The sequence below is a fragment of the Chiloscyllium punctatum genome, chromosome 8 (genome assembly GCF_047496795.1).
Source record: "Chiloscyllium punctatum isolate Juve2018m chromosome 8, sChiPun1.3, whole genome shotgun sequence".
Taxonomy (NCBI): Eukaryota; Metazoa; Chordata; class Chondrichthyes; order Orectolobiformes; family Hemiscylliidae; genus Chiloscyllium; species Chiloscyllium punctatum.
The window spans coordinates 32,255,683-32,399,861 of NC_092746.1; the positions used below are offsets into that span (position 1 = coordinate 32,255,683).

The 144,179-nt window shown below is 40.0% G+C and overlaps 1 protein-coding gene and 1 long non-coding RNA gene across 2 annotated transcripts; one reads left to right on the forward strand and one right to left on the reverse strand.

Moving 5' to 3' along the window:
- Positions 1 to 5,516: 5,516 nt before the first annotated feature.
- LOC140480226 (uncharacterized) lies at positions 5,517 to 57,309 on the reverse strand. Its single transcript, XR_011961220.1, has 4 exons — positions 57,244 to 57,309; positions 15,358 to 15,446; positions 11,798 to 11,964; positions 5,517 to 5,914 (listed from the first exon to the last, which is right to left on the reverse strand). It is a non-coding gene; the product is annotated as an uncharacterized lncRNA (long non-coding RNA).
- A 144-nt stretch (positions 57,310 to 57,453) lies between these two features.
- macc1 (MET transcriptional regulator MACC1) lies at positions 57,454 to 119,671 on the forward strand. The gene is made up of 5 exons (XM_072575341.1): positions 57,454 to 57,601; positions 96,849 to 96,957; positions 97,378 to 99,440; positions 116,792 to 116,980; positions 117,077 to 119,671. The coding sequence occupies exons 2-5, from the start codon at positions 96,861 to 96,863 to the stop codon at positions 117,287 to 117,289; spliced, it is 2,562 nt and encodes an 853-aa protein (XP_072431442.1). The 5' UTR covers positions 57,454 to 57,601; positions 96,849 to 96,860; the 3' UTR covers positions 117,290 to 119,671.
- Positions 119,672 to 144,179: the final 24,508 nt, after the last annotated feature.

A 144,179-nucleotide genomic window follows, 5' to 3' on the forward strand; every position in this document is an offset into this window, starting at 1 on the left:
ATATCTTACCTTGTGAAGGCAGACTGTTCAGATTGAATCATGGGTAAAAACAAGCTATTTCTTGCGCAAACTAAAACAAGATTGCACTAGTTTTTTTTAAATCACAGCTGTTCATTTTTAGCATGAAGACGAACTGTTGCTGCAAAATAGAAAATTAAACTTTTAGTTTCTTTTTAATACTTGAAGAAGAATTGAGTGTTGACTTGCCTCAAGCAAAACATCAAACACCAATTTTCTGCTTTCATTGTTGATGGTGGGGGTGGGGGGGGGAGCGGTGTTTAATAATGTCGCTCGGCACAAATGAATCTGAGAAATGTCATGGATACTGGGATGACACCAATTTATTAATGTCACACACTCAAATAGAAAGTAATGAGGCTCCACAAATGTCACATTTGTACTCCAGCACAGTCATTATGAAATTGACCCCAAATTTCCTTTACATGGTAGAGAGTACAAAAGTGACTTCTCTCGAATATAGTGACATCAGTTGATTTTATAAGTCTCTGCATACTAAGTGCTTGGGCAGTAGGAAGATATGCTCAGTTCCTCTGTGATACTTTCTTCAGCTTCTTAATTTCAAAATGAAGTACTGGAAAATATGTTTATTTCTTAGAAACTAAATGTCGGGCAGTTTTGGCAACTCAATTTTAGCGATAAAGGTTAAACAATGTTCTGCCAAGTCACTGATGATTCTCAGCAGATACAATACAGAACCAGCTGATGTTTTGAGGTTTAGTTTTCCGGATTCAAACAGTTCCAAACCAATTAAATTCCATTCCAAAAACAGCATGCATTTATGTAGCACTTCTGATGCGGAGAAACAAAATATAACCCAAGGCACTGAAAGGAGCAAATTTTGAGTTTTGATAAGCCAGGGATAACCAATGATGTTAAGAAAACAGATGATGTATAAAGAAATTTTGCAAAAATAATATTCCAGAAATATTACGTGGGTCAGGGAGCATCTGCAGTGAGAGAAACAAAGTTAGCATTTCAGGTCGATGCCCGTTCATCAGAACAGAAGGAAGATACAAATGTAAGAGTTTTAAACCAGTAGAGGGGAGGAGGGAGTGGGAAGATTAAATGGTTAGGAAGATTAAATGGAGATGGGACAAAGGGCAGAAGTTATTAACCAATAACATATTTAATGACGCAAAAGCCAAAGAGAGGGGTAATGAAAATAGTAAAGGAACAAGGCTGTATCCAGATGACAGATGAACAAGAATGAAACATGAAAGGAATGAAGCATAAAGAAAAAGGTCCAAAAAAAACGGAGATCATGTTAGAGCCAAAGATTGCAGTTTAACTTTGTTGAACTTAAGATTGAGTACAGAGATGAAAAATGAGGTGCTGTTCTTTGAACTTACATTGAGATCACTAGAAGACAAGCCATGGGCAGAAATGTCAGAATGGAAGCAAACTGATGAATGAAAATGACAAAGCAACTATACGGGGAAGCGATGGTCAGGTCACGTTATCACAAGACTATTAATCCTGAAACCCAGTAAATGTTCTAGGAATCATGTTTGAATTTGGATTCAAATTTTTAAAACCTGGAATCAAGAATCTCCTAATGACCATTGTTGGAAAAACCCTTCTGGTTCACTAATTCCCTTCAGGGAAAGGAATCTATCGTCCTCACTTGGTCTGACCTACATGTGAATCCACACCCACGGCAATGTGGTTGACTCTCAGTTGCCCTCTGAATTGACTGAAGAACTACTCAATTTAACCAATTATTACAAAGTCACAAAGAAATGAAATTGGGTACACCTCATAAACACTGGAAAATACAAAGGCAAAAACAGCCTTGTCGACCCTGCAAAACCCTCATTATCGATATCTGGGGTTAGAGCCAAAATTGAAAGACCTGTCTCACAAACCAGTCAAGTAACAGCCTGACATAGTCATACTCACGGAATCATCACCTCCTCACAATGTACCACATACCCTCCTCCCTTTGCTGATGAATCAGTACTCTTCTATGTTGAGCAACATTTGCAGGAAGCACTAAGGGTGGCAAGGGTACAAAATATTCTCTAGGTGGGGGATTTCATGTCCACCACTAACAGTGGCTCAGCAGCAGGACCACTGTTTGAGCTGGTCGGGTCCGAAAAGACGTGGTTGTTGGACTGGGTCTGCAGCAGGTGATGGGGGAACCAACAAGAGGGAAAACATTCTCAACCTTATTCTCACCAATCTGCCAGCTGCAAATGCACCTGTCCATGACAGTATTTGTAACAGTGACCACCACACAGTTCTTGTGGAGACAAAGTCCTGGCTTCACATTTAGAATACCCTCAATTGTATTGTGTGGCACTATCACCGGGGCGGCATGGTGGCTCAGTGGTTAGCACTGCTGCCTCACATCACCAGGGTCCCAGATTCGACTCCAGCCTTGGGTGACTGTCTGTGTGGAGTTTTCACATTCTTCCCATGTCTGCTTGGGTTTCCTCCGGGTGCTCCGGTTTCCTCCCACACTCCAAAGATATGCAGGTCAGGTGAGTTGGCCATGCTAAATTGCCCATAGTGCTAGCTGCTTTAATCAGAGGGAAATGGGTGTGGGTGGGTTACTCTTCGGAGGGTCGGTGTGGACTTGTTGGGCCAAAGGGCCTGTTTCCATGCTGTAAGGAATCTAATCTAAGCTAAATGGGACAGACTTCGAACAGATCTAGCATCTGAAGTCTGAGCATCCATGAGGCACTGTGGGCCATCGACAGCAGCAGAACTGTACTCCAGCACAATATGTAACTTCATAGCCTACCATATACTCCACTCTGTCATCACCATTGGGAAATCAACTCTGGTTTAATGCAGACCTCAAGTGGGCATTCCAAAAGCAGTTCAGACAAAGTGAGGACTGCAGATTTTGCTGATTAGAATCAGAGTGTGGTGCTGGAAAAGCACAGCCGGTCAGGCAGCACCCAAGGAGCAAGAGTGTCGATGTTTTGGGCATAAGCTGATGAAGGGCTTATGTTCAAAACATCTGATGCCAAAAACAGCACCAGGCATATCTGATGGATGTGTATAAGATTACAATGAACAGGGTCATGGTGAATAGAAAACAGCTGTTCTCTTTGGTTGAAGAGTTAATAAAAAGGGGGCATAATTTAAAGGTGAAAGGCAAGAGTTTTAGAAAGGATCTGAAGAAAATATTTTTCACCCAGATAGTGGGGGTCTGGATGAGCACCTAAAATGTCTTATCATTCAAAGCTAAGGGTCTTTTGCTGGAAGGGGAGACAAGTGTAGATTTAGCATATTTTTGATGGTACAGACCCGATGGACCAAAGACCCTCTTCTGTGCAGTATGATTGCATCATCTCAGGGTATACTCCATAGGCAGCAACTGCCTGCACCCCCTGTATACAGAGGTTAGCATTTGAAAGGGGATAAAGGGAACAGTAAAGGCTTTCAGATAATCACAAGTACATGCCTACATTAGATTAAATTCCCTATAGTATGGAAACAGGCCCAAAAGCCCCAACAAGTCCACACTGACCCTCTGACAAATTACCCACCCAGACCGATTCCCCAGTCTTCTATTTACCACTAATCTAACACTATGGGCAATTTAGCATGGCCAATTCATCTGACCTGCCCATCTTTGGATTATGGGAGGAAAGCGGAGCACCTGGAGGAAACCCACACAGACACAGGGAAAATGTGCAAACTCCACATAGTCGTCCGAGGCGGGAATCAAACCCAGGTCCCCAGCGCTGTGAGGCAGCAGTGCTAACCACCGAGCCACCATGCCACCCCAAATGTATTTAAAGTTAGAAGACACACTTACCGTTAGAAGATGACTGGATAATATAACCATGTACTAGTTTGAATAGGATTGGATGATACAGTCATATGCCCTAACCTGGAATGTCAACAGTATGAATGTTGTTGGATAGAGAGAGCGTGAGTAAATGTGCAGTCTTTTGACTGGAAATTATCGATAGAAATAGTTGATTGGAAGATTGTTATCCGTAAAATAATTTACAACTATTGTTTTGATAGCAAAGATTTTAGTTGTATGTCACCTTCGATAAGTACTTCACCCAAGCATTTATAGATATATGTTTAAATAAAGAAACCAGAGTCTTACTTGTCTGAAGAGGGAATAAAGGGTTAAAACCACTTGCATTGAACATGCATCAGCCTCATGACGTCATCATGGCATGTTTCAGGCAAAATGAAATACAATTCACCCCTTCAATGCTGTGGTTTGGAGCACACTGACACTTTTCATTGTTATGTTACTGACAGACTACAGAACAGGCACTCATCTCATGCATTAGTTCAAGATACATCTCAGAGCTTTTGGCTTCCTTTCTTAATATATATTCACTCTACTTCGACTCTCACACCCCTTCCTTGCATGGTTTTTATGCACATTACCACATTGTTCTGAATGTACAGGCTCACTGTACTTCTGTCTTGCTTTGCCTCTTATATGAGTCAGCAAAAGAGTCAGACATGTTTCTTCAATATCGTGCCTACACGATGTGCCAGCAACCTAATGGCACACACACTATGTGTTTCAACCAAATTATTTAAAGTGTCTCAAATTTTAAGGGAAATTATCCTCAGTCAAGTCAAAGCAGATTGACACCATACAGGGTAATGCCACACTAAGTCAAGGGCATCAACTGATATCAGTCCAGAGGTTTGGGCATGGTCAGTCAGGTGCTAGGAGTTGTCAGGAACAGGGTTCAATACAATTAGGGAGTATGTCATGTCAATCTTGAAAGTCCAGAGCAATCAAACTGGGAATTAGTGGTAAGTCAGGTAGGAGTTGCACAGAGATCAGTCATGGGTCTGGTCATTGATCATCCAGGGCTCTCCTTCCAAGTCAGAGGGGGTGGGGAGGGGGGGGGGGGTGGAGGGGGGGGGGGGGGGGGTGGCACTGTCAGTCCTGAACAATGACAAGAATGTTGGGAATTTGAGAAAGTGTGGCACTTGATTAGACAGTGTTCAAACATGGTGTCGTGCTAAGGATGGGTAGCCTGTAGCTTGATTCTCGTAGCTGCAGTTACAATATCAGTCAATTATATAGCTGATGATGTAAAGTGATATTACATTTAAAATGTGAGATTCTATTTGCAATGAAGTGTCACTGTGTCATCTATGCACCCTCAGAGGCTTTTCTTTCTTGATTCCCTCCTGCTATGTGTACTATGAATGTCTATATGTGGTGGGCAGCAATTAACCTGCTGCACAGCTGGGCTTTAAATATGGCACAGTTGGTGAAAATCCTGGCAGGCTCTGGCAGTGGTGTGTATCTTTGCTGCTGGGAAACACTAGATCATGCAACAGCAGTGCCATGGAAGCATGATGTTTACATAATAAGGAGAACACCAGAAAATGGTGAGAAAAAAACATGCTACAGCTCATGCAGAGAAACTTCCCATAAAACTGCCTGAAATTGACACTTTGATAAATTTCAGCTCATTAACTTCCACATATGCACCTTGACTTGCAGAGCATTTCCAGCATTTTCTATTTTTATTTTATATTTCCAGCGATCATAATATTTTGCCTTTGTAGCAATGAAAAAGAAATATGATGCCCTTTATGTCTTTACAATATTCTGAAGCAGGTCACACCTAAAGAACGGCACTTTAAAAGATATAAGGAATGTGATGAAGGCAATATTGTAAAATATGGAAAATGGCAGCCACAAGTTCATTACTCCTCTAAAATACTTCAGGATTTTCTTTTTCTCTCCATGTTGCATACAGTGTGGTCCCCAAAAATATCAGTTAGCTAAATGCTCAATCAAGATGCCAAAAGTAGCGCCTTGTGTCTTTTTGAACAGTGTCATGGGATCTTTTGTGTTGACGAGAGAAGACAGATCGGTCTCAGATGGAAGATTGCATTCTGACAAAATGGTCCATCTTTGTTATTGTACTGTAGCATCGGCCTGTATTAAGGGGAGAACTAACAAAGTAACTTTTAAATAGCAGGTGAAAAATGATTGAATACATTTGCTCGAACGATGGTGTGGAGGTAGATGGAAACATGGAAAGTCCACAGTCAGAGGACTGAAAGCTAGAGGAGCTTGCACAGCTACATAGGGCGAGTACGTGGAGGAATTTGAATACGATGCATATTATAAATAATTAAAATTGGATGGTGGAAACTAGTTTAAGTCAGCAAGGAAGAATGTGCTTGGGTGAGCTAACAGCCAGGAGAAGGACAGTTACGGTTTAGATTAACGAGAGATAATGGACACCAGGACAGCAGTGTAGAGGATAATGGAGGAATTATGGGAGAGTTCCTACACTACATTATCCCTTCTCCAAGTCATTCAGTATCTTTAAGACAGAGATACGTAGTTTTTTTTAGTTAGGAGGTCAAGGGTTACGAGGAAAAGGCAGGAGGATGGGGGTGAGAAACACAACAGCCATGATTGAATGGCGGAGCAGACTCAATGGGCCGAATGATCTAATTCTACTCCTATATCTTATGGTCAAATGTCGTGAATAATTGAAGTACAAACAGAAAATTCTGGAAAAACCCAGCACTTATGGGGAGACGATGCTGTCAGACCTCCTGCATTTCTTCAGCACTTTGTGTTTTTATTTCCTGCATCCACAATAATTTTTGTTTTTATTTTTTGAATATTGGAAACTTGGACGGTCAGAGAACACCTCTAAGCAACTTGCCCAAATTCCTCTTATTGATTTAAAATGAATGAAATAAAAAGCCATAAGACTGACCCAATGAGATCCAGCAACGCAATTCCAAGAAACTCTCCCATAGTGAGGGAAAAGGTGATAAAGCTTGGGTAATCACAAGCAGATGCAGACAAGTGGTCTTAGTTGTGCAACTTCGATTGTGTAAGAAGGAAATCCCAGCTGAGCAAAGAGAGAGTGAGGCCCACTCAGCAGGAGTTCCAAACTTTCCTGTTAGGTCCTTGTGCAGCAATGTTGATTTTCTTGGCCCAGAGCAGGACTTGTTTTAGAAAGTAAACTTACTTTGCATTCAGACATCCATCTCTGGTTTGGTGTCAGATTATGTCTTCATCAGTGGGGCCTAACCTGTATATTTGAAGAAGACACTGCGAGCTTGGCTTTGGACTTCACCAAAGCAGGTGAGTTAAAAGTTGAACCAATAGTATTTCGTTTATCTGCAGCCCATACAGAAATAAATAAACTGGTTCCTTTCACAGATCACTGACATGTAAATAAATAAACCTTGGCATGAATCACAGAGGAGATGACACTTCCATCCTACACCAGAGAAACCAGCTGTTTAGCTTTATATGGGGCTGGACTTTACGGCGGGGGTGGGGGGTTGGTGGACTGCTAACCACCATTTCATTTCCAACCCAGGAAGGAAAGGCAGCTGAAAACTGACTCACTCCCTCCAAACCCCACCTCCTTGTGCCTTTCCAACAACGGTACCACACTGCAGGCCAGTTACGTTGGTTAATTGGTTAATACTTCACCCCTCACTCCCAGCAGTGCCAGAGCTCAGTAGTGGACACTATCAATAATGCAGGGAAAGACTCAGGAAGATAAAGGCTTCCCTGAGAAGGTAACACCTAAGGATTTCGGGCCAGGAGGCTGTGTAAAGCAGTTTGTGCAGGAGAAATAGGGGAACTGTCTCAGTGGGGTGCTCCTGAGGGCACCCTCCCCTGATGAAGGTACCACTGCTTACTTCCCACCACTTTTTTTGTAGATCTTTTAAACCAAGTTGTGGATGGATGTTAGTTAGCCACACAACTACATTTACATGCACTCCCTACCGTAAACAGGCCAGGAGGGACTTTTTTTGTTTTTGGTAACATTTAAAAAGCATATTGCTTGCCTCTTATACATATTTTGAAAGGGTTCAGAAGAGATTTACAAGGATGTTGCTGGGATTGCAGGGTTTGAACTCTAGGGAGAGGCTGAATGGGTTGGGGTTTTGGAGGCTGATGGGTAACCTTATAGATATGTATAAAATCATGATAGGGATAGGGTGAATACCTATGGTCTTTTTCCCAGGGTAGGGGAGTCCAAAACTAAAGGGTGTAGGTTTATGGTGAGAGGGGAACGATTTAAAAGGGACCTGAGGAGCAGAGAGTGGTGCATGGAACGAGCTATCAGAGGAGATAGTGGAGGCGGTTACAATTATAACATTCAAAAAGGCATCAAGATGAGTACATGAATAGGAATGATTTAGAGGGATATGGGCTAAATGCTGGCAAATGGAACTAGATCAGTTGGATTGAAGGGTCCATTTCTGTACTGTATAACTTATGACTGTATGATATCTTTATAATGGTGATTGAAATCAGCTGGGTGTGAATAAAAGGACTTTTAAATAGCCAGACAAATGATTTCATACAACCCTGCAATCACTATCAATTACAATATTATTACAATAATTTATGGTAAAGTTCAGAACTCCAATACTGCATTTTAGAGCTCACCCATACTTTGCATTAGTGACATTGCCAGACCACGTTGCATTGAGGAATATAAACCTATCTCATGAATTGGTACTTGATATATGTTAGGGTTCTTTGCTTGCTTTCAGAAGACTCTCTCACTTTGTACTTACATTGACACTGCCAGCATTTCTGCTCTGCTTTGCCTTTTCGCATATTGCTACTTTGTTCAGAATTTACATGCTCACAGTCCTGTCATTGCTTTCTTTTAGCGCAGGAAGAAAGTCAGGCTGCTTTTCATGGGTGCCAGCACTCAATAGTGAAGTAAGTGAACATACTGCTGTATAGTACTGTGCTACATTAATGTCACAACGACAGTATATGCTATCAGCTCATGTAGCAAACAATCTACTTGTGCTTCAATCATACAGCAATGTCTGAAAGTCTGAGGGGAATAATCCTTAGTTGAATCAAAGTTGAAAAGCATGGCGCTGGGAAAGCACAGCAGGTCAGGTAGTATCTGAACAGCAGGAGAGTTGACATGTTGGGCATCAGTCCTTCATCAGAAATGTGGAGGGAGAAGGGGGCTGAGAGATAAATAGGAGGAGTTGGGGTGGGGCTGGGGGGGGGGGGGGGGGCAGAGATCAGTGGGATGGCGATAGGTGGATGCAGGTGGGGGGTAATTGCGATAGGTCAGTGGGGAGGGTGGAGTGGATAAGTGGGAAGTACAATAGGTAGGTATGATAGGTCAAGAGAGCGGTGTCAAGTTGGAGGGTTGGATCTGGGATCAGGTGGGGGGCAAGAATATTGATGCCATGTGATCGAAGGGTTCTGAGGCAGAAGATGAGGTGTTCTTCCGCCAGTCAAAGAACAAAGAAAATTTACAGCCTAGGAACAGGCCCTTCGGCCCTCCAAGCCTGAGCCGATCCAAATCTACTGTCTAAACCTGTCGCCCAATTCCTAAGCATCTGTATCCCTTTGCTCCCCATCTACTCATGCATCTGTCCAGATGCACCTTAAATGAATCTATCATGCCTGCCTCTACTACCTCTGCTGGCAACACATTCCAGGTACCTCTCACCCTCTTTGTAAAGTACTTGCCGCATGTATCCCCTTTAAACTTTTCACCTCTCACCTTGAAAGCGTGATCTCTCATTATTGAATCCCTCAACCTGGGAAAAAGCTTATCTCTATCTACCCTGTCTATACCCTTCATGATTTTGTAGACCTCAATTAGGTCCCCCTCAATCTCCTTTTTTTCTAATAAAAACAAACCTAACCTACTCAATCTCTCTTCATAGTTAGCACCGTCCATACCAGGCAACATCTTCGTAAACCTTCTCTGCACCCTCTCCAAACCATCCACATCCTTTTGGTAATGTGGTGACCAGAACTGTACACAGTATTCTAAATGCAGCAAAACCAAAGTCTTGTACAATTTTAACATGACCTGCCAGTTCTTATACTCAACACCCCATCTGATGAAGGCAAGCATACTATATGCCTTCTTGACCACTCTATCCACCTGTGCAGCAACCTTCAGGGTACAATGGACCTGAACTCCCAGATTTCTCTGCTCATCAACTTTTCCCAAGGCTCTTTCGTTTACTGTATAATTTGCTCTGGAATTGGACTTCCAAAATGCATCACCTCACATTTGTATGCCACTTCTCCACCCAAATCTCCAGTCTATCTATATTCTCCTGTATTCTCTGACAGTCCCCCACACTTTCTGCTACTCCCCCAATCTTCGTGTGATCTGCAAACTTGCTGATCATACCAACAGTGCCGTCTTTCAGATCATTAATGTATATCACAAACAACAGTGGCCCCAGCACTGATCCCTGTGGAACACCACTGGTCACCTTACTCCATTTCGAGAAACTCCCTTCAACTACTACTCTCTGTCTCCTGTTGCTCAACCAGTTCTTTATCCACCTAGCTAGAACACCCTGCACACCATGTGACTTCACTTTCTCTATTAGTTTACCATGGGGAACCTTATCAAATCTGTATGGTAGGTCTGGTAGTTTTGATTTGGTAGTGGGAGGGAGAGTTGAAGTGATCAGCCAAAGGGCAGTGGGGTTGTTTGGTGCATGTCCCAGAGAAGTTCCCTGAACTGTTCCATGAGTTGGCGTCTTGTCTCCCCAATGTAGAGGTGACCACATCGAGAGCAACAGAAGCAGTAGGTAAGGTGGGTCAATGTGCAGCAAAACCTCTGCTGGAAATGAAATGATCCTTTGGGGCATTGAATGGAGGTGAGGAGGGGTGGGAGGAAGGTGTGGGCACAGGTTTTACACCTCTTGCGGCAGCAAAGGAAGGTGCTGGGAGTGGAGGTTGGGTTGGTGATGGGGCAAGGACCTAATGAGGGAGTCACGGAGTGAATGGTCTCTGCGGAACACAGATAAGGGTGGGGAAGGAAATATATCTTTCGAGGTGGTGGTGGAAGTGGCAGAGAATAATGCAATGTTTCCAGAGATTTGTGAGGTGGAAGGTGAGGTCCAGAGGTCTCTGTCCCTGTTGCATTTGGAGGGATGGGGTTTGAGGGCAGAACAGTGGTCAGTCCGCTGCAGCCAGTACATTTACCATCTGATCTTAGTTCAGGGGAGTTGGTGACAGTCAGTTAGGTACTTGTACATAGAGATGTTACTATCACTATGGTACCACAACATAGAGACATTGTAGAGAAACTGCGACTTCAGCAAGCCCAGGGCTAACAGGAAATTCCAGCAACTGCTGAACAATCTCCTCATGGAGAAGCTGCAGTGGAAAGCCCTCAGGTTATGGAAGAGATTCAGGAAGCTGACAGTGTACCATTTCTTTCAGATGCGTGAAGCGGTGTGCCATCACAGAGTAGGCATGTCCTGGGAGACTGCAACACAAGTGTGTTGTCAGCTGGAGCAGCACTTTTGATGTGAAGGAAGGGGTGGCCATCCTAATTTAAGTGTCCAACAAAAAGACAGCAGCACTATGTGTCTGGCTGTCTCCAAGGATCTCTGGGAGCCTGTTGAAATCTCCCAATCCTCAACTCTCAAATTTAACTGGGCAGTGACTGATACAACTTATGCCAAATTGCACGACTTCATCAATGGGAGACTCAATTACTAGGGGTCACGAGTTCAAGATGAGTGGAGAAAAGTATAAGGGAGATATGCATGGAAAGTTCTTTATGCAGAGGGTGGTGGGTGCCTGCAATGGGTTGCCAGCGAAGGTGGTAGAGAGGTGGGCATGATAGCGTAATTTAAAATGTATCTAGACACATACATGAATGTGCAGAAAGCAGAGGGACACAGACCCTTAGAAAGTAGGCAACAGGTTTAGATAGAGGATCTGGATCGGCGCAGGCTAGGAGGGCCCAAGGGCCTGTTCCTGTGCTGTAATTTTCTTTGCTCTTTATTTGCCCGTGCTGAGATCAGCGGTACAAACCTGAGTAGTGGACTTTGCCAGTAATACCAGCTTCCCCCAGTTGCTGAACACTGTAGACTGTATATCCATGAGATCAAGAAATTTCTCCTCATACTGGGTGAGAAATTAAATGTTCGTCTCCCTGCCATCTTCCTTTGGCATCTCAGCCACGTTTTGGCCATTTTCTCCTGCAATCAGACAAAGGGTGAGATTGAGGAAGATGAAAGTGCAGGCACTGTTGTTAGTGATGGTGTAGACATAACAAAGATGGTGATATTTTTCCAAGTGAGAGAGTTGGAAGCACCATTGTCTAAGTACTTTAGGAGGATGAGGTCAATGAGAACCATTGACTGACAATGCTGTATATAATAGTCATATTGACAGAACCTTGCTCAGAGGTGGATGCAGTACCAAAGAGAGTGAGCATGAGGTATCAGATAGAACTTGGTCGCACTTATCATTAACCTTCTTGTGATGCTGCAGAGCATTCATTCAGACTGTGGACAGCATTCAACTTTAATGTGTACTGCAGTCATTCTTAGTATTGTCTGATTTTTGTTTCCAACATTATATGACTGACTCAACTTCTTGACTTCTACATCAATACAAGCTTAAGTTCTCACTCTTACTGTTTAGTTTTTAAACTAGCTTTGCAGTTTACTTGAACACTAGTCTTAGCATAATTGAGGCTGAGGCCATCACAATGATACATATTCCACCTTCTCAAGTATTGATACCTGTGACCCATGAAGTAGAACCCTCACAGGCCTTTGAGCCATTTATTCATTTCAGTGATCTGATGGCCCATCTGCCAATTGGCACATAATTCAGATAATTATTCTGAATTATAACTTTTGAGATTCTGCTCTTCAGTTTGGTGCCTAGCTTCTTATAGTGTTGAAACAGAACCTCTTACCTCATCCTGCCTATTACTACCTTCATAGACCATGACAACGAGATCTTTTCACTTCCATTCCAGGTTCCTGTCTAGCCCTAAGCAGATGGACCAAACCCTAACACGAGGCAACCAACATAGCATTCTCAACTCATGCTGTTGGCTGCACAGGACAGTGTCTTTCACCCTCACTATACCGTCCTCTACAACCACTAAATTGCTTTTTGTTTGCTCTACTTGAATGGTTTCTTGTACTGTGATGCTATGTGAGTTAGCTCATCCATTCTGGGGCCCTCACTCACTCTCATCCAAACATGCAGAAATAACTCAAATCTCTTTATTTTCCATTGTTTTGCAGCTAAAATGGAAGATCCCCATTTTCTTGCAACTAAAATTGAGGATTCCTTTCATTGCATGACTTGACTGTAGGAATCTTATTGTTCAAAACTTTAACAAATGCTTTCCATTTCAATAACAGTTTTACTGAAAAGGTTCTTGCTCCTCACAGAAGCTCTTATGCACAACATTTTGTACACATGATGTACATTTCTGGAAAACTCGGGCATTCATTTCACAGATTCACACCTTCAGAATATTTTTACAGTGTTTATGTTGGGCTTGTGCCATTCTTGAAGTAAAACTTCATGTAAGTGGCACAGTTGTCAAACATCCAATTGTATGTAGTTTATGGCCAAGATTTTTCATATATTTTAGATCATTATCAGGTAACCTTGGTGCCAATTGATATAGGTTTTGTTTTGCTGCCTGCAATACTATTAGCAGAATGGGTTTTACAATTGAAATTTCTCTTTGATGTGTTTGAAAAAGGAAAGGAGAATGTCAGACACTTCAACTGTATATAACTTGCCTGGGACTCCCACTGTGTTCTCTGTTGCTCCCTAATGCCTTGAGCTGCAAAACTTTGGGCCTCCCACATTGTAACTTCAATGCAACTATTGTTGAATGAAAGCAATGACACTAAATTTTAGTCGAACAACATATCTGACTCTTGATGGCTTTGGTAATATTTGTTTCCAAATTCATGAGTGTCAACAGTGTTTTTTTTTCAGGCTGTAAACTGGTCTCATTATTCAGGCATTGGATTTGATTATCTGGCTTTGAACTTAAATGCAAAATTCAAATATATTTCTGCACAGTGTCAAGTGTCAAATATGCTATTTGTTCTCAAATAAATGGCACTTAAATAATAATGAAATGCTTTGACTATGCTACATGAAGAATTATCAATAATTCCATAATATCAATCATTATCAATTGTTTGACTGAAGTTGGAGATTGTAATTCTGGAACGCAGGTTTTGAAATCTCGGGGCTGTGCCTTGCAATTTCCATAGAACTCAAGTCCAAACTAACAAGTTCATTTTCAGTTCACTATCTTTTCTCATGTATTTAAATAAATATGCATGAAATTGCTAATATTAAACTGTCTCCATTTCGTAAAAAAAGCTAAATTTCCCCAAGCTGTTTAAAGAAAAGACTAGCATTTCAATAGCAAAAGTCACCATTGTCCCAGAGGATCATAAGCTGCTCTCTCAACTGAGAGAAATGACCAACAGTGAATGTAAACTAATGGCCACCATGCCTCAGGCGAGGGGTGAGGTTGAGAAGGTGGAGCCTTTATGGTAACCTTAGATGGGGTGGGAATTGACCATGCATGATCTGCATCACAAACCAGCCATCCTAGTCAACGAATCCTCACTGTAGTGTTTTCTATGATCACTGGGCATTTCAAAGCTGTGCTCACTAGTTAGTCCTTAAGCTCTGGTATTATACTGGTGAATTTGTGCTATTCCTCATTCAAAATATCTTTCCTGAGGTTTTGCAACCAAAACTGAACACATTCATTCAGATGGGATTTGTTCAAATAACATGACCGTCTCACTCTTCATCCTTGTGGTAACTCTGATTCCTAAGCTTTAAATAATGTCAGCAGTTAAGGTGCCCCCTCCGTGCCCCCCCCCATGTTCATTGTCAGAACAATGTTTGAGAACTAAGTCTGTTTGTGCCAGTGATAGATATAAATTAGATAATCTTATAACTGCACACCAGCATTGATGGAACACAGAGTGATGGGATTCAACTGCATGGAATTGGAAACTCCCTCAATATATTTTATGCTATGTTTAATCTTCAGAATATTAGAAGTCATGAACTGGGAGCATAAAATTGGAAGTCAGTACCAACTTTTGTCCATGCTTTGCTCTTGAAAATCAGTCATAAATTCTTGATGAGAAGCATTTTGTTCCCAAGAAAATATTTATATGGCCTTAAGGCGATTGAGAACACCAAGGATAGTCCCTCTTCTAATGAGCAATAACTATCTAATAGTGTTAAATTGCTATCCAATGTTACATGCATCAAATAATCAATTAGCACATAGATTTTTAATCGAACTGTTTAGAAATGTTATAACACATCTCTGGAGCAAATAGGACTTGAAGCTAATCCTCCTGGCTCAGAGGTAGGGACACTATCACAGTTCAACAAGAACCCTCTTCCAGGAGCACAGATAGATAATGTACTTTCTTTTAAAACAACTTCCAAAGCAGAGTTCACAATTCTGACAACATTCATTTTCATTCTAACCCAACTTTAGTGTTATAAAATATTGGCTGGCTAAACATTAGACAAAAATAGGAACACTATGTTAAAATGATCAAGCTTACCTGATTATATATCACAAAGTTGTATCTTTAAAGGAGATAGGTGTGATGTCAAGTGAAGTTAATAACAATTCTCTCTGTAAGATGGCGCTCTAGGGCAGAAAATAAACACAGCAAAATCATCTACACTTTTTTTTCTAAATAAGGGAACAGAGTGAAAAGAAGTGTGCTCTTTGTAGTAAACATCATTTAATGAATTATTTGCATCCAAGAGCTGGATTTGTTTTTCATTTAAGTTGGAGGAGGATCAAGTTAGGCAACATCTGCCTGCTTCCCATCCTGACTGCCCCATCTATACTTAATATTCCTGGTTTGAAGATCATAAATTATGCAGGCAAGGTTTCCCAAGTGTAATGAGTGAACCTGTTGCCATTAATAAAAACTTATATTTAAATAGCACCTTTGGAATACTAAGCATCACAAAGCACATCAGAGGAGCATTACAAAACGAAGCATGGCACCGGGCTATAGAAAGGAGTTATTAGATCAGATGTGTTAAATAGGATTTGTTCTAAGAAGTGTTTTAAAGGAAGCAAATAAAGTGGAGAGGTGTAGAGAGAAAATTCCAGAACTTGAGGCCTAGTTAATGAAGGCATTACCACTAATGGTGCAGCAATTACAATTGGGAATGCACAAGAGGCCAACATTAAAGGTGCACAGAAATCTCACAGGGTGTGGGCCTGGAGAAGATTATAGACAGAGGGAGAAGCAAAACTACATGGAGGAAACAAGGATGAGAATTTTGAAATCAATTGACTGGGAGTCAATGTAAGTCAACACATACAAAACAGAAGGGGAAAGGACTTTTACAAGTTAATAAAATGCAAGCCTGTCAAGCAGCAAGATGTGCATTAAAATAGTTCAGTTTAGGAGAGAGACAAAGATGTGAATGAGGGTTTCAGCAGTGGATGAACTGAGACAGGATCAAAGTTGAGTGATGTTAACAGAAGTGAAAACAGTATCTTCACGATAGGAGGAATATGAAATTGGAAGCTCATCTTGGGTTCAAATGGGCACTATAGTTGTGAACAGACAGATGTAGGCTATTGCCAAAGAGAGGGATGGAATTTACATCCCTCTAGGGAACACAACAAGAAAACAAGCTTTGCTTTTGAAGTGCCACAAATTATACCAGGGGATTTCAACTTTCCCAACATGATTGGAACGGGCATAGTGTTAAGGGTTTAGAGGAGTTCTATGCTTTGAAATGTATTCAGGGGTGTCTTTTGTATCAGTATGTAGAAGGTCCAATAAGGTATAGTGCAGCACTGGATCTAGTTCTATGGAAGGAAGTGAACAAGTGATCGATGTGGCAAAGGGGGAGCTTTGTAACAGTTGGAACCACGACATGGTATGGTTTAAATTTGTTTTGGACTCGGAAAAAGGTGGCCTGCAGAAAATGGCTTTGGATTGAGGGAAGGTAGGTTATATTAAAATAAAGCAGGATCTGGCCACAGTTGACTGGGAACAGATCCTTGCAGTTAAGTCTACAGCAGTGCAGAGGGGGAGCATACAAAAAGAAGCTAAGAAGAGAACATACCCCACATGTACACTTTAAAGGGATATGTAGGAACAATAGATTCAGGGAACCCTGGATGTCTAAGAACATTTAGGACTGGATGAGCAAGTAGAGAAGGGCTTTTAGCAAGTCCAAATGAAACAATTCAGTTGTGGCCCTAGAGGAATACAGAAAGTGCAAGGGGGAAATTCAGAAAATTGATTAGAAGAGCAAAAAGGGGACATGAACAAAGACGTGCAAACATGATTAGGGAGAGTCAAAGATATTTTATATATACATTAAAGGGAAGAGGTTAACCCAGGAAAGAGTTGGGCCCATTGGGAATCAAGAGATCAAATTGTGTGTGAAACAACAGGATAATGGAAGAGTGTTAGAAGAATACTTTGGTCTTTACTCTGGAAAAGGAGAATGCAGGTATGGAATTCAGGAAAAGGGACTGCGAGGAACTTGCACAGTTGGACCTTGCTAATAGGGTGGTATTGGAGGCTTTGCCAGGCTTTAAAAAAGGGACAAGTCCCCTGGCCCAGATGAATTGCATCCCAGGCTGCTGCGGGAGCATGAATAAGGAAATTGCAGAGGTTCTGACGCATATTTTTACTCCCTCTCTGGGCACCGGGCAAGAACGAGAGGACAAGAGGATGGCTAATGTGATTTCACTTTTCAAGAACGGTGGTAGAGATGAATCAGGAAATTACAGACCGGTGTATCTCACGTCAGTAGTAGGGAAATTATTGGAGAAAGTTCTGAAGGAGCAAATTAACCACTTGGTAAAGCATAGGGATAGTCAGCATGGCTTTGTCAGAGGAAGTTCAAACCTAACAAAGTTGCTCGAATCTTTTGAAAATGTGATCAAGTGTGTTGATGAGGGAAGTTCAGTTGGTGTACTTTATATGGATTTTAGCAAAGTTTTTGACAAGGTGCCACACAGAAGACTGATTGGGAAGGTTAAAACACATGGGAATTGAGGGAAACTTGGCAAGATGGATCATAAACTGGCTTAGTAATAGGACACAAAGAGTAGCGGTAGAAGGCTGCTTGACTTACTGCAGGCCAGTGTCCAGTAGTGTACCACAAGGATCCATATTGGGACCCCTATTGTTTGTTCTATACATTAATGATATAGATGAAATTGTGGGAGAATGTTAAGCAAATTTGCAGTTGACACCAAGATTGGTAGAGTGGTTAATAGTGAAGAGGATCATTGTACGCTACAGGATGATATAGATAGGCTAATCAGATGGGTAGACCAGTGACAGATGGTATTTAATCCTGGTGATTGCAAGGCAATGCACTTTGAAAGTAGAAATAAGATGACAGAGTATTTAATAAATAGCAGGACACTGGGTAGCTTAGAGGGACAAAGGGACCTTGGAGTAATTATTCACAGATCCCTGAAGTCAGCAGAGCAAGTTAATAGAATAGTTAAGAAGCCAAAACTGGTTGCTGGTAAAGCTCAGCAGGTCTGGCAGCATCAGTGAAGAGAAATCAAAGTTAATGATCCTTCCTCAGAAACTTCTGTTTTTGTTTCTAATTTACAGCATTCGCAGTTCTTTCAGTTTCTATTTAGTAGTTAAAAAGCCATACAGGACACTTGCTTTCATCAGCCATGGCACAGAGTATAAGAGTAAGGAGGTACTAAATGAGTATTTTGCATCAGTATTTACTGTGGAAAAGGATTTGGAAGATATAGACTGTAGGGAAATAGATGGTGACATCTTCCAAAATGTCCATATTACAGAGGAGGAAGTGCTGGATGTCTTGAAACAGGTAAAGGTGGATAAATTTCATACACAAAATATGAAAATATAAGTAACTATGGGAGCCTGGCAGATCAACTCATGTTCTTGAGTTCCTGCTTCTATGCACCCTAGGCACCTCTAGGGTAGGGATAATGACAGGCTTTGGATCAATAATCTCCAAGGATGCTCTCCATGTACCAAAGGGCACAGAAGTGGGTGTCTTGTTTTTCCTCAGTTTTTAATTATTAATGATCTAAGGTCTCTGACCAATCAATGAAGTAACACAAAATAATTTTTCTCTGACTTGAGGCAATTCACTGGCCCCCTGCTCTTGTAAATGGATTCATACAGTGTAGAAAGGACCCTTTGGCCCATTGAGTCTGCACAAACATAACTAAGACTAAAGGTGCGTTAATCCCAATTCCTTGCACTTGTTCCATATCCCCAAATATTATGATATCTCAAGTGCTCATCCAAATATTTTTGAAAGGTTACATGGTTTCTGGCCTTGACTACCTTTCCAGGCAGTGCATCCCAGATTCCCACCATCCTCTGGGTAAAAACATTTTTTTTCCAAATCCCACTGAATCTCCTGTCCCTTACCCTAAAACTATGCTCTCTCATAATTGACTGCTAAATCCCCAGGACCTGATCAGGTGTGCCCAAGAACTCTGTGGGAAGCTAGAGAAGTGATTGCTAGGCCACTTGCTGAGGTATTTGTATCATCAATAGTCACAGGTGAGGTGATGGAAGACTGGAGTTTGGCAAATGTGGTGCCACTGTTTAAGAAGTGCACTAAGGACAAGTCAGGGAACTATAGGCCAGTGAGCCTGACCTCAGTGGTGGGCAAGTTGTTGGAGGGAATCCTGAGGGACAGGATGAACATGTATTTGGAAAGGCAAGGACTGATTAGGGATAGTCAACATGGCTTTGTGCATGGGAAATCATGTCTCACAAACTTGATTGAGTTTTTTGAAGAAGTAACAATGAAGATTGATGAGGGAAGAGTAGTAGATGTGACCTATATGGACTTCAGTAAGGCATTCGACAAGGTTCCTCATGGGGGACTGGTGAGCAAGGTTAGATCTCATGGAATACAGGGAGAACTAGCCATTTGGATACAGAACTGGCTCAAAGGTAGAAGACAGAGGGTCGTGGTGGAGGGTTGTTTTTCAGACTGGAGGCCTGTGACCAGTGGAGTGCTACGAGGATCGGTGCTGGGCCCTCTACTTTTTGTAATTTATATAAATGATTTGGATGCAAGCATAAGAGCTGCAGTTAGTAAGTTTGCAAATAACACCAAAATTGGAGGTGTAGTGGACAGCAAAGAGGGTTACCTCAGATTACAACAGGATCTTGACCAGATGGGCCAATGGGCTGAGAAGTGGCAGATGGAGTTTAATTCAGATAAATGCAAGGTGCTGCATTTTGAGAAAGCAAATCTTAGCAGGACTTATACACTTAATGGTAAGGTCCTAGGGAGTGTTGCTGAACAAAGAGATCTTGGAGTGCAGGTTCATAGCTCCTTGAAAGTGGAGTCGCAGGTAGATAGGATAGTGAAGGAGGTGTTTGGTATGCTTTCCTTTATTGGTCAGAGTATTGAGTACAGAAGTTGGGAGGTCATGTTGTGTCTGTACAGGACATTGGTTAGGCCACTGTTGGAATATTGCGTGCAATTTTGGTCTCCCTCCTATCAGAAAGATGTTGTGAAACTTGGAAGGGTTCAGAAAAGATTTACAAGGACGTTGCCAGGGTTGGAGGATTTGAGCTGTAGGAACAGGCTGAACAGGCTGGGGCTGTTTTGCCTGGAACATCGGAGGCTGAGGGGTGACCTTATAGAGGTTTACAAAATTGTGACGGGCGTAGATAGGGTAAATAGACAAAGTCTTTTCCCTGGGGTCGGGGAATCCAGAACTAGAGGGCACAGGTTTAGGGTGAGAGGGGTAAGATATAAAAGAGACCTAAGGGGCAACGTTTTCACGCAGAGGGTGGTACGTGTGTGGAATAAGCTGCCAGAGGAAGTGGTGGAGGCTGGTACAATTGCAACATTTAAGAGGCATTTGGATGGGTATATGAATAGGAAGGGTTTGGAAGGATATGGGCAGGGTGCTGGCAGGTGGGACTAGATTGGGTTGGGATATCTGGTCGGCATGGACAGGTTGGACCAAAGGGTCTGTTTCCGTGCTGTACATCTCTATGACTCTAAAACACCGGAAAAAAAACTTCAGGAATAAAAACTTCAAGAAGGGAATGGCCTCAAAATGAAGTTAACGTGATGAAGAGGCAAAACCTTGAAAGAGGCAGCTTGCTAGATGCCTGAAATATTCACTTAATCATCTTTTAAATACGCAAATCCAAGGATTCTATTGGCCATTTTAGGCCACAATTGTTCAGAGAATGCACAGTTTGACCAGTTCACCATCCTAGGCTGAGGAGCTGAATACAAGTTAAAACAAAATCCTGAACATTTCAAAGTCTTCTAATTACTCTATAAAAATTGCTAGAGGATAACAGTAAATGATGTATGATGTGAGAGTTGGCTGATCCCATTGTGAATGGCAGTGACCACATCTGCAGCAAGTGTTGGATGCTGAAAGAACTCCGGATCAGAGTTGATGATCTGGAATCTGAGCTTCAAACACTGCGGCACATCCGGGAGAGGGTGAGTTACCTGGACGCTTTGTTTCAGGAGGCAGTCACACCTGGGAGATTAAGTAATTCACATTCAGTTAGTGATCAGGGACATCAGAGTGTGACTGTAAGTGAGGCAGGTAGGGGGAACCTGAGTTCAGGAGTGCAGGAGCCTCAGCCCTTGACCTTGTCCAACAGGTACGAGATTCTTGCTCCCTGTACGGATGAGGAAAAGGGGTCTGGACAGGATGAGCCAGCTGACCACGGCACCATGGTGCAGAAGGCCATTCAAGAGGGGGGAGCAAAAAGACAAGTAGTTGTTATAGGGGATTCTATAATTAGGGGGAGAGATAGTATCCTTTGCAAGCCGGATCGGGAGTCTTGCATGGTGTGTTGCCTGCCCGGTGCCAGGGTGCGGGACATCTCCGACTGGCTTGAAAAGATATTGGAGCGGGAGGGGAGGATCCAGTTGTCGTGGTCCATGTTGGGACTAACAGCATAGGCAAGACTAGGGTGGAGGACCTGTTTGGGGATTATCAAGCACTAGGAAGGAAATTGAAGTACAGGTCCTCAAGGGTCATAATCTCCGGATTACTGCCCGAGCCATGTGCCAATTGGCATAGGGCTAAGAAAATTAGGGAAGTAAACACGTGGCTAAGGGATTGATGTGGGAAAGAGGGATTCCACTTCATGGGGCATTGGCATCAGTTTTGGAACAGGGGGGATCTGTACCATTGGGACGGTCTCCACCTGAACCGATCGGGTACCAATGTTCTAGGAAAAGGATAAATAGGGTGGTCAGTAGGGCTTTAAACTTCTGAGTTGGGGGGGGAAGGAAAGTGAAAGCGACAGGGAGTATGGAGTTAAATGGAAAGATAAGCAGCAGGATCGCATGTGTGCAGGCGGATTTAAACTTGAGGCAGACTGGGAATGCAGAAAAAACGAAGGATAACTTAGGACATCTTATGACTTCCAATAACTCTAATGATAAGAAAGTTAGCATGAAGGCACTTTACCTGAATGCTCGTAGCATTCGTAACAAAGCAGATGAACTAATGGCACAGATCATTGTGAATGATTATGATGTGGTAGGCATCACAGAGACGTGGTTGCAGGGGGGGTTAGAACTGGCAGTTAAACATCCAAGGATTTTTAACTTATCGAAAAGACAGGGAGACAGGCAGAGGGGGTGGGGTGGCCTTGTTAGTTAAGAACAAAATTAAATCTATGGCACTGAATGACATTGTGTCGGATGATGTGGAGTCTGTGTGGGTGGAATTGAGGAACTACAAAGGCAAAAAAACCATAATGGGAGTTATGTACAGACCTCCTAACAGTGGTCAGGACCAGGGGCACAACATGTACCAGGAAATAGAGAAGGCATGTCAGAAAGGCAAGTTCATGGTGATCATGGGAGACTTCAATATGCAGGTGGACTGGGTAAATAATGTTGGCAGTGCATCCAAAGAAAGGGAATTCATGGAATGCTTAGAGGATGGCTTTTTGGAACAGCTTGTCATGGAGCCCACAAGGGAGCAGGCTACTCTGGACCTAGTGCTATGTAATTAAATTAGATTAGATTAGATTACTTACAGTGTGGAAACAGGCCCTTCGGCCCAACAAGTCCACACCGCCCCGCCGAAGCGTAACCCACCCATACCCCTACATCTATATCTACCCCTTACCTAACACTACGGGCAATTTAACATGGCCAATTCACCTGACCTGCACATCTTTGGAGTGTGGGAGGAAACCGGAGCACCCGGAGGAAACCCACGCAGACACGGGGAGAACGTGCAAACTCTACACAGTCAGTCGCCTGAGGCCGGAATTGAACCCGGGTCTCTGGCGCTGTGAGGCAACAGTGCTAACCACTGTCACTGTGCCACCGTGCCGCCCACTGTGCCACCGTGCCTTTATAAAAAATCTTAAAGTAAGGGAACACTTAGGAAGTAGCGATCATAATATGGTAAGAGTTCAGTCTGCAGTTTGAAAGAGAGAAGGCAAAATCGGATGTAGTGGTGTTACAGTTAAATAAAGGTAATTATGAGGGCATGAGAGAGGAACTGACGAAAATAGACTGGAAGCAGAGCCTAGCGGGGAAGGCAGTAGAGCAAAAATGGCAGGAATTTGTGGGTATAATTGAAGACACTGTACAGAGGATCATCCCCAAGAAAGATTATCCGGGAGGGATTAGACAGCCATGGCTGACAAAGGAAGTCAGGAAATGTATTAAAGAAAAAGAGACCCTATAAGGTGGCCAAGAGCACTAGGAAATCAGAAGATTGGGAAGGCTACAAAAACAAACAGAGAATAACAAAGAGAGAAATAAGGAATGAGAGGATCAAATATGAAGGTAGGCTAGCCAGTAATAATAGAAATGATAGTAAAAGTTTCTTTCAATACATAAGAAACAAACAACAGGCAAAAGTAGACATTGGGTCACTTCAAACTGATGCTGGAAGCCTAGTGATGGGAGATAAGGAAATAGCTGGAGAACTTAATAAGTACTTTGCGTCAGTCTTCACAGTGGAAGACATGAGTAATATCCCAACAATTAAAGGGAGTCAGGGGGCTGAGTTGAGTATGGTTGCCACTACAAAAGAGAAAGTGCTAGAAAAGCTAAAAGGTCTTAAAATTGATAAATCTCCTGGCCCCGATGGGCTACATCCTAGAGTTCTGAGGGAGGTGGCTGAAGAAATAGCGGAGGTGTTGGTTGAGATCTTTCAAAAGTCACTGGAGTCAGAGAAAGCCCCGGATGATTGGAAGATCGCTGTAGTAACCCCCTTGTTCAAGAAAGGATCAAGACAAAAGATGGAAAATTATAGGCCAATTAGCCTAACCTCGGTTGTTGGTAAAATTCTAGAATCCATCATTAAAGATGAGGTTTCTAAGTTCTTGGAAGAGCAGGGTCAGATTAGAACAAGTCAACATGGATTTAGTAAGGGGAGGTCATGCCTGACAAACCTGTTGGAATTCTTTGAAGAGGTGACAAGTAGGTTAGACCAGGGAAAACCAGTGGATGTGGTCTATCTAGACTTCCAAAAGGCCTTTGATAAAGTGCCAGTCGGGAGGCTGCTGAGCAAGGTGAGAGCCCATGGTGTTCGAGGTGAGCTACTGGTATGGATTGAGGATTGGCTGTCTGACAGAAGGCAGAGAGTTGGGATAAAAGGATCTTTTTCGGAATGGCAGCCGGTGACAAGCGGTGTCTCGCAGGGTTCAGTGTTGGGGCCGCAGCTGTTCACGTTATATATTAATGATCTGGATGAAGGGACTGGGGGCATTCTAGCGAAGTTTGCCAATGATTCAAAGTTAGGTGGACAGGCAGGTAGTACTGAGGAAGTGGGGAGGCTGCAGAAGGAGCTAGACAGTTTGGGAGAGTGGTCCAGGAAATGGCTGATGGAATTCAATGTGAGCAAATGCGAGGTTTTGCACTTTGGAAAAAAGAATACAAGCATGGCCTACTTTCTAAACGTTGAGAAAATTCATAAAGCCAAAGTACAAAGCGATCTGGGAGTGCTAGTCGAGGATTCTCTAAAGGTAAACATGCAGGTTGAGTCCGTGATTAAGAAAGCGAATGCAATGTTGTCAATTATCTCAAGAGGGTTGGAATATAAAAGCACCGTTGTGCTACTGAGACTTTATAAAGCTCTGGTTAGGCCCCATTTGGAGTACTGTGTCCAGTTTTGGTCCCCACACCTTAGGAAGGACATACTGGCACTGGAGCATGTCCAGCGGAGATTCACACGGATGATCCCTGGAATGGTAGGTTTAACATATGAGGAACGGCTGAGGATCCTGGGATTGTATTCATTGGAGTTTAGAAGATTACAAGGAGATCTAATAGAAATTTACAAGATAATACATGGCTTGGAAAGGGTGGACGCTAGGAAATTGTTACCGTTAGGTGAGGAGACTAGGACCCTGGACACAGCCTTAGAATTAGAGGGGGTAAATTCAGAACAGAAATGTGGAGACATTTCTTCAGCCAGAGAGTGGTGGGCCTGTGGAATTCATTGCCACAGAGTGCAGTGGAGGCCGGGATGCTAAATGTCTTCAAGGCAGAGATTGATAAATTCTTGATGTCACAAGGAATTAAGGGCTACGGGGAGAATGCGGGTAAGTGGAGTTGAAATGCCCATCAGCCATGATTGAATGGCAGAGTGGACTCGATGGGCCGAATGGCCTTACTTCCACTCCTATGTCTTATGGTCTTAAACCAAATCATAAATGCTTTCAAGGTATCACAATACTCAAACAATCAATTAAACAATTATTATACTATATTTATACCACACATAACCCTGATGATTTCATTATAAACATACATAAATTATATCAATTCAATAATTGACAGGAAATACCAAGCAATAAAAATACTGCTGATCATGAATCTTGAGACAGCATGTCAATATATGACAGGTTGTATGCATTGGTGCATACATGTAGAATTTTGCATGTTGGATATATATATTTGGAATTGGGTCATGAAAATGACCAATTCCACATGATTTTTCAGGTATTCATTCTAAATTCTATGCCCTATTTCTGATTTTTCTTCCTGCTGAATGGCAAATTTTTGTGTCCTCTTCTCTCAGGCACAGAAGAACAAAGTCAAATCACAACGTTCACAAACAAGATTGCACCAACCTTGAGAAGATGACAAGCACCTTAAAAACAATTCACCTCTGGATTACTGCCTCTAGTACTGGAGACCATGAGGCTCTCTTGTCTCACTGTACTTCTAGACAATTATTTTGCTCAGAGGATAGATAGAGGCTAGTGGCATTGCAGGATGAGGATCAGACTGAAGTCAGTATAGTAATGCTTCTCCCCTAACTTACTATATGTCCCAGTAAAGAAAAGGATCAAAAGGATGAATTTTCATGATAAGACAGGATCCATCGATGAATAATAAGGCACAAAGATATTTGGTATTAAAAAGATGACTGATGTAAGTAAATGTTCTCCTTTTCCATAGAAAATTGTAGTCATATTATCATGAAGCAATTACACAAATTTTATGAAGCTTCCTGTTCACACAAAATTTTGCATATTTTATTGACATAAACAAAATATTTGACTCAATGAATGCAATGGTGAGTTCTTGATGTTGCTCTAGATATTTTTCTTGGATTTGTCTGGCAACAAGAACCATGTTAGAGGCCAGTCTGGAAGGTTTAAATCTACACTATGCCCCGAGTATTCATTTCTGGTTACAGAGCACTGAGTCGTAAAAAATCACAAACTGACTTGTGAGAAAATGCCTCAGATCTTCGTATTTTCATTTGAGGAGAACTTGGCTATAACAGGTGTCAGGCCTGCCGCCTCATGGAAACAATATGGAGGCAACCCTCGTGTCTTTTTAAAGGCCAGCCTCAGTGCTCTGGGACTTCATTCTAGCTGTATTTTGAAAAGGCAGCCCTCCATGTCACAGCATGTCTCCCACTTATCAGCATTACACTCTCTGTGCCAATTCTCACAGTATCCAAATAAAAGGAAAACATGGAGGATGCTAAAAATCTGAAACAAGTCCAATGCAAAATATTTTACTCTCAAGAGAGGATTCATTGTCTCCCTTTCACACCTTAATTTACATGTCTATTTATCTTTCACCACCATGCTTTGGTTCTAGATTGTCACATAAGAGGAAAGATCCTCTCCATATCTACCCTCTCAAGACCCATCAGGATCTTGTGTTCCAATTTAGTCAGCTCTTAGTTTCTTAACCTCCAATGGATACAATCCTAATCTGTTCAACTTTTTCTCATAAGACAGCAGTATTTTGCACTGGACTTCCCCAATATCTGTTCTATTTGCTCCTCCTGTGTCAAAAGTATTAAAAAAATTAATTATTTTACAACCATTTTAGCACTGAAGATGATTCATGTTGGATAGGAAATGTTAACTATATTATTCTTTCCATGGACGCTACCAGCCAGACTTGCTGAGTTTCTCCATGATTTTCTGTGCTTGTTTCAGATTTCCTTTTATTTGGAGCGGTGAGAATTGGCACAGAGAGTGTAATGCTGATAAGTGGAAGACATGCTGTGGCATGAAGGGCTGCCATATCTTAGTCTGGTGCACCTTCTCTGAATGGTCCCTCCATATTTATAGCCTGTCTCATTTTTGTGCACAATACACAAAACACAGTATCACATGTACCCTGACTATTGCAACATAATCTCCCAGCCTTTGTGCTAAACAGTAACATCTATTAGCTCCCTACTTTCTTGCTGTACCTGTATAATCTTCTATGATGCATGCGCGCATTCATCCAGATCCCTCCATATCTCAGAGCTCTCACCATTTAGATAATATGCTTCTTTTTTCATTCTACCTGCCAAAATAAATAATTTCATTTTTTCCCACAATATATTCCATTTGCCACATCTTTGCTTGCTCACTTAACCATCTAAATCTTGTTGTAGACACCTTATGTTCTCTTCACAACTTACTTTGCTATCTATCTTTATGTCACATTGGCCTGAAGAATGACAAGAGACAATATATAGCAAAGGGTACAGTAGTAGAAAGACATGGTTAAGAGGTGCATAATTCACTGATGGTGGCAAGACAAATTGAGAGATAGGAGTTAATAAAGCATACTGCACACTGGGTTTTATTCTTGGGACCATAGAGTATAAAACCCAGAATGTTAGATGAAACCTATTCAGAAACTAGTTTGTCCAACTGGAGTATTACACTTAATTCAAGGTGTCACATTTTGATTGTGTGCTGCCATCCATATCTTCTACCTGTGTAAGTCCTTGGGGGGCTTAATAGTCTGGTGTGTGTAGGGTAGCCTCCTCTTTTCTAAGACGACAACTCTTCTAGAGCAGTGGTTCCCAACCTTTCCTGTATCAGACCCAGGCTGCAAAAACTGTTGGGAGGACCCAGCTTTAGGTCTTTCACCAAAAAGATCCTACTTTGATCTCTGCACAAATCCACACAACATCGTTATAGTGAGTAGTGCTACTGAACACAGTCAAGTCGTAACCTTTTCAGACCCTTCAGATTCATTTTCAACACACCTTAGAAAAGATAATACACAATACAGAAAGGATTCTTGAGAATGGATCGGGGGGGAATCTCCAGCCATGTAAATAGATTGGAGAAGCTGGGATGCTTTATTTTCTTGGAGAAGCTTGAGATTTGATTCAGATATTCAAAATTATGAGAAGTCTGGACAGATTCAAAAAGGAGACATTGATTCCATTGGTGGCAAAATCAAGAACAAGCTGGCACAAACTTAAAGTCAATTGGCAAAAGAAGCAATAGCAACATAAGTAAAAACGTTCACACACTGAGTGGTTAGTATGTGGAACGCGCTGCCTGAAAACATAATGGCAGAAGGTCCAACTGAAGCATTCAGGAGGGAATTGAATTGTTATCTAAAAGGACAATGGCCAAGCCAACAGGAAAAAGGTGGGGAGTAGCATGAAGTAAGTTTTGTCGAGAGTATTGGTGCAGATTGACAAGCTGAATGCCCATCTTCTGTAATGTAGCAATGCTGCTTCTGCGAAAATGGTTAAATGAAATAAAGACTCCAAAGTATTTTCTTTTACACCAATTTCACATTTCATTTCATTTGCTGATAAATGGATTTCCTGTTTATTGCTCATATTCTTCACTTGGCAAAATAACCATAACCTTATTTGGATTTTATAATACTTCTCATGGCAACATGTCTTACTGAAGAGAGAGACATCAATAGATCATGTGGAGTCTGAGTCGAGCTACATCTCTGCAGATGTCCTACAGATCTAGTGGTCGTGTCCAACAACCTCAGAACTCAGATATGGAGATTTAATTAATTTATAAGTTTAACTTTCTGATGTTGAAGGCACATCTTGATTCAATAGAACGAGTCCACAAATTACTGTAAAATTGACTGGAGTAAAGCCCAAGAACACGCACAAACTTTCCCCAAGTACATTTTTTATGATGCGAAAGTGATAAAAGTTCCAGTTTTTTTAATGCTTAAAATCTTTGAAAAAAAGACCCTGCCAGAAACTGATGAAGTTCAGTATTTTCATGTTTTATAGCTCAGCTCTACAGACATTTTTGGTTACTTATGCCTTCACTCTTATAATTCCAGTTTTTTGATGTCCAACTGCATTTGCGTAGATTTTAAATTTACTAATGGGAGATAGACTCAGCATTGAAGATCAACTATCAATAATTCTTTCCATTTAAGTCTGATTAATTGGGGTGCATAATGGATAGTTGATCCTCAATACTGAATTTATCTCCTGTGATGCAAATTCAAATTTGCTTCCTCCCACCCCCTTATACTTTCTTATTTCAAACAGATTGTTTAAAAAGTCTGCTATTTTTGTTTTGTATTCAATACTGTAATTTTATAAAGAAAAAAAACTAATTTGCCTCCACATTTGTAACATAACATCATCAGCCCTTGAGCAGTCACTTCCTGATTATAACATTACTGTTTAATTTTGTTCAATGAAGATTTATGTACTTTTTTTTCCTCTCAATTACCAAATAGCAACAAAAAGACTTCTTAACTTGATAAACTAGAAGTTTTTAAAATAATGTCAATAACAAATTTGATACATGCAGTTATTTGATACTGTATGAAAATTGTTCTTCTGCTAACATGAAGATAATATTCCACTTAAAAATATACTAATTCTTTTTAATTCAAGTTCTAACTACAGCACAGTAAAAAAAAGTGAACTGAAATTCCTCAGCCATTTTGGATATTTACCTGTTCAAGATAAATACCTTGTTAGGTTAATTTTGGATTAAAGTTTGAACTTCCAATCTGATATTGTTTTAACAAAAATCAAGTGATTTTAGCATCCCTGGCTAGGCCAACATTATTACCCACCCCTATTTGCCGTAGAGAATTTGTTGAGAGTTACCTTCTCCATAAACTGTGGCAGTCATTGGAGTGTATAGACACCAACAGCACAGTTAGGATGTGAGTTCCAGGATTTTGACCCAGCAACAGCGAAGCCTTAACGCTAACCCTAACCCAGTTAATACAGTTCCATTCCAGGATGGTATGTGGCTTGGAACGAAACTTGCAGCTGATGGCATTTCCCGTGTCCTTCTAGAAAGGCCAGTTTTGACAGGAGACTTGGTACGTTAATGCTGTGAATCTCATGAATGGTACACATTGCTGCTACTGTATGTCAGTATTGAAGGAAGTGAATGTTGAAGATGGTTGATTGGCACCCAACCAAACAGGCTACTTTGCTTTGGATGATATCAAGCTTCAACTATTGTTTTATTTGCACTCTTCCAAACAAGTGGAGAGCACTCCATCATACTCCTGATATGTGCCTTCTAGACGGTGAATATTTTTGGGGAGATAAGTAGTAAGTTGGAGCTGAAAGATTAGGTTTCAACCTGCTCTTGTAGATAGCCAGATGTTTCAAGGTGTGGCAGTTTCTTTCAGATTGCCAGTTCTGCCTTTAATTTTTCCCAAAAGAGAATTTGTAGATGTTTAGATGTATGAAGGGATTCCTTTCCCAAATTATTTGACTCACTAGCAGCACATCATGGCAGTCATTGCCTATTATCCATTGGAATTGGAAGAGCAACAAAATTTAAGAAAGGTGCAGGATGTTTCTGGGTGTATGACAACTGTTCAGCCATGCTGGTCACTACCAAACTCACTTCTTTACAGTCGAAGGTTTTTGCTTGTCTTTATGAACCACACTGAGGGATATCAAATAATTCAATTGATGCAAGTATCAGATTTTGAATAACAAGTGTATGTTTATTATGTTCTCTGAGTCTCAGTATGGCACAACCGATATTAAATGATCTTTTGTGACTAATAACAAAACAGATTACTTCTTCTTGGATTTCGTTGAACAAAGCGCCTTTGGATTCCCTTATTCACCGTTGTTAAACTTCCAAAGTTACTCAACGTTTAGTTGGGAGATGGAAGTCAACCCTTAACATGGCATCAGAGTGACTATTCTGCAGGTTCAAATTAAACGTTCAGAGTGTTGTGTCTTCCCTCATCAAATTCCTTGGGTATATGACTTCCTTCAATCCTGGCTGTAGAGAGCAAGAATCACTGCTTTGATGCAAAGATCTTGTCGAGCTCTATGCCTCACGTATCTTTCCTCCTTCTCCCAGGGTTCACCCCTTTCTCTTCAGTGGCTGCCCCAATTAAATGATTTTCTGATTGCTCTACTCAGACGGCAAAATGCAACAAAACTCGCCTCCATTGGTCAGAAAGCTTAATTTGAATGAGTATTAGTTTTCCTCCCCTCGTCTAAAAGGTATTAAGGAAAAATGTACAAAGTTAAAAATCACACAACACCAGGTTATAGTCCAACAGGTTTAATTGGAAGCACTAGCTTTTGGAGGGCTGCTCCTTCATCAGGTGGTTGTGGAGTACCCCGGTCCAACACCGGAATCTCCAAATCATGGAAAAATGTGAACTACCGAATGCTGAATTTTACAGAATATGTGGGCTGCTTTCTGATGGGTTCTGTCATCTCTGAAATGATTTTAAATCACTGTCTAACCAACTTAGTGCTAGCAGTTAGGTGACCAATGTTGGGGAGGTCAGTTTCAGTTTAGTATTTGAAAAGCTTTATCCTTCCTGGACTTGATACCAACAACCTATGTTTTAAACAGTGTCTTTTTTTCCCCAAAACAGGATATTCTCTGGTGAAAACCTTAGATTACAATGATAACCCTTCAAAGGGACTCGTTTCACAAACTTGGAATCTTTTGAGGATGCAGCCCACACCTATGATAAGACGGAACCAGTGGACTTAATATATTTAAAGTTCAGAAAGCCTTTGATAAGGTCTAATAGCGACATTAGTGAACAAACTTAGAGCATTTAGGATTAGGGGAAATATAGCAGCATGGTTTGAAAACTGGTTAAAAGACAGAAACAGAGTAGCAATTAATTGGTCATTTAAAATTGACAGATTGGTGGGGTACTGCAAGTGCTTGGGATCCAGCAAACCGAAACTATAATGATTACCTCAATTGGTGGATAAACATAACAATTCCAAATCTGCAGAAGACACAAAAGGAAGTGTAGGTAAGAGCTGTGAGTAGAATGCTAAGAGGCTTTAAGGAGATTTTGAGAGACTAAGTGAGTGGGCAAAAATTTGGGAGGTGGACAATCATGTATAGGAGTATGAGATTATTAACTTTGGTAGGAACAAAATGAATATTTCTTAAATGGTGAGAGGGTGGGAAATGTTGAACTTCAAAGGGATTTGGGTGCCTCTGTTCATGAATCACTGAAAGTATCATGACAATGATTATAGCCTAATGCGCTGAATTCTTAAATCTCACAGGTTTATTATATGTTTCAGAAAAATTCCTGTGTGGATTATATCCAGTCTTGAGAGCAAGCATGGAATGCTGGACTTGGGAGGACATCAGAGAATTAAAGAAAAAGCTTCAAAGCAAGAGATACAATACAAAAACTGGTCCATCTCTTGTGTGTTTCATCCCCAGACAAAAAACAGGGTAAAACAAAGCAGTACTGGTGAAAGTTATGTCGGTGCTTCCTCCGCCAGGAATACACAAGGAGTTAAAAGTCAATTATGCCCCTCCAATGTGTGTGCACTAGTTGGAGTTCTAGTGCGATTGGGTCACACTGTGATGTGAAGGCTACAGTTGAAGATCAGCTACTAGACACTACTAAGCTTACTACTAAAAAGGAAATGTCTTTCACTTCTCTCTCAGATTACTGGAAGTACTACTATACAAAAGGTTTTTTTTTCCTCTTTTCAATTTATAAAGGTATAATTTGGGATTAATGGAGTTATATTATTCAACTGTACTTAAAAGAATCTTTGAATTTATAACATACAGACATAGCTTGGTTTATTCCAAATTATCTTCACTTTTTTTTAACAGGATCATAGAAATTACAGTACAGCAGGAGGACATTTGACCCATTGTGTATGTACCAACTCTCAACAGAGCTGCCCAGGTACTCCCATGCCTCTGCTATCTCTGTGGCCCTCTGAATTCATCACTTGCAAATATATGCAGTATCCAGTTCCCGTTTGATAACTCCTGAGGAATCCACCTCCACCACTCTCCCAGGCAGCATATTCCAAATCCTAACAAAAATTCCCAATATCTCCCAATATTGGACAAAACTCAGGACCTTTCAAAGCTTTCAAAAGGTAAATGAAAGCTGGAATGAGCCTGTGGGAAATACACAACCAGCTGGGCCCGGGAATGAAGGATGCTGTCTGGGACTATTGTTCAGCCTGGAATCCCAATGAACACTTCCTCTCTAAAAGAACAATCAACTGAAACCAACAGATGCTAGCCCAAGACAGCTTTTAAACCTCAGGCTTAAGACGTCAAATAGGATTAACAATAGCAGTGTTTAGAACTAAAGGTTATTATAACTAGTTTCCTAATAAAATTGAGACTGTTTCCATTGGCACCAGCTTGTGTTCATAGTGATTTGACCAGTTCAGTATTGTGGGACACCTAGACAAATTCATTCATAACATTCTGGATGGAGATGCCTAACTTGTTTTAAGGGGGCACTACCTCTTTCTTGAAACAACAATGTTTTGGTCTCAACCACTTTTCTATGGTAGTGAATTCCACAGGCTCACCCCTCCCTGGTGAAGAAATTTCTCTTCAGTCCTAAAAGGTGTACCTCTTACCTTTCAACTATGACTCCCCCCACCATTGGTAACAGTCTTTCCTACATTTACCCTCCATGAAATCACCCTCTTCCTTCTAAATTCCAGTGATTAGAATCCTAATCAACTCAATCTCTCCCTCATGTGTCAGTCCTGCCATTGCAGGAATCAATTTGGTAAACCTTTGCTGTACTCTATCTCTAGCAAGAACATCTTTCCTCAATTAAGGAAACTAAAACTGCGTACAATATTCCAGGTAGGCCTCAACAACTCCTTGTATAATTGCAGCGAGACATCTTTTTTCCTGAAATTGTATCCTCTCGTTATGATGGCCAACACAGAGTTTAAGAAGGTTTATAGGGTCATTGAGTTTATAACTAGACACATAAGAGTATGAAAGCAAGGAAGTGATGTTGCACCTCTACAAAACAATTAGTCAGACTGCATTTAGAGTGTTCTGTTCAGTTTTGGTATCTTATTTGAAGAAAGATGTAAAAGCTCTGGAGAAAGTGTAAAGGAGATTTAATAGAATGCTACCAGGAAAGAGGGGTTTTAGATATAAGGAAACAGTAAAGAAATTGGTCTTATTCTCCTTGGAGCAGAGAAGATTAAGAAGATTAAGATACCTTTTTGATATATTTAAAATTATAAACATTTTTGATTGGGTAAAGAAGGATATTCTGTTTGTACTAGTTGGTATGTCAGTAATGGGGTCAAAATTACAAGATTGTCAGCAAGAGAGCTCTGAGTGAGACAGACAAAAACTTATTTACTGTAGCATTCTGGTTTGCAATCAATTATTTTCTGATTTTTTTTAAAGTGGTTCTAATCACCTTCAGATCCCTGGTCCTAGACACTGGACCTATTGAGGGAATTTTAAATGAAGAAGGAAATCGACAGGTGTTTCAGAGCAATAGAATAAATAATCTGCATTTATTTAAAATACAAACGGCAAGTAAAATTCAAGAAAAATGGGTAAATGCAATAAATAGGAAATTGACACAATTAAATTATACAGAGAACAGTAATACTATTAAATACACTATTAGCTAGATTAATACTACAGAATCTTATCCTACAAACACACAGAAAACAAGAGTTGTAATTGCAGAGTCCTTAATCAGAATTCATGCTCTGGTGTCCCAATACAATGTCACCATCCACCATTCCTTCCCTGCTAGCTAGCTCGGAACGTTAGGGTCTCAGGAGTTTAAGCTCACTACTGAGAAGCATGGTTTTGAAGTGTGCCCGGTTGCTGAGGTTCTTGTCATTGATTCTCCAGGTTCAGGCCTGTGTCTGGTAGTTCTTGATTGAGAAGCTGTGATTGGCTTCCCCCTCTCAGGTGTCTTTTGTTCCAAGCTTGGTTGGCTTCCCTGTTCTTAGTTCTCGGTTTGGCCTCTGTGGTTCTTGGTTCCAAAGCCACTTGTTGTGGGTAAAAGCCTGTGGGAAAGCTGTCATGCAAAAGCTTTTTGTTGCAAAAGGCTCTCAGCTCAGATGAGATCCGGGCTGGTAGTTATACTCACTGTGTTGTAGATATGTGTATATTCGCTGAGCTGGGAAGTTGATTTGCACACGTTTTGTCTCGTGTCTAGGTGACAGCTTTGGAAGCTCCCGTGAAACGCTATTGTGCTGTGTCTTCTGACTGTGTGCCCTGTTATCTCTCTTCAAATCTGTAATTTCCTTTAAACTCTTGACATTCTGTTCTGAAGTTAATTGGCTTTCCGATAGTTAGAGTATGTATGAATGGATTTTGATCGAGGTTGAATGTCCAGTATCTCTTGTCGGTCCTATACTCTCACTGCAATTATACAAGGAGTTGTTGAGGCCTACCTGGAATATTGTATGCAGTTTTAGTTTCCTTAATTGAGGAAAGATGTTCTTGCTAGAGATGGAGTACAGAAAAGGTTTACCAAATTGATTCCTGCAATGGCAGGACTGACACATGAGGGAGAGATTGAGTTGATTAGGATTCTAATCACTGGAATTTAGAAGGAAGAGGGTGATTTCATGGAGGGTAAATGTAGGAAAGACTGTTACCAATGGTGGGGGGAGTCATAGTTTAAAGGTAAGAGGTACACCTTTTAGGACTGAAGAGAAATTTCTTCACCAGGGAGGGGTGAGCCTGTGGAATTCACTACCATAGAAAAGTGGTTGAGACCAAAACATTGTTGTTTCAAGAAAGAGGTAGTGCCCCCTTAAAACAAGTTAGGCATCTCCATCCAGAATGTTATGAATGAATTTGTCTAGGTGTCCCACAATACTGAACTGGTCAAATCACTATGAACACAAGCTGGTGCCAATGGAAACAGTCTCAATTTTATTAGGAAACTAGTTATAATAACCTTTAGTTCTAAACACTGCTATTGTTAATCCTATTTGGCCTCTTAAGCTTACAATACTTCCCAAATCTCTTGGAGATTTGCACAGTCTCTCTCTCTGACTCTGTCTCTGTGGATCTGTAAAGCTTTCTCTCTTTCCCCCTCTTACACTCCCTCTCTCTCACTGGGTCAACTGGTCTTTCCTTTTGCCATATTGGTCTCCTCAGAAGACCATCAGGAGGTTCAAGAGATCAGTCTGTAGCTGAACCCCAGTTTTATACGTTTTTGACAATTTTCTGGAACTTTCTATAGTTCTGGCCAATCAAGGAGATTTGTTTAATAGTTTGAAACATTGACAATGATTTGGACAGCTTGCTATTGCTTCACTGTTTGTGCAGCAGGACCTGGTTCCTTTCTGCCTGGGCCCTCCTTTGTATGGTCGATATGTTGTTGGGGATATGTCTGTCCAGGATAACTGTTGCCTTTTACATTGTGCTAATGTCATTAGCATCTGGCTGCTGTGTTTGCACTGCACCTGGTGTCTAGGTTTTGTGACTTCAAAATTTTACTTGGCCAATGTACCCAACATCCTTGTTGTTTGGCCAAGTTACCAATCTGTGTTTTAGAAGCCATGAGGCTGCCACAAGGGGTCAAAGGATAGCGAGGCAAGACAGGATGAGGGCACTGCACTCAATGATGAGGCACAAAGGATCGAATAGCCTACTCCTGCTCCATCTTCCATGTTTCTTGAGGGATGTAGTGGCATTTGAGGCAATTCAGAGGTTCACTAGATCGACTCCAGAGATGAATAGTTTGTCTTGTGAGGACAGATTGAGTAGGTTAGGCCCATACATGCTAGAGTTTAGAAGAATGAGAGGAGATCTAAATGAGGTGCGTAAGGTACAGAAGGGAATTGACAAATGAGACGTAAAGAGGATGTTTCCTCATGTGGGCAATTCTAGAATGAGAGGACATCGTTGTAGGAAAGGGGTAACAGATTTAAAATATAGATGAGAAGAAATTACTTCTCTCAAAAGGTCATGAATGTGTTGAATTCAATACCTCAGACAGCAATGGATACAGCATCATTGAGTTAATTTTTGGAGCAATTGGAAACATTTTTAATTAGTAACATGTTGAAGCAGGGAGAAAAGTGCAGTTGCAACTGAGATGACATTTTCCATGGTTGTACCAAACAGCAGAGTAGGCTTGAGGGGCTGAATTGCCTACTCCTGCTCTTATTTCCTATGCTCTTAATATTAGCAGGGTCTTAATAACAGGGTGAAAACAATGACTGCAGATGCTGGAAACCAGATTCTGGATTAGTGGTGCTGGAAGAGCACAGCAGTTCAGGCAGCATCCAAGGAGCTTCGAAATCAACGTTTCGGGCAAAAGTCCTTCATCAGGAATAAAACGTCGATTTCGAAGCTCCTTGGATGCTACCTGAACTGCTGTGCTCTTCCAGCACCACTAATCCAGGGTCTTAATAGCAGTCAAAAGCCACAGACAAGCAGGAAACTAGACAACTTCTTTTGGTAAATGAAAGCAAAACATTGTGAATGCTGGAAATCTGAATTGAAAACTGTGAGTACTAGGGAAACTCAGCAGTTCGACCAACATTGTCGAGAACAAAACAGGGTTCATACTGAGTCTGAGTACAGCAATTCCTCCTTCCTTATTTGACTGGAAACATACTGATGTGGACATTCTTCAAAACACGTGATAGAAACTCATGCCTGTCTCTATCTTTACATTATTACCATCTCAATCAATGTTATACAATACAATACAGCACAGGAACAGGCCATTCAGCCCACCAAGCTTGTGTTGATTCCGAGTCCTATTTAAGCTACTTATTGCTTATAGGTGGTTTCTATCCCACTGTATGTCTCCTATTCATGTGTCTATCAAGATAAGCCTTAAAACATTGTAATGTGCTTGCTTCCACCACCTCCACTGGCAGTGCATTCCAGGCATCCATCACCCTCTGTGAGAAAAAGTTTCCTTGCACCTCTCCCCTACACTTTTCCCCTCACCTTGAACCTGTGCCCTCTTGTAATGGACCTTTCCACACAGGACAAAGCTTCTGACTATCTACTCTATCTATGCCTCTCATAAATTTTGTAGACCTCTATCAGGTCACCCTTCAGCTTCTCAGTCTTTTCAGTGAAAACAATCTAAGTTTATTTTTGATTTGATTTGATTTATTATTGTCCCTTGTACAATGAAAAGTGTTGTCTTATGTGCTTTACAGGCAGAACCAACTATCCTCATAACTAAACCCTTCCAGACCAGCCAATCAAAGTCCCGCAATGACTCTATAATTCTTGTACCTCTGTGATACCTCACAAATTTGTTCCTTCATTATCCTTATATTTTTAAGATTCACTCATTATACGAGTGTCACTGGCTGGGCCAGCATTTGTTATTCGTCTCAGTTGCCTTTGAGAAAATGGCCGTGAGCTGCCTCAATCACTGCAGTCAATATACTGTAGACTGACAATGTTGTTGGAATGGAAATATATTTCCAAGTCAGGACGGTGAGTGACTTGGAGGGGAACTTGCAAGTAGTGGCATTCTCATGTTATCTGTTGCCCTTGTCCTTCTTTATTGAAGGGGTTATGGTTTAAAAGTACTGCCTAAGGATCTTGGTGAATTTCTTCAGTGCATCTTGTAGTTAGTACACACTTCTGCTTTTGAGCACCTATGGTGGAGGGAGTGGATGCTTGTGGATGTTGTGCCAATCAAATGGGCTGCTTTGTTCTGGATGGTGTCATACTTCTTGAATGTTGTTGAAGCTGCATCCATCCAGACAAGTGGGGAGTGTTCCATCACACTCCTGACTGGGGCTTCATAGATGATAAAGAGGTTCTGGGGAGTTAGGAGGCGAGTTACTTTTTGCAGTATTCCTAGCCTCTGACCTGTTCTTGTAACCATTGTATTTATATGGTGAGTTTTGTTGAGTTTCTGGTTAATGCTAACAGTTAATAGGTTAAAGGTGTGGGATTCAATGATGGTAATACTACTGAATGTCAAGGGGCAGTGGTTAGATCATCTCTTATTGGAGATGATCATTACCTGGCATTTATGTGGTGCACATGTTACTTGCCAGTTGTCAGCTGAAGCTTATTCAGATCTTGTTGCGTTTGAACATGGACTGCTTTTGCTGGAATGTTGTCGGTCCATAGTCTTTGCAGTATTCAGTGCCTCTAAATGTTTCTTGACATCACATGGACTTAATCAAATTGGCCGAAGACTGTTACGTGAGATGATGGGGACCACAAGAGGAGGCTGAGATTGATCATCCACTTGATACTTCTGGCTGAAGATTGATGCAAATGCTTCACAGCCTTATCTTTTACACTGATGTGCTGAGTTCTTCCATCATTGAGGATGGGGATATTTGTGGAGCGTCCTCCTCTGGAGAGTTGTTTAATTGTCCACCACCATTAGCGACTGGATGTGGCAGGACTGCAAAACTTAGATCTGATCCGTTTGTTGTGGAATTGCTTAGCTCTGTCTGTCACTTGCTGCTTAAGCTGTTTGGCACCAAGTAGCCCTGTTTGGTAACTTCAAGAGGTTAACACCTCACTTTTAGTTATGCCTGGTGTTGCTCCTGGCACCCCTCCTGAATTTTCCATTGCTGTTGGCATGTAGAATACACACAGTAATATAATGTTGTCTTTATTTTTTCCTTAGCTCTAATTAAATAGATTCTGTTCTTGTTATCTCTGGCACACCTTCTCTCACAAACATTGCAATGTTATCATTGATCAATACTGCTACCCATCCTCCTTCCTTCCTTCCTTTCTTTCTTTTCCTATATTTCTTCAAAACCTTGCATTCAAGAATATATAGTAATTAATTTTGCTTTTCATGATAATAGGTTTCTGGCCTAGTACTGGCTGATATCAGATATCAAGCAGCACTGGAAAAAGCAGATATCAACAGCACTTTTAGTTAAAAGTGATAAATGTGATATGTCCCAATCTGAACACAAAGAGAATCAGAAATCACTACATAAATAACAAGAGGACAGTTTTTTTTTTAATGAGGACCAACAACAACATAAAGCTTTTCTATGTTCCTTGATGCAAAAAATATCCCAAGTACTGGTACAGGCATAAAGAAAACAAATGATACCAATTCAGAGAAAGGAGATTGATGTATTCCAAAGGGTTTTGGGTTGAGGCCCTGTTGTGCCCTCTACCTTAGGATCCTAGTACTGCTGAGTCTCATATAAAATCTCTTTCATTTATACTTTATTTTCTTTCTGTACTTAGCTTCTTTTTCTATTTCATTTTGCTTCTCTCTTGTTGCTTACCAATTTATTTAGTTCCTCCTTACGCATCTCAATTTATTGCTTTTCTTTTCTTTTTGCTTTTAGTCTTTCACTCTTTTGTCCACGCTCCTTCACATTGCAGAAAGAAAATTCAGTACAATTTGCAAATGACAAATAATGGGCGGCTCATCTTGTATATTTCAGAACGGAACTCCAGGGAACTCAAGGTGTGCACTTCCAGTATTATGTATTTTTTAACATTCTGGATTCAGGTGGGAATATGCAGGGTGGAAAGCCTGTCAGGTTCCTGACAAATCTAAATTAAGTCAGCAGCAGGGAAGGCTGAGGACGGCCTTCCTGCTGGAAGCTAATCAAGACCATTGAATATCCAATAAATGGGAAATTATGAGCCTCATCCTAGCCGTTCGGTATTCTACCAGGAATGGGAAGATGGGTTGCGGTTGCATATACCAGATAGAGTGACTGCCAACTCTGCCCTTGTTATCCTCTGTGACCTCAGCCTGGTGTCCCTCACCAGTTGAAAGAGCCGCTCCACACCTTTCACAAAAATCATACCACTTCCCTTAGTGAACCCTGCTGGGTGATGCCAGCACAACTCACCCACTCACTGGTCATCGTGAGTCTGGTCTGATGCTGATTCAGATTTCCCTGTAGTGCCAGCAGTGGTCACCATTCATTGTGGTGTTGCTGGGACTAAATAGCTGCCAGTTCTATATGTGATTGGCCAGAAGATCTTGGAGGTGGGCACAGATCACCAAGAGCAGGTAATTATCTGCCTGATTGATGTTCTATTCCATCATGGTTTCCAGAAATAATCACAGCAGGGTTGCCACCAGCTTTCCAGTAGATGGATGAGCCCACTGCTGCTAACATTAAATTCAGCCCTAATTTTCTGTTTTTTTCACATTTCACAGAAAACAGTGTGGAAACAGGCCATTCTGCCCATCAAGTCCACACCGACACTCTGAAGATCTTCCCATCCAGACCCACTCCTTTCACTATCTCTGCAATCCTGCATTTCCCATGACTAATCAACCTAGCCTGCCCATCCCTGACACTATGGGCAATTTAGCATGGCCAATCCAAACAGCTATGGGAGGAAACCGGAGCACCTGGAGGAAACCCACGCAGGCATGGGAAGAATATGCAAATTCCACATAGCCAATTGCCTGAGGCTGGAATCGAACCCAGGCCAATGGCACGGGGAGGCTACAGTGCTAACCACTGAGTCAGCATGGCGCCCATTTGGACGAGATGAAATTAGTTAAGCACAAACAAGCACAGGATGCAAAGCAAGAAGGCAGAAACAGATTTAGGGTTTTTGAGCAAGAGAATAGATAGGCAAAGAAGCATTCAAGGTATGCAGGAAGGTTGACTGACAAGAATTTTAATTAGAGTAGAATTGCACAGACTGAGCAGGTAAACAAATAGCCAGAATGCATGAAGCATACTAGGAAACTGAGAAGCATTTAGTGACGCACAGATTAGGGTGGAAAGCACTCAATATAAATTAAGTGGACACGTAGTTTGGAATAGACAGAGCAGACAGAAGCAAGATAGAAGTGTTGGTAATGCACATGTCTTGAATGAGTTCATTGATCAGATTTTTTTACGGCATGACTTTTCAAAACAAATGGTGTTGTGATAAGAACACACAATCCCTAAATGTCGCCACAGCTGCAGAATGCAAAGCAACAATTAAAACAAGTGGCCTCAGATTGAAAATCGAACACCTCAAAAGATTCTAACAACTATTTTAAAATAATATTCAAGAAGTGTATTTTCCTAACAGATAGGCAGTGTGTCAGAGTTAGTCGATAATAAATCTCCTCTTCTATACACAAGAATACCTTGCAATTTAGCTCTTTAATTTTGATTCAGTTAGATGTCAATTGAAATATAATCATTGTAAATTAATGAAGCATAAAAAATGTTGTAACTAATTGAGGGGTTTAAAAACAAGGGATCTAAACATACCATTTCATCTGATGAAAACAATGATCAAATGTATTCCTTTAGGACCTGCACATCTTTGCTTTTTGAAATCACTGTCTTTTATGCTCATAAAACATCTTGGATTACAATCAAGAATGACTTTGCATACATTGAGCAAATATTCTTTATAATCTTAACTAATACTTATTGACTATTCCTTTATTTTAACTGGACATCATTAATTAAGTATTTATAAATTATTTGTTTACAAGCTGTTTTACCAATTTATCAAGGCCATTCAGAAGAGCAGTACAAAACACTTCTCAACACAAAATTTATGGAATTGTTTCTGACATGCAGTACATATTTAGCTGTGTTTATATGAGATCAACAGATTTTAGCAAGTCAAGAGCCTCATAGATGTTTACAGCACAGAACGAGATCTTTTGGCCCATCACATCCACACAGTTCAAAGATCTCACTACACTAATTCTATTTTTCAGCTCTTGGCCATAGTTCTGGAGAGAACAATAAATGAATTGATAAAATGCTGGAGGTCTCTCCCTCCTTGTCTCTCTCAATCTCAAAGTCAGTGCTCAAGAAAAATGCAACTTAGGAAAATAGCCAATGTAAATGAATATGTAAATACTACTTAAATGTTACCAGAGTTTCTGTCTCCACCATCCTATACGGTAGGATTCCATACCCTCACCATACTTTGGATGAAAGAAAAACCTTAACTCCCCTCTTAATTTCCTACATCTTACAATAAACCTATGCCTGTGGTTATTCACCCCTCTACTAATGGAAAAAGTGCTTTCCTTTCCATTTGATCTATGCCCCTCGTAATCTTATACATTGTCATCAGGTCCCCACTCAACCTTCACTGCTCTGAGGAAAATAACCCCATCCAATCCAATCTTTTCTGATAACTGAGACTCTCCAGCACAGGCAGCATCCTGGTAAAACTCCTTTGCATTCTCTCTCTCTCTCACTGCTGCAATCACAGCTTTCCTAAAACATGGTGCCCAGAACAGTTGTGGCCTAAGCAGTATTTTCGACTGTTCCAATATTACCTCCCTGGTCGTTCCTTTCATGCCTCAGCTAACAAAGACAAGCATCCTCTCCGGGTACCGCCAGGGATCTGTGGGTATGCACACCAAGGTCCTTCTGATCTTCAGCATATTCCCCAGAGTCCTAATATTCATAGTGTAACCATTGTCTTTTTAGCCCTCCCCAAGTGCATTAACTCACACTTCTCCAGATTGTATTCCATTTGCCACTGCTCTGCCAACCTGAATAGTCTGATGATATTCCCTTGCAGATTATGGTTATCTCCCTCACTATTTATCACCCTATCAATTTTCAAGTCATTTGCAAATTTCATCATACCCCTGCATTTTAGTCAAAATCATTAATGTACACCACAAACATCAAGAGCCCCAGCACCAAACTCTGAGGAAACAGACTTTCAATTATACCATCATCGTCTACTTCTTCCCTCACAGCCAAATTTGAATCCCATGTACCATCTTGTCTTGGGTCCCATGGACTTTTACTGTCTTGACCAGTCTGTTATGAAGGACCTAATCAAAAGCCTTGCTAGTGTCCACGCAGATCATATCAAATGCATAACTCTAATCAACACTCCTGGTTACCTCCTCAAAAACTTTGATCAGATTTGTCAAACACAGTCTTCTGTTAACAAATCTATGCTGACTATTCTTGATTAATCCATGTCTCTCCAAGAGCAGATATGTTCTGTTTCTCAGAATTCTTTCCAGTAACTTCCACACAACTGAGGATAGACTGACTAAGAAATTTCCTGGCCTATCCCTTCCTCCCTTTTATTATAATGGGATAATGGTAGAAGTTTTACAATCCTTGATAACACCACACCCATGGTCAGAGAGGATCTGACCCCCTGATATCTCCTCTCTGGTCTCTCTAAACAGTCTACAATACATCTCATCGAGGCCTGTAGATTTATCCATTTTTATGGCTGTAAAACGCACTTGCACCTCCTCTCTCACTATATTGTTTTCCTTTCACATTTCAGTTTTCCCATCCTGATGTTTACATCTATCCCCAGTTATTCTCTTGATCTCAATATGTAAAAAAAAACGTTTGTATTGTCCATCATTTAACCCACCAATACTTCCTCATGCACTTTCAAAGCTTACCCAATTTATTTTATAAGTTCCACCCTGCACTTTTTATATTCTCTAAGTGCTCGAGCCCTCACTATCTGCCTTGAACTTTTTTTTTTAAACCCTAACCTTTATGTCCACCGACATTGTGTTCTCTGGTCTTGATCTAACCCTTTGTCTTTATGGAACATATCTGCCCGATATGTTTGCTATTTCTGCCTTGAATGCTTTATCTGTAGTAACATTCCAGTCCAATTAGAACAAATCACATCTTACCTTAATAAAATTAGCCTTTCCTCAGTTTAAAACTTTTATTGCAAGCTCATTTTATCCTTTTCTATAACTATCTCAAATTTGAGTTATGGTCATCATCTTCAAAATGCTTCCTAATGATACAACCTCCCATCTACCTGTGTTCACATTCAAACAGCAGACTCATAAACTACCTATTTTTTTGTTGGGCTTTCTACATACTGGCTTAAAAAGTTCGTCTGGATGCAATTTAAGGTTTTGCTCCTTTTCACCCTTGCACACTAAAACTTTCTCAATTAATATTTAAGTAGTTAAAAACCCTTTCAATTGCTGCCTTATTATTCTTACACTTCTCTGAACTATGATTATATATTTGATATTCTCTCCCTCGCTGACTGGAGACTATGGCACACAAATTTTTGCCCTTTTTCTTCAATCCATGGGGTCACATTTGATGATCTTTCCAATATTTAATTTCTCCTCACTGCTACAATTGATTGCTTCATTAATGTGATCACTCTGACTCCCGCCAATTGTCACCCCAACTCCCTCTGCAATCACCCTCTCTGCCTCATCTGAATAACTTGTATCAGGGAATGGTTAGCTGCCAATCCTGCCCATCTTTCAACTAAGTCTTAGTCAGATAACATACTACCAATGTGCCCATGCCCTCAGCTGGTCTATTGTATTCCTCAAGCTCCTGGTACTAAAATACATTTCATTTAGCCTTACTCACTTTTTTTTTAAATCTAGCCTCTGTTTCCCTCACATTTCAGACTCTCTAACTAGCATTTTAATTCCATCTAAGCTTCTCTCTCCTCTGAATTACTTGTCAGGATCTCATTACCCTGACAATCTAATTTAAATCCACCCAACAGCACCAGCCAACTTCCCCATGAGGATGTTGGTCTCCTTCCTATTCAAACTAGTACAGGTCCCATCACCCTAGGAAATAGTCTTCATGCATTATGAATCTGAAGTTGAATCCTGCCCCATCTCTGCAGACATGCATTAATCTGCTCTGTCCTTCTATCCCTATACTCACTATTGTGTGGCAAAAATGATCATCTTTGAGGACCTGTTTTTCACTTCTTACTCTACTCCCTAAAGTCTACTTGCATGATCTATTTTCTCTTTGTTCCTACGTTATTGGTCCTAACATGGATGATGAGCTCTAGCTGTTCATCCTCCCCTACAGAACATCCTGCAGACATTCCATTACATCCTTTACTCTGGCACTTGCAAACCAACATATCAGCTTGGAGTAATGTCTACAGTTGCAGACGTGTCTGACTATTTCCCACCTTAATGAATAAATTAGCAATATTTTTCTTCCATACTTCTTCCTGCCCTGCAACCCACAGATTAACACAGCCTTTGCTTTGATTGGCCTCCACAGAGGAACTGTCACTGTCACTGTCACTGTTTTCCAAGGACAGAAATGGTTTGCAAATAAGATGCACTCAGGTGATCTCCTCTCTAGCCATTTGGTCCCTTTCTGCTGTCTTGCAGTCACCCATTCCCCCTCTAACTGCACTTTAAGCTGCTGGGTGACCACATCTTAAAATGTGCTAACCATAAATCTCTCAGCCTCATGAATCCTCTGTAGTGTCCCTAGCTGCCACTCAAACTCCACAGCCTAGAACCTATATTGCTCCAGTTGGGGACACTTCCAGCACATGTAGCCAGCCAGACTTCTTTGGAATAGCTAGGATTTCCCACATTGCTACACAAATCACCATCCTGAACTCCATAGTCTCATCTTACCTGAACTGAATATGGACCCTTGTTTTTAATTTTATCCTTACTGCTACTTAAGTATAGGTTAGGAAAATCTTATTCTTGTTTATAACATACAATCAGAAATCTTCAACTCTATCAAGTGAAGAAATTTTGCTTTGATATCCTAAAAATCTTAAATACCAAGCCAAAGTATTTAAGCTTGTACTTTTGGTCTTAAATCAATATTCAGCCACAACAGACAAGATAGACATATCTACCAATTAAGGTTATTAAGTGTTGTAGAACAAAAGTTGGAAGATGAAGTTAAGATCATTAGAAATTGGAGCAGCAGTGAGTCATTTCATCCATCAAGCCTACTCTGCCTTTCAATGAGATGGTGATTTTTTTGATTGAGGGTTTAAGTCTACCTTTCAGGCTGCCTACCACAGCCCTTCTCTCACTTATCAACAATCTGTCTAACTGAGCCTTGAATACATTCAATGATCCAATCTCCTCTGATTGCTGTGGAGAAGAATTCCAAAGGTTGACTATCATCTGAGGGAAAAGTTTCTTCCTCATGTCCATCATAAATGGGCAATTTCTTAACATTTAATGAGTTCCCTAGTATTGGATTACCCTTTCGTCATCTATCCTGTCAAGTCCACTCAGAATTTTGTATTTCAATAAAATTATCTAGGCCCAATTTGCCAAACCTGTTTTTCATAAAAAAGTTTTAAAAAAATCACAAAACACCAGGTTATAGTCCAACCAGTATTTTTGGAAGCACTAGCTTTTGGAGCGCCACTCCTTCATCAGGTAGCTGTGGAACAGCATCATAAGACACACAATTTATAGCAAAAGGTCACAGTGCTATGCAACTGAAACAATACATTAAACAAATCTGGATTGCTGTTAAGTCTTTCATCTTTTAGAATGGGTTGCAAGTTTCGGTTCATTAATATTTAAATCCCAGAACTTCTTTTAAGCCATATTCTTGAAATAACTTAAGGTTTTATATTTTAAAAAGTGACATCTCAGCTCAGACAATGTATTAAAGGTGTGAGATCAGAGTCTGTCTGTACCTTAATCTTGAGTCAGACTGGTTATATTTCCAAAGTAGGAATTTATAAATTATTACATGGATTGGCTACCTGCAGAATGTGTGCTTTCTGAGCAAAATAGAATATATCTGCAAACACAACTCTGCAAATTCCATCTCACCCTATAGACTTTTTGTGTGTGTGCATGAAAGAGAGAGAGAGAGACAGACAGAATGTGTGCATGTGCGAGTGCGTGAGAGAACGTGTGTTTGTGTGTGTGCATGAGTGTGACAAATTATAAGTCTGACAGAGGGTGTGTATGTAGGCGAGAGTGCCCACATATACTCCTCTCATAGGCTTATAGTCTGCCACACTCATGGACACAAACACGCACACTTACATGCACACACTCTCTCTCTCCCTCTCTCTCACATACACGTTATTGGGGAGAATTTCCATTTGCAGATACATTTTGATTTGTTCAAAAATAACACAACCTGCAGGCAGCCAATCCATGTAACATTTTATAAATTCCTACTTTGGAAACAGAACCAGATTGACTCCAGATTGGGATATAGACAGACTCTAACCTCACACCTTCAATGCATTATCTGAGCTGAGATGTCACCTTTATATTTATAACACCTTAAGTTATCTTGAGAATGTGACTTAAAATGAGTTCTGGGATTTATATTTACTGAACCAAAACCTGCGATCCATTCTAACAGATGAAAGACTTAACAACAAACTCGGTTTGTTCAATATATTGTTTCAGTTGCTTGACAGTGTGATCTTTTGCTATAATTTCTCTGTTATGATCCTGCTCCACAGCTACCTGATGAAGGAGCAGTGCTCCAAAAGCTAGTGCTTCCAAATAAACCTACTGAACCATAACCCAGTGTTGTGTGATTTTTAACTTTGTCCACTCCAGTCCAACACTGGCACCTTCACATCATGTTTTTCATTAGCCACTGTTTCACTCCAGGAATCAGTCATGTGAACCTTCTCTAAACTACTCCTAATGTAAGCATATCCTTCCTTAAATAAGGAGACCAGAAGTGCACACCAGCACTCAAGAATTCACCAAAGCCTTTTATAGTTGCATCAAGACTTTTCTACTGTTTTAATCCTTCCATTTACAGAAAAGGCATACACTCCATTGGGCTTCCGAATTATTTATAATTTATCTGCACGGTAACTTTTCATGATTTTTTTTTTGCCTTTATTCATTCACAGCATTTATTGCCCATCCCTAATTGCCCAGAATCAACCACATTGCTGTGGGTCTGGAGTCAAATGTAGGCCAGGTCACGTGAGGGTGGCAGATTTCTTCCCCAAAAGACATCAGTGAACTAGATGGGTTTTTCTGACCACCAACTATTTTGTCATGGTCATCACTAGACTCCTAATACCACATTGTTGAAAACTGAATTCAAATTCCACCATGGTGGGATTCAAACCCAGGTCCCCAGAATATTACCTGGGTTTCTGGATCAACAGACCAACGAAAATGCCACTAAGCCATCACCTCCTCTAGTACATATAGTATATCTGGAGGACACCCAGACAGGGAAGGTGGTGGCATTATCACATTGGACTTGTAATCCAGAGGGCCAGGCTTAATGATTTTGGGCATGGGTTCAAATCTCATCACAACAGCTCGTGGAATTTACATTCAAGTAATAAATCTGAAATATGAAGTTAATTTCAGTACTGGTGAAACGATTGTCAACTGTTGTAACAATACATTAGGTCCCTTCATGGAAGGAAATTTGCTATCCTCATTCAGGCTGAGTTGCATGTGACTCCACACCCACAGCAATTCTGAATTGCCTCTAACAGGCCACTCGGTTTAAGGACAATACAAGGCAGAAACAATGGCTTTGCCAGTGCTGCCAACATCTCATGAATGAAAATAATTAGAGAGTGCTGTAGTCATAGAGATGTACAGCATGGAAACAGACCCTTCGGTCCAACCCGTCCATGCCGATAAGATTGCCCATAATATTAAGGTGCATTAGTCATAAGTAAATATAGTGTACGGGAATGGGTCTGGGTGGGTTACTCTTCGGAGGGGTGGTGTAAACTTGGTGGGCCGAAGGGCCTGTTTCCATAGTGGAGGAGATCTAATCAAAGCTGTGGTGGCTAACGGGATCAATTGACATGGAAGGAGGGCAGGATCAGGGTTTTGAGCTCGAAGATCATCCATGATTATATTGAATGGTGAAGCAGGCTGAGAGTTCACATGGCCTACTCATTCTCCTATTTTCTTTGTTTCTATAAGTTGCACACTGCACATGATGATACTTTATTTCTTTTCAGAAATAATGTAGCCTTTCCATATACTTTGTTGTTTAGCCACCACTACTCGATGAAGTATGCTTCAGCATCTCATGAACCATGAATAGTTAATTAGCTGTCGGATCTGTGACCCACATGGGTGCATCTGCTTTACCATCTCCTAATCTTCATGGAATCATATCATATCACTGCATTCGTACCCAAAAAATCCTCTTTAAGTAGTGAAAATTTAAATAGTTTTGGGCAGCATATTATTTGATATGAGTATGTGATACTTGAAATATTCCATAATATTATATTTTCCATTTTTCTCCTTTGACAAAACAGAATAAAAAGGAGAAGGTGTTGAAGGCGAGTTGCAGTTCCCTTCTTCTGGGGATGTAGGATTGGGGCAGGTACTTGCCTAGCAAAGGTTAAAGGTCAATTTTTAAAAGCCACATCCTGCTGGGCTTTCTGCTGAATATGAACTTGTTAGCAGTGCTGCAGTAGGATACTCAAACCAACTGCAGACAAAGTAAGGCCACTTAATGGTAAGGAAACAAATTTGACCCTGGACTGATCTGAGGCACAAACCAGGGAAGATTTTGAGGCCCAGGAACAGGCAGCAATGTACTCCATGAAGAGTTTTCATCCAGAAATATCTTCATTTGGTCTCCACTGCTCTCCTAGGCACTGCCACCACCTATCACTTAGTGGTCCTCAGGCCAACAAATACAAAATTAGGCAAATTGTCAACTTGCAAATGTACATTTTTATACACTGGTAAAAGACTAATGAGAAACTTTTTTTACTCACAAATATGTAGTAAAGTAATGACAGGCTCAAAATTGGACATTCTAAACTGACCCACACTGGAGAAATCAGTCCTGTTAGAAAATTAGCCAAACTAAGCTAAAAAGCAGCCAGCAGCTATCGGCTACAGAGAACAGTGGAAACCGAAGTCAGAGGTCACAAAGGTTTAGGGAGAACCAGTTACAAATAGTCCAAGGGTAGTGAAGTGGGAAAGTATCAATCAGACATTCTGACACGTTGACATCCAGCCAGTGTCTGAGGACGTGCACTTTACACCTCGTGACATTGCACCAGCGAAGGCTGTTGGCATAATCCCATTGGATAATTTGAAACCAGCTCACAATCCAATTGGCTAAAGGCCACAAAACATTCTGGAAGATCCAGGACAAGGGAGATAGAAACACACATATGGAAGCTACCCACTCGGTGAAGACTCACAATAACACACATGGTAGAAGACCACGTGGCAAACTCAAGGAAGAGATAACCCCTGAACTGCAAGACCAACCTTTAAAGAAGAGAGCCAGCCCTACAGCAGAGAGGAAAAAGATTGGCCCAGTTCAAGCACATGGATTGTTGTGGATAATATCCTTTCTCAGATGGGTAAAGATAGGTAGAGAGTAAATATTATGAGAATTTGAGAAATACTCATATGATGCCTTTAATAAGGAATATTTTGTTAATAAAATAGAGTTGAATCACAAACCGAATTCCATGCCCCATTGTCTACTTCACTGACAAGATCACTTGGGTAAATTGTTTTTATTACATAAACTGTTCAAAATGTCTAAAGTAGGGATAACATTGTCTTTTCTGGGGACTTTGATTAGAAGCGTTTGTGTAAATCTCTGAAATGCAGTGTAAACCTGGATTAAGAGGGCAGCTGTCCCACATGATTCTAGCTGGTGAAAGTGAGTAAAGGCTCTGACAACTGATTGGGCCAGAAGTCAGAAACATGTAATGTGAGGAGGACAAACAGCCAGAGTTAGTATAGTATTGGGGATCCATGGAAAATGAAATAGAGGAAAAAAAAGAGAGGCATGGAAGCCGAATACAGGATCAGAGGACACACGACATAGTGTGAAAACAGATATTGTTGGGGAACCACGTCGAAACAGAGAAGCTAGAGTAAGGTCATGGACCCAGAAGGTAAGAAATAGTCAAAAATGTTGGGGACCCAATGTCACAGAGAAATAAAAGAGCAGCTAATACAGGGTGAAGGACCCAGAGTGAGACAGAGCGTCAGAAAAGGAGAGAGCAGTAAATTAGAAAGAAAAAAATAAGAGGAATTGCACAGTGCTCAGAGAGGGAGGAGGTACAAAGAATGTACCTAAATAAGAAGAGGCCCAAGTGGGTCGAACAAAGCAAATATTAGGTCTGAGACCTGCAGGACCGAAATGCGGGGAGGTGGTGTGGAAAGCTGAAGGGAAGTGCACTTCCAACTTCAGCAAGTCTATAGTGATAGCCAGCCGCATGGAGCAGCTGAGGGGATGCGAAGTAAGGAGCAGCAAAAAATGAGGAGAAAGTGAGGACTGCTGATGCTGGAGATAAGAGTCGAGGGGTGTGGTGCTTGGGGAACACAGCCGATCGGGCACCGTCCGAGGAGTGGGAAAGTCGATGGTTCGAACATGGACTCTTCATTGGGAATCTGATGAATAGCTTGTTCTTGGGGCCTCAACCCTCCTGCTCCTCAGGTGCTGCCTGGCTGGCTGTGCTTTTCCAGCACCATACTTTTCAACGTAGGAAAAGTGAAGCAGGAACTGGAGAAAGTAAGAGTCAAAAGCAGATTAACCAAGAGAACGTGGTGCACTTGTGGGGCAGTCTCAGACCTCAGTGAGATAGGGCACACTGGGAGGCACAGCGTGCAATCAGTAATTGGGACACAGCCCAAAAAACTGTGGACGAGCTGACCGAGAAATGCATATTGCGCTCAGAGTCCTGCACCAGCCAGACAAAAAAAAAAGAGCCTGTGCACTGCAGAACATTCAAAATGTCAGTAAGAGATTGAAAAATTAAAATCAAAACTTTAAATGGCACAGTGGTTAGCACCCCTGCCTCACAGTGCGTGTCCTTGATAAGTATGTACCTGTCAGGCAAGGGGGAAGTGCTTGAGCAAGGGAACCATGGTTTACTAAAGAAGTTGAATCTCTTGTCAAGAGGAAGCTTATGTAAAAATGAGACGTAAAGGCTCAGTTAGGGCCCTTGAGAGTTACAAGTTAGCCAGGAAGGACCTAAAGAGAGAGCTACAAAGAACCAGGAGGGGACATGAAAAGTTGTTGGCAGGTAGAATCAAGGAAAACCCTAAAGTTTTCTATAGGAATAAAAGAATGACTAGAGTAAGATTACGGTCAAGGACAGTAGTGGAAAGTTGTGCTTGGAGTCAGAGGAGATAGCAGAGGCATTAAATGAATACTTTTCATCAGTATTCACACAGGAAAAAGACACATTATCGAAAAGAATATTGAGATATAGGCTATTAGACGAGACGGGATTAAGGTTCACAAGGAGGAAGTGTTTGCAATTCTGGAAAGTGTGAAAATAGGTAAGTCCCCTGGGCCGGATGGGATTTATCCTTGGATTCTCTGTAAAACTAGGGAGGAGATTGTAAAGTCTTTGGCTTTGATCTTTATGTCACTATTGTCTACGGGAATAGTGCAAGAAGACCAGAGGATAGCAAATGTCCACTTGTTCGAGAAGGGAAGTAGAAGCAACCCTGGTAATTAGAGACCAGTGAGCCTTACTTAGGTTGTGGGTAAAGTGTTGGAAAGGATTATAAGAGATAGGATCTATAATCATCTCAAAAGGATGAATGTGAGTAGGGATAGTCAACATGGTTTTGTGAAGGGTAGGTTATGCCTCACAAACCTTATCGAGTTCTTTGAGAAGGTGATCAAACAGGTGGATGAGGGTAAAGCAGTTGATGTAGTGTGTATGGATTTCAGTAAATCTTTGGTAAGGTTCCCCTTGATAGGTTATTGCACAAAACACGGAGGCATGGAATTGAGGGTGATTTAGTAGTTCGGATCAGAAATTGGCTAGTTGCAAGGAGACAGAGGGTGGTGGTTGATGGAAAATGTTCATCCTGGAGTCCAGTTACCAGTGATGTGCCACAAGGATCTGCTTTGGGGCCACTGCTGTTGGTCATTTTTATAAATGACTTGGATGAGGGCAGAGAGGGATGGGTTAGTAAATTTGCAGATAACGATAAAATTGGTGGAATTTTAGACCATGCGAAAGGATGTTACAGGTTACAGAGAGATAAGTTGCAAAGCTGGGCTGAGAGGTGGCAAATGGAATTTAATGTGGAAAACTGTGGGGTGATTCACTTTGGAAGGAGTAACAGGATCACAGAGTACTGGGCTAATGTTAAGATTCTTAGTAGTGTGGGTGAGCAGAGAGATCTCGGTATCCGTGAACATAGATCCCTAAAAGTAACCACTCAGGTTGATAGGGTTGTTGAAAAGTTAACAGTGTGTTAGCTTTTACTGGTAGAGAGATTGAGTTTCAGAGAGAGGAGTTCATGTTGCATCTGCACAAAACTCTGGTGCGGCTGCAAATGAATCAAAACCTATTTCTCCCACTTTAATCTGAGCCCTACTTTCAACTCTCTGGTCTTATTTATTCAATGCTTATTTGCTCATAGTTTAAGTACTAATCCAGAGATCATTATTTTTGCAGGTCTGATTTTAATTAAGCTTTTAGTTGCTCATATTCCCTTCGGAAAAGGTCTTACTTAGTCTCAGCTAGGTCTTTGATAACCACATGCATCACAACAACTGGACCTTTTCAATTCCATTCCAAGTATCACTCCAGACTAAAAGAGATCTCTTTCACCCTGGCATTGGGCAAATTGGGTCTCTTGTCCTTGGCTGAAGAAACAGTACGTTTCCCTCAACTATGTGGTTCCCTTTTACTTCTAATGGCGGTGCTTTGGTCAGTTTGTTCATTCCACCTTGCACTCCATCCCATTGTCCACAGAAGCTGCAAGAACATCAAACCCAAAAGACAATTTGCAAGAGCTGAGGATCTTCTAGTCATATTCCCTTGTTCTTTACTACAGACAAAAATCTGCAATGACTAGTTTCAGAGGTGTGACTGTCTTCTGGAACAAAGCATACTAATGGGAAATCAAGTCAGAAATTATCTCATTCCATTAGAATAAACAAAAGGGAGATGAAATGGAGCATGTTTCAAGGGAGCCAAATCAAATGAGTTAGATATCTCTACTCAAATAAAAGCATAATACAGCAAATGCTGAAAACTGAAGTAAAAACAGATCATACTGCAGAAACTCAGCATCTGTGGAGAACGAAAGGATAACATTTTTAATGTTTTAAAAATCCTCACTGTTAAACTAGAAAAGTTATGAATCATTTATCATTTTGTGTGTTACAAACATTGGAGTTGCTGTTAACACTTAGTCAGTGTTGGAAGTAAGTCTGGAAGCTAAAGCAGCGTGTATTGAAACTAAACGTGGCTATGGATAATGTTTCCAATCAGCATGTGAATAAGGACAAGGAGGGTGTCAAGATGAATCTTGGAGCACAAAATTCAAGTGAGATACAAACAGCCTGACAATTCAATAGCACCAATTTTAATACAGCAATAATATTCCAAATTACATCCATTATCTTTACCTGGAGAAATACGCTGCACACCAGAATTATTGGCTGTTTTGTATGTTACTTCTTGATGCTCTGACTATTAGTAAAACCAGTCAGAACAGATTCAGAAGGGTAGACCCTGCCTGACTAATGTCATTTTACTCAAAGAAATGACAACCCAAAAACACTATAATAAGATCTGCAATCAAGACTGATATTCAACACAGTACAGAAGGAGTATTTCACTGTCAGACATGCTATCTCTTAGATAAGGCACATAAAACAAAGTACGATCTGTTCTCTCAAAAGGACATATAAGATCAAATGTCGTAATTTTAAAGCACAACAGAATTCTCCTTAATGTCGTGACCAATATTTTACCCTCAACTAATTTCAGTTCATTTGGTTATTAACACATCACTGTTTGTGGGACATTATTAGAGTCATAGTCATAGATACGTAGAGCACAGAAACAGATCATTCAGGCCTACTCATCCATAACGATCAGATATCCCAACCCAATCTAGTCCCACCTGTCAGCACCCACCCAACCCTGACAACATCCTTGTAAATCTTTTCTGTATCCTTTCAAGTTTTATAACATCCTTCTGAAGGGCTCACATTGGTTGGTATTTCTGGCATTGAAATAATGAATACACTCATAGCTGACAGCTACTTTGGTATGTCCCAAAGTCAGAAAAAATTCGTGACCAATATCACCTAAGGCTGAAGAGAGCAAACGCATGGAAACCTCACCAACTGTTAGTTTTCTTCTAAGACACACATCATCCTAACTCAGACCCACATCACTGTTTGTTCATTTTTGCTGGATCAAAATCCTAGAATGCATTCTTGACAGCACTGCAGTGTATCTACATCCCAAGGACAGCAGCAGTTCAAAATGATAGGTGACCTCCATCTTCTTGAGGGCAATTATAGATGGGCCATAGGCCTAGCCAACATTCTTCTGATTGAATAAAGAAAACTTCTTTACACAAGGAATGAGTTACTTGTGGAATTAACTTCCAATTGATGTAGCACTAGGCGCATTTAGAGTCATAGAGATGTATAGCACGGAAATAGACCATTCAGTCCAACACGTCCACGCCAACCAGACATCCTAAACTAATCTAACCCCATTTACCAGCACTTGGCCCATATGCGTCTAATCCCTTCCTATTCATATACCCATCCAGATGCCTTTTAAATGTTGTAATTGTACCAGGCTTCACCACTTCTTCTGGCAGTTCATTCCGTACACACACCATCCTCTGCATGAATAAGTTACCCCTTAGGTCCCTTTTAAATTATCCCCCTCTCACCCTCAACCTACGGCCTTTAGTTCTGGACTCCACCCTCACCCGCAGGGAAAATACCTTGTCTATTTACCCTATCCATGCCCCTCATTGTTTTATAAACCTCTATAAAGTTCATCACAGCCTCCACTGCTCCACCAAAAACAGCCCCAGTTGATTCAACCTCTCATAGCTCAACCCCTCCAACCCTGTCAACATTCTTGTAAATCTTTTCTGAACCCTTTCAAGTTTCACAACATCCTTCCGATAGGAGGGAGACCAGAATTGCACACGTTAAGAAGCAATTGGATGATACAACGTGAAAATTATAGAATTTCTCCCCAAGGGAGATTTAATATGGGCCAAAACAATCCCTTAATCAATTATGTACATTTGCCGTCATTCTTATGTATGTTTCTTCCTCCGATACAAAATGACGATCACGTTGATTCATGCTCCCCAGGACTTTGATACCTTATCCTAATACATATCCCATGTTGTGCATAAAACGGAGACTAAACAATTCCTCAAGCGAAGTTTTGACCATTTAAAAAAAAATATTTTTCCCAATCTCACTTCTTTCCCCGAAATAAAAAGTTATTCTGATCCTCCCCCACCCAGATTTTGCACTTTATATCACACCAAGCTGGAAACATTCTTACTACTTTCAACTTCCTGAGAGTCAATCACGTATCGAAACTTGTTTGAGGACCATCCCAAGATTCTGCACTTTCAGGTGCTCCAAGCGGGCGCGCTGTGCACTCTGGGGATTGTAGTTCATAGCAGACCATTAGCAGGGGGTCAATGAGCAATGTAGGGACTCCAAATCCCATACTGTAGTGGGCGAGCCGCAGGTAGGGTGTTGCCACGAGGGAGGAGCGTCTAAAACGTTCACCTGGATCTCCGAGTGTTGCTTGTAGACAGCCTGAGAGTGAGCAGGATCTAACTTTAAACTGCACATAAACATTACTGATGTGGACATCTACTCGCAGAGGAACTGTGTCTGAGGTTGATAGCATGGTAAGGGAAGGTTGCTGAGGGGATGGGATGGGTTGGGAAGGGAAATGTTCCGCTCTCCATTGTATCCAGCCTTTGGGACGCTTATGACATTTCGTTAACTGGAGAAATGAACTTTAAATCCTAACATAAAGAAGTCACTTCGTAGCATTGGAAATGACTTCTGGCTTAATGCTGCCGCCAATTTTGGTGTGTTTTACAGTTTGTAAAGAGGAAAACCCTGCACTCAAGTGGGCTTCTTGTGTGTTTTGTTTTAAAATGAATTGATTATGTTACATTTTAAAAATCACTGACTGCAATCAATTGATCAGCATTTCTCAATGGTTGTAAATGTGGACGTTTCAGATCTCTAGAAGCTTAGTTCCGTCCTGTTCCTTTCGTCCATGCTTTCGGCAATTTTCCCACATTTTCTTGCTGTTCCTGCCCGGAACCACTGATTTTGTTTTTTCAACATGATTGGCTTTTATTCAACGTGAAACACTTTTTGTTTTAAATGGCAACCTAATGTCTGAGAAGAAGCCGGCTTATTCGTGGTTTTTCGAGTTCTTTGTTTTTTGTGGAATATTTTGATTGCATAGCCGGATTGAGTCATACCCCTTTGCAGCTCTGTTTTGTTTCATTACTGATAGATCGGGGAAGATTTGCAATCCTGAAAGGCAAGCTAAACCCTGAGCTAATCGATAGATGTCAGCCTGGGTTGTAAAAGTCTCAAAAGGAGAGGCACAGCCTTGTGAAGGGAGCAAAGCAAGCAGGGGGTATAGCAAACAGGATTGAGAAAGGGGAACACGTTCATGTGTATTCAGACAATCCAGATTACATTTGGTCAGGCAAAACATTGCTACTTAAAGTAAACGTAATATTGAGAACCGATCAGCGTGGATGGAGAATTGGTTAATTAATAGGAAGCAGAGTCTGAATAAATGTCAGATTTATTATCAGGGTAAGTGTGATTTTGTTTGGAGGTCGGCAGACTGTCACCAATATGTTCCACACCGATCAGGAATAAGATCTCAACTAACTGCAAATGCTGGAGAGCTGACACAAAAACAAATTGTTGTTGAAACTCAAACTCAACAGGACAGGCAGTATCTCTGGGGAGAAAGCAGAGTTAATGTTTCAAATCTGGTGACTCTTCACCACTGATAGCATTTAGGAAAAGTAGTATTTTATGCTGCATATGAGATGGGGGTTTGGGGGAAGAGATGGAAATTAAAGGGATAGGCAGATGAGGGGTTTATAAGGATAGTAGGCCAGGACAGAAGAGAAGCTAAATAAGTGATCATGAGAATTGAGCTTAGGAGAGAATAGGTTGGCTGTGTTAGACCACCTATGTCATGATAGGACCGAGTTTGATGGTGGGTGAAAAAAACATGGAGGGACAGAATCCTGCTCATTCAGTTATTGAGCCCTGTGTTGAGTGCTAGAGGTCACAGGGTCTCCAAGGGGGACATGAGATGTTCTTTGAGCTTGTGATGAGCCTCGCTGGAGTGTTGCAGCCTAAGACAAAAATGTTGGCCAGGAACAGTGGTGAGTTGAAGTGGTAGTCAGCTGGAAACTGTGTGTCATTTTTATGGACAGAATGTCGGTGTTCTGCAAAGCTGTCACCAGGTCTGTTTTGTCTCCCCATTGTGGAGCAATCTACATTGTGAGGAGTGAATACAGTAGACTGATTGCCATGCACTCCATTCAATCTACTGCTTCACCTGGAAGGTATGTCCAGGGCCTTGGAAAATGAGAGAAGAGGCAGACAGGCAGGTATTGCACCTTCTGCAACTGAATGAGAAGGTGCCATAAGGGTGAGGTGAAGTGTTAGAAATGGAGATGTCCCAGAAGGAATGGTCCCTACTGAAGGCTGATGAAAGAGAAGGGAACTCTGTTGTGTCAGGTATTGGCATATCATTGAAGGTGGTGGAAGTGGCAGCTGATGAACCTTTGGATGCAGAGGCTGGTGGAGTGGTAAGTGATTACTGGGGGACCCTATTGTTGTTAGGGGTGAGAAGAGAAGGGGTGCAGGCAGAAGCGTGGGAGTTAGGTTGAGGTGGCTAAGGTCCTGTGTAATCCTTAATTGAGAAAAAACTAGACATTTCTCGGGCTCCCCTGTGGAAGTTGATACGATCAGAAAAGACTTGATGGAGAAACTGGAGAATGGGATGGAATTCTTGCAAGAAACCAGGTGTGAGGATGTATGGTCAAGGTAACTGCTGGAGTTGAAAAGGCTGTCCATCAACATCTACTACAAACTATCTCCAGATGAGGAAACAGATGTCAAGGAAAGGAAAGCAGTTGGAGATGGACGAGGTGTAGATGAGGGCAGAGTTGAAATTGGAAGTGAACTTGATAAGTTTTCCTGAATCCTAACAAAAGAGGGAAGGAGCATTAGTGATGTCATTGATATATCTGAGAAAGAGTTGTGGGTGAAGACAGGAGTAGGATTGGAACAAGGAATGTTCCATATACTCCAAAAAGAGATGGGCATTGCAGGGTCTATGTGGGTACCCTTTGCCACACCTTTTGACCTGAGGAAAGTGAGAGGAGTTCAAGGCATGAAAGAGGAGAGATTGTTTATATACAGAGCTGGTGGAGTGGCCTAAATGTCTGCTCTGGAAAGAGATTTTTTTTTATAAAATGTGGAAATTGAAAGCTGACAGTTGGAGGACTTAAGGTGAAGGTTTTTTTGATTTTCAGTAAGTGCTTGACTTTTTTGTTTTAACACTTGTATTTTTAATTTTTATCTTTTACATGACTTGGATTACAATCCCTTGATAAGGAAGGATAGCTTATTTTTTATGTATTAAGTGCTACTTTTTAGGCATAATGTCACTAAGGGCATTCAAAAGATGACTAGATTTAGAGATGTGATTACATAGGATTAGTTAGTTAGATGGGTGACTCACAGGAAAAGTAAGGTAGTTCAGAAATTTCCTGTGGCTATTCCCCTATCAAACAGAATCTGTTTTGGGTACTGCAGAAGGGGATAATCTCTCAGGAAAATGTGATTGTCACATCTTGGGCACTAATAATGAATATTATGTCAAGCAGGGTTTGTCAAGATTTTAAAAATAATTATTTTGTGGGCTCTCCTGTCAGGGGCACAGACAGGAGGTTCTGTGGCAGTGAGTGTAAATCTCTAGGTTAGTATGTTGCTTTCCTAATGCCAGGGTTAAGAATGTCTCAAAACACTTGAAGCATATTGTTGAAGGGTAGAGTGAGAAGCCTAAAGTTGTTGTACACATTGCGAGGAATGACCTAGTTAAGGGAATTAAGGCTTTCCAGACTGAATATAACAACCAAGATAGAAGGTTAAAATACAGAATCCCAAAGTAGTAATTTCTGGTTTACTTCCAGTGCCAAGTTCTAATGAGGGAAGGAATAAAAAGATAGGGCAGAAATTAATGGCTGAAGAGGTAGTATAGACATTCAGATTCTTTGATCATTGGGACCTCTTCTGGGGTAGGACAAATCTGTTGAAAAAGGAAATACTTCATCTGTATTTGAAAGGGGCCAATATCCTGGAAGGGAGATTTGTTATTTCTATTTAAGGACTCTGTAAACTGTTATGGAGGAGTGCAAGCTGATCCTATGGAAGCATGAAAATAGAGAGACCGATGAGGATGGTTTTGAATCAGAAAAGACAACCAAGAGCAAGTCAGAGAATGAGGTAACTCTGAAGAATTAAACAGCATTTATTTTAATGCAAGGAGTCTTACAAGTAAAGTTGATGAATGCAAGGCATGCATTGAAACATAGGACTGGGATATCATAGCTATTACAGAAACTTGGCTGAGGGAAAAGCAGGACTGGCAGCTCAGGTTTCAGGTTTGAGATGCTATAGGGAGGTAGGGGAGTGGTGTTTTTGATTTAAGGAAACCATTTCTACTGCAATTTAGTATATTTCTGAGGTATCGTTCAGTGAAAATATCTGGATTGAAATTAGAAATATGAAAGAGTCGTCATAGACTAATAGTCAGAGGGAAATTGAGGAGGAAATATATAGAGATATACATAAGAAAAGTAGGGTTATAATAGAACAGTTAAAACATAGAACAATACAGCACAGAACCGGCCCTTCGGCCCTCGATGTTGCGCTGACCTGTGAACTCTTCTCAGCCCATCCCCCTACACTATCCCATCATCATCCATGCGCTTATCCAAGGATTGTTTAAATCTCCCTAATGTGGCTGAGTTAATTATATTGGCAGGTAGGCCATTCCATGCCCTTACCACTGAGTAAAGAACCTGCCTCTGACACCTGTCTTAACTCCAAATTGAGGGTCATTAGATTTATGCCCCCTGGTACAACCTGACATCATCATCCTAGGAAAAAGGCTTTCACTGTCTACCCTAAAATTGTAGATAACTTAATTTTCCAACTATTGACTGGGACTGCCATTGTGTTAAAGGTTTGGGTGGTGAGGAATTTATTAAATGTGTGCAAGAAAATTTTCCTTATCAATATCTAAATGTTCCTATTAGAGAAGGAGTAAAACTTGACCTTTTCTTGGGAAATAAGGTAGGGTAAGTGACAGAAATGTTCATAGGGGAATGTTTTGAGACTGATCATAATTCTATTGGTTTTAAAGTAGATATGGAAAAGGATAAGCCTTCCATGAAAGTAAAATTCTTAATACTCCAATTAAGAAAGAAATTTAAATGTATAAGACAGAACTTTCGAAAATTTGGAGTAGATTGTTTGCAGGTAAAAAGACGAATGTCAAGCGGAAGGGTTTCAAACATGTGATAATGAGAGTTCAGAGGCATTATGTTGCTGTTAAAGTGAAAGCTAGGGCTGGTATGATTAGGGAACAATGGATGAATTAAGATAATGAGATTCTAGTCAAGAATAAAAACAAACCATACCAGATGTGGACAACTGGGTTCTAATGAAACTTGAAGAATACAAAGAAAGTAGGGTTATTCTTGAGAGGGAAATCAGAATGGCAAAGAGGGGATATGAGAGTCTTGGTAGATAAGGTTAAAGATAATCCAAAGTTATTCTATAAATACATTAAGAGCAAAAGTACAACAAGAGAGAGTCAAAACCGTTAAAGGTCAATGAGGTCATCTTTGTGCTGAACCTCAGGAGACAGAAGAGAGATTAAATGAATACTTTGTGTCCGTTTTGCTGTGGGGCAAGAGAACACGGAAGCAAATATTGATATTTTGAAGACTGTTCATGTTACAGAAGAGGAAGTGCTGGAGATCTTAGAAATATAAAAGTGGATAAAGATCCGGGACCTGATCAAGTGTATCCCAGGCTGTGGGAAGTTAGGGAGGAAATTACAGGGTCCCCAGTAGAAATATTTGTATCAGCTACGAGTGAGGTGCTGGAAGATGAGAGAATGGTAATGTTGTCTTTACTTAATAAAGGTTGTAAGAGGAAGCCTAGGAGTTTTAGACCTGTGTGACTAACATTGCTGCTGGGAATGTTATTGGTACTGATCTTGAAAGATGGGCTTTACATGAATTTGGAGGGGCAGATTTAGGGGTAATCTGCATGGTTTTGTGTGAGCAAAATTGCCTTACAAACTTGGTTACATCCCCAAAATACTCAACCAAAAAGATTGAGGGCAGAGTGGTAGATGTTGTTGATTTTAGTAAAGCCTTTGTTAATGTTTTTCATGGTAGACTAATTAGTAATTTTAATCACGTGGGATTTGGGGTGAGCTTGCCAATTGGATGAAAAAAATGGTCTTTGAGAGGAGACAGAGGGTTGTTTCTTGGACTGGAGGCATGTGACCAGTAATGTTCCACAGGGATAGGTATGGGTCCACTTTTCTGTTTGTCATTTTTAAATGATTTGATTAAGAATATAGGAGGCATGCTCAGTAAGTTTGCAGATGACACCAAAATTGGTCCTTTAGTGGACAGTGTTCAATTTGGTTAATGGGCTGCACAGTGGCAGATGGAGTTTAATTAGGGTAAATGTGAGGTATTGTAGTTTGGTAAAACAAACAACGACTTATATAATTGACGGTAGGGCCTTGGGTAGTGTTGTAAAGCGGAGAGACCAAGGGTTTCAGGTACACGATGCTTTGAAATTTGTGTCACAGGTAGACCGAGTGATTTAAGAAGGCATTTAGCTTGCCTTCATTTGTCAGACCTTCGAATATAGGAATCGGGATGTCATGTTGAAGTTGTATAGGACATTTTGATGAGCTTGTTCTGGATTACAGTGTGTAGTTCTGGTTGCCTCATTTATCGGAAGGATATTGATAAATTGGCGAGTGTTCAGAAAAGACTGACGGGTGTTGCTGGGAATGGAGGATTAAAGTTATAAAAGTAGGCTGGGACCCTTTTCACTGAAGTGTAGGAAGTTGAGGGGTTTATAAAATCATGAGGGGGAGAGATCACGTGAATAGCCAAGGTCTCTTTCCTAAGGTGAGGGAGTTCAAAACTAGGGGTCATATGTTTAAGGTGAGAGGTGAAAGACATTTAAAAAGATCTGAGGGGCAATTTCTTTTACAGTTGTTCTTGTGTGGAATAAACTGGCAGAGGAAGTGATGGATGTGGGTACAGTTACAACATTTTAAAAGACATTTGGATAAGTACATGCATAGGAAAGGTTTGGAGGGACATGGGCCAAGTGCAGACAGGTAGGACACGTTTATTTTAGGAATATGGTTGATGTGCACTGGTTGGACTGAAGGGTCTGTTTCCACGTTATGACTCTGACTCTGAGAAGTCTTTCAAAGTGACGACAAGCTCAGACAGGTGGAGGAGGGTGGAATTGGATGGGCTCAGTTCAGGCCTTCTTTCCAGGAAGTGGAGAGCCCTGAGACTATCCTGATGGGGGTGGACGTATAAAGGAATTGCACGTTCATGTGAGGAGAAGGCAGCAGGAGCCCACGAACTGGAAATTCTGAAACTAACAAGGCGTCAGAGGAATCATGGATGTAAGTGGGAAGGGATTGGACAAGGAGAGGGAAAAATTCTGTGGGGCAGGAACAGGCAGAAACAGTGGGTCTGCTTGGGAAGTCCTGTTGTGAATTTTAGGGGAGAAAAAGGTGGAAGGTGTCTGTACAGGGTTGGGAACTATGGATTAGACGGTTGTTGAGGGAAATCCGCAGAAAGGCCCCCCTGGTCCTCACTTAGCATCCTACTACCACCTACATCATAAACCTCCATTTCCATCACTTCCAAAGAGATACAAAGACCAGACACATTCTTCTCCCCTCCTTTTGTCTTCATTTCACCGGAACTGTTCCCTCTAGGACACCCTGGTCTACTCCTCCTCCATTCCCAACATTTCCTCACACCACCACAGCACCTTCCCCTGCAATCATTGAAGGTGTAATACCTGCCAGTTTATGTCCTTCCCTCCTCACTATCCAAGATCCCAGACATACATTCAAGATGAGGCAGTAATTTACTTGCACGTCATTCCATCTAGTCTACTGTATTCACCGTTCACCATATGGTCACCTCCACATTTGGAGGGACAAAACAGAAATTTGGTGACAGCTTTGCCGAGCTCCTACATTCTGTCCATTAAAAATGACCATGAGCTTCTAGTTGCCTGATACTTTCACACGTGTTCCCATGCTAACATTTCTGTCTCGGGCTTCCTGCAGTGTTTCGTCAAGCTACAGCAAAAGTTTGAAGGACAGCATCTCATTTTCTGCTTGGAGATGCTGCAGTCTCTTGGACTCGACGTCAAGTTCGATAACTTTGGAGCTTGATTCCATCCTTGCATGTCTTTTATCCACCTGCACCTCTGGTCCTGTCATGACATGGGTTGCTTTAGCACAGCCAACTCGTACTCGCCTTCTTTCAGTTCTTTTATCACATTATGTGGATTACTTCCTGCATAGCGCCTGAATTTTCCCCTACTGTCAGCTCTCGTTATCACTATTCAGCTTCTCTTCAGTCCTCGTTTACTGTCCTTATAATCCCCTTGTCTGTGTTCCACATTCATTTCTTTCTCCTTCTGTCTCATTTTCTGTCTGTCTCCATCTATCCACTCACCACTGCCTCCACCCTTGTCTTCAGCATAAATATCACTTTTTCCAAGTGGCTATCAGCTCTGATGAAGAATCACGACTTGAGACAGTAATTCTACTTTCTCGCCATGGGCTTGCTGAGTTTCACCAGCTATTTGTGTTTTTGTTTAAGGTTTCAACTATATCACTTCAATGAAGGGGCCAAGCATATTGTTAAGTTAGGACAGTTGGACACTGCCTGCAAACGTTAATGGATCGGTTAAATGAGTTTTTTTTTTAAGAAATGGCTGTAGCAGTATAATGTTGGAATTTGAATTGTTGTCCATTTTGGGAGGAATGTTAAATGTTTTAAGTGGACAGAGACTTCAGAATGGTCTCCGACAGGGTCATGTGGTGTTGTCTTATTTAACTCACAAAATGGTAATATGCAGCTACAGCAAGTAATTAAGAAGGTAAATGGAATGCTGACTTTTAATATAATGGGATGGGATATAAATTGGTAACTCTTGTCTCAACCTGTGCAGGTTATTGGTGAGACCACTCCATAGATTACTGTGTACAGTTTTGATTTCCATATTAAGGGCAGATTTATCTGTTTAGAAGCAGTGAAAGTTCACAGCTAGGTGTTGGGCTAAAATGTCTAATGAGTAAAGGTCAGGCACCTTGTCCCTATGCTCATTACAGTTTAGAAGAACAAGATTCTGAGGAAGTTTTAGAGGATTTTTTTCCCCCATCATGGAATCTAGAATTAAATGACACAATTTAAAAAGAATGAGACTCCCACTTAAAATGAAGATGAAAGACATTCATCTTTGATGTTCTCTTTTAGAGAACAATAGAGGCTGAATTATTGAGCCTTTAATATATTCAGTTAGATTATTGATCATCCAAGGAAGCCAAATGTTATGAGGAACAAGTAGAAAATACGAGCTATGGCCACAATCAGATCAGTAATGATATGATTCTGTGGTGGTTTAGCAGGCTTGAGGTGCCAAATAGTCACTCCTCCCAGTTCTTTTCTCCCACTCATGTGTATCTTAAGTTATTTGCAACAGGAGATAGAGATGTGTACACAGTAATGCTGACAGATGAAATACTTCGCTCAATCCTCCGCTCACTATTTTAGTTTTTGTTGTAGATGGGGTGTGGAGGCGCAAGGGATCATGGTTATGTTAATGTTTAGGATGTAGTTAAATGAAATACAGTATAGGGATATGAAGGGAAAATTGTGCTTCTACAAGAAACTTTCCTGCGTTTAGGACTCTCATTCTAATCTCTGCCCATGGAAAATTCTTGCGGCTATGGTCCCTGAAATATATGCCAAAACATGAGATGTCATGACAATTTTATGAAATAGATGGCAAGGGCATTTTTGACATAATGTTGCTACACCAAAGTATAACGTTCCTTGTTGAAAGTAGTAATTAAATTCACAGCTGTGGGATTCAAGATAAGCCCCAAAGTTATCAATTGACAACACCTTCCAAACTTCTGACTTCTACCATCTAGAAGAACAAGAGCATCAGATATGTGGGAACATTCATCACCTGCAAGTTGGTCTCTTCACAAGCTTTAGAACATCCCAGTTTGGACTTATGTTGCCATTTTTCAGTCTTGCTAGGTCAAAATCCTGGATCTCCTTATCTAGAGCACTGTGGGTGTACCTATATCAGAATGACTGACTGCAGCAATTCAGTATGCAGTTTATAATCGTTTTCTTACAGATAATAAGGTAGGAGTAAAATTGCTGGTTGAGTCACCAAGGCTCACATTCTGTGAAAGAGTAAAACCAAGTCTAGAAACAGGGTGGAATTTTAAGGAACAGCTCCGAAATAACTGGAAGAGCAGGATAAAAGGTATAAATGGGCTATTCAATAACAGGCAGTTGCAAAGTGCTGAATACAGAAAAGGAAAACAGATATTGCATATGTCCCATGTGCAAGTCTTAGTGGCTTTGATGTTAGACATTTAAATCATAGAGAACAGTGAAAACACTACAATGTAGTTGGAGGAGACAATGTTCTTGTGCACTAGTCCAACAAAATCTTCAGTATTGAGTCTGATAGCCGTGCTGCATGGTCATGTAGGAAAGAACCATGAGGCTATAGAATCTAAGCTATGAATAGGAATGCAAAAAAAAACTTTAAAGGTGGTAAAATGTTGAAATTGGGTCAATTTATCTTATTTTACTCATGTCTCAAACTATTGAATTCTACTATTTCTGTGTAAGTGAACAGAAGAGCGATCAATCTTGCCAAAAGCATTCTAGATTACAAAAACATTTTTTGTGGGCCTCAAGGTTTTATTTTTTTTAAAAATTCCATCTTAAAATATGCCATTTGAATTTCCAAGTTCATACAGATCAATATTTTTGCTAAATGTAGATTTTAATATCCTTTCTGAAACATTAGCTTTAAGATTGGAGAGGGTTTTACCATACATCATAAAAGAGGACCAGATAGGGTTTATCAAGGGCCATAGATCATCTAACAATATTAGAAGGGTCTTAAATATGATTCAAGTCTGTCATCAGGAAAGAATGCCGGGAATAGTAGTCTCTTTGGACGCGGAGAAGGCATGTGACCGGGTTGAATGGTCATATCTTTTTTTACTCACTGGAAAAGTTCAGTGTCTGGGAAAATGCCAGAAAGATCTCTATTTGCTAAATGGGTCTCAATATTGTACAATGACCCCAAAGCAGCCATGATTACTAACGATTTAGGATCGGATAGCTTTAGTGTGGGTAGGGGCTGTCGTCAGGATGTCCTCTCTCTCCATTATTACTCATGCTCATAATGGCTCCGAGGGTTGGTTCGGGTAAACATTAAATGACTCTTTTTTTTTATGCAAATGACGTCCTCCTTTTTTCACGTAATCCTTTGATTTCCGTGCCCCGCTTAATCCAAGTAATCAACCAATTTAGTATGTTCTCAGGTTACAAAATCAATTTTACAAAATCGGAGGCCATGCCGATGAGTGGTCTTGTTAGCATGTCCAATCTATTGGACGGATCTTGCTTTCCCTTTCGGTGGTCTCTGGAGGGTTTTTTATATTTAGGTATTTTTATCACCCCAATATTTGGTCAGCTAGATAAAGCCAATTTTGTGCACCTATTAGAGAGGATAAGACAGGACCTTCAACGCTGGGCAGATCTCCCAATATCCTGGTTAGGCAGAGTAACTCTAATTAAAATGAATATTTTGCCTTGTCTCCTAATATCCTATGAAAATACTTCCTTTGATGTTGCCGAGACTGGCATTGTGTCAACTACATGTCTGGCTTGGTACTTTGATTTGGAATCATAGATGGCCCCTTATTAAACTAAAGAAGCTGCAGCTTCCACAAGCAAGGGGAGGACTGGTTTTTCCAGACTTTAGGAAGTATCAGTTGAGCTCTTTATTAAGCTGTGTAGCGATTGGGTCTCTGGTAACCCACAAACAATTTGGTTAGACATTGAGACTTCCCAAGCAAAGTGTCCCCTCATCAATCTCTTATGAGAGCTATTATGAACCGTTGTAAAAACCCTATTGTATTAAATACGATTAAAGCCTGAAGGATAATGCAGCAAAATGAGAGTAATTCACAAAAAAACCTCTCCTTTATACTCCTATAGTGGGAGCATGGGGTTTTCAGCTGGGGCTCACAGATGCTACATTTAAAACCTGGAGGTCCAGAGGTGTTTCTTGCTTAGTGGATCTGTTCGACGGGAGGTTATGATGTCTTTTGAGCAGCTGGACCAGAAGTTTGGACTGCCTAATGGAGACCTTTCTCAGTATTTCCAAATTTGAGATTATATACAGAAGACGACCACATGATTAGATAGTCCTTATAAATCGGATAGGGAGAGAAGAGTGTTGTGGCCAGTGGGTCCACCCTCGGTCAGCACTCTTTGTCACTCGTTACATAACTAGGTATCGAAAGACATGGAATGACTGTTTAAAACATGGAATCAGGAATTGGGATCAGAAATCCCTTTATAAATGTGGGATGATATGTGGGAAAATGCCAGAAAGATCTCTCTTTATAATAGAATTCAAGCTATTTAATTAAAGATACTTCATAGGACTCGTATAGCACTGGAACGACTGGCAAAATTTAGGGTAGGAACATCTCCAATGTGTCCTAAATGTAAAATAGAAGTGGGCACACTCTCACACTGCTTATGGGCATGTCACAAGATCAGCAAATACTAAGTTAGAGCAGCAAATGCTCTGACAGAAATCTTAGGAACGGAAATGGGATTGGATCCAGTATCTCTTCTCCTGGACTTTTCGAACCTGCCCTCCCTGGATGTGCATGGGAGGAAACTATTTTCCATTCTCTCCTTTTGTGCAAGGAAAAAATATCTTAGTGAATTGGGTAGCTGAGGGCCCTCCAGGACTTTTGAATTGGCACAGGTTAATCATGGAATGTATCCCCCTTGACTTTCTTACAAATATGGTGCACCAAAAAACTGAAATATTTTATAAGATATGGCAGCCCTTTTTGAACTATGTAGATACAGATACTTCCGCCATATTGTCAAGGGCTTTTATCTGGTGGTGGTGGTAGTGGTTCTGGCTAGTCCTGGGGGCCCCCGGGAGAAGAATCCCGTATGAATACGGGTTTTATTATGACTTGATAATCCATTCTGAGTATGTACTTCGTTATTTAGTTACTATGTTTATTTTGAGTGTTTATTTTATTATGTGTTTTGGTTATTTGTAGGTTAGATTAGTAGTTAGTTTTTTTCTCTTTTCTTTCTTTGTGTTTTGGTTTTTTAATATAAATATTTAATTGTATATTAATGTTTATATTTGTTTGTGTTACTTTGTAAGTTTGTAAAAATAGTTTAAAAACTTCCTTTTTTCTCCAATAAAAATATCTATTAAAAGAAAATATCAGTACATAGCTCAAGTTTCAGAACAGGTCTAAAACATTCAGATTAACATTTTATAGATGAATGTTTTAGATTTGATTGAACTCCTCTCCAGAGAGGTGTGAAGAAACTTGTTTTAAAAAAGCCATGCTTGAGGTCTCTATTGATTTGATAATGTCCGACTGATGCTTGGAAATGCGTAAACTCACTGCATAATTATTAGCACATTTTTTCCACAGGACATTGGGAACTGAGTACAGTAACATAATTAAAATGCCGATCTATATGGATTATTTCGGGGTGAAAAAATCTTGTGGTCAAGTTCAATGTGTTTCTGCTATATATGTCTGTTCAATCTGTGTAGAATCAGTCAAGCAAGCAAAAAATTGTACAGTTTTAACCTTAACAGAGTTATGTCCCAAACCACTTAAATGCGTGCTTTTATGCTGGCTCAGTATTTGATTTTCCAAAATAAGGGCTGATCCACTTTCAGTTGATGAAGCCACAATTGTGCTGATTTTCAGGTGCTGGTAGGGTCTGTTTTACAGCACAATTCAATTTAACAGACACTCGCTATGTTAGTGAAACCAGTAAATGGTTGACTTATAGTACTTTTTTAAGAATTTCTTTTTTGCAGCTTTGAATCTAGTTATCCATGGGTGGGAGGTAAGACACTTATTAACATGTTTCTTTTTGGTGATAACTCCATTTTAAAAAAATTAAAACTGTATTAGGTTAATTAAATATATCTAATAATAACTTGTAATCAAATGAACACCACTGCATTTTAGAATTGGGGTTTATCGTCACATGTACTCAAACACAGGAGTACAGTGAAAAGTGTGCAATATTGCCATTCCTAGCACCACCTTAGGTACATAGGTAAAACTCTTAGGTACAAAATAGAAAAATAAAGAAATACAATTAAGTACAACATTACAATCCTTCTATAGCCATGGCCATGCAGATGCTCTATGCTAGGCTTTCCCCACAAGGGTTGTTCTCCCTGCATTGGGCCAGTAGTCCCCACAGGAGCATAATCTCCCTTGTATTGGGCCAAGTCCCTCACCACCAATTGCCATCCTGACTTATCAGCTGTCATTTCTTGCTGTGTGTGTGTCTGCTGCTATAGTTTTGCTTTGCTTTTTCAAATTGGTTTTGAGAAAGTCAGCAGTGATTCATTTTAGAAGAATTAAATGATACTTCAAGCAAGTTGTAGAATGACTTCATTGTTGTTTTGATTCTAGAGTTGGTCATTGAGCTGCTTCCCTTGTCACCATATAAGGCAAGAATCTAGAGACATCATGAACAGCTTCTGCTATCATATTTTGTTGTAATTTAAAGGTTAAGCATGCAAAATATGTATTTATAATTCCATTAACCATTTGTAGTGGAGAGTTGCTCTTGGGAGGGATATTATTTTTAGATCTTCACATTTTAAGGAAGAACTTCTTTATATTAGAAAACATATATTAAATGTACATAACCTGGGAAGGTTTTCAGTAGAAAAAACAAAAAAACTATGCAACATGCTGAAATTGCAAATTATTGAAATTTATAAAGATTTGGAAACTTTAATTTGGCTTCTAATTTGAAGTGAACATTCTAATTCCATCCATTAAAACTTACCTTTTGAAGTGCTTTATCCAACTCTATTTTAAAACCACATATTTGCATTGACAATGTCAAACAGCAAACTGTTCCAATTCATTTTTGTTTGTTTAGTATTTGAAAGCATATTGGGATGTCATGTTGCAACTATACAGGACATTGGTTGGGCTACTTTTATAATACTGCGTTCAATTTTTGTCTCCTTGCCATACGAAATATGTTAAACTTGAAAGGGTTCCAAAGAGATTTACAAGGATGGTTTGAGCTAGTAAGGGAGGCTGAACAGGTTGGAACTTTTTTTTTCCCTGGAGAGTCTGAGGCTGACCTTGTAGAAGTCTATAAAATTGAGGGACATGGATAGGGTGAATAGTCAACATCTTTTTCCGAGGATAGGGGAGTCTAAAACTAGAGGGCATGCATTTTAAGGTGAGAGGGGAAAGATTTAAAAGGGAGTTGAGGGGCAGCTTTTTTGCACAGGGTGGTCCGTGTATGGAACAAACTGCCAGAGGAGGCTAGTACAGTTACAGTATTTAAAAGGCATCTGGATAGGTACACGAATAGGAAGGTTTAAGGGGCATATGGGTCAAATGCTGTCAGATTGGATTAGATCTGTTTAAGGTATCTGGTCGGTGCAGATCAACTCCAATGCAAAGTCTGTTTCTGTGCTGAATGACTCTGACTATAATGTGAATGCAAAAGTTTAGTCTGCAGCATATTTGAGAGCACAAGTAGGCCCTTTGTTTGGAGGGCTAGAGAAGCCATTCAGTAGATTCATAGATGATCTGATTACTCCATACTCCTGCTAACCTTTTGTCTCTTTGTTTATTGAGAGTCTTAAAAATATTCAAAGATCATCTTTTTCAGGAGGACACTTCTTCCAAAGAAATCTGACCATCCCTTCATTGAGTGATTTGCTGACTCAGCAGACACATATTGGCTTAAAAAACCATTAGACATTAATTTCTCTCAGAGAGGTAAGGGCATGATCGTCCCCAACTCTGGGAAGAGACCATGGAGGTCAGCAATACTAAGGTGGGCTGTTTTAGAAGTTGGTTATTTTGGGGTATCACTTCAGAGCTCAATTAATTTGTGTTTTTGAAAAAAAAACATGAAACCCAATTCAAGATTTTGTATGTCAAATTCTAAATCTCTTATGAAAACACAAAAAAAAACTTGTGTTCAGACCTGACCTGAAAGAAATCTGTCCTGGGGAAGCAGGAGATAGTTTAAGCACTTGCCAAATGCTGGCTGTTACTCCTGATGGGATTAGAATGCCTGTCTGGTCTGAACCTACATAATTAAGATGTGTTAGTCCTTTTGTCTTAACATTAGTAATCTTAGTAGAAATACTAGACCTATATAATTTGAATAAATTGAGAAATTATTGCAGTTAGTAAATAAAGGTATAGATGATATTAAGCTGATCTCCTGCAGCTGGATCGTGAGAAATCATCTACTTTTATTGGTTGTTGACAATTCTTGTACAGTCAGTCATGCAGTTTCACAGAAGCACTGTTTGGATAGTGTCTTAAAGCGGGTAGCGGTGCTATTTAATATGCATTTTAAAAGTATAAATCCATACGTTAGTACAAGGTGGTAGTTAGTCCTAAATAAAAGTTAGAAATAGATAGGACAGTGTTATTGAAGTAGGTAGTGCATAAGGAAATTTCAAAGATAAAAAGCAGCAGACAATAGGGACATGCTGATGAGGAAACTGTTTGATATTCTGCAGCCTATTCAGGTCCTGAGAGATAGTTACTAAGGGTTAATTAATATTCTAATCTTTCCACAGTTATGAAAAGAATGGCTGGGATGGCATTGTTCTGAGTCAGTGTGGTGCTGGAAAAACATAGGTCAGGCAGCATCTGAGGAGCAGGAGAGTCGACGTTTCGGGCATAAGCCCTTCATTGTCTCATTCCTTTTTGACCGTGTTTCTGCAACATCTGCAGTCCTCGCTTTGAGTTCTGAATAGGTTACAGAATTAACACTTATTCAGGGGGTTGCCTTTGGTACAGGAACAGGTCTAAACACTACTTGCAGCATTGGAGTGATCAGAACTTAAAGGTGTAAAGAAACAGTAATGGATTAGTAAGGAATGTTTAATTTAATTTAATTTAATTTATTTTATCCTGAAAGAGTAAAATATACTACAAAAATGTGATTTTATGAATGGAAACTCGGTATTGTAAACACAGCACTTGTGAGTTTGTATTGTGACTCATAAAAATGTTGAGAGATATTGTTTTATAAAATTCTTTGCTATTGGAAATGATTTGAGGCAGAGACTGTTGAATACGCTGAAGGAAAATTGCTATATCTTCTTGAAATAGTTAAAAATGTTAAGTGAGTCTGGGATGCTTGAATTAGTTATAAATTGTCCTAGCCAATATGGTGGCATAATTGTTTCCTCTAGTTCCATGATGAATGGGTCAAATTCCATTTTCATTACCTTTGCAAGATATTTTCCAAATTTCCATTCCTTTTTCCTCTCTGTTCTCTTCCCCATTCCAATTTTATGAATCATCATCTGCACTTGTCCATGAAGAGTAAATTTAGAAATGTTTTTGAGTTATAATCCAGTGGTACTCATGTGGAAAATTCAAGCAAATTCATTAGTCTTATTATCAAATGTGGTCTGAACAAATGCCTGAGACCTAATAAAATGAAGGCCCATGTGAAATATTAATTAAGGGCTAATTAGGTGAGAATTGATTTTTGTAATAATCAGTCAAGTGAATGTTTTCTGGAGTGTAGTTAACTGAAATAAAGCTCTCACCAAAAGTATGGACTTGGACTCTGTATTTAAACAATGATCTTCTAGTGTATAACAAGTGGCAATTCACTAGAAAATTTGTCTGATTTTGACATGATCCAAACACTCTCAAAGCATGAGAGAGAGTTGGGGAGTGCAACATATCCCTCTTTGACTCAATTTTATTAGCTCCCTCCCTGTCTTCCTATCTTCCTCTGTTTCTTATTATTGCTGCACTGCCCTGGTGGGTAGTGCATGGTAATTGGTATTTAACGTGATGTGGTGATTTGGTCATTTTAAATTTTTTAAAAAAGCCCTGTTGCAAGTGGCATGTGGAACATTTTCTACTTTATTCTGATTCAAGTAGCCTGCAATGCTAAATTTATCCTCCAATGTGTTAGTTAATAATGTGTTACAGATTCCAGCAGTTGTCATTCAGCATGTTTTAAGATTCATGATTGATTGACATTTACTGGTTAAAATCCTTTGTTTACCTTTCCGTCTTTCCTTTCTTAAGATCCTCAATCATGTTATTGTCACAAGGTTCCATACACACCTCTCCCAACACTGCTTGTCCAAAATCCTTTTTATCTGATCTTCTTTCTTTAATATCCAATTTATCACCACCTGCCATGTCTCATATTGTACCTTGTCCAAATTTGCTGCATGCACTCTATCCTGAATTTCTGTTTATTCTTCCCCAGATTCATTGAGTTCTACATGTTGTGTTCCACTCACTCCGTAAACTTAATTCCCATTGCCTGCTCCCCAGATCCTTGTATTCCATATGCATTCTTTGGTTTTGGTATGGGTAGCCTTTTCTACATCCCACCATTGGCAAAACCTTCAAACAACCTTCATCCTTCTATCTGTGATTTCCTGCCTAAAGCTCTACCTCTGCATTGGCTGTTCATTTAAAAATAAATTTCCAAATCTTCTACTCCAGGCTGGTATTTTGCACAACCTCCTAATACACACAACCTGCTTTGGTACCCATTTCTTTATCTCCTTAATGTCTATAATTTTTCTCCTTTTAATTCTCCTCATGAGGGACATTTTCTATGTTCAAAATGCTGTAGAAGTGATAAAATTTTAGAGCATGAGTATTGATGTGCTGTGTGAAGAGGAGTCCAACCTATCTCGGCAACAAAGACTGCCTGCATTTTTATTGCACTTTTCACAATCGTGTGTCATACTAAAATTGCTTGATGGTGAAGTACATTTTGAAATGTTTTTGCCTGTGTATTATCGGAAAGCCAACAGCCAGTCTGTGAAAAGCAAACTCCTACTAACAACCGTGTGATAATGGCCAAAAAGCCTACTTTCTGTATTGCTGATTGAGGGTTCAATATTGGCTATCACATCAAGGCTAAGTAGCCTGCTGCAGTTCAAAATAACACCATAACTCTTCTACACCCGTTGAAAATGTTGTCAAGACTTCAATTTTAAACTTCCTCAGGACTGCATTAAAGTGTCGGTCTTCAGTTTTGTGTTGGAATGGGGCTTAAATTGACATCCTACAACCTCTAGTGAGGATTCTAGTTACCAACCTACAGTTGATACTTCATAAAACAAATCCACATTTAATTTGATCGTTCTTGTTAAGGTCCACAAATCTGTGACCCTTATCTATGATAACTTTTTTTTTATTTTGAAGACAAACCAATTTACTTTTTACTCCAGGGACAGGATTTTATTCTTCAGCTCAGGATGTTGGCATTAAATGAAGGTCACCAGCTTGTGGTGGGTGTAAAATGCCCATCAGTGATCTCCCCAGATTAGTCAATTAGTGGCCACAGCTTGCAGTCTGATTAATGATGATGGATTGGCTTTCAAGGGTGGGCAGCCAGTAGGAACACTGTCAGCACGAAAGAAGCAGCATCTTGCAGCTCAATAATGAAGCGAGAGAGACTTCTATTTTTGAGGCACTCTCTCTGAAACTTATTAAACAACTAAAATTTTTTTAAAGTTTTTTTTTTCATCAGGCTACCATCATGGAAGGAGAATCTCTCCACTGGGTGAAGGCCAGCAGGCAGTACAGGCTGCAGTGCCTACCTGGAGCACTGGTCCTGTGGCCCGTCACCTGGAACCTCCTCCTCAATGTTACAGGATGGTGACAGGAAGCAGTGGGATCTGAGGAGCAACTGAATAGATCTGTCAGAAACAGTTCAATTACCTTTTTTTAAATACCTTCAGTTAATTCTACTTAAGGGCTGGGACCACCCCCCCCCCCCCCCCCCCCCAACCCCCACCCCCAAACCTTTATTCAATCCTGGGTTACAGCTGAAATATTGACTTTTCCACTTCCTGATGCTGCCTGGCTTGCTGTATTCTTCCAACTCCCTGGTTGTCTCCACCTCCCTCCATTTCAACACCAACTCCTGCCATGATGCTGGCTTCTATCATGATCTAGTGTTTGTACCCCCATGTCAGTCTGTCTTATTGTTTCAAGCAATTTATTTAGCTATGCATTTTATCAATACAAATAATTAAAAGAATTGAGGATACTTAGTTTAAACAAGTTTTTTGGCACTTCTAACCACAACAATTAATATATATGTTCTGTCACATGTACATGGCCAGAACTTCCCTACTAAGATTGAGTTCCAAAATCAACCGTGAAATTTCACCCAAGTAACTTAACAGAAACAACAAATAAACGTTACAACGTGGTCACCACATCACAAGCTATATCTTCCACAATATGATCCTTCTGTTCTAACAGACTGTCAGAAGCAGCTTTGAAAACTTGACACTAACAAATTTTCCAGTTTTAAAAAAAAAATTGGGCCGTTGACAATAGACAAATGCACTCGGGGCATTTGACAGTCTCTATATGACCTCAAAACTAGTATTGGTTGTCATAAAACCGGTTTGACAACACAGAGCAATTACGGCATATGTAAAAGGAAATGCAAAAAAGGCTTTTATATTTAAAAAAAGTTTCCTTGTGGCTGCATTGGTGCTTGCTTTGATCTTTTGATATATTAATAATTGTCATGGTGATCTCCCTAAAAGCATGACCTCTGGGATTTTATCATTGTCTTAGGATCCTATCCTTTCTGCAGAAGTTGCTCATGGAACTCTTCCATTTTCAGCTTTAATGAACCATGTGGTGAGGGAAATGATTACATGGAGTTTCTCATTACTTTATTCATGGAAATAGAGTTACTTCCTGCAGGATCCTTTACTTTGAAGTACTAGCTTTTCTACCAGCACACCAAAAATTGTTTAGAGCCAATAATGGCCATGTCATTTAATCTTGAGCAACTCGCAAAAGGTAGAAACCATCAGCCCATGACATCTGAAATCATCCTGCTGATACAAATACACTAAAACAAAAGGCAAAACTTTGCAAGTACCGGAAATCTGAAATTTAAACAAAAAACACAGATATTTAACACTTCAGGCAGCATCTGTGATGAGAGAAACTGACTTTTCCAGAGATGTTGGTGTCTGTCCAGTTTGTGTGTGTTTTTTTTTCTTGTTACAAATATAGCCAAGTCTATTTAACATTTAATGCTGCTCAATTTTACTCAGCTTAGTGTGGGAGAGGGTTGAAGGAAAGTTAAACTACTGGGTTCAGAAACCTGACTCTTTCAAGTTGATCTAAAAGTTGAGCAAGGATCATGCATTGAGGCTCCCAATAAAGACGTAAAAACTATTAGAAGAATTTTACCCCAGCATTGGCAGTCCAACAAGGCCCTTTTTTTAAATAAAGCTTCTCACAGCTTAACGCTTTTTCATTTTCATGCAGTATTTAGTACATCTCTAAAGTTTTCAAAATGCAAATCAAATGGGAGATTTAGTATCTTTTAACAGACATTTTGTTCTGAACACTTGCGTAGTTTTTTTTTGTTTATTCATTCACGGGATGAGGGCGTCGCTGACTAGGCAGCATTTATTTCCCATCCCTAATTACCCAGATGGCAGTTAAGAGTCAACCACATTGCTCTAGGTCTGGAGTCGTTTGTAGGCCAGACCAGGTAAGGATGGCAGTGACCTTTTCTAAAAGGGTATTAGTGAACCAGATGTTTTTTTTCCCTGACCAATGGCAATGAATTGGTGGTCATAGTTAGATTCTTAATTCCAGATATTTATTGAATTCAAATTCCACCATTTACCATGGCGGGGTTTGGACCTGGGTCCCCAGAACGTCATCGGAGTCTCTGCATTAACAGTAAGGTGTGTACTTTATATATTTTGTAATATCATTTATTTTCAGAATTTGATTTCGAAATAGGAGCATATGGGTTAAATCCTTTGTATAGGAAGGGAGATGAATAATTGATTAACTTGCCAGTATTGCTGAAGCTATCTTTTTTAAGCCTATATGTGAGAAACACTTTCAGTAGTGCTTATGGGGATTTTTTTGTTTGCATTGGAAGAGTTTAACAAGCATACCTTGCTTTCAGTTAGAAGAATAAAGACTTTTTTTGCCTAGTGCAAATGCTGATGGCTTGAAACCATTTTGGTTGTGATTTGCAGATGTCCAGACTGAAGATGGATGTATGAAACAGTATCCTGGAACAAGGAGTTAGTTCAGAAAAGTTAGTGATATGCTAACTTAGTGTAAAGGTTTAGTTTGAAAATTCCAGACCAGTAGTGTTTAGTTAACACCCTGAGAGAATTATTTGAAGCTGAAAAAAGCAAGATTAGTTTTGTGAATACTGAAGGAAGAGACTATCAGACACTTGTGACCAGGAATTTAAAGCGTTTTATGTTTGGAGACTGTAAAGAGATGCTGATGGGATGGATGAGATATTGTAGTTGTTGGTCAGTTCACCAACCAGAATCATTTTTCTGGGATATTGTGTTTTACTGGTCTTTGAATTCTTCCACATTGTTAGATTTTTTTTTTAAAAGGCTTGGTCCATTTTATTTTATTATTACCTTTTCTGCTTTATTATTAAAACCAATTATACAGCATTGATGCTTATTTTTCTGTGTAAGACTACCTTGTTTAGTTTTCTTTTAAAAAGTATGATCTATTAAACTAGATTCAAGTCTGAAATTTGACTTTTTTCTGGTAATAACGTCATCTGGGATCATAATATTTGAAAGTCCAGTTGTTAGCCTCATCTCTGAATTTGATCAGTCTTTGTCTTATTATTGTTCCAACGCTGGCTACTTTTTCTTTTGGCTTCAGAAAGGATGAACATTCTAACTTAACTAAAGTGTCTTACAAGATATAAGTAGAGTTTAATTGTAACAATCCTTCATTGAATACAAAATTTTTCTCGTGAATGGCATCAAGGTGATTTTCATCAGTGCAATTCTACCTGAGATGAAGCTTTCAAGATACTGGAAAGTATAACATCAATTTGAATTAAACTTTCCTGTAATAGTTCTGTGTAGTCAACAGTGGATGGTGACAGCGTAGTTTGCCTGCTAGAAATGGTGGGGACTGAAAATAAAGCATTGGGGATTGGATTCTTGTGCCAGTTGATAACCAGGTGAAAAGAAAGGCTTGCAAGTGTTCTAAAGGTAGCAGAGGATTGATAATAGCAGAGCAGTTGCACATTTTAGTTAGAAGTAATTGCATTGTAAGTATATTAAATAGACATTTTGCAAACTGCTATCTGAATTGCTCAAAATAGGTACCACGCTTAATATGGTCCAAGTAGTGTGTTTGTAACTGAAGTGTGTGGAAATGGTAAATAATAGTACCATATTTCCAATCTGGGCATTATTTAGAATGATGTTTCTTCATAAATAAACGCATCTCTGATTTGTTTCCTCATGTTATCCAACTCCAATTCTTCAATATCCATTCTAGTAAAAGCCCCTCAGTAAATTAGAACTACACTTTCAAACTTCCAGTTGTTTAGCTTTTATCCTTCATGTACTATCACCCCTTCAGCTTTCAATCTGCTCAGCCATTGCACTGCCTTCACTCTTTGCAATCCTAGTGAACCCTTCACTTTCTCCAAACCTGACAGTTCCAATACAAACAGTCCTGACTCCCTATCTCAAATATTGAAGTCGAAAGTATATACAATGGAACTTTTGTCCAACTGGATTACATGTTCTAGCCTCTTATTCAGCTAGATTTAAATGAAGCACTAACAAGTCTTACTATCCTGTGTCAAATGTGCACACTTGTCAGTTTTTCCTTGTGAGCAAATATAACTAACTCTTGCCATTTTTTTTTCTTCATTATCAAACATATCCTTTAAGCCCTCTAAACCCACTCCCACAGAGAGTTTAAAACTTTTGTCACATTCTACTCTTGGCCATCAATCCTCCCTTCATCCAGCCCAGCCTCTGGTCTTGGTCACTTTCTTGCTCACTGAGTACTGGCCAGCATTGGCTCTCTCAGATTGCCAACTGCATTTAAATCTGTTCCTGGAGGTTACATCACATTGGCAAGATCCTGCTTGAAACTTAACCATTTTACCAAGATTTTTAGTTATCACTGCTATCTTTGGCTCAGTTGTATTTTTTATGAGATAGTACGACAGCCTGTCATGAACATAGGATTGTGTCCTGATTAGAAATAACCTTGAGGTTTTTGAAGAAGACACATGCACGTGAGGCATGCTCAAGCTATTCATTGGTTATATTACGTATATTGTATTTAAAACACTGGTTTGTGGAATTGTTTGAGTCCCAATCTGTGCTTTCCTGCCCCACCCCCATCAACATATTTCAATGTCAAAGTCGCCTCCTACTGTACAGGGCAGATGATGGGCCAGTTCTGCCTGAGTTGCGGTCTGTTTCATGTTCTTCTATACACCTGTATTGCCTGACACTTTGGGAATATTTTTACTTTGTCACTGCCTGCCCCTGTCTTTTGATGTGGTTTTATTGGTCTATTTATAAATAATTGTGTAATTTTAAACCCCATTGAATAAACTTCTCACAGGATTATAGGCTTAATGCAATCAACAGAGCATCGATCCCAATTGGCACAGATACTTTTAAGGTTAACCATCACCTTTAGATCAAGTATATTACTTAACAACAACTTACATGCTTATGGATGAAACACAGATGTCAGTGTTTAGACGAAAATAAATCACTCGATACTTGAGTGTTTGGTTTGGGTGCATAAAGTCTTGGCAGTCTGGGTTCTTCAGCTAAATCCTGGCTAGTGCAAGAACCAATGTTTGAATCTCTAAACTGGTATTACGTACAAGTAGGCTCTTTCCTTCGAGTAGAAACAAGGGCAGAATTAAGTTTTGCACCAGGTATATTTCTGATTGAACAGTGAAAGCGTTTGGACCCATTTATTGGGATAGCTGCACATGAATCCCTAAGTGTTCTAATGGCAGCTTTGGTACTCCCCTTGGGACAAGCCAGTCTTACAATTTGTTTTCTTTCTCTGCTTTCAACATAATGCCAGGATTGTCCACTTCAATTCCAGGAATTGGTTACTTATCACAGTTGGCAAATGATTTATCTTGTAGTGCATCCTGCAAGTTTTTGTTTTTGGTTGTGACTCTAATTTGGAAGTATTTACTGACAGGTATCCTAACTTAAAGTAAAAATGTTCCATCTACATTTTGCTGGAAGTTAATGCTCTAAGGGCCGAGTGACCTACTCCTGCTCCCAAATCTTCTCTTCATAGTTAATTCAACAGTAAAATGGAATGTTTTGCATGTTCCAAATTCTCTCTAGCTTGGAAGTTAAGTTGAAAGATAAACAGCAAGCTTAGGACATCTCTTTGTTTTATATTTTGTCCATTATTCTGGAGCTAACATTTTTCAAATTCTTGTAATTGTCCACAAGAGATACGGTTGATGCATCATTGTGGTTGATTACATTAGAACAAAAGAAGTAGAAACCATATTACTTATGGTACATTTGAATATTTCTCACTACATTATTTTTGTCTAATCCAGTTTTTGACCAGTTGTTTTATCCTTATTTACAGTTGAAACATTTCATTGTGCCCTTTAAATTCATCTTTGTATGCAATTTTTTATTCAAAGTGAACCCTTATCAGAGTCATAGAGATACACAGCACAGAAACAGACCCTTCAGTCCAACTTGTCCATGCCGACCAGATATCTCAACCCAACCTAGTCCCACCTGCCAGCACCTGGCCCATATCCCTCCAAACCCTTCCTATTCATATACCCATCCAAATGCCTCTTAAATGTTGCCTCTGGCAGCTCATTCCATACACGTACCACCCTCTGCGTGAAAAGGTTGCCTCTTAGGTCTCTTTTATATCTTTCCCCTCTCAACCTAAGCCTACGCCCTCTAGTTCTGGATTCCCCCATCCCAGGGAAAAGACTGTCTACTTATCCTATCCATGACCCTCATGATTTTATAAACGTCTATAAGGTCACCCCTATCCTTAAATGCTTCTAACATTTTCTTTTCTTTATTTGCAAAAGCTGGACATTAATTCCCATTCTGAAATTTTGATGTGCTAAGTTATGTTGTCAGCATGTTTTGAAATCAGTGGAATATGTCATAATCTCCAAAAATACTTTTTACAAAAAAAGCTTAGATGAACAGTGGCTGTTTGTTTATTTACATAAACAAACCAGTGTGAGACGTGTTCAGCTCTAAAGAAATTTGAAAGGACAATCCATATGTAAAATATCAACAGGAAAAAGAACAAACCATAGATGTAGATATTACTTAGAAAGTCTGCAGGGTAAACACAAACCATGTTTTTGATAGAGGACATGCTGTATTCTTATTGACATATATTGGAGTGTCATGGAATTCTCATTTCTTTTGGATAATGTTTATACTACAATATTAAACTTGTGTGCAGTTATTTGGACAGCCTGGTGTCAGTGGTGGATGGCGAGTGGACCTGTCATGGATGTTGGGTCCTTGTAAATATGCTAATTTAATTCCAAGTGCCAGCTTTATCCTTTTAATGCTACTAACTTGTCATATTTGTGTCCAGTTGCATTTTGAAGTTGTAGTAGAATATACATTTCAGATTTTGATCAGTCTGTGAACTAGTTTGTTGTCAATTATATGAAAATCTGTAGCCTTTGATAACAAAGACATACTTTACTGCAGAAATTGAGTTATTTCAGGCAAAACTATCAAAATCCCTCATAATTTTGAAAACCTGGTGGGCTTCTCTACAACATTTTTTCCTATTTGAAGAAGAATCTCAGCTTCTGTGATCACCTCACATAATTGCAGTCCCTCATCCCAAGTTCATTCTGGTAAACCTATGCACCATCTCCAAGGCTTTGACATCTTCAAAATGCATTGCCCATAATGTAGACAGTACTCCAGTTGCGACTTAACCAATAATTTGTAAAGCTTTTTCATGGCTTCTTTGTTGTTTTTTTGTATTTATTGCCCCTACTCATAAAAACAAGTGCACTCTTCGCTTTCATAATGGTCTTATCAACTTACTCATTTACTCTTGCACTTGGTTTTCTAGAGTATCTTCTGGATCATGCTGCCTCAGTGGTGTTCATCCCAAAGAGTATCACTTCACGCTTAACTATTCGCAGTTAAATGGACCTGTGTACCTGCTCATTTCACCAGATTTTGTGCTCCAAATGTCTGGGGGATCTTCTAACTTTTATTTTGCCAAATTTTGAAGCACTTGCAAACTTTAAAATTGTACTCTCTCGTGGCCAAGTCCAGATCACTCTCTTTTTTTTTTTCAATTATCCTAACACTGATCTGGGGAGCTGAAAATGTGTCGCTGGAAAAGTGCAGCAGGTCAGGCAGCATCCAAGGAGCAGGAGAATCAATGTTTCGGGCATGAGCCCTTCTTCAGGAAGGACTGATCTGGGAAGTGCCATTATATACCTTTCTCCAGTGTCATTCTCCAGTATATTCTAAATTGCTAACTTTTTTTTAGAAGTGGGTACAGAAACCTGCAGACTTGGTGGCCTCAGGGTTTTCTGAGAGTTAACTTGGAGATTGATACCACACTCCTCTCCAAAGAGGGAACAAGGGAAGCATTCAAACTGATATGAATTTCCCTGAAACCAATTCATAAGGATATTGATGCCAAATTTATTGGGTCATTTAGGCACAAAGACATTGTCTCAAGCTCTGAAGTTAATACACTGTAGACCACAATGTAGAATGTATAATAAACATAAACCATTCACCTTATTTGGAAAAGTGCTTTGAACTTTTCAAAAGTAGTGTAGTGAGACAGCCATGTTTGTCTAATTTTAAAATCTGCAATAGCTTTCTGTGGATGGAAAGCTATCAAACTGTCTGCAAGTATTCAAAACAGCCTAGGTACTTAACAACAATAGCTTTTAATTAGAAGGTTCCAACAGTGAGGACGTCTTCCAGAATCATCTTCAAATTGGAGTTGACGGGAGAACTAATCTTCTAACAACTTTACAGAAAAACCCTCTTAGTTGCAAAGGATTCTTTGCATTATAAGACCGATCCTCTCATCAGTTTTAAAGATCAACTTCATTCAAGCTGTCAGCTAAGGAACTAGTCTGTAAACCAGAAACTGAGTTGACTCCTAATTTGTTATAGTTTTACTATGTTTACCTGTAATCAATCTTTATGCAGGTAAGGATAACTGTGTAAGTCTTAAATTGGGACTAAATAGCCTTCTTTAAATTAAAATTCTCAAAAGCTAGCTACTCAATTTACTAGTCAGTACACACTGACAATACAAAAACTTCTCGCCTCTTCCATTTGAATTCTATGCTGAAGCACATACTGAACACTGTTGGGCCGTTCAGGAAACCATGTATTTACTAGTCTTTCTGTCTATAGTACTATCGTTGAGATAAGCTGTCACTGTATCATTCACCTTTTCTACTTCTAGATCCAGAAAGACTTTTGAATGTCTATTTTTTACAATTCTTGCACCACCTTCATCAGCCATCACTTCCTCTTATTTCTTCAAAAAAAAGTTAACTTTTGTCAGATCCGATTTGTGGTCAGTAAATACTGCTGTCTGTTCCTTTTTTTTTAAATAGCCTACACTTCTCCATTTTAAAAGAAAGTCCAGGAAAACTCCTGGATGAAATGATATAACTAGTCACTTGAACCATTCTCCCAACTTTTCAACTAACTAAATGGGAGATTGAGAGATAATCTGTGGAAACTAACAAATGGTTTGATAGATTTTATAAATCCTGTGGGTAACTAGATCCTTTTTATAGAAACTGAATAACTGCCAGTTTCTTCAAATGACTCCCACTATCCAATGTTTCTTGTTCAATGTGAAACATGCTAGTTTTGAAATAAGGGTTTAGTAGTGAGAAGGCAGTTTTCCAAAATGGTCATACTTGAGTTGATAAGTGATCCTGGTTTAAGCCTCCATGATTAGTATTTATAGTATAAAGGGTAGGTAAAAATAGTTTCGGATTTTTAAAGTGTAACTTGCATTACATTTTTAACATGAGCTTGTGATTCTTTATCTTTTTCATTGTTCCTGATGTCCGGCTTTGCTACACTGATATTCAGTAGTTAAAAAATCCTTGCGTGTATACAATTGTAAAACCAACACATTTTGTTTAATGTCTGAGCTAATAAGAAAACCTGCATGAACCATAAGGAATTGCTTTGAACTTGAACTTAGCAATCATAGCAAGTTTTGAGAAGATTTGTAGCTCAGGTTGAGGTTCTGGATGTAGGTTTGCTCACTGAGCTGTAAGATTCATTTTCCAGACGATCCATTACTACTAGGTAACATCTTCAGTGGGCCTCAGGCGAAACACTGTATTTGATTCCTGCTTTCTATTTATTTCTTTGGGTTGGTGATGTCAGTTCCTGCTCTTTTTCTCAGGGGGTGGTGTTTGCCACAAAATGACATGACCCTCTCTCACTAGCATCCTTACATACAGATACGGAAGGACACCACTTCGACTGGGGCAACACATCCATCTTGGGACAAGCCAAACCGAGAGAGACACGAGAATTCCTAGAAGCATGGCATTCCAACCAGAACTCTATTTTGTTTGTTGATAGAATTCCGGTTGAAATGCCATGCTTCTAGGAATTCTCGTGCGTGTCTCTGTTTGGCTTGTCCCAAGATGGATGTGTTGTCCCAGTCGAAGTGGTGTCCTTCCTTATCTGTATGTAAGGATGCTAGTGAGAGAGGGTTATGTCAGTTTGTCGCAAACAAATCCAGTTAGACCCCATCTACCACTCCCTGAGAAAAAGAGCAGGAAATGACATCACCACAGGAACTGATATCACCAACCCAAAGATATAAATAGAAAGCATGAATCATACTTTGCCTGAGGCCCACTGAAGATGTTCCCCTACTGTTGCCCTCTGTATTCCGTGGCCAGCCAATTCTGTATCCAGTCAGCCAGGTTTCCCTGTACCCCATGCCTCCCTTACTTTCTGAATGAACCTACTATGTGAAACCATAACCAAAAGCCATATAAACTACATCCACTGGTCTACCTTCAATGAGTTTTGTCACATCCTCAAATAATTCAATAAGGCTTGTGAGGCATGACTTGCCCCTCTGAAAGTCATACGGATTTATTTCTGATAAAATTTATGCTGTTCCAAATAATCATAAATCCTGTCTCTGAGAATCTTCTCCAATAATTTGCCCACCACTTTGATAAGGTTGACTGATCTATAATTCCCAGGATTATCCCTATTCCCTTTCTTGAACAAGGGAATAACGTTTGCCACTCTCCAATCATCTAGTACTGCTCCAATGAATAATAAGGATGCAAAGATCATTGCCAAAGTCACAGCAATCTCTTCTTTCACTTTCCTGTTAACCTTGGGTATATCCTGTCTGGCCCAGGGACTTATCTATTCTCATGTTTTACAAAACTTCCAGCACATACTCTTCCTTTAACGTCAACCTGTTTTGAGCATATCAGCCTGTTTCACACTGTCCTCACAAATGACAAGGTCCCTTTCACTAGTGAATACTGAAGCAATGTATTCATTAAGGACCTCCCCTACCTCTTCCAACTCCAGGCACGAGTTCCCTCCACTATTTCTGATCAGCTCTACCCTCGCTCTGGCCATCCTCTTGATCCTCATCTAGAATGCCTAGGGGTTTTCCTTAATCCTAACCACCAAAGCTTTTTCATGGCCCCTTCTAGTTGTCCTAAGTCCATCCTTCATTTCCTTCCTGGCTACCATGTAACCCTCTAGAGCCCTCAACCATAATTAAGTTTCCTCCTTCCACTTGAGTAGAAGTTCCATATCTTTTTTTTTGTCCAAGGTTCCTTTACTCTACTATCCCTTCCTTACCTGATTGGGACAAACCTATCCAGCACTCGCAGAGAGTGCTCCATAAACAACCTCCACATTTCTGTTGTGCATTTCCCTGAGAATATCTGGTCCCAATTTATGCTTTTGCCTAATAGCATTTTAATACCCCCTCCCTCAGTTAAATGCTATCCCATATTGTCTGCTACAATCCTGTCAGGAATATTGTTAGGTCAGGGAGTTCTGATCACTATCACCGAAATGCTCTCCCACAGAGAGATCTGACACCTTGGAGGTACGACAGATGGGTCTACACTTTAAAAAATATTTCTGGTTAGAAAGATGCTGTCATCAATAATCATCTTGCGTCTAAAAGCTTTTTCTTTTCAACGCTGAAGGTTTTTAATCAGTGCAGTTCTCTTCCTCTGGGAGCAGCGGAGGCAGCATCGTTAATATTTGTAAAGCTGAGTTAGATTTTTAATTGGCAGGTGTTAAAGATTATAGTTTTTCTTTCCTAATATCCAGAAGTGCTCTCGCACGCAAATGAATGTTTGGTTGTTTTTTTTCCATTACCAGGTCAACTGTATTATGTTGTTCCATTTATGAGCCACTGCCAGTAAATCACCTGTTTCCAATTGAATCATTTTACACACACAACCTGTTCAGGGCAATACAAGCTAAAGGTGAGGGGGATAAATCAAAATGGAGTTTGAAGAGGAGATGGAGCACTCCACATTGGTGCCCACCTCTCTCTAAATGTAAGTAGATAAGTTGAGTTGAGGCTACAATTAGATCAAATGTGATTTCATCAAGTAGCAGAGCAAGCTTGAGGAATGGAATGGAGTCTTCCTATTCCTTATTCTGACTAAATTTGTACAAAAGAAATTTTAGGATTTGGATATTGCAAGAGCAGAAAGCACCATAAAGTTGTTTGTTGATTACAGGTAAAATCGTGCAAAGTAAATTACCTCCAGAATGATTGACTGGAAGTACATGATGACAGTGCTAAAAGGTGGCATGAACTTATCATTTTTAACTTTCCAAGGTGGAGAACACAAACTGGTAAAATAGTTAGAACAGTTACTACTTAAGATTGGCAAGATAATATTGTGTAGCCCGCATTTAAAATATGTCACAGATGCTAAGTATAACACTTATGCAGCATGTGCCTCATAGAAGCCTGTTTAGCAAGGTTTGATCATATGGAATACAGGGAGAACTAGCCATTCAGATACAGAACTGCCTTGAAGGTAGAAGACACAGGGTGGTGGTGAATGGAGGCTTTTCAGACTGGATGCTTGTGACCAGCGTTGTGCTGCAAGGATTAGTGCTGGGTCTGCTGCTTCTCATTTAAAATAATGATTTGAATGTGAACATACGAGGTATAGTTAATAAGTTTGCCGATGACACCAAAATTGGAGGTGCAGTAGACAGCAAAGAAAGTTACCTCGGAGTACAATAGGATCTTGATCAGATAGGCCAAAGGACCCATAGTTGCAGTTGGAGTTTAATTTAGGTAAATGTGAGGCACTGCATTTTGGAAAGGCAAATCTGGGCCGGATTTGTACACCTTAATGGTAAGGTTCTGGGGACTTTCGTTGAACAAAGAGACCTTGGAGTGTGGGCTCATAGTTCCTTGAAAGTGGAACTGCTGGTAGTTGGGATAATGAAGAAAGTATTTGGTAGGCTTGCCTTTATTGATAATATTGAGTATAGGAGTTGGGAGATCATGTTGCAGCTGTACTGGATATTGATTAGGCTACTATTGGAATACTATGTGCAATTCTGGTCTCCCTCCTATAGGAAGGATGTTGTGAAACTTGAAAGAGTTCAGAAAACATTTACAAGGACGTTGTCGGGGTTGGAGTGTTTGAGCTTGAGAGAGAGGCTAATAGGCTGGGGCTATTTTCCCTAGAGTCTAGGAGGCTGAGAGGTGACGGTATACAGGTTTATACAATCATGAGGGGCATGGACAGAGTAAATAGATGAGGTATTTTCCCTGAGTTGTGGGAGTCCAGAACTAGAGTGCATATATTTATAGTGAGAGGGGAAAGATTTAAAAGGATGTAAGAGACAACTTTTTCACGCACAGGATGATGTGTGTACGGAATGAGCTGCCAGTGGAATTGGTTGAGGCTGGTACAATTATAATACTTAAAAGATATCTGGATGAATATATGAATAGGAAGGGTTTAGAGAGCTATGGGCCAAATGCTTGCAAATGGGAACTAGATTAATTTAGGATATCTGGTCAGCATGGCTTAGTTGGACCAAAGGGTCCATTTCCATGCTGTACAACTCTATGAATCTGTGTTAAACCACACTGCTCCCTTGCAAGGGCAGATTGATTGTTCTCAAATACAATTATGGTTGGAATTCCCTTTCTAAGTTTCAAGATTATCCATTAATATTTTTGGAGTAGTTGTTTTTAATGTTAGCTGCTTTAATAGGCCACATGATAAGTGGCTGAAAATGAACGTTACAATAAAATAAGTGGTTAAGTAAAAAGCAAAGTAAGATGCTGAAAATATGGAAATTTTATCTTGTGGATTGGCCCTTTTAACATGCCTGTCTGACCCTATTATATGTTGATGATCCAGAGCTTTAAAAATGATAACCCTGAAAAGAAATGTGCTTCAAAGTATCATGCAATTGTACAATAACTCTTCACTAAAGGTTTAATATCCAGGCAACTTGCACATGAAGACCGAATAAGTTAAAATGTCCTTTATTACAGTGGATTTCAGGATTATTTTGTTACTATTTTGCATTTTAATTCCACATTTCACTTCGCCTCTTTCGATTGGATATGAAAACCCATTATAATGGGTGTAGCAACTAAACACAATGGGCTAAATTTTACTGGAAATCGGCTGTAAACATTTGGCACATTTCAGGAAGGGTTTCGCTCTGAGTGCAAGAAAATTCAGTAGGCATCTATCTTCCCAAACCCACCTCAGTATCTCTGCAGCACCTCCCTAAGTCAGCCTGTCTATTGTATTCTCTCACCCACTGTAAATAGCAATACTCGCCACTGCTGATCTCCAGCCATGCACCTGACCAAGTGCTCTCAGTACAGAATCGTCTTGCTTTGTGTGAATTGCCCTAGACAGGTCAGACAGAGAAAATTTGGCACCCCACTTTGCTAGAGACAAAACAAAACTGCAGATGCTGGAATCCAGGACCTGAAGGAGAGTTACACCCAAAACATGGACTTTTCCACCTCCCTATGCTGCCTAGCTTCCCACCTCCTGCTTGTCTGTCCCACTTTGCTGACTTGGACCTGGAGCTTGGGGTGGTGCAGAGGAGGGATGTCCACTTCCTTGGGGCGAGCAGAAGCGATCACACCCCTAGATACTGTGGGCCTGGTGTGAGTTTGTCTGAGTTAATGCTGTTTTTCCTCCAGTCCAGTGTAGCACCCAGCAATGCAGGAAGAAGGTCAATGACTTTTCGCATTTACAAGGGTAACTGTCTCCTCATCTTTGTTTCAAACATTCTCTTATCCCTGCTTTTGCATATACCTCCCACCAAGGCTTATGGTCTATCACTATCACTATATTACATGCAACCCTTTGCCCTCATTCTTAGCTACCCAGTCACCCCCACATCTGTAATCCTGAATGGCATCAGTGCTGCCTGCACACTTAGTTGGGGGCCTTACCACCTTTTTCACCCACTTTTAAACTCACTTGCAACAGTTGTGCCCAGCCACTTTCATCTCGCTCAATTCCTTTCTTTGTCTCACTCCAGGAGAAGATTGCAGCTCACAGTAGGGCAGAGAGAGTCCAGATAAGTGCTAGAGTGGTGCCCATGACATTTGGATTTTCGCCTTCTACAAGGAAAGGGTCCAGAATCTGGCCATCCCAAATGGCTAACTGACCATTCCCAAGCCTTTGAACTGATGTCAGAGGCTGCTCGTTACTAGGACCCCTCAATGAATAGTGACTCCCTTAACTTTTCTGAGGACTAATTCCCCCTATAAACTCCGAGACAAGGCCATTTAGCTGAGGTACATGCAGTATGTTTGTTGCATATGCTACAGTTGTATGGTGAAAGTGTGAGGTTAATGTGGCATGATGATAAATCGAACTTAAAAATGTGTTGCTGGAAAAGTGCAGCAGGTCAGGCAGCATCAAAGGAACAGGAGAATCGACGTTTCGGGCATAAGCCCTTCTTCAGGAATGCCTTCCTTGAAGAAGCTCTCCTTGCAAATCCTCTTGCAAGGATGCCTTCCTTGAAGAAGCTCTCCTCCTCCTGTTCCTTTGCTGCCTGACCTGCTGCGCTTTTCCAGCAACACATTTGTTAAGCTCTGATCTCCAGCATCTGTAGTCCTCACTTCCTCCATGATGATGTTCACTGTGGCTGCTGACCACCATCTCCAACTATACAAGATTATCTTGACATGCCTTTTAACCTGGAAACAGAAGTATTGAGCCTTGAAGTACTGGTAAAGTGGGCAGTTAAAGACAATACATGACCAGGAAAAACATGCTGTGAGCATCAAAATGGGCACAAAGTGAATAGAATAGTGCCAGTGTCTGTAGTCGATGGAACTGAAGTCACCAGGTTACTCCTCTGACCACCATTTGAGAACTGTTATTGTCTAGTTTCTATTTGGTGGTTGGGAGAAATAGAAACTGCATGTAAATGAGGTGAGATTCATTAATAACTAGATGTCCCTGCACCCCCCTCCAAAATGGAGTCAAATTCAGAACAAGTTTGAGAAACGCTTATCTACAAAGCATAAGTTAGGACTGTGATGGAATACTCCTCTCTTAGCTGGTTGGGTGCAGCTCCAATGACATTCAAGAAATTTGACACCACCCAGGATAAAGCTCCCTGCTTGAATGGCACTCCATTCAGCACCTTCAACATTTACTTCATCCACCACCAGTACACAGCGGTAGCACTTTGTATCATTTACAAGATATACAGGCAGTAATTCATCAAGACTCCCCTGACCGCTCCTTTCAAACCTGCAACCTCTACCAAGGGCAGCAGACATTTGGGAGTGCCATCACCTTGAAGTTGCTCATCATCCTGACTTGAAGATATGTCATTGTTTCTTCACTGTTGTCAAAATCCTGGAACTCTCCTTCCAACAGCACTGCATGCATTGGACTAGAGCCCCAGTCTTAAAAGGCAGCTCACCATCACTTTCTCCAGGGCAATTTGGAATGGTAAATAAATGGTAGCCCTGCCAGAAATATCCATGTCATAAAACATAACCTGGAGATTAATTCAGTGTTGTCTCTTAATGTGTTAGTTTTTGTGGGCTGAGTAAGTGCATTTCATGGGGCCTAGATGTCTCCTTGTAAAGCTCTTATAGTCGTTCTGATTTTTCAGATTAGTTCTCTAACATAGTGCTGAGTCAAAGAACAGTTCTATCTGAACTGCCAGGTCCATTCAATTCAACTGAGGCAAACTAGCATTTTCTTTTCACTTGTATAGCATGGACGATGCTGGTTGGTCAGCATTTATTGCCCATCCCTAGTTGCCCTTGAGAAGGTGATGGTGAGCTGCCTACTTGAATCACTACCATCCATATACTATAGGTAGACCAACAATGAAAGCGGAATACTGTGGATGGGAGGAAATCAGCTAAAATAGAAGTAAATTTAGTGAAATACTCGCCAGGCTGTGCCAAAACTGTGGAGATATAAACAGATCTAACATTTCAAGAACTGTTTTGCATCAGAAATAGACTATGCAAATCAGGACTGAGTTACTTCAGATTCAGTGCAGGTTATCTGGCTCCGATGTCACAATGTACACCATCTGCTTCCTGATTTGACTGCAAATGGGGTGATGGATTTGGGTTTCTTTTGCATTGCAAGAGATCTTTTTGGTTGATCTTGAAATGCATTCACTTATGCTGGCATTGTTATATATCATAACATTCTATTCACTTGTTAAAATTCTTATCTCCATAAATTGCCTTCAGTATTTTACAACCTAAACCAGTAATCCAAAATTTTAACCACCCAATATGACTTCAACACTTCTGTCCAACCCATTGGACTATACCAGGGTTGGGAAGATGGGGGAGACAATGGCGTAGTGATAATGTAACAGGATTATTAATTCAGTGACCTGTTCTTTGGACACTTTGACCAGTTTATGTATTAAGAACTCTAACTCAAGTGCTCTTGTTAGTGAAGTAGACAAAGGAAATAGAATTTGCAATTCAGCCCGTTTTTGCTAACAAAATATTCCTTGGTAAAAACATCAAGTCAGCATTTCCCAAATTCCAACAATATTTACTTTCTATCCATCTCTGACGAATATTGCTGTTTTTTCAGTGTAGCTGGGTCAAAATTATAGAATTCACGCACTTGTTTCAGAAGAATCTGAGAATTTTGTCTCAGCAGGAGTGAAGAAATGGTGATAAAGGTCCAATTTACAGGTGATAGTGTTCATATGCATCTGCTACCCTTGTTCTACTAGGGGTTGAATTCATTGGTTTGGAAACTGCTGCCAAAAGAGCCCTGATGACTTACTGAAGTGTATCATGCAAATGACACACACTCTCCTTCCTGATATGTATTAATGATCTAGGTCTTGGAGTCCACAAGTTTTACAATGTAAAAATTCAAAAAGGACAATTTGACAGAGTTAGCAGATAGCTGTCGAGAAAGTTCATCATGGAGAAATGAGTGTAATTTTTTTTGTAGGAGGAACATGGAGAAACCATATCTCATAAAGGGACAATTCTAAAGGGGATGCAGGAGCAAAGCTATCTGGGAGTTTGTATCCAGGACACTAAAGGTGGCAGGATAGATGGACAAATGAGTTTTTTTTTAATTGTACTGGTCTTTATTAATAGTGGCTTCTATGCCTAAGTGAAGGGAGAATGTGCTGAACCTATATAAGATTAGATTAGATTAGATTCCCTACAGTGTAGAAACAGGTCCTTTGGCCCAACCAGTCCACACTGACCCTCCAAAGAGTAACCCACCCAGACCCGTTTCCCTCTGACTAATGCACACTAACACTATGGGCAATTTAGCATGGCCAATTCACCTGACCTGCACATCTTTGGACTGTGACAGGAAACTGGAGCACCTGGAGGAAACCCACGCAGATGCTGGGAGATTGTGCAAACTGACGTTGCTTTCACCTTAGCTGGAATGTTGTGTATTGTTCTGGGTTCCACAATTTTGCATGTGATCATATTGGGTTGAGTGCAGAAGCGGTTGATAAGAATCATTTCAGGATTGTGAAACTTGACCTTTGAAGATAGGCCCAACTTCTCAACCTTTCTCTTAGAGAAGGTTAGAAGGCAACTTGACAGAAATTTTCAAACTTAATGCAGCTGGACAGACTAGATGGGGTAAAATCTGTTCTTGCTTGTAAAAGAATTGAGAATGAGTGGACACAGATTTAAAGTAATATGCAAAAGGAGTGCATTCTTGTCAATGGTGGCTCGGCTTTAGGAAGTTGGGAGGTGAGTTAATCGCTGCAGAACTCTCAGCTTCTGATCTGTTCTTGTTTCTTGGTATTTATATGGGTTGTGCAGTTCTGTTTCTGTTCAAAGTTAACTCCCATGTTGTCAAGTGGGGGATTTTGTGACAGTGTCATTAAATGTCCAGGGGTGATGGCTATATTCTCTTTGCTGGTTGGACATGGCCATTGCCTAGCATTAAGGTGGCAACTAACATTCTCACCACACATCAGCCCAAGACAGAATGTTGTACTGGTTTTGCGGCATATGCACAACCTGCTTTAGTATCTGAGGAGTCCCGAATGGTGTTAAGCACTGCAAGTATTCCCATATCTGAACTTTGTGATGAGGGTAGGTTATTGATGTAGCAATTGAAAATTGTTGGACCTAGAACTCTACCCTGAGGAATTCCAGCAGCAATATTTTGGGATAACCACAATCATTTATCTTTTGTACTAAGCATGACTCCAACTAGTGAAAACTTTTCTCCTGATTCTCATTGTTCACTTTTGTTAGGAGTCTTTAATGCTGCACTCAGTCAAATGTTTTTGGTAGTTGAAAAATAACACACACACCTGTGAAAGGTATCTTGAAAACTGCCATAGTGTATCTAATCTGGAAATGTCAGGTCTCCAAGACATCTAAGCTCTTCAGACAGGCAGAGGCTGGCTCTTTTACTATGAGGGATACCCAATAAAAATATATACTACTCTCCACTGACTCTTTGAAAGTGTACAGCTGAAGTAGCATGAGCACCAGCAGCGTGGGTTCAATTCCTGAACTGGCTGAGGTTACCATGAAGGACTCTCCTTCCCAACTGCGGGAGGATTGAGCTGTCGAGAGACGCTGAATAGGCTGGGCCTGTTTTCCCTGGATCATTGGAGGCTGAGGGTATCCTTAAGAGATTTACAAAATTGAGGGGCTTTGATAAGGTGAATAGACAAGGTTTTTTTTCCCAGGGTGGGGGAGTCCAGAACTAGAGGGCATAGGTTTAGGGTGAGAGGCGAAAGATATAAAAGGGACCTAAGGGGCAACGTTTTCACACAGAGGGTGATGCATGTATGGAATGGGTTGCCAGAGGAAGTGGTAGAGGCTAATACAATTGCAACATTTTTAAAAGGTGTCTAAATGGGTATCTGAATAGGAAAGGTTTAGAGGTATATGGGCCAAATGTAGACAAATGGGAATAGTTTAGTTTGGGAAAACCTGGTTGGCATGATTAGAGTTGGACTAAAGGGTCTATTTCCATGCTGTATGACTCTGACTTCTAGCGAAGGGAGAGTGGGTGTAGCACATTAGAGTGAAAAGTAAAGCCACTTGCATCGTCTCAAACTGACCGTTCTTGAAGCCAGTTTCTAAGTATAGATTAGAATCTGGCTATCCACTTGGAATGTAATTTAATAGCTAAAATGTTAATGAAAAAAAATCAAATTTCTCCCTCTAATAAATAATTGCATGATATTTCAGGGTATAGATAATTGCCTTAGTATATGTTCATTTGAATAGTAAAGGTTGCAAAATATCTTTATTTTTGACAGAACTGAAGCAAAATGGCTGTTTGTTCTCCTCGACATGCACGCAGCAGATCAGAAGGAACACTAATTGACCTGGATGAAAACCCATCAACAAATAATGCATTTTCAAAAGGTATTGAAAACTCATATACTGCAAATAAACTGTTCCTTCAGTTCTGGTTTATTTCAGGCTTTGTTTGTGGATATGTTCACCTTTTTTGGTTGACTCAGCACTGAACAGTGAAATTTGTGTGATTTGCCTATTTTGCACCCTCCAAAGCATAGCGGAGTTGGAGTTGGAAAGCCTATGTCTAACTGGCTTCCACCTATGGTTCACCACTATCATCCCCACCCTTACCACAAAGCTTGTGATCTAACTGCTAATGCCCACTTTTTTTGATCACCATCATTTCTACCTGTTCCAGTGCATTGAATACTCTTAATAAGTAGATTGTGCAAGCAGATCAATACAATGCATTCATATCTCTTAAATTTTTTGCTTTTGTTCTTTCAGAATTTATTGACTAGTTTTTATTTCTCTAATTCTCTATAGACAGCAGCTACCGAGACACATCTAATGGGCTAGAGACCGATTTACTGAAAGATTGGCATGAGATCGTCTTTGATCATCCTAGCCATACGGTTTCTCAGCAGACAAATCCATTTTGGAATGGTTTGTCGGGATCGAACCCATTTTTAGATGAGATTGCCAAAATAGGCGAGAAGAAGACACCAAGCCCAGAATCTGTGTTAACGGAGGACCCACTGCTGCTGTTTGAAGATCAAAGACCTGCTGAGTCTGGCTCTTCAGCTGATGAATTGGATATTGATCACCTAATCTATATTGGAAAACCTTTTGCAAAACAGCATGGAAGGTGGAAAAGTGCTTCTGATATTTTGGACTTTTCAAACAAAGAAGAAGTTCCTCAGAATAATCGTCCAGTGAGTCAATTTATGGTTCCCAATTTGGAGTCATTTCAAAATGACAGAGAAGCCTACAAAATGGCATGGCTGAACCATAGGCAACTAACTAGATCTTGTCTCGATTTGGATATGATAAGCCAAAACCCAGGTTGGGGGCAGACACAGGCTATTGAAATGCACATTGTTTGTAAAATTGACCATAAAGGAGGATCTCTTCAGCTGCCTGAATCTGATGTAAGTGTCCACATACCTGAAGGTCATGTTTTGCCAGGTGAAATTCAGGAAGTGGCTATAAAGTCCTTGCTTGACCCACCTCAAGTACTTAATAATGATCTTTGCACAACTATTAGTCCATTACTGGAACTGAAACTGAGCCATTTAAAGACCCAAGATTTTATTTCTTTGGAAATGAAGGTGACAGCTGAAGTGAAAACTGATCCTATGAGTCAGGTTATGACTGAAATTGTGTGTCTTTGCAGTGAGGCAAAGGAGGGCCCTTTTGAGAAGCTGCACAACATTTACATTTATCAAGATGTTATGCAGGTAAAGCTGAAAAATTTGAGTCCTTGTATGTATATTGTAGCAGCTGTTCAAGCTAAAAGCATTCAACCTCCTGCATCAACAGTATGGGACTATCTCAATAAAATGATTACTTTTGGAATTTACGGTCCCAAACATATTCATCCAGTTTTTACTGCAGTTTGTGTTATCTTTAGTCACAATCAAGTTCCACAAAATCTTACAGATGTTAACAAAAGCAATAAAAATTTACCACCGGTTGTTCTTCAACTTTGGGGAAAACATCAGTTTCAGTTAGATAGGCCAGAAGATTTTGAAATTTCAATCTTTCCCACTGACTCCCGGTACGAAGTACAAGAAGCTGATCAGAATGAAAAGGTTAAAAGAAGTTTGTTAAAACTAGGTAGAACAGTTCGGCAGCCGTTTAATTTGTCTATGTGCAAATCTGGAGAAATCAGTCCATTTCAGCTCGAAATTCAAGTAGCAGGAACCAGCCATAATGTAATAACAAAATTCAGTGTCCAGACACCCATGCCAGCACCCAAGTCAAATGTGAGAAGGCGTTTCCAAAGATGGAAAGAACCTATAACAGCTGTTCCTCCAGATGAAACATCTCAGCCAGTTAATTATCCCTCATTTCGAGAGAAACCTGTAAATATTCTTAAATATGGAGTGGCTCTGAAAACTGTGCTGAGGCAGCCAAAGATTGAATACCTACTGGAATATTTTAAAGGCGACACAATAGCACTTCTCGGAATGGACAAAGTTAAAGCAATTGGCCAAACAAAGATCAAAGAGTGGTATGTCGGTTTCATACGAGGAAAGATTGGCCTTGTACACTGCAAAAACGTGAAGGTGATTTCGAAGGAACAGGTCATGGACTTCTCAGATGTAAAGATTACAACCAAGATACTCCTCCATCAACTTGTGATACCATTTAAGAAGTTGACTTATATGTATTCATCCATCCGTAAACTCATCACTGAGAATATTTCCAACTGGAAAGCATTTGCTGTAGTGCTTGGATACACTGATCTCTCACTGGATAAAATCTGCAGGAGACCTGCTGAAAGTGAATCAGAACGTGTTGCATGTATATTGGAGACGCTGAAAGAAGACTGCCACAGTGGTGACAATAGGACAAAAAGAAAATTCCTTTATGATGTTGTTCAGGCAAGTAGACTTGACAAGGCCGTTAGTTTGATACTGCAGTGTGGGGATAGCTTACTGCATTACCACTATTCATTCTTTTGATATAATGTTAAACTGAGATCTGTCTGTCTGTTCATTTGATTCAGATTACGTTAAAAATTATGTGGCAGGGAAATTTCCTGATCTCTTCATTTATCAAGATTAATTTTACCAAAAATAATTTATTTGGGATGACTAGAAAATGACAATTAAATTTACCTGTGTAACAGTGCCTGCAACCGCTGGGTTACATATTAAGCGGTACAAGAGATTACTATTCTAGAGCAGTTTGCTTTTGTTTGATAGGAAGAACTGACACTTTGAGCTGAATTTTAGAGAACTACGTTACTGACCACTTTTCAGACCCACTCAATTTTAATGCAAGCAGGAGAATTTTAGGAACAGGGTCTGTAAGGAAAGCTGGTACCCTGCTCTGGCCTAGGGTGCGAAGGGGTGAAGCGGAACACCCTTTTCTACATCTGGGGACTCAGTATTTCTAGTCCTGGTTAGTAGTGGGACTAAGGAGCTGCTGGACAATCAGATTAGTCAGTTGATCTCTGGGATTGAAGCCTGTTTGCAGCCCATTGCTGACAGCGGAACTGTCGTGTTAATACCCTAATGATTCTCATGTCAGAACAAAAAAAACCCTACTCTTTTTTCTTTCTTTTTTCTTTCTTTTTTCTTTCTTTTTTCTTTCTTTTTTCTTTCTTTTTTCTTTCTTTTTTCTTTCTTTTTTCTTTCTTTTTTCTTTCTTTCTTTTCTTTCTTTTCTTTCTTTTCTTTCTTTTCTTTCTTTTCTTTCTTTTCTTTCTTACTTTCTTACTTTCTTACTTTCTGTTTTTATGTAACTTCCTGTGAAGTGGAATAGGTTCAATAATATTGCTACTCAGAATTTTGGGCATCTGAGGTAAGAGCTGATCAGCAAAATATCCGACTGTAAACTAACCAGCATAGGCCTCACTTTATCACTATCATCAAGTTAGGGGAACAGCTGTGATTTAATAGCATTGGAGGACATGCCTAAAAGTGCAACACCAAACCTGGTGATGCCACAATACAGGATTATATGTATGCTAAGCACCAATAGCCATGTGTTGTAGACAGAATTCAGTAGTCCCACAACCAATTGGTCAAAGTTTTGCCACTTCCAGTTATGAATGGTGATGGACAACTAATTGAAAGAGGAAGAGACTGCACAAACATCCTCATCCACAACAATGGTAGAGCCCAACTTATCAGTGCAAAAGGCAGGGCAGAAGCATTTTAGAACCATCTTCAGACAAAAGTGTCAAATAAATGATTCATTTCTGCTTCCTAGTTTATTAGCCTAGTCTACAACTAACTCCATTCAGTCTGTATGAAGTTAAAATGAGATAAAATGTCTTGATCCAGCAAAGGCTGCCAGCAGTCTAACTGCACCACTGAAGACTTGTGTTCCAGTACTGCCCATACTTCTAGTCAAACTGTCCCTGTACAACTACAACATTAACATCTACTTGGCATTGTTCGAAATTGCCCATCTATGTACTGTCCATAAATCCAAATTAGTCAATTACACTTTCAAGTCACATTCCAAGTGATGGAAGGTTTCACAAAAAATATTACCACAGCAGTAATGTGCTCATTAATGATCAGTTTGGATCATTAATAATCACTCAGGCCAGTCACTTCCAGATCTCATTTTGGCCTTGGTCTAGACATGGGTAAAAGTGCTGCATTACAAAGATGAATTCCGATTGACTGCTATGACACTAAGGTAGTATTTGACTGGATGTGGCATAAAGGAGCCTGAGAAAAATTGAAGTCAAGGGATCTGGGAGAGCAGAATGGGGGAAATCATTGAGTGATGTCATATTGATCAGAAAGCAAGATGATGTTTTTGAGAGCTAATTTCTGTCCCAGGACTCCACTGCAGAATTTTTTCAGGAAAATGTTCTCTACCCAACCATCTTTAGATGCTTCACAATGATTTTCCTTCTCTCAAGTGAAAAGTTAATAGCTGCAGCTGTGCATGCAATATAACTAAGGTTAAAATCCAGCCTCAAGCTGATAAGTAGCAAATGAGTGCTTGGAGGTTAGGAGCAATGAGCATCTCTAAGAGAATCTAGCTATTTTATTGAATGTTCAATGGCATCACCATTTATGAATCCTTCACTGTCAGAATATTTAGGATTACCATTGACCATAAACTTAAAAGGACCAACTAGATTAGTACTTTGGTTACAAGAGCAGGTTAGAGATTGACTAACACCACCTGACTTGCTAAAGCTTTCCAACATCTCTTAAGCACAAGGAAGGAGCATGCTAGCATGCTTTCAACTTACCTGGATGAGGCAACTCCAACAAAACAGTAATCTTGACACCATCCAGGGCAAAACAGCCTGCTTGATTGCTAGCTGTATTTAACATTCACTTCCTCCATGACTGGTGCATAATGGCAATAGTGTATACCTTCTGCAAGAAGCACCGCAGCAGTCCACCAAAGCTCCTTCAATAGCACTTTCCAAATATGTGACTCTACCAACTAAAATGACAAGAGGCAGTAGATGTTTGACAGTATGGTGATGCCTTTGCACTGGGGCAGTTGAGAGAAGATTTGCCAGGTTGATTTTGTTGTTTTGAAGGGTTGCCTTAGGCTTTTTTTTAATGGAGTTTAGAAAAATGAGAGGTGGTCCACTTGGTGGAGTTTGACAGTGTAGATACCGACAGGGTGATTTTCCTTGGCAATGAATTTAAGCCCCATCTGGTGCAAGAACAGCGAAGAATTGGAAAAGCTAATTTAATATTATCACTCATTGCACTATATATTGAATATGAAAGGTTAATGCTTCATTTATGAAGGGCATTCAGGGAACCAAATCTGGAGAGTGTAGAGTACTGGCTACCTTTTTATTTAAGGAAGGCTGTAAATGTACTGGAAGCAGTGCATGTTTTATCAGATGAGTATTTGAAATGGGTGGGTTGTCTAATAAAGAAAGATTAGTCAAACTAGGATTGTATCTATTATCATTTAGAGTAAGAAGCTGCTTGATTGAAACACAAGATCCCAAGGGGTCATGACAGAATGGATGTTGAAATCCTGTTTCCTCTAATGGGAGAATGTCGAACTAAAAGTAATTTGAGTTTTAAAACTAAGTGATTGCTATTTAAAACAGATTGGAATAATTCTGTTTAGATTGCTTCTGCAAAAGTCTTTGAGTATACTTAAGGCAGTGATAGAGAGTAGGGTCAAGTGGCCTACTTAATTATAAGCTTGTATCCAATTTCTAAATAAGGAAGTGTACTTTTAAAATGGAAGTGAGGAATTCCTTCTCTGAGGATTAGGAAGCTTTGGAATTCGCTATTCCAAAGAGGTTGAATCATTTACTATACTCTACGTGGAAATTGACAGATTTTGAGCTACAGGGTTATGTGAATCTGGCAAGAAAGTGGAGCTGAGGCCAAAATAACTGCAGGAATGATCTTGCTGAGTCATGGAACAATCTGTGACCTATGCCTACTCCTTATGTTATGGGAACACCACAAGCTGCAAGTTCTCTTCCAAGTTACATGCCATCTTGTTTTGAGATTGTATTACCAGCCTTCACTGTTTGGTCAAACTGGGGGAGTTGGCAGTATAGTTGTAATGCTAGTGGACAAGTAATCCAGAACTGTAGGCTAATATTTTGAGATATGGGGAGTTCAAATTGCGCCGTGGCACATGGTGAAACTTGAATTCCATAACAATGTAGAATAAAAGACCGCCTCACAACATGTATGTAACCATTAAAAATTGCTGTAAATACCCAGTTCATTAATATCCTTTAGGAAAGGAAACTTGCTGTACTGACCAGTTCTGGCCTACATGTGACTGTCAATCCTCAGCAATGTGTTTGACTTTTAACTGCTGGGATGGGTAACAGGTGCTGGCCCATCCAGTGACATCCGCATCTCGTGAACCAGCATGACAGCAAAGACGGTAAGAGGCAAGTGTGGTGCTGGAAAGCCTAGCCGGTCAGGCCACATCTAAGGAGCAGGAGAGTCGACGTTTTGAGCATTAGCTCTTCCTGATGTGACCGGCTGTGCTTTTCCAGTACCAAACTTTTTGACTCTGATCGCTAGCATCTGCTGTCCTCCCTTTCTCCCCACAAAGAGAGTAAGGCTACACCACGGGAGATTGCAATTATTCATAAAGGCAGTTGGTTGCCACTCTGCTGCATACCATTTCTTCCAAATATCATCATGACCTCTTGAATGCCTCAAGTGAGCTGGCGTCCGTATTCCCAGGCAGTGCATTCCATATCCTAGCTACTCACTTGTGTGAAAAAGTTTTTGCATTACCCTTGGTTCATTTGCACATCACTTTAAATCTGTCATCTGTTATTCATTGATGAGCAGGAGCAGCTTCTTTTGTGTCTGCTCTATCCAGTCCACTCGTGATTCTGAAAACCTTTATCAGATTTCCTCAGTCGTCATCTCATCGGTGAGAACAATCCCAACTTCAAACAAACCTGTGACTTCTACCAGTTAGAAGGACAAGTCTAATAGATGCATAGGAACACCAACACCTACAAGTCATCCTCCTAGCCCCACGCCATCTTGATTTTAGAACTGTACTCACTCTTACTGTGTCAAAATCCTGGACTTGTTCCTTAATGGCATTACAGCTGTCCTAATACAGAAAGGACCATTGCACATCCCCCACCCCACCCCACCCCACCAAACCTGCAAACTTCACTTCCTCCCACCCCCTCACCCCCTCACCCCCTCTCCCCCTCCTCTCCCACTTCCTCATTATTCCAGACCCTCCCACCACCTTCATCAGCATCCCACATCCTCAAACTTTTCTCATCCTCCTGTCCTGATTGGCTCACTTCACCCTCTGAACTCCATTTCCCTAGCCCATTTCTTTTCTGCTCATGACATCATTGGAATCCTACATGACACAGCCTTTCTGGAATTGGATGTATGCATGGTTTTGGGATTCGCATGTGCAGTGGCAAATACTGAATTTGCTTTGCCTCTATGATAATAGCACTCTGCATTTTAAATAAGAAACCTTAGCACTTCACAGGAGTAGAATCGAGCACAACATAATATACTGTGCTAAAGAAGATGTAAGGTAATGTGATGAATTGTTTGGGCAGTGTGATTTGCAGTGAGTTAAGGATAAATTTGCAGAGTTTGGGACCCCGAGACACAATTACCCATTCTAGGTCAAGACATTTGGGGAATGCAGGAGAAGCCGGTTGCTGAGGATAGGAGGTGGTTGGCAATAGGAAGGAGCAAAGCAACGGAAAGATTGAAAGGAAGGCAGAAAAGTGTCAAATTATAGCATTATTGGACTGTGAACCAATCTATCAGTGAACACAGGAATGTTGTACGCACAGTAGATAAACCCAAATTTGTAGGTGTGCATGATAGGTGGCTAGCTAGAAAAGCATGAGAACAGATGAGACCAGTCAAAAAGTGGGGTGGGTGTAAGAAAGGCATGTGTGAAGGGTTGGTGGAAATGGGCAAGATTGAAGATTGAAATCCGTGGCCGTAGTGGTAGAGGACATAGTGTTCATAGATTCAGGTTCATATCAATAATTGCCAACATTACAAACATTCAGCCTGAGACTATCCACGGTGAAGCATAGAATCCGTGACCAGGAGAAAGCATTCATGATAGGAGCAGAAGACAATTGCTTCATTCCTAACAAAGGTTAGTTGGAGTAAAGTTCAGCTCCTCCAGAACAGCTGTTGAGCATGGACTCTTAACATTAAACATTAAGTAGGAATTAAGAAAGAGGATGGTGAGAGAGAGTAAAGTGTTCTCGATGTATATATGAAACATGACAACTTTTCACTGAATAGTGGCGCCTAAATGGAAGGGAAGCAAGGATAGATCCTTGGATATCTGCAGATGTAATAATTTGGGTGCTGGAAGATGAGCCATTCCAAGGCGAGCTTAAAACTGGTGTAAGAAGGCCAAATAATTTAAATAAGTCATTGATATGCATAGCAATAGCACTTCGCTTCTGTATTTTCTAACTTTATTTTGGAGGAAGAGTAGAATAATTTTAAAAATTACAGTAATAATCCTTTGCAGTCATTGCTGCTTGGCAAGAGAAACAGTCTGTAACAAATATACATTGGTGTGTGTCTTTCCCAGTTTCGACATACATAACTCAAAAGTTTGAATTTTATCAAAAGAAATGTAACCATTCTCCTGGTCAAGGACATTGCCGTTATAAAATGTTAACATCAGGCTCTCGGGACCCTTATTAGTATCATTCTCTGAACAGATCACAATGTATCAAGATGAGAAATTTTCCTTCACCATTTACAATAATTTGTTTTGACTATCATGACTACAAGTCATCTTTAGAACCGCAGCATCTTCAAGCAATTTGTACTTGAATGGCTGAGATACTTGTTAATTGGCATTCCCTCCCTTTATTGCAAAATGGTTGCTTATTGGTATTAGCAGAGAAGCAAGTATGCATTTTGGAAAAAGACTATTTTTTACCAACTACTTTTCCATCAAACTGTAAGTGATATGAACACTGGATAACTTTGGTGTTCCAGCAATCTCATTCTGAATGACTTTCTACAACAACTTGCATTTATGTAGCACATTTAACATAAGACATTTTACTATGATGCTTTGAGAACATTATCAGACACATCAGGCACAATCTGACATCTATTAGAGCAGGTGACCAATACCTTGTTCAGAGGTAAATGTTAGGGAGTTGCGTCGGTGAGAAAGGTAGAGGGAGAGAGAGGCTTAGAAAGGAAATTCCAGAAATTAGCATCTAGGTAGCTCGAGATACAGCTATCAACATTTGAACAAAGGAAATTGGAGATAACTAGGGCCTGAATTGCAGAGGCACAGATAGGAGTTGTAGAGTTGGAAGTGGTTTGAGAAGTTGGTATCTATGCCGATCCTTCACCTTTAGTTCAAAGGTCATGTACATCCTTGCAGAACAAAAGGAACTAGAGTAGGCAATTTGGCTTAATCTACATTTAATACTTTCACTCTTGAGTGGCATCTTATCGAATGTGCTTTAAAATCTAAATATGCTGTATTTTGTGGTTTCACTCTTAACCAACCATCCAATTATTTACATGTTCAAAAAACTTAATGGAAGGCCATTTTCTAAACGCGTTAAGTTCCAAGAAGAACCAAGAGGCCAAAGCATTAAATTGCAGGAGCTTTTGAGGTGTTCATTCTACAGGCACCAAGGTTAGACTAAGCTGTTTGCTGCCCAAAAAGGTCAATGATGAGATTCTTTAAGTGATGGTCCATCATGTTTAGACAAATCTATAACATCCCTTGCCCTTTCATCAAATGTTCCTGTAATGAAAATATTCACAATCAGTAGGTAAGACATTGTGAAAGATATCTATTCCTGTGTGGCTGTCAGTATACTCAAACATCTGTTTTTCTCATTGGCTTTAACCTCTGGTATTTTAGGTATTCTAGGAACATCACTTATTGTATTTTCTTGAGATGACTGAATGTTCGGAAGTTTACACTGTTGTGGTATTCTCTGCTAAAATTCCGTCTCCCTTAGATATTCCAGTGATTTTTCTGTCATTGCGTATATCAAAGTCTGTACTTGGCACAGTTATTTGTGGATCTTCAATTGCTGTTATCCATAGTACATTAGTTGTCAACCAGAGTGATCAAAAATGTGGACAATCTCTACAGGCATACTATTTGTAGATAACTCCTCATTAGGTAATCTCGAGAGCCTTTAGCATTCCCTTGTAAACTGGCTTGCCAATACAGGTCATTCTGCTATAACACAGTGGCTCAGTGGTTGTCACTGTTGCCTGGCACCAGGGTCCCAGGTTCAATTCCAGCCTCTGACAACTGTCTGTGTGGAGTTTGCACATTCCCTCAGTGTCTGCGTGGGTTTCCTCCGGGTGCTCCAGTTTCCTCCCCCATTCCAAAGATGTGTAGGTCAGTTGATTTAGCCATGGTAAATTGCCCATAGTGTTAGGTGCATTAGTCAAAGGAAAATGGGTCTGGGTGGGTTACTCTTCGGAGGGTCAGTGTGGACTAGTTGGGCCGAACGGCCTGTTTCCACACTGTCGGGAATCTAATCTTAAAAAAAAGTTATATTCCTCTGTAACCTTGCGCTGTAGAAAATCATGCTGGAAAAGATCGCTAATTGAAAATCGGTATATTTGTTCAGTACAAAGTTCACGTTATCCGAACAATGTCCATAATTGGTCAATTGCATTGTAGCCAATTTGTACTGACGAAATGCATGTTATAGCAGAACAAACTGTACCTAATTGTGTAACTGTGAGTTGATAGCAACAATGCCCATCTCTGCATATGGCTCACTGCTAGAAAAGGTACCCCTATATGAGGCACAGATACTATGGTCAATTGTCTGATGTCTATTGGGGTAAATTCCTGACCATACAGGTATGGGTGAATTGTGCAATGCAAAACATGATATCTAGAGCTGCTTTCTCTATCTGTGCATAGTTAATTTTGTTTTTGTTTTAAAGCTCTTGATACAAGAGCTTTCGCATGCCAGGTCTTCCAGTCTGTCTTGCTCCACTCTGGGTTTTCAGAATTTTTTTTGGTACAATAGTTACTGTCTTCTCTTCACCTCTCACTCACTCCTTATACTGATTTTCACATGCTAGTTGCACTGACAGCTTTGACACCAATTAGACCAGGACTTCATATTTTAATAGTGCTCATTTGACATGTGTAAAGGCTCTTTCACATTGATCTTCTTATTTCCAATTCTTGTTATAGTGTAATAAATTGTGCAACAGCTTCAGAACGGTTGCAAGATTTGGGACAAAACTGCCGTAGTCATTTAGCAAGCCCAAAAACAAATATTAGTCAGTTTACATTTTAGGTGTGGGAGCATTAATTATGATGTTTGCTATACTTTTGAAGGTGACTTCTTTAGTCCATTGACGTAATGACATGGCCTAAATATTATGAGGTTTAGAAAATTCACTTTAATCTTTCTTCGCTCATAGGCCAAAATCTTCAATTCTCGTAGAGTAGCATCTAACTTGTCGAATGCCTTACTGAAGTCCCGTTAGATCACATTTACTGCTCTGCCCTCATCAATCCATTTTGTTACTTCAAAAAACTCAATCAGTTCGTGAGACAGGATTTCCCACACATAAAACCATGTTGACTATCTCTAATCAGTCCTTGCCTTCCCAAATAAATGTACAGCCTGTTCCTCAGGACTCCTTCCAACAACTTGCCCAACACTGATGTCCGGCTCACTGGTCTATAGTCCCCTGGCTTGTCCTTACCACCTTTCTTAAACAGTGGCACCATATTGGCCAACCTCCAGTCTTCCGGCACCTCACCTATGACTATCGATGATACAAATACCTCCGTAAGAGGTCCAGCAATCACTTCTTTAGCTTCCCACAGAGTTCTAAGGTACACCTGATCAAGTCCTGGGGATTTATCCACTTTTGTGTTTCAAGACATCTAGCACTTCCTCAGTAATATGGACATTTTTCAAGATGGCATTATCTATTTCCTTACAGTCTATATCTTCCATGTCCATTTCCACAGTAAATACTGATGCCAAATACTCATTTAGTATCTCCTGCGGCTCCACATAAAGGCCACGTTGCTGATCTTTGGGGGCCCCTATTCGCTCCCTAGTTACCCTTTTGTCCTTTAATGTATTTGTAAAAACCCTTTGAATTCTCCTTAGCTTTATTTGCCAAAGCTACCTCCTGTTCCCTTTTTGCCCTCCTGATTTCTGTCTTAAGTATACTCCTATGGCTTTCATACTCTTCTAAGGATTCACTCACTCTATCCTGTCTATACCTTACATATGCTTCCTTCCTTCCTTCTTCTGAACCAAACCCTCAATATTTTAGTCACTCAGTATTCCATACATCTCCCAGCCTTTCATTTCACTCTAACATGAATATACTGTCTGTGGACTCTCGTTATCTAATTCTGAAGGCTTTCCTTTTTCCACCCGTTCCTTTACCTGTGAATATCTGCTCCAAATCAGCTTTTGAATGTTTTTGCCTAATACCATCAAAATTGGCCTTTCTCCAATTTAGAACTTCAACTTTTAGATCCAATCTATCCTTTTCCACCTTTTTAAAACTAATTTAATTAGGGTAGCTGGCCCCAAAGTGCTCCTCCACTGACACCTCAATCACCTGCCCGGGCTTATTTCCCAAGAGTAGATGAAGTTTTGCACCTTCTCTAGTAGGTACATCCACATACTGAATCAGAAAATTTTCTTGTACATGCTTAACAAATTCCTCTCCATCTAAACCCTTAACACTATGGCAGTCCCAGTCTATGTTTAGAAAGTTAAAATCCCCTACTATAACCACCCTATTATTCTTACAGATAGCTGAGATCTCCTTGCAAGCTTGTTTCTCAATTTCCCTCTGACCATTAGGAGGTCTATAATACAATCCCAATAAGGTTATCATCCCTCTCTTGGTTCCTCCCAAATAACATCGCTGGATGTATTTCCGGGAATATCCTCCCTCAGTACAGCTGTAAGGGGTTGATTTTACCATGAGATATGTGGAAAATTCCAGATTTTTTGACCAAAGGTAGGGGGTCGATTTTTTTTTTTTTAAATGAGATCAGCTATTACTATGCAGTAGTCTTTGAATTAGGATTGTCAAGTATTTCTGTGACTGAGAATCTGCATTCATCAGGCTGTAGGCTCGATATTTTACTTACACACACCCCACACCCCCTCTCCTCCATGAGTCCATCAAGAGGTCATTAATTGAAGGCAAAGGATATTGTTGAGCACCTGGTACCAGGTTAACAGCAAACTTAAAATTACTGCGAATGAGTTACCAATCTCTCCTCTTTATTATTGGTACAATAAGTGTGACCCAATCACACTTATCTATGGGTTCAAGGACTACTGTCTTCACCAGCCCCTCTCATTCTGCCTCAACCTTCAGTCTAATTGTGGAAGGCCATGGTCCAATCTTCGTGTTATCCTTGATTTTCAATTTGACGTGGTTCCCAAGGAATGGTTCCTTTCATTTTGTGAAGGTTCCCAGTCTTTAGATTCATTTATAATATCCTTCCTTGATGGTTATTTATGTATAAACTTGGACCAATAATGGCAGTTGGATATTCAACAAGGAATCCATTCACACTGTCCTGTTATTTGTCTGTAAAGCATATTCCTCCCCACCACTGAATATTTAGGAGCTTGAATATCTTTGTCTTTAGTGCCAGTGAAACATTCTTTGACACTTGATCCTTAAGCAACTACTTCTCTTGTCTCACTTGACTGTAGCTGTTTAAACTAACCAAAATTGATCACTAGTAATCAGTACTTGAGACTATTTGTGATTTGTAAAATGAGAAATTGAGTATAATTGAAGAAGCTTTCTGCTCTCTCCTTCCATCACTTAATTTTAGTGTTTCAATGCCCCCTAGCTGTATCTTCAATAACTCTGAGACATGCACTCAGACATGGCAAAAAAAACATTAACATAGCATAAGATGCGCTGCAGAGTTTACTGCTACAGCTTCCTGATCAGCCAGAGAAATTAAAACATTCCACAGCATCCAGGTATATTCCAACTGATTTTGATGGTACCAGTGAGTGCTACAAACGCTTAGTTTACTGGTCTTCTGACATTGACAACTACAAATACATTCACTGAAGGAAGTAATGCAAACTAACTAAGTATGAAAGCACTGATCTTAAAGAAAACAGTTCTAAATGTTGTGTGAAAGCATGTAATTTGTTAAATTACTTCCACAAATTTAATCTGAAATTAATAATTTGTTAATAACATAAGTAACTTGAGCATTAAATACATTTTTGTACTTGTAACATTTTGAGCTTTTTCAGACATCATTTTGCTTTTAACAGTTTTACTAGGTTAATTGTAGATGGTTTTTAGCAAAAGTACCTTAGCTCTTTGATTTTTGTGAAGAGTCTCAGGACATGTTAACAGTGCAAGATAACTGATTTGTTGCACAGCACAAGATTCGTGATTACTGTTTTCGAATAATAGAGTGCAGTAGATTTTAGGTAGAATTCCTGAAATGTTGTACCACAGGATGAAGAACTGCCACGTTTAAAACTTGAACAACAATGTTAGACTATACATTCACATGCACTTAGGAAAAGTGCATATTATATAGATTTATATGCACTTATTACTTACAGAAACTGTAAAGCAAAAAATAGAAAGTGCAGCAATTATTCAGGTCATGCAGCATCTTTAGAGAGAGAAACTGAGTTAATAGTGCCAGTGTCTATCGGAGAACTTCCAAGCTGCTGGTGTTGTGGACAGAGTCCTGTCCTGCCCCAGTTAAGAAGCCTGGAGTTAATAATTTGTAATAATAAAAGGTTCCTGTCTGGATCTAGTCATATTGAGTGATCAGATTTACTTTGCTATTGGATGGGAAATACTCCAGAAGAAATTCATTCCAGGCTGAGGTGGTTCACCTGCTTAGGATAGCGATCACTTTAAGGATAGGATGCAACATGGTTCATGGATTGGGAATTGATTCTGGGGTACAAAGCAGATTGAATAGAACAGGGTGGGGAGGACTAGTTATGACAGGATGGTGTGGAAAACAGGTTTGCTTTGGAAGCTAAGGGAAACATTGCTGACTCTCTGCCCACAAACCGTACTGCAAGGGAATGTAACTCTCCCATGTTGCAGTTCCCACCTGCATATCAGCTACCGAATTTCCTGGGGTGTTTAATACCATTAAACAGCATTGAAATTGGACATGAAGTTTCAACCAGAGGTAATCAGTAAAATAGTCAACTGAATGAATGAATTCTTTGCATCTGCCTTTACCAAGGAAGCAGATGTTACTCAGACCACCATAAAATAGAGGGAAACTATCACTGGAAAGGTTCAAAATTGATGAGGAGACTTCCAGTCAGTGATCAGTACTTAAGGTTAGGAAACTGGGATTAATTGGATTCATCCAAGGATATTGAAAGAAGTGAGATTGGAAATTGCAGAGGCAATGTCTTAGATTCGGGATGTACTGGAGAATTGCAAACCATGTAACCTTGTTCAAAAATAGTCACCAGGATCAGGCCAGTAGTTAAAGGACAGTTTAACTTTGGAGGTCTGGAAGCCTCTAGGAATAATTAATTAGATGGAATTAATAGTCACATGGAAAAATATTGGCTGATTGGAAAGAAACAGCATGAATTTCTTCAAGGAAATTCACGTTAGGCTAGATAACTGGAATTTTTCATGAGGTTAATACTACTGATGTAATATATGGACTTTCAAAAACCATTGCACAATCACGCAACAAACTTGTGATCAATGTTGTAGCTCATTGAATTTAATGGTCAGTACAAATACAAAATTAACCATTACTTGATTCCATACTATTTGACCAGTGGGAACTTTTTCAGGCTGGAACAAGATTTGTAATGTAGTTCCATGGGGTCAGTATTGACACTCTTGTTTTTTTTATGCATGTTATTGCTCTGGATTTTGGTGTGCAGGGAATCATTTCAAAGTTTGGTGATGAGTCATAATTGGGAAGCATTGTAAACTGAGAGGAGGGCAGTGTAGAACTTTTAAAAAGTCATTGACAAGTTGGTGGAGTTGGCAAATAGTTCAGAGTGAGATTCATTTTGGTAGGAAGAGCATGAAGGTACTTCTCTGAAGAGAGTTCAAGAGCAGAGGGATATGGGGTATCTGTGCGCAAATCATTTTAAAAGTAACAGGAGAGGTTGAGAGAATAGTTAATAATAAAGCATTCAGTACCCTGGGCACTACTAATGGTGTTAGAGTACAAAATCAAGGACATCATGCTGAACTTGTCTACGTCACTAATTAAATCCCAGCTGGAGTTTTGTCGTGCCCAGAAGCTTAAATGATGAGGACCGATTCGCAAAGTTGGGTCTGCTTTCGTTGGAGATGGTTGAGAGAAGTTTTCAATCCTGAGCAATTTGGACAGCTTGATCAAGGAGAAACTTCCCACTTCTACAATGATAGGAAATAAGAGGAAACCGATTTAAAACTATTTCCAACAGTAGCAAGTGCAACGTGTGAAAAACCTTTTCAGAGTGTTTTGTGTGTGGAATGCATAGAAAGATAGAATCCCTACAGTGTGGCCAGAGACCATTCAGCCCATTGAGTCGGTACAAATCCTCCGAAAAGCGTTCCACTCAAATCCTGTCCCCCACATTGTCCTGATTTAAACTCCACCCCCTCACCCCCCCCCCCCCCCCCCCAACTATTTACTATGGCTTATCCACTGAGCTGACACATCCCTGGACACTACAGGGCAATTTAGCATGGACAATCCACCTGAACTACACATTTTCGGACAAGCATTACTTGGAAGTGTGGTGCAGCAAATTCAATTGAGGCATTCTAGATGGTCTTTAGATAATGATCTAAAGACAAAAGTTGGGCCAATGTACAGGAAAAAGGCACGAATTTGATACTAAGTCACTATGCTCACTCGAAGAGCCAACTCAGACACAATTGACTGGCCGCCTCATGCTGTTGCAGTTCTGTGGTAAGAGAATGTTGACCGCCCAATTTCACCAACTCCTGTTTATAGAACATAGAACAATACAGCACAGAACAGGCCCTTCGGCCCACGATGTTGTGCCGAACTTCTATCCAAGATTTAAGCACCCATCCATGTACCTATCCAAATGCCGCTTAAAGGTCGCCAATGAATCGGACTCTACCACTCCCTCGGGCAGCGCGTTCCATGCCCCCACCACTCTCTGGGTAAAGAACCCACCCCTGGCATCTCCCCTATACCTTCCACCCTTCACCTTAAATTTATGTCCCCTTGTAACACTCTGTTGTACCCGGGGAAAAAGTTTCTGACTTCAAAAGTTTAATTGAAAATAGGTGGGTTGAGTTGAGACTTGTTTACATTCCACCCATGCATTTTGTGAAAGTTCCCCCAACATACCAAGTTATTAAACTTTTGTCAGACGTTTTCAATAAAAAGCTGTAATAATGACTGCAGCCACATACATTATATAGAGGACATGGGTGAGACCTCTTCTGGAATTGTCCAGTTCTGGTTGCCCAAATATAGGAAGGATATTATCAAGTTAGAGAGGATTCAGAAGAGATTTACCAGGATGTTGCCGGGCATGGAAGGTTTGAGTTATAAAGAAAGGCTGGACAGATTGGGACCTTTTTCACTGGAGCTTAGGAAGTTGAGAGATGACCTGATAGAAGCTTATAAAATAATGAGGACTACAGAAAGTTAATGGTAGTTGTCTTTTCCCTAAGATGGAGGATTTTAAGACTGGGTGGTACATTTCCCAAGGTGAGAGATTTTTAAAAGTCAGGGAACACGTTTTTTGCACATAAGGTGGTTTGAGTGTGGAATAAACATCCAGAGAAAGTGGTGGATGTGGGTACAATTACAATGTTTAAAAGACATTTGGTTAGATGAATAGCAAAAGTTTGGAGGGCCAGGAACAGGCAGGCGGAACTAGTTTAGTTTGGGATTATGTTCAGCATGACTGGTTAGACTGAAGGATCTATTTCCATGCTGTATGACTAACTCTACTAGATAGTCACTTGTTAGTACAGAGCTGAAAAGGACCGGCTGTCTTAATTTTCTCATACAATTCTCCTGCTAAGTGAAAGAATGATGTTCAAAAGTACCAATAATGTATACCTGTTATGACACACAATCAAATTAAATCAACACCACTACGCCCCCCCCCCCCCCACAAAACAAGCTTGTATTTTCAACGCAACAAAACTAAAACCATCAATGATCCTCAAAATTGACCCTTGGTTCCTTTCCAGACTTCTTGAATAACCAGTACCAGACTTTGAATAATCAATACTAGACTCTAGCTTTATAGCTTAAAAGATTTATCAACTTATTAATATAGTAGCTTTAATGGAGCAAATTTTAAAGCATGTGGTAAGTTTAATATCTGATTTAAACCCAATCATCTTTGATTATTATCCTCACTCAGATGAATAAATGGACACAGTGTGGGATAAATAAAAAAGAAAGATGGAACTGGCCATTTCACTGAAACAGCCTCCACAGGCACATATGATTGTATCTTGCTCGGTTTCTGAGGATACCACTGCATGCAACTAGATTTCAGTAGGTTTTAAGGAATGTTCATTTAATACTTAATACTTATTATTTGAGATTCTATTCTCCAAATTTTCAATAAGTTGATAATTGAAGGAGAACCAGGGAGTATTCAAACCTCTGTGCTGTAACCTTGGCAGGTGCAATTCTAACAGACCCAAACACAGTTTTTCCTCACTTTTTGGAAAAAACATCTGCTCCAGTCCAAAGGTCACCTTCAGATCTTGGTTCATAGTTCACATCTTCAAAACAAATCTTATTAGAAGTAAAATACTAAAAGTTTTAGCATACTGCATAAGAGGAGTGCAGATCAGTTAGCAAGTCCGTGCTGGTTTATTAAGACATTACCAAGGAAAATGCAGCAAGGAATTTTTCCCTGTGCTTTTGCACTGACTGGACACATTTTTTCTTTTGTCCCTGTAAATGAGTATATATAGTTTCCGGCAAGTTTATGTGAGCTGCATTGTGAACCTGACTGATAATCCTAGATTGGCCCTTAGTAGAATCATTAGCGCACACAAAATTGTTTAATTATCATTCTTTTTGACTTGAAAAGTGCTCAACAAAAATCTGAGCAATAGGTGAAAATACTATACCATAGCACCACAGAAGTGTTTTACCTGAACAAGATACAACCAAGTCCAAAAAGGCATTCTGAAGTATGCAAAGTGTTACATTGAAAAACAATTGAAGGTTATCATTTGGACTCATGATGCAGCTCATTATGCTTCTAAGAAGTTACATAAATTCCTATGAAGGGATCTGCTCTCTGCAGAAGAACAAGGAATTCAACACAACGTGGAGAGCTATCGTCCCCTTGTGCATTCTCCATGACAATCCGTTGAGAGATCAAAGTAAACTTTCCAACCAATCCGTACCCTTTTTTCTCAAACAGTATAAACTTTTGCTGTCTTTGAAATTTGGTCTTCCAGAATCTGTCCTAATGAACTCGAGACAAAAGCTTCAACAGCTTCTCTTTGTTGGTATTCTATGTAATTATAAAACCATATCATTCCTCTGCACGTAATTGAATTGTACTCTGAAGAATTATTTTAATTTTGTTTTACAGTGCTACCATGGGCTTGATAAAAATCTAAAGGTTTGAAAATCTAATCTTGATTGATGTGTGATATTTTCATTCCAAGCAAAGCTATCTTTCTCCAGCTACTCTTAGCCAACTATAGATATTAAAGTCTGTGTAACAAGCTGAAACTTTGTCATACTAAACTATAAACTATTTTCTAAATGACACACTTGTTGTTTTCTAGGGACTGTTAAAGCTTGATTGCCAAGGAATAGTAGCTCGCCTTGTTCAAGATGTTGTTATGCTCTCAACAGCTGTGGAGCTTGGTGTTCGTTGGAGAGAGTTAGGGGAAAAACTATCCAAACTCTCAAAGCAGCAGATAGAATCATATGAAGCACCTCACAGAACTAAAAGTGGTGAAATTAACCAGGAGGTGGGATATTGCTTTGATGGTGTTGCAACAATCCAGCATTTTTTTTTTCATGCATTTTGAACTCTTTCATTCACATTTTATTTGTCCTTTTTACAGACCATGTGGAAGCCAGCATATGATTTTCTTTATACATGGAGCATCAAGTTTGGAGATGGATACCGGGATGTACTGCAAGAGTTGCACACTGCACTGGATAGAATGAAAAACCCAATTACAAGACATTGGAGACAACTAACAGGGGTTCTTATTTTGGTGAACTGTATGGAAATACTAAGAGCTGCTGCATTTGCCAAGCATGATGAGGAATAACTCTTTCTTAACTCTTTTTGTTTTAATGAAAACAGGCACTAAATCAATTCTTAAACTGTTTGTGAAGTGGGGGAGAGAGAAGCAAGACTGTTCTCCTAGAATGCAATTACATATCTGATAAATACTATCAAACAAAACGTGATAAGTTATAGGGTCCATGTATGTCTCAGGTGAATTGAAGATGGGTTAAGACTTGGGAATCATTCTATTACTTTTGTTTTCAAATATTTGTAGCTTAGCACCAAATAAGTTGAACCTAATTACAGAAGTGATGTGTTTGTGAAAAATATTGGGTTAAGTGACAAGCTGTTTCTTTTCTTTTTTTTTACTTTTTTAGCATCTGTATTTCACTTCAGAGCATGATAATATTTGGACTAAGTTCCCTTTTCAAATAGTTTTAAAAATGTAAACCATAGTTCTTTCATGATCAGCAATTTAGGGAGAATTTGGTATAATATGCATGATAAACCAGGATTTATTTTCTGTGGGAGTTGTGGACTGCCCCATCATCTCTCAATGTTTACTTCACAAGCTTAAACCAAAACCTATAGTGAACCACTAGGGTCATATATTTAATAACATATGCACTACTATTTTTTGCCAACGTAATTTTTGGAGTCTTTACATGGCCATGATATTTGTATGTTATTCCTTGTCTGTTATTTTAATGTGAGCATTAACACAGTGTCTTAATATGTCCAAGTCAATAATGGTAAAGGAATAATATGTGCATACATTAAGCACTCGTCTGATGACCACCAATTTCTAGGCTTTATTTTCAAAACTGATAAAATAAAGTACGTAGTTCCAGCAATGCAAAAACCACATGCTATGACCGATGCTTACAATATTCTTAAATTGACTCCAATATCATCTTGATTTGTGTGAATTGCTGTCTCTTTTTTTTGGGATTTAGTATTCTTCTATAGATCCCATGAGAGAAAAGATCATGTTTTCAGATTCACAACCTGGAGCCTCCATACTTGATGAGTTTTCCATTTTTATTCTCTTCTTGCAATTATTTTAATAAGGCATAGCACTTCAAAGTTATGTATAGATATAAGCAATGCTTATAATGTTCCATCTAGAGAGTAAGGGTCATTTTTATAAATGCATGTCCCTGTCAGTGTTACACACACACAAGTTGCTCATCAGGAATTCACATCCTGAGATGACTAAGTTTTGCGGGATGTTCAAAAATGAATAACCGATCATTTGGGCCTGATTCTCTAAAAGGTTCTCCTTATGTATAAAGCTCTTTTCTGGGAATACAGTTTGTAAAATTGCTTGTAGGGAGTCATACAAAGAACGATTACAAAATAACATGAGGATCATCAGGTATGATGAAAGGAAGCCTTTTCTACTTGTGGGTGATGTGTGTGCGCTTAGGGATGAGAATAAGTGTCTAATCTTCATCCACAGTTTAGATACCAAACATTAATAAGTAATATGTGCCATATGCCCTCATTAAACTCTGCCAAAAGTTGATATACTGCCATGAGATAAAGTTGGCAAATACCCATTATCCTTATTGTACCTGTTAAGAAAGCTGCCAAAATTTCTAAAATGCTGGGATCAATAGTGATTGCATTAATGATGTACATATAGTTTACAGTTTTTCTCTGGGGATAAGTTATTTCCTTTTGTCTTGTATTCCTCCTTGAACTTTTAATTTCTTCTCACATATATATTGTATAAAATAAAAATTATGACAAGGAATATTGAGGAATACAAAGATATGTTGTATTATCTGGTGCAGTATGTAGTTCTTTTGCAGTAGGTTATAATTACTTTATCTTTCTTTCTTCCATGGTTTGCTATGTTCTTGTTCCTAGGGCTGAAGGGCACTCGGTTACTGACTTCTGATTTTCTGTAACTGTTTCAGGTAACAATGGCATGTTTTCTTAGCAAAGTAAAGTAATGTAATGCAATATGTGCTTCAAAAAAATTGAAACTTGACATCTGTGTTCACCAACTGTTAAACAAGATATTCTGTGGTTATCCAGCTCTTTTTTTTTTTGTTTTACTATTTGTGTAGGTATACATACTAGTGCTTTATGTCATTTCAGGTTATATTTTGGGATTGTTCAGAAAAATGAAAACCATTTTAATTTTAGATTCAATGTTTAAAAGCTATGACAAATGTTTCCATGTTATTAGGTTGAAGTATTCCTACTATTTTCTGATCAATTTCTTCTTGTAACAGCTAATTTGGGACTGTAGAACAGTGCAATTGCTTATGTACAGTGCAAGGCACATAGGACATAGCTGAATGTTTTTTAATATAACCTTTTCATGCAAGTATCGTGAAATACAACTTGACAGAAATACTTAGCAGCATTATTTACTCCACTTGTCAATAAAGTTCTAAATTAGAATTAAGCTGCATCTTGTGTTTAATCGCCAAATTTCATATGGTTTATAATGGTAACACGAATGACTGAATAAATCAGATCACAATGAAATCTGGGTTGATGTCAGTCACATGGCTGCAAAGTTTCTTGAACAATGAAACTTAAGTTTATTATGCAGAAGAAATAAATACAAGCCATGCTGCCTAAATGTAGAAACACTTCAGGAAATAAAATCTTAAAACACGTGGCAAAATAAAGTTTTTGACCTTCTTTTCAACACCACCAACTTACAATGATTCAAATCCAAAGAATCTGAGGCTCAACAAGTAAATACAGTAGGTCATATTGTGAAATGTTATTAATTACCAGAATATTAAAGTACAGATACTTTTGATGTCCTAAAATATTTAGACTAGCTCAATATGAGAACAAATAAGATCTTGCAATGACCAAAGTGAGAATGTGGAAAAAGTCTAATTTACCAATCCACCAACCACCGAGGAGGAATTACGAAGTCCATTCTGATCAACAATTCATGGAAGCCAGCCCAACTTCTACAAATTTCAGGATATCTTCAAGAAGAAGCAATTGCCTGGTTAAAGTATCCAGGTTACTGCCAAGTAAGACTTCCAGTTTCAGTCAGAAAGATAGTCTTTATTCAAAAATCCAGTAACACCAGAGCAGCTGTCGTCCATGATGGAATTCAAGAGATTAAAGGACCCCTGCGTGATGTTATAAGACAGCTACTTAAGCTCCTCTATGAAAGAAATTTGGAAGGTTAAAGGTTCTTCAGATAAGGTTATGGACTAACAACTCCAGATACAAGGGACAACATCTTCCATGAATGATATCTGACCGAGGAAAGATTCCCCAACAGAGAAGTGATCCACAGATCAGAACTAACATCAACATTTCTCAAACAAAAGGTCTATTACTCATCCGAATCTGAAGAGGATATTTAGAAAACTGGAAATGACCAGGCCAACAACCCTTGAGAAGTCCTAGATATTGTGGATTGGGTTGATGGGGTAGTGGTAAATAAAATATTGTTACACACATGAATGTATAATGTTTACCTACAAAGAAAATGAAGGTTAGAGGGCAATCTTACATAAAGTAATGGTTCTGCGAAACTAATGTTCTGTTACATAAAATTTTACTGTTTGATGTAACGGTCTTTGGGTGGAGATACTTGAAATGTGCTTGAGTATCTGATGGAAACATGTGTCCTGTAAAGCTCCCAAGAGTTCTTAGTAAATAGCCTAGCCAGTAATTGTAAACTATAATTATTGCTATTGTGCAATAAACTATTTTATGTTAAACAAGTGCCTGTTCTGCTTAGATAGCCACTAGACACAGTGTAGAGAAAGGAGAATTAGAGGCAGTAAACTAGCTAAATCGGAATGCTGGCAGTAGTGATATTTGAAAATGACTTTTTTTCACAAATGCAAACCTTAGATGAATCCAGTTTTAACAGTGCTTCTGTAAGTGGACACTTGGTTATCAGTATAATCTTACCTCTAAACTTTAATGTATGAAATCTGCAATTTAGTGACAAAGGACTCTGATATATAAAAACGTTTTGCATGCTGATAGCGAAGTGTGGCTTGGAAAAGATGCTTGCTGTCTCAGTCTTGTGGAGCAGAATATATTTGTCATTTTTTTACACGTAAATGTTTCAATTGTTATTTCACGCATTGTACAACAATAAATAGTTTTCGTCAAACTCATTGTTAGAGCTTCCTGAATTAGAAGTTTCCAAAATCTCTAAGATTTTAAACAGTTTTGTTTGCACATAATTTTTTTGTAGCAATTCTTTATTTACTGTTTTATTTAAAAGTGTCAAGACAACATCTGTATTTACAGCCTACGGCTTGACTATAAGGAAAATGTTTAAGAGGTAACTTTTATTTTATGGAAACATCATTGAAGTAGTTTAATCAGTAATGAATAGAAGGTAGAGGAATAGGAATGTTTGAGGTTGGATTTTCTTGCTCAAAACATCCATTTGTTCATATTAGCTAAAAACATTAATAACTTATGTTATATGACACTTCAGAATTATTCATGTTTTTTGGTCTATCTTAAACATTGTACGTTGAACACTTGTTGACAAAGTCAGTAACAAAACAAATTATGGGGCCTAATGGCTGATTTCAAAAATTTGTCTTCTCTAAACCAAAGGCAGATATTGACACAGCAGTGATTAGAACTGTTTGTCCACCTCAATTGACCAACAATCCTTTTATTTTCATGTTTACTGACCTTTAATGTCATGTTGATCAAATATGCCTTCTTTAATTCTTCAAAAACATTTATAGATGGAATTATTTTTAAATGGAGAAATTATGGCAGTGTTAAAGGTTTCTAAGGATCATGGAGTCTGTCCATTATAGGCACATTCCAATTACAATCATTCTCTGTTTGCATAGTGGATCATCCTCCATGTGGCTCTGTAATTTGTTAATGTGTAATGAAGTGACATGTTTCTTCTGGTCTAAGACTTAAACTGTTATTGTCCTGACAACTGTAAGTATCTCAAGTAAAGTGAGCTAATATAGTCTCAAAATGGCTGAGTTAAAAATGATCCCTTGGGTAGTGTTAATTTACTGGAATTTCCTGTTATGTGAAGATTGCACCTGAATCAACAGAATTATATGTCACTGCTATTTTATTTATTTTAATTTATGATATGCATCATGTCTGGACCTCACAAGTTGCATGCTTTATGCATGACTACCCTTGGAATTTTAATACTATGCCAGGTGATATTGTTAGTACAGTATACTGAAACATGTTTACTGGAAGTTACAAGAGACATTTGTAATTATCTTCGTGTTTCATTAATCCTCTTATTTATTTATGTTGCTAGTTTCTATTTTGATATGTGCTTATGAAAATCTTTGTTCAATCAACTCTCATCATTAATTATTATTGTTTTACCCATACTGACACCAATTTCAATACAAGGATCACCCTGGTCACCAGTTAGAGATATTGGAAATATATTTAAAAGAAAAATAATTGTCAATATGTTAAATTTCCTCTCACTTTATATTGCTTCAAAGTCAATTCCCTTGTATGAAATTCCCAGATCATTCAACTACCTATTTAGTAATTTCAGCAACAGTTTACCCATTTGAGTTTTACGAGAATGGTTTGAGTTATAGAGGTAGAGTACATTGACAGACTGAAAATAATATGCTGTACCATTATTGCTGATGAACAAATTCTCTGGTCCTGAAAAATTTAATGTTAAATGTCTTTCCTTCCATTTCATGCCTTAGCTTGAAACATTTGCAGGCAGTTTATTATGAGGTCAGCAGCCAGCACTCTGTTCATCACTGACCAAAATATCTCTCTCCTGTTAATCAGTGTCTACCATTGTGAAGTCTTACCAATTTTTAAAATGAAACATTGACAGAGAAAAAAAAAGTCCTATATGATGGCCTGTCTTTCTCCCCAAGGAGAGACAAAGTCTGATCCTCCTCACACTAATACTCTCATCCTAGTATTCGCACAGACGACAGATTGGTTTAAGAAATTACCCAGTAGCACCACGTCTCATGGGTGGAATCTTATAGGGGCCTGAATGACATTGCCAATGGCAAGATTTCTGGCAGAATCTGACAAGAAGTCTGGCAAGGTTTATCTCAACAATTCCCTCCATTTTCTATGCGTTTGCTGAACTGTGAGGTGAGTTTCTTGCGTGGCAGTAGTGGGTTGTTAATTAAAGAGGATCATAGCTTGTTATGCATCATCCTATTACCATGACTACCCTCATGAATGCTCAGTTTCTGAATTTACTGAACATTACAAACAAGTTAGATATTGAAAATTCTTAACATTAAAGTCAGTGTGGCAACTGCAGCACTAGCTGCAACCAGCCTCCGTGTTGCTCTGCACTGAACAGCAACAAAGGGCACACCCCCTCATCCATAGACATTGGCACCTGATATTTGCCAACCCCTCAGGATTATCATGGCATCTCTCTCCTTCATTTACCTGATACTTAGGAAGTGCAGACTTGCAATAGAGGGTGCAACAGCAACTAGAATTGAAAAGCTGACACTACAGACAGCAGCACGCACTCCGCTCACAGTTTGGACGAGGTTGCATCTCTGGGTTGATAATTTGCTCTCTTAGTGCTCGCTCACTTAGCACCTACACGCATGCTCACAGCAGCAATGCCTCTTTTACTCTGCCAGTTGGAGCAGTTACATAACCAGACAGCTTGCTTTGCTGGTCAGCATTCCACAGTCAGGAGGTGTAGGTATTGATGATCAACAGTGTACTACATCAATCTCATACCTGCACCATGGGCCAGCAGCTTACATGACAAACGTTAGGAATAGAGGACCATGTGCAGGCAGATGGGGTCAGTTTAGAATGGCCAGTACAGACAGAGTGGACTGAAGGGCCTGTTCTTGTGCTGGATCGTTCTATGTTCTGAACACACTACATGTGCAGCAAGCAAGCAGTTACATCTCAAAGTCTGAGGTGAATAGTTCTCACTGAAGTCCATAGAGGCATCTGTCAATCAGGAAGTCCTGACACACTGAGTCAAAGGCTGCCTCCCTTACCAATATATAGGATTGACCACAGTCAGGTATCCCATTGAGATATTCTCCAATAGAGTGAGGGGGATGGCTCTGTGCTTCTGTAGTTAGGGAGTGGGTCAGTGTCAGTCTTTATGCCTGCTTAGCCCTAGGGATTAGGGCTAATGCAGTTGTCGAAGAGATGTATAGGCATCAGTTAGGGATCTGCGCATTTCTCCTCCAGGCCTGGCCTATTAGGTTGCTGTAGGAGGACAACCATGCTAAACTGTTGTGTCCATCCAGAGAAAAGAGAAGGGAGTGCCAAGGGTGGTGGTCCCATCAGAAAAAGATCCTGGAACCCATTGCGTGGGATCGAGGGTTCTGAAGTAAAGTCACTTGATTTGAAATGTTGACTCTAATTTTTCTGCACAGGTGTCAAACCTGCTGATTGTTTGCTGCAATTTCTCCCTTTGTTTCAGATTTCCAGCATCCACAGTTCTTTATAGAGTAAGAGCCTTGGTCAGAGATGGGTGCAAAAGCAGAGATAGAGAGAAATGTGTGGCATAGACCCTGGTCAGGCAGAGCGGGTCATTGTGCTTCTTACAGCACTGCTGGCCATTCCTCCACATCAATGAGATAGCACTGATCTCAAAGCAGGCTGCCTAGTTTTGGTGGTATAACTGCCTCTGCTCATCTTCCGGGAAGCACTACTACTTTGCATCACACCTCCCACCAGAATCTCCAGCTCCCTGTTGGAGAATTGTGGTGCCATCTTTTCCTCCTCCTCTTCCTCCTATTCTGATATGTTTGGAATCTATCCATGACTGAGCAGGGCAGCTTCACAATGTCACCGCACGTCTGAGTCCACAGCAGCCTTTTCAAACTGGCATAGCTACCAGGGATGACGTTCTTTCTGTGAATATCTGTTCATTGGCCAATTGTTCCAGGAATGGCACCTGGTAAGGTGGGGCGAGAGTCAAATGTAAGGAATACCATTGGGACCAGGTAGATAGTTAATGCAGTCAATATGGTAATATTTGGCAAGAAGTCCTGCTAGACCTCAGTGAGAAACCTGCACAAAACCCAACATGTTTTGTGCTTAGGTATAAGATTCAGTGATCTTTGCTTTTTCTCCATTAATGCCTCTGATTACTTTGAGAAGATTTACTTCTTTTTACATTACTTTATTCATACATATTTTGTACACTCTAAGTCCTAAAGAATATGGCTGAATAGGGAATGTTTCTTTAATAGCATATGAGCATTGCTGGCAATTGTTGCCATCCCTAATTACCCTTGAGAGGTGGTGGTGAGCTATTTTCATGAACTGCTGCATCCCACCTAATGCAGGAATACTCTGTGCCATTAGGAAGAAGTTACAGGATTTTGATCCAACTACGGTGAAGGAATGGCAAAACATATCCAGGTCAAGATCATGCACGGCTTGGAGAAAGGCTTGCATGATGGTGTTCCCACGCACTTCTGGCCATATTCTTCTTGGTGATCAAAGCCACATGATTGGAAGATGCTGCTGAGGAAACCTTGGTGAGTTGCTGCAGGATATGTTGTATTAGCAAGTTTCTGTTTGAAACACTTGCAGGGAATCTCCTTAGTTCTCTTGGGTTACTGTTGTGTGATATAAGGTGTGATATAGGTACATATAAGGGCGGGTTTAATGTCTATAATTAACTTGTATTCTTGAGCCTTTTCTTTTAAAGAAGTGTGCAAGGGGATTCCATGGGATGACATTAGGAATTAGTCTGCACATACTGCTGCCACTATGTACCAGTGATGGATAATAAATTCGCTGGTGTGCGAGGTGCTGCTTTGTCCTAAATGGAGTCAAGCTTCTTGGAGTGCACTCAAGGCAAGCTGCAAGTATTCTATCACATTCCTGACTTTGAGTCTTGTAGATTGTGGACAAGTTTGAGGAGTCAGGAGGTTCTATAATCATATTGGAATTCCCAAACTCCAAACCACACTCGAAGCCATAGTTTGTGAATGTATCTGCTCCACTTCAGCTTCTGGTCAATGGGAGCTCCAGGAAATTGACACTGGGGACTTCAGTGACAGTAACACTCTTAGCTATCAACGTGAGATTTTTAGATTCTTACATTTATATATTGCAGGTAACTTAATTAAAATGCCCTCCAAATGAAAATAACCAAATTTCAATGTCTGATAGGGTGATACAGGTGATATAAATGAGAATTTATGAGAATGTGGAAAGGTATTTGGGAATGTTCAAGCTCCTGGTTACACCCGAGAAGACCATTCAGGTGCAAAATGCGTTGTAGGTGTTTTGGTAGTTTAGTTGAAATAGCCAGACTGGTGAACTGCCTGCAGGAGGATTGATGCTGAAGTGAATTTTTTTTTGAACCACGTGAGGTGGTCAATAAGGAGGTGGAGAGGTGCTCATTGTAGCCACGATTGAAAAGGCTGGATTCAGCACTGTAGACAAGTTGAAATCTAGATTAAGAAAAATCAAAACAATCAAACATTATATCAACTATGTCAAATATTATGGGATGTGATTTCCCTTCTATGTAGTTTAACCACTGTTCTTTAAGTATGTAGTATTATGGTGAAGATCCCAGCAGAGTCAATTGTAAAGTGGTATGATCCCAGCAGATGTTATTTCTGGGCACATTATCTCGCACTGAAATCTGGCTTGATAGAACATGTTTTGTTTTCTTTAAATACATATGTATAATTAACATGGTGATTTTTACTGAAACACCAGTACACAATTCTGTAGATTCTGTTTTAACAATAAACCAGAAATTTGTTGCATGAGGGAAAAGACAAAATAAAATAAACCAAGCTATTTAAATGTGACACAATTTGAAAGATGTTGAAATGTAGTGAAATACAATCACTTCTAACCCAATACCATAAGTTTACAGTACTGAAACACAATAGAGATTTTGCTCCTCTATCACATCCATAGGCTTAATTTAGCTGTTTCTTTCAATTCTGCTCTTGAAAGTTTTGTAGAGCCTTCCTGCATTAGTCACACAATTGAACTTAGAGTTTCTCAGCTTCAAATAACTCTTCCATAGTTTATCCAAAATACTTCTGGTCTGCAGCTTTCAACTAAAACCTTTACACTAAGGCAAACAAAACTACCATTTCTGAAGTAACACTTTTCTCATTGTGAAAATGTGTTCTATTTCTAACTTCAAACAGGATTTCTGCAAAACGAAAACAAAAGCTTGTCAAGCCATGAGATTTTCCTCGAAGCAAAAAGAATCCTGATGATTCTAAACAGAAAGCAAGTTACATCTCTTCAATCTTTACTCTGCTTGTAAAACTCATCCAATGAAAAGAAACTCCCATTGTCACCCTGTGGGCTCCTTCTTTCATGCTGTTTTTAAAAAAAAACAGCTGAAGAAATACTGGCATGTTAAAGTCATTAAGCCCCCACAAATGTGGAGGTATATAATGTTAATTACACTTTACATCACGACAATGACCCACAAGAACTAAGGATATCTCCTGTGAGAGTTCCAAATAGCAAATTGCTCGTGACTCCCTCTCTCATTCTAAGTACTCGTTTAGTTGCTGGTTGCCCTTCTGCCATAAGAGATTAGCACAATTCTCTTTTGTGACTTTCTTGACATGATTTTATGGTTTTCTAACTTTGTACCAGACTATCTTGAAGATTGAATTGTGCTACCATATTGCTTTATTTCAGGTTTTTCATCAGGTCTGTGAATTTGGGGAGAGATGCCAACTCTGATTTTTATGCATCCTCTCCCATGGATAACTCCTGTTCTGTGAATCTGGCCTCCCTACTTTTGATCAATTTCTTACTAACTCAGCAATATAGCCAAAAATCTCTTCCTGCTTGTTCAGGAACTTAACCTCATTTTTTTTATAGCTATTGATGCTTTAAATTTCTGTCAACAGTAAATTGAGACTTAATGGCTCAGAACATGGAGCATTAGCAATTTGGTAGTAAATACACATGTTTAATACCAAAACATTGAATACACATCCTCTATATTAATTGTCAGAAAATAGGACCTGTATTTTACTACTCTCACCTTCAACCTAATCCATCGAATTTACTGCTTTTAATTCGGTTTTCACTTAAACAGATTAAGGGAACTCCATACTGCCAAGTGCAATTGTAAATATGAAGTAACATTTGAAATGAAGTCTACAACAAAATGTTTATATTACTACATCTGGGCGTTAGCTAGAATATTGTTTCTTTTGTTACTCTAGAAATGTGACTTATTCTTAACTCAGCACATTTTAAAACCGGTCCATTGAGACCAAGCGCACATGAATAAGGAATGACTTTGTGGTAAGATGCATGTTTAAGGGACACTAGACCAGCACAGGCAGAAATCAATTGAGCTGTGACACTTAAGCCGTCATTGATAGATGTCTTTCTTTCTGCAATCACTTTTCTGCAATCAAGTCACTTCAGCATCAAGTTGGCAAACAATGAAATGTTTGCTCACATTTATATTGCACACATCATTGAAAGGTTTGAAGATCATTTTATTCAGTCTGTATTTAGACTCAATCTTTACATTTTAATATTTTAGGCTTAATAAAAAATTATCAGACTAGATTAGTGTCAATAGCACAAGTTTCAAACTTGATTCCAGCTATGAATGGATTCATGACCTGTCACCTTGCTTTATTCTTTATGGAGACTGTGATGCTATAGGTTGGTCCTGCTTCAGACAGACAGCCAAGGAGTTTAAAAACAGTATCCGCATTGAAATAAAACTTGTATAATTTGTAAATACCAAAGGAAATTTGACCCATAATCCCACACTTGCCATAGAAAACGTTTGCTATATTTCAAATGAAAACTAGGGTGGCAGGTTTTTTGTATTCAAAGTCATTCTTTGTATAACCTGCCTTCTCTGATTCCATTACCTGCATTCCAATGTTAACCTCTGCTGTTTAACAGGTAGGCAGAATTCTTGCTGGATGGCAATAGGGTGTTACATTAAATATACGGAATGGGCTTACCTGTGTTATCAGAGATTGATTTCAATCTTCGTACAGACTTATTTTGAAAAGCCTTCCTTATTTTTCCATCCATCCAAAATTATTGGGAAGGCATAGGGGCGTAGTGCAATAAAACCTACAAACGCCTTCTTGACTATCCTATCTACCTGTGACTCTACTTCCAAGGAGCTATGAACCTGCACTCCAAGGTCTCTTTGTTCAGCAACACTGCCTAGGACCTTACCATTAAGTGTAAAAGTCCTGCTAAGATTTACTTTCCCAAATGCAGCACCTCACATTTATCTAAATTAAAATCCATCTGCCACTCTTCTGCCCATTGGCTCATCTGTTCAAGATCCCGTGGTATTCTGAAGTAACCTTCTTCGCTGTCTACTACACCTCCAATTTTGATGTCACTTGCAAACTTACCAACTATACCTCTTATGCTCACATCCAAATCATTTAAATAAATGACAAAAAGTAGTGGACCCAGCACCGATCTTTGTGGCACTCCACTGGTCACAGGCCTCCAGTCTGAAAAACAGCCCTCCACCACCACCCTCTGTTTTCTACCTTTGAGCTAGGTCTGTATCCAAATGGCTAATCCCCCCTGCATTCCATGAGATCTAACCTTGCTAACCAGTCTCCCACAGAGAACCTCATCAAATGTTTTACTGAAGTCTATATAGATCACGTCCACTGCTCTGCCCTCATCAATCCTCTTTGTTAATTCTTCAAAAAACTCAATCAAATTTGTGAGATGTGATTTCCCATGCTATCCCTAATCAGTCCTTGCCTTTCCAAATACATGTAATCCTGTCCCTCAGGATTCTGTCCAACAACTTGCCCACCACCGATGTCAGGCTCACTGGTCTATAGTTCCCTGGCTTGTCCTTACCACCTTTCTTAAACAGTGGCACAACGTTTGCCAACCTCCAGTCTTTCGGCATCTCACCTGTGACTATTGATGATACAAATATCTCAGTAAGAGGCCCAGCAATCACTTCTCTAGCTTCTCAGAGTTCTAGGGTATACCTGATCAGATCCTGGGGATTTATCCACTTTTATGCGTTACAAGACATCCAGCACTTCCTCCTCTGTAATATGGACAGTTTTCAAGATGTCACCATCTATTTCCCTACATTCTATATCTTACATGTCCTTTTCCACAGTAAATACTGATGCAAAATACTCATTTAGTGTCTTCCTCATCTCCTGTGGCTCCACACAAAGGCCACTTTGCTGGTCTTTCTTTATCCATCACTATATTAGATCTAATAAAATTATGGTCGCTGACCCCAAAGTGCTCCCCAACTGAAACCTCAGTCACCTGCCCTGCCTTATTTCCCAAGAGTAGGTCACGTTTTGCACCTTCTCTCGTAGGTATATCCACGTACTGAATCAGAAATTTTTCTTGTACACACTTAACAAATTCCTCTCCATCTAAACCTTTAACATCATGGCAGCCCCAGTCGGATTTAGGACCATTCGGCGCAGCTATTTTGGCGCGAGTGATTTGGCGTGGCCTGTTTGGCGCAGCCTATTTTGTCATAGATCCATTTAGGTGCAGAACTATTTCAGCACGGATATACGATAGTCATTAAAGAAAAACAACATCATAGTAGAATTATTTAATGGGTAGTTTCCAGTAGTTTGTAGTTATTTGTATATCAACTGCATTGAGTCTGTGATTAGTCCACTCCTAACTGTGGTTCCTCAAAATTTCTAAAAAAAAGAAAATATAACCCATTAAATTCCCTGAATTTCTTTAATTTCAATGGAATATCGTGCCCTGCTACGAGATGTACAAGTTCAAAGTCACAGTTGATAATGTCAGGGCGGTATTCAGGCTGTATTTCCAGAACCATTTCAAATAATTTATCATGTGTTGTTCATAACTTATTTGGGAGTAAAACCTATAACAGTGGGAACACACCTTTATGTATTTCCCATAAAATAACATAAACTTGTGAAAATGGAGGTGGGGAAACTTTGAATGTTCCACCAACTTATAACTTATTTGATTGTTTCAGAAACTCTGCACCCCTTTTTATTCCAAATATTCTGCCGGCGGTGCTACTGCTGTCGGCCAGTAAAAATTGTTCTTCATTTATGTTCATTAACAGAATATGTTTTAAAGCTATCTGGAATTACAAGTTCTTCTAAATTTCTTGGATTAACTGGGTAAGCAGCCATTTCTTTCCTTGTCTTATGAACCATTTTCTTCAGCGATCTGTTGTTAGGCATCATTCCGACAAATTTTCTAGGCACTCGAAAATCACTTGTAAAGTTCCCTCTACAGTTGTTTTTCTTTGATGACTAGTTATTTTAATAATAACTACAAACTACTGGAAACTACCCATTTAATAATTCTACCATTATGTTGATTTTCATTGGTGACTATCGTATATCTGCGCCGAAATAGTTCTGCGTCTAAATGGGTCTGTGGCAAAATAGGCTGCGCCAAACAAGCCACACCAAATCGCTCGTGCCAAAATGGCTGCATCAAATGGTCCCTCTCCAGTCCCAGTCTATGTTTGGAAAGTTTAAATCCCCTACCATAACCACCCTATTATACTTACAGATAACTGAACTTCTTACAAGTGTAAGGTTACAATTTCCCTCTGATTATTAGAGGTTCTGTAATACAATCCCAATAAGGTGATCATCCCTTTCTTATTTCTCATTTCCAACCAAATAACTTCCCTGGATGTATTTCCGGGAATATCCTCCCTCAGTACAGCTGTAATGCTATCCCTTATCAAAAATGCTACTCCCCCACCTCTCTCGCCTCCCTTCCTGTCCTTCCTGTAGCATTTGTATCCTGGAACGTTAAGCTGCCAGCCTGCCCATCCCTGAGCCATGTTTCTTTAATTGCTATGATATCCCAGTCCAATGTTCCTAACCATGCCCTGAGTTCATCTGTCCTCCTTGTTAGGCCCCTTGCATTGAAATAAATGCAGTCAAGATTAGAGTGGTGCTGGAAAAGCACAGCAGGTCAGACAGCATCCAAGGTGCAGGAAAATAGATGTTTCGGGCAAAAGCCCTTCATCAGGAAAAGCCCAGCATCTCCAGTAATCTCCAGCAACTGCAGTATCCACTTTTGCCTGGTTGAAATAAATGCAGTTTAATTTGTCAGTCTATCTTGTTCTCTGCTTTGTCCCTGCCAGCCCTGACTATTTGGCTCACTTCTTTTTTTGACTGTACCAGTCTCAGATTGATTTCTTTTCTCACTATTTCCCAGAATCCCATTCCTACCCCCACCTTACAAGTCTAAATCCTCCTGAGCAGCTCCAGCAAATTTCCCTGCCGGTGTAAATAGTGCCCTTCCAATTTAGTTGCAATCTACCCCAAAAGAGATTCCAATGATCAATGTGAATCCTTCTCCCACATACCAGCTCCTCAGCCATGCATTCATCTGCTTTAACCTCCTATTCCTACCTTCACTAGCTCGTAGCAATGGGAGTAGTCCAGATTTATTGGTCAGACTATTGAGTACAAGAGTTGGGACGTCATGTTGCGGCTGTACGGGACATTGCTTAGGCCACTTTTGGAACATTGTGTGCAATTCTGGTCTCCTTCCTATCGGAAGGATGTTGCGAAACTTGAAAGGGTTCAGAAAAGATTTACAAGGATGTTGCCAAGGTTGGAGGATCTGAGCTACAGGGAGAGGCTGAACAGGCTGGGGCTGTTTTCCCTGGAGTGTCGGAGGCTGAGGGGTGATCTTATAGAGGTTTACAAAATTATGAGGGACATGGATAGGATAAATCGACAAAGCCTTTTCCCTGGGGTGGCAGAGTCCAGAACTAAAGGGCATAGGTTTAGGGTGAAAGGGGAAAGATACAGAAGAAACCTAAGGAACAACTTTTTCACGCAGATTGTGGTTTGTTAATGGAATGAGCTACCAGAGGAAGTGGTGGAGGCTGGTACAATTGGAACATTTAAGAGGCTTCTGTATGGGTCTATGAATAGGCAGGGTTTGGAGGGATATGGGCCGGGTGCAGGCAGGTGGGACTAGATTGAGTTGGGATGTCTGGTCAGCATGGACAAGTTGGACCGAAGGGTCTGGTTCCATGCTGTACATCTCCATAACTCTAATCGAGTTCTTTTCAATTTTTGTTTTTATTTTGTGCCGGTCAAGTTGAAACAAAATTCTCTTCTGGGCCAACAAGCAAGACATGAATGTCTTGGATTTTGCCCCAAAAGCTCCAACCATTTCCACCCATCCATTTAGCTTTGTGCTGGTGTTTGTCCCAGCAGACACCTGCTCCTGACTCAACTCCTGCTTCTACAGCTGTCAGCAAATGTAGCTTCCTGCTCAATTTGGGCAAGGGATTGATGACAAGCATGAATATTAAGGTGGACCGTTAAAATCACTCCAATCTGTCAGGAGGGACAGATGGCATTCCTCCCCCTTGGTGTCAAATGGGATTGATTATACATTCAATTAGAAGCCATCTAATTACTGTAGAAGGTGACTCCTGAATTCATTGAGTTTGACAATAACACTTTAGTAACCTTTCCCACCATGAGGTAAAATTCCAAGCAAGCCTGTATTTCCAGTTTGCTATTGGCTCAGTAAGTTTACCATGTAGTTACATCACCACCAAAGTATACATTGGAGACAGCTGTTTACTTATTGAGTTACAGCAATGGCATCTCCTCTTCTGGTTGTTCGACTGTGGTTGACTCTTAAACTCCCTCTGAAGTGGCTTGTTAGGCCATTCTGTTGCCTTCTGAAAGGAAAACAAAGTTAAACAATAAGTACTAACCTAGTCATCAGTCTCTACATCCTGAGAATAAACTCAAAAGCATTGTAATCAATCTGAGATTTCAACCTCTAAATTCATAGCTTTTGGGACATGCATGCAGGGAAAACCCACCAGGCAGTCTAAGATAACCAGACAGGTGATGTAGGAGTCACTGAGGTTATTCTCAAGAATTGTTTTTTCCATTTTGGATCCTGGATGGATGTCTCTGCAGAGCAGCACAGCAATACCAGGTTCATGGTATTACTAGTGGGCCTGTTGTACAGGAGGGAAGGGCAGTAGTGATAAGGGTGACTTTGATAAAGTATAAAGTCTTATTCTTCCTTTTACCATCCTATTACTATTAATGTGCTTCTGGAAGACTTTGAGACTTTCCTTTATCTTAGCTGTCAGTCTCTTTTCATGATCACATTTGCTTCTCATTATTATTAGTTTCTTCTTGAACTTTCTGTATTCAACTTGGTTCTCCAATGCTTTTACGACTTGACACCTGAAATAAGCACATCTTTTTTTATTGAGCTCAATTTCTATCTCCTTATCTTCCCAGGAAGAATCCTCAGTAACTGCAACAGCAATCGTTCCAAGCCTGAAACAATCTTCAAATGACACCACTGAGGCTGAACAGGTTGGGTTCATCAATAATGTGATCTCTGAGGATGCATTACAGAGTCTAAACCAGTCAATGCACATTGTAGTAAAACCTTTACATGCTTCAACACAAGTCTACAAGCAGATCTGCTGGCCCTGTTTGATGGTGTGGTACATAATACCAAGGAAGCTGCCAGTAATTTATAATGATTCAAGATACTGTCAGGAGGATGTTGGCTGTTTCAGCAGGGAAGGTGCCTTCCCCAAGGAAAATCCAAGTGGTTAGAGATGCTACAGTTTGAAGTGATTTACAGACCTTAGACTTCAGGAAGGGAATCCAAGACAATAGTCTTCCACCCAGCAAACTAACACGTTTCCAGATAAATAACAAAACTTACAGATTATCTGAATTTGCAAAGTCATGTACTTTTGGGACTCTGGGAATAGGATAATGTAATTTAATACTATACATTTGTATATTTATAAGGAAACACAAATTTGGCGAGAGATCTTGTATATGGGTCTGAAAGGGTTTAATGAAGGTTAACATGAGGGGAGCCATAAGTGCTCCAGATGCAGGATTTATTTTACAAATCGCCAGATGTTCCCCGCCCCCCCAAGAAACTTTCGATGATCGATTATTAGTTTCTTTATTTTGAATATTTCAAAATGTACTGCAATTCTGACTTTTATGCTAAATATACTTTGTCTTGGAAAAGTTATGTAAGAGTTAACTATTTGTAAAGACATTTATTGAACTTCAGGGTTCAGTTCTTTCCACTGGGAATTTAAACTGAAATACAAGAACATCAAGACATCCTACTACATGCAAACAAGCAGTTAGCACTACTGCCTCACAGCGCCAGAGACCTGGGTTCAATTCCCGCCTCAGGCGACTGACAGTGTGGAGTTTGCACATTCTCCCCGTGTCTGTGTGGGTTTCCTCCGGGTGCTCCGGTTTCCTCCCACAGTCCAAAAATGTGCAGGTCAGGTGAATTGACCATGCTAAATTGCCCGTAGTGTAAGGGGCAGGGGTAAAATGTAGGGGAATGGGTCTGGGTGGGTTGCGCTTCAGTGTGGACTTGTTGGGCCTAAGGGCCTGTTCCCACACTGTAAGTAATCTAATCTAACATATTTTAATATTAACAGACAATATCCATGTGAAAAGACAAAACTGACAATATCCTTCTACAGAAAGTAAGCAGTAGTTCGTCTTCTTCAGAATTGACGAAGCCTGGCTGATTGCTCCAACTGCTTTATTTCAATACTTAGCTCTACTCGCACATCCAAGTGAATATCAGATATGTTATTTTCACCCTCAAGTGCTTGCTGGAACAAATACATATTCAGTGCTGTCAGCTAAACTTAATGAAATTGCCCAGTATATCCATTAACTTAGCTTGTTAGTTCTCTAAATTAAAGGGCTCCCTTGTTGAAGAGCTCATTTTATATTTTAATTTCTCTGTTCACTTATGGAAATTCATTGCCTCCATTCTAATTTTTGTCCTTCTCATGTTGCCCTTGAAAAGACAGTAAGCTATCTTCTTGAAACGACGCAGTCTTGGTTATAGGTAGTAAAGGAGTTGTACCATTTTGACTCAATCACAATGGAGGAATGGTGATTGGAAGGAGTTGGAAGGAGCCTGATTTTGGGAGAAAATTGGATGTGATGCTGTTTCCATGTGCCTGCTGCCCTTGTCCTTCCAGTTTGGAGAGTGCAAGTAGATTCTGTCAAAGAAGGTTCAGTCCTTTTTATAACTGGAACCATATTCAGCAACGTGATGTTGATGATGGAGGTAGTGAGTATTTGGGGCTGTGTGAGTATGTAACTGTTGTGGAGCAAAAGCTCAACCAGTTGGTGGTGATGGGGTCAGGATGCAAGATGTTTCTTAAGGATAAAAGGAAGGATGCAGTTCAATCAGCATGTATGAGTCCGTCAGTAGCAACCATGCAAGGTCAATCCGGACTAGACAAAAGCCAGATGCAGGTTAGTGTCCTTAATGTCTACATCTAAGTCAGGTTCATTCAGTCCTGATACAAGGAAAAAGGTACTCTGAACACAACAGAACTTTGCAAGTAGAGTTGAACTATTGTTTATTAAGTAAGCCAGTATGTTTCTTAAATTGTTTTATTTGAAAATAGATTAATTTATGGTACAATTGTACTGTGTATAACTGGTCTAAGGTAGTCATCACTTAAGTTTGAACTCAGAACTGACCTTCAAAGTACTACAATTTTACTTCATTCATACAAGTTGGAATTTGTTGAGGCTTGCCAGAATAGATTCATAGTCATTCAGCACAGAAACAGACCCTGCAGTCCAATCAGCCCATGTTAACTGCAATCCCAAACTAAATGAGTCCCACCTGCCTGCCCTTGGCCCATATCCCTCCAAATACTTATTACTCATGTTCTTATCTAAATACCTTCTAAACATTGTAACTGTACCCCCATCCGTCACTTCCTCTGGAAGTTCATTCCACACACAAACCAAACTTTGTGTAAAAAAATAAAAATTACCTCTCATGTCTTTTTGTTAAATCTTTCTCTTCCCATTGTAAAAAATGCCCCCTAGTCTTGAAATGCCCCACCCTAGGAACAGACACCTAGCATTTTCCTGTCCTAAGTCTTGAGCTAGATCAATCCATAATGACTATTATGACCAGACAATTGAAAGGAGATTAGTTTGACCTCATTCAAAATGCATCCATGAAAACCATAGGCGAAATTTTGCTGTAAAAAACATTAGTGAAATTAAGAATACCATGATACAATGGGCAATGTCAATCATCCATGCACACAAAATTAAGCATAGCAATGTAAAAGTTGTTTTCAAGAGATCTCTCGTTTTCCACAACATATTCTTTTGTAGCCTTATCAATGGAAAATGCATTACAATTACTATAATAACATGAGCTTTGGTTAATTTGCCTACTAGTTTCACACTAAAGGTAGCTAGAAAATGCAAGAACTGTTAGATTTGGGAATAAGTTATGCCTTACACAACAAAATAAGTAACATTTGATGCTGAACAATCTCTCTCTGTCTTGAACAAAATAATGTTATAATGTGGACACACACTCCTATAGAAGAAACAAACATTTTCCATCAGTGTTGACAGTGGAGAAGGACCTGGAAGATAGGGAACTTGGGGAAATAAATGGTGATGTTTTGAAAAAAGTTCATATGAACTCTAATATGAACTCTTACAGAAGAGGAGGTGCTGGAGGTCATAAAATGCATGTCGGTAGATAAATCCCAGGGACCTGATCAGGTATTACCCAGAACCTTGTGGGAAGCTAGGGAAGAGATTGCTGGCCCACTTGCTGAGAGACTGAGGTGCTGAGAGACTGGAGGTTAACTAATGATGTGGCATTGTTTATAAAAGGCTGTAAGGAAAAACTAGGGAACTATAGACCACTAAGCTTTACCTCAGTGGTGGGTAAATTGTTGGAGGGGATCCTGAAGTACAGGATTTACATGCATTTGGAGGGGCAAAGACTGATTTAAGGATAGATAACATGGCTTTTGCACAGGAAAACGTGTCTTACTAACTTGATTGAGTTTTTTGAAGAGGTGACAAAGAAGATTTGATGAAGGCAGAGTGATAGACATTGTCTATATGGACTTCAGCAAAACATTCAATAAGGTTCTGCATATTAAATGGGTTAGTAAGGTTCAGTCACATGGGATCTAGGGGGTATCTAGCCAATTGAATACAAAATTGGCTTGAAAGTCAAAGACACAGGGTGGTGGTCAAAGGTCGCTTTTTGACTAGAGGCCTGTGACCAGCGTTGTGCCACAAAGATCAGTGCTGGGTCCACTGTTTTCCATCATTTATATAAGTGATTTGGATGGGTTAATAGCTTTAATAAGTTTGCAGATGACACCAAAATAGATGGTGTAATGGACAGTGAAGAAGGTGCAGAAAGGATTTGCAAAGATGTTTCCAGGACTAGAGAATTAGAATTATGTGGAGAGGCTGAATGGGCTCGGACTTTTTTCCCTGGAGTGCCAGAGGCTGAGGATGACGGTATAAAGGTTTGTAAAATCACAAGGGACATGAAGAGTATGAATAGGCAAGATCTTTTTCCTCGGGTGGAGGAGTCCAAAATAGAGGGCGTAGGTATAAGGTGAGATGGAAAAATTTAAGAAGGACCTGAAGGGTAACCTTTTCACGCAGAGGGTGGTGTGTGTATGGAACAAGCTGCCAGAGGACGTGGTAGAGTTGGGTACAATCACAACATTTAAAAGCCATCGAGACAAGTAAATGAGTTGGAAAGGTTAGAGGTATATGGGCCAACTGCTAACAAATGGGACTAGGTCAGATTGGGCTGTCTGGCCGGCACAGACGGGTTGGAATGAAGGATCTGTTTCCATGCTGTATGACTCTATACATTAAATATCGAAGATTTGACACAGAAGCACTTTTTGACTATGCCTTTTATATCATTTTCTTAAGCCCATCTGTGCTTTCCAATTTTATTTTTCTTCCCTACAACATTAAAATCTAATTTACACCCCCATGTTTTATACTTCATGGTTTTGATTCTTTGTGGCTCAGTGAGAATTCTTCGGGAGTCTCGATGTTCAAAGACATCACAGAAACTATGTAGAGGGTATCTTATTGAAACAAACAGTGGGTAAAAGCAAGTCTAGGATGTAAGAGCTCTCTTCACAGAAGCTGCCTGGCTTGGTGGTTATTTCAACCACTTTCTGTTTTCATTTTGGATTTTCAGCATCTGTAGTATTTTACATCAGTTTTGGTTAATGACTGTTTTAAAATGCTTTTAAAAATGGTAATTAGCCATTGAATAACACATTAATAGCCATCTTTTGCTTTCAGACAAATTCACTGCTGTGTTATAATCAAATGTTTTTTACACAGTTCACAATGAGGATTTGAAAATCTAAAACCATATTTTAAACAAGAACAACTTTTGATAATGATGTCAGTAAATTATTGGCAAGCTTATAAAGTAACTTATTCTTTCGCTGATGCATATCCAAGTCTGAGTAATTAAACTGCTTGTTTCCCCTGCAGGCCTTTTCCATATGAAAAATATTTTAACCTCACAAATGTGTCTCCTGTGTAGCAAAAGCTCTTCCCTTTAGAGAATCTATAATTAATTGAAATGAGGCAAAATGATTTGTAAGTGATTCCTGAGGACTACTTAATTACAGTCGTAGTTGGGTTGGGAGTAGGAGGGGTGATTTTCTGGAGCCTAGAAGAACAAGAAATGTGGTGTGTGGCATGACTTAATTGCATTTCTTGATGTGCTGCATTGCAAAGATCAAGTCAACATTGTGATTATGGTATGTCAAGCAATACACCAAGCTGTGGCAGGTTCCTACTTGCAATACATTTGTGGGCCATGTATCACAGAATCATTACCATGCAGAAAGAGGTCATTCAGTCCATCATGGCCTGCACCACTTCTATTTCCTGTTGACCATTTTTCAATTACACTCTAAATTCAAAGCCAACTCAGTGGTGCCTGAGAATCTCAGAGCACCTAGTAACGCAATATGTTTAAAGGTGACATGCTCAAGCTTCAGCTTTGTAATATGTAAGGTCAACCTTTTACCGAGTTTTGCTGTATAACTCGACAGTAGCAGGGAGGAGAGTCAGAAAATGAACTCTTACATTAAGGTTAGGAATTAGCAAAGCTGAGTCGGTAGTGTTGGGTTCTTTTGGAGGGGGGTGGGGGTTCAGGCCTTTTTTTAAGATTAGATTACTTACAGTGTGGAAACAGGCCCTTCGGCCCAACAAGTCCACACCGCCCCGCCGAAGCGTAACCCACCCATACCCCTACATCTACATCTACCCCTTACCTAACACTACGGGCAATTTAGCATGGCCAATTCACCTGACCGGCACATCTTTGGACTGTGGGAGGAAACCGGAGCACCCGGAGGAAACCCACGCAGACATGGGGAGAACGTGCAAACTCCACACAGTCAGTCGCCTGAGGCGGGAATTGAACCCGGGTCTCTGGCGCTGTGCGGCAGCAGTGCTAACCACTGTGCCACTGTGCCTGAAGGGGCAGAAAAGGCATCCAAAAGACTGAATAAAAGATGGCACTGTGGACATGGAGGAGTTCATTATCACTCATGAATAAAGTTATCCTCACATTTCCCCTGCATCTCTTGGCCAAAATCTCAAATCTGTATCTTCTTCTTACGATTAACTAATGGAAAGAGTTTTTCCTTGCCTACCTCCCCTTACATTTATTTCCCAATTCAGCAACCTTAGCATAGTCTTAAAACCTGATTATGCATTTTGTTTTCCATTGAAGTTCCAGGGGCTGGAGTGGACATTTACAATGCCTTGGAAGCATTTTGTTTAAAAACTAAGTGAGCCTGTCCGAAATGCTCCCCAAAAAAAAATCTTTCAGCATGACTGTCTCGAAATAAATCCAAAGGACTGTCTGATCTGAGTGATTCACAATCTTCTAACACATTTACAATTCAGTTTCTGGAGAGGGGTTTTTGTTTGGTGGTTTCAAAGCAGCTTTTTTTAGGGAATCTATGGTGTTGCTTGTGGATTGTCTGATATATAGAGCTCAGTTTGAATTAGTGGCTGTTAACCCAGATAGTCCCTTCAAGGCTTCTCCGTTGATGTTCCCAGTGGAATATAGTCTTAACAGGTCTCCAAGAAATCAAATTTTACTGCTTTACAGAGTAGATTGCCAGAGGTGATTAATTATCTAGCTACAATTCGAAAAAGCTTTCATGTTTTATTCTTTTAGCAATGAATCCTGTTCAATTTTTACTGTAACTGATGCTGTTGAAATTTTACATTCTAGCTGCATGCTATACAAATATAATATGATACTTCAATTACATGTTTCCCTATATTCCAATCTTTTGACCTGACTTGACATACTGTCTCCAGGTGAATAATAGTTCTGTAGGATCAGTAATTTTCCAGTAAGCCACTGACACAAATGTTATTTACACACAAATTTAAACAATAAAAGTGAATATGCAATTCATCTGTCAAGATATCACAACTAGGTTTGATCTTGTTAACAACAGAAATCTATAACATCAGCAAGAATCATTGAATAATAATCAGAAGAGGGAATTTCTCTCTTTAGTTCAGATGTTGCCTAACCTGCTGGCATTTCCCACATTTTGTTAATAATTTCAGTACTTATCTTTCATATTTTTTAATCAAGCTGTTCAGAGATGTCATGACATACCTCTTGAACAGATGGGACTTGAACATGGATCTCCTGGTCTTAAGGTAGTGACAAGCATCCTCTAGCATTTCAATTGCATTCTAGCAACTAAGTTTTACCCCAGGTGATATCCCAATTGCCAAGTTAAAGTCTTAAAGATAAGCTCACAGTTAATTTGCAGGTTTATTGCGAAGAGCGTTCAGTTAATCCTCTAAGTAGAGTGCGCCAAGAGCATTTTTCTGCCAAAGTATAAACATCAGTTGTTGTGTAATGTTAAATATTCTGTTGCCACATTGCTTTTATATATATTTATTTTTCTATTATTGCACTTTTTATATATTTGCTCTATACTGTAAGCTTTTTATTTCAAAATCTGTGAATGTAAATTAACAAATTGGTGATGGTTGGTGCCCTACAATGCAATGTCATGAAATAGTTTTCACTGTATGTTGATGGGAACATAGAAGGAAATTTTCCATATTTTGGCTAAGTGTCAACCTTAGGGAGTTTCATGGAAGATTTCTTTCTGTGAGCTCTGGAGACGTTTCACACACAATTCTCCACTGCTCACCTTATCGATTATGCATCCTGCCTCCACAGCACTGTGCTCATATAATCTGGCATTCAGGAGAGGCAGAAGTGTTTGCTGGTACCAGGATCTTGCAGCATTTGTGCTGGAGGTGCCATATTATACCCTCAGCTGTACACTAATTCAAACTCTCATGACAAGAATTGCCCTTAACAGTGTGCTGCTGTTCATTGCCATGTATGAAAGAGACAAATTGCCACCTTGTTTTTCTGCAAAGGCCTCTGAGATCCTAATGGCTGGCGTGGTGGCTCCAGGCTTCCAGAGCAGACTGTGGCACCAGACCCTGCTGGCATGATCCAAACTTGCCAACTGTGTCAGTGTGGCATCTACAATTGGAGGAACAAGCAGCGATTCCACAGGAATGTTAATGACCTTCTGCACTGCACAAGAGTAAGTGCCACTATCTTCTCTCTTCTATCCCCTGCTCACAATAACTCTGTCATTGCACCTCCCACCAAGGCACATTGTCTACCACTTCTCATTATTGCATGCAGTAACTTCACACAAGTGCTCTCCCCCACCCCATCTCCCTACAAAACTCCCAAGCTGTCTGAATTTCTTACTCGGTCACTCAGATCACCTCATTACCTTTCTTTCACCTCCATAGCTAACAACTATAACGATCACTTGCATCTCATTCAATCCCTCCCTTTGACTTACTATGGGAGAAACTATTCCAAAATAATGCTTGCGGCACAAAGACAGGCAGCAGGGTGACTAACTTTTCCCTTCTCTTGCCCTATAAGGACAGGATCCTTGAATTATTGGGAGTGGATTGAGATGGCTCATATGGGCATTTCAAGATTTCCAAGTCCCAGCAATAAAGTGAGATTAAAAAATAAAAGCAAATTACTGCGGATGCTGAAATCTTGTCACACAGCACTGGCTTCAGCCTTGGTCATTCTCGGCTCCTAATCTCCCTATAATCTCTCTATGCACTGTCATTATCGCGTCTTTATTGCTACCTTTGCTTCTGGAGCCATGACTCACCTTCTCTCAGCCTAGTATAAATACCTCCCTATTTCTCCCTTTTTTTTAGCTTCAACAAAGGGTCAGTTAGACTCAAAACATCAGCTCTTTTCTCCCTTTACAAGTGCTGCCAGACCTACTGAGATTTTCCAACAATTTCTCTTTTGAATAAAGTGAGATTCATTGTGTTGTGTTGTGTTGTGCTGTGCAGCTCCGCTAATACATCCACTGTGAAGGTATATTGCACAAGTCATTCCCTCTCTTGTCTTCTGCAGTTACTGGCAGCACCCACACAGCCCCTGCTGCAAAAGAACAATTCCTCCAGGCACCAGTTCCTCCTCTTCCTGAGGAAGAAGATCAAGATCCCTCTGAAGAAGCAAGGTTTCGTCCTGCATTATCCAACAGCTCTGTTTCCATGCTGTACATCTCTATTACCCTATAATGACAATAGACAATAGACAACAGACAATAGACAATAGATGCAGGAGTAGGCCATTCAGCCCTTCGAGCCTGCACCGCCATTCAATATGATCATGGCTGATCATTCCCAATCAGTATCCTGTTCCAGCCTTATCTCCATAACCCTTGACTCCACTGTCTTTAAGAGCTCTATCCAATTCTTTCTTAAATGAATCCAGAGACTGGGCCTCCACTGCCCTCTGGGGCAGAGCATTCCACACAGCCACCACTCTCTGGGTGAAGTAGTTTCTCCTCATCTCTGTCCTAAATGGTCTACCCCGTATTTTTAAGTTGTGTCCTCTGGTTCGGCACTCCCCCATCAGCGGAAATATGTTTCCTCCTGCCAGAGTGTCCAATCCTTTCATAATGCTATACGTTTCAATCAGATCCCCTCTCAGTCTTCTAAACTCAAGGGTATACAAGCCCAGTCGCTTCAGTCTTTCAATGTAAGGCAATCCTG

Bases quoted from the DNA above. Each gene is read 5' to 3' on its own strand.
- macc1 (XM_072575341.1), top strand. From the start codon at position 96,861: ATGGCTGTTTGTTCTCCTCGACATGCACGCAGCAGATCAGAAGGAACA. The intron at 96,958-97,377 runs GTATTGAAAACT...AATTCTCTATAG, and splicing joins AAATAATGCATTTTCAAAAG to ACAGCAGCTACCGAGACACA. The intron at 116,981-117,076 runs GTGGGATATTGC...TCCTTTTTACAG, and splicing joins GTGGTGAAATTAACCAGGAG to ACCATGTGGAAGCCAGCATA.